General features: G+C 40.9%; 10 protein-coding genes and 1 long non-coding RNA gene across 17 annotated transcripts in view; 5 read left to right on the forward strand and 6 right to left on the reverse strand.

Moving 5' to 3' along the window:
- Window positions 1–18,016: 18,016 nt before the first annotated feature.
- On the reverse strand, window positions 18,017–25,187 carry dok3 (docking protein 3). Its single transcript, XM_085290905.1, has 5 exons — window positions 24,903–25,187; window positions 23,716–24,018; window positions 23,331–23,421; window positions 21,344–21,531; window positions 18,017–20,951 (listed from the first exon to the last, which is right to left on the reverse strand). Exons 1-5 carry the CDS (start codon window positions 24,957–24,959, stop codon window positions 20,079–20,081), a joined length of 1,512 nt encoding a protein of 503 aa, XP_085147031.1. The 5' UTR covers window positions 24,960–25,187; the 3' UTR covers window positions 18,017–20,078.
- On the forward strand, window positions 18,347–19,480 carry atoh1b (atonal bHLH transcription factor 1b). Its single transcript, XM_085290914.1, has one exon. It carries the CDS (start codon window positions 18,403–18,405, stop codon window positions 19,186–19,188), a length of 786 nt encoding a protein of 261 aa, XP_085147040.1. The 5' UTR covers window positions 18,347–18,402; the 3' UTR covers window positions 19,189–19,480.
- A 130-nt stretch (window positions 25,188–25,317) lies between the features above and the next one.
- Window positions 25,318–33,803, reverse strand: ddx41 (DEAD (Asp-Glu-Ala-Asp) box polypeptide 41). The gene is made up of 17 exons (XM_085290895.1): window positions 33,618–33,803; window positions 31,889–31,984; window positions 31,519–31,669; window positions 31,336–31,410; window positions 31,152–31,212; window positions 30,927–31,063; window positions 30,759–30,831; window positions 30,525–30,678; window positions 28,959–29,095; window positions 28,520–28,682; window positions 27,903–28,034; window positions 27,720–27,791; window positions 27,534–27,630; window positions 26,443–26,592; window positions 26,274–26,345; window positions 25,829–25,939; window positions 25,318–25,684 (listed from the first exon to the last, which is right to left on the reverse strand). Exons 1-17 carry the CDS (start codon window positions 33,642–33,644, stop codon window positions 25,548–25,550), a joined length of 1,845 nt encoding a protein of 614 aa, XP_085147021.1. The 5' UTR covers window positions 33,645–33,803; the 3' UTR covers window positions 25,318–25,547.
- Window positions 33,804–33,886: 83 nt separating this feature from the next.
- Window positions 33,887–47,664, reverse strand: fam193b (family with sequence similarity 193 member B). 2 transcript variants are annotated; one of them, XM_085290934.1, is made up of 10 exons: window positions 47,338–47,664; window positions 45,139–45,417; window positions 42,844–43,030; window positions 40,096–40,314; window positions 39,278–39,689; window positions 38,997–39,180; window positions 38,654–38,881; window positions 35,856–36,915; window positions 35,692–35,746; window positions 33,887–35,561 (listed from the first exon to the last, which is right to left on the reverse strand). In XM_085290934.1, exons 1-10 carry the CDS (start codon window positions 47,494–47,496, stop codon window positions 35,465–35,467), a joined length of 2,880 nt encoding a protein of 959 aa, XP_085147060.1. In that variant the 5' UTR covers window positions 47,497–47,664; the 3' UTR covers window positions 33,887–35,464. The 2 variants fall into 2 exon arrangements, with proteins under 2 accessions (XP_085147060.1, XP_085147054.1); XM_085290928.1 differs by having other exon boundaries at window positions 35,692–35,767; window positions 47,338–47,663.
- mxd3 (MAX dimerization protein 3) lies at window positions 46,937–52,628 on the forward strand. The gene is made up of 7 exons (XM_085290959.1): window positions 46,937–47,099; window positions 47,606–48,912; window positions 49,590–49,689; window positions 49,861–49,890; window positions 50,017–50,131; window positions 50,642–50,807; window positions 50,970–52,628. The coding sequence occupies exons 2-7, from the start codon at window positions 48,843–48,845 to the stop codon at window positions 51,080–51,082; spliced, it is 594 nt and encodes a 197-aa protein (XP_085147085.1). The 5' UTR covers window positions 46,937–47,099; window positions 47,606–48,842; the 3' UTR covers window positions 51,083–52,628.
- A 102-nt stretch (window positions 52,629–52,730) lies between these two features.
- prelid1a (PRELI domain containing 1a) lies at window positions 52,731–57,765 on the reverse strand. Its single transcript, XM_085290946.1, has 6 exons — window positions 57,629–57,765; window positions 56,990–57,098; window positions 55,279–55,504; window positions 55,070–55,183; window positions 54,706–54,784; window positions 52,731–53,589 (listed from the first exon to the last, which is right to left on the reverse strand). The coding sequence occupies exons 2-6, from the start codon at window positions 57,079–57,081 to the stop codon at window positions 53,468–53,470; spliced, it is 633 nt and encodes a 210-aa protein (XP_085147072.1). The 5' UTR covers window positions 57,082–57,098; window positions 57,629–57,765; the 3' UTR covers window positions 52,731–53,467.
- Window positions 57,766–58,426: 661 nt separating this feature from the next.
- On the reverse strand, window positions 58,427–63,346 carry npy7r (neuropeptide Y receptor Y7). Its single transcript, XM_085247997.1, has 2 exons — window positions 63,223–63,346; window positions 58,427–60,584 (listed from the first exon to the last, which is right to left on the reverse strand). The coding sequence occupies exon 2, from the start codon at window positions 60,548–60,550 to the stop codon at window positions 59,435–59,437; it is 1,116 nt and encodes a 371-aa protein (XP_085104123.1). The 5' UTR covers window positions 60,551–60,584; window positions 63,223–63,346; the 3' UTR covers window positions 58,427–59,434.
- A 3,493-nt stretch (window positions 63,347–66,839) lies between these two features.
- trim105 (tripartite motif containing 105) lies at window positions 66,840–73,730 on the forward strand. Of its 6 annotated transcripts, none has more exons than XM_085290977.1 (8): window positions 66,855–66,979; window positions 67,067–67,309; window positions 67,422–67,758; window positions 70,465–70,560; window positions 71,002–71,235; window positions 71,377–71,390; window positions 71,526–71,641; window positions 71,866–73,729. In XM_085290977.1, the coding sequence occupies exons 3-8, from the start codon at window positions 67,477–67,479 to the stop codon at window positions 72,423–72,425; spliced, it is 1,302 nt and encodes a 433-aa protein (XP_085147103.1). In that variant the 5' UTR covers window positions 66,855–66,979; window positions 67,067–67,309; window positions 67,422–67,476; the 3' UTR covers window positions 72,426–73,729. The 6 variants fall into 6 exon arrangements, with proteins under 6 accessions (XP_085147109.1, XP_085147103.1, XP_085147117.1 ...); XM_085290991.1 differs by having other exon boundaries at window positions 67,067–67,216; XM_085290999.1 differs by having other exon boundaries at window positions 66,892–66,979; window positions 67,266–67,309.
- Window positions 73,731–75,829: 2,099 nt separating this feature from the next.
- On the forward strand, window positions 75,830–78,169 carry LOC146582088 (uncharacterized). Its single transcript, XR_014894353.1, has 3 exons — window positions 75,830–76,114; window positions 76,850–76,910; window positions 77,397–78,169. It is a non-coding gene; the product is annotated as an uncharacterized LOC146582088 (long non-coding RNA).
- Window positions 78,170–80,494: 2,325 nt separating this feature from the next.
- On the forward strand, window positions 80,495–127,612 carry flt4 (fms related receptor tyrosine kinase 4). The gene is made up of 30 exons (XM_085291027.1): window positions 80,495–80,897; window positions 98,570–98,666; window positions 99,997–100,271; window positions 101,959–102,080; window positions 102,187–102,358; window positions 104,949–105,088; window positions 105,167–105,338; window positions 107,048–107,165; window positions 107,303–107,487; window positions 107,753–107,918; window positions 110,547–110,682; window positions 111,215–111,323; window positions 113,344–113,703; window positions 114,344–114,490; window positions 115,883–116,014; window positions 116,514–116,620; window positions 118,884–119,019; window positions 119,477–119,581; window positions 119,790–119,903; window positions 120,651–120,739; window positions 120,995–121,154; window positions 121,250–121,344; window positions 124,209–124,331; window positions 124,478–124,589; window positions 124,803–124,902; window positions 125,138–125,243; window positions 125,331–125,455; window positions 125,737–125,857; window positions 126,028–126,113; window positions 126,969–127,612. The coding sequence occupies exons 1-30, from the start codon at window positions 80,840–80,842 to the stop codon at window positions 127,186–127,188; spliced, it is 4,188 nt and encodes a 1,395-aa protein (XP_085147153.1). The 5' UTR covers window positions 80,495–80,839; the 3' UTR covers window positions 127,189–127,612.
- An 824-nt stretch (window positions 127,613–128,436) lies between these two features.
- ergic1 (endoplasmic reticulum-golgi intermediate compartment 1) overlaps window positions 128,437–141,695 on the reverse strand; it is a 21,173-nt gene continuing 7,914 nt past the window's right edge. Inside the window, exons 3-10 of the mRNA XM_085291038.1 lie at window positions 137,518–137,590; window positions 136,971–137,065; window positions 133,964–134,088; window positions 133,283–133,387; window positions 133,120–133,180; window positions 131,777–131,877; window positions 130,925–131,047; window positions 128,437–129,506 (exon numbers count right to left, since the gene is read on the reverse strand). Coding sequence (XP_085147164.1) covers window positions 129,399–129,506; window positions 130,925–131,047; window positions 131,777–131,877; window positions 133,120–133,180; window positions 133,283–133,387; window positions 133,964–134,088; window positions 136,971–137,065; window positions 137,518–137,590 — 791 coding nt within the window. The 3' untranslated portion in view covers window positions 128,437–129,398. The remainder of the gene's footprint in view (window positions 129,507–130,924; window positions 131,048–131,776; window positions 131,878–133,119; window positions 133,181–133,282; window positions 133,388–133,963; window positions 134,089–136,970; window positions 137,066–137,517; window positions 137,591–141,695) is intronic.

The raw sequence follows: 141,695 nt of genomic DNA on the forward strand, positions 1-141,695 counted from the left end.
AAATTTGAAATGAAGGCTACAATAAAAGCAAAAAAAAAAAAAAAGGCTTCACCTCAGCTGTGCCACGAGCTGATCCCCTCCATACAACACCATACTGATGCAGTAGTTCATTGTGAAGAAGCCCCAGTTATGTGTTATAGTTTTTAAATGAACATGGTTGTCATTAGCTGGGAAACCCTGCATTTAAAGTCATTACTGATTATTTGTCTGTGTGGGTTCTCAGTCATCCAGGTCACGGTAATCTAAGGAGCTTGGAAAGCTAAGTAACTGGACTTTCTTAAGGTCCTTGATGTTGTTTTCAGCTCTCATCTGAGAAGCCTTTTCACATTGCTGATTATTATGACCAGACAGCAATGAATGGACTTAATTTCATCCTGAACCAATTTCTGCTGGAGGTTTCTTCCTGTTAAAGTGGAGTTTTTCCTTCCCACTGTTGCTAAAGTGCTTGCTCATAGGAGGTCATCTGATTGTTGATGATTGTTGGGTTTTTCTCTGTATGTATTATTGTAGGGTCTACCTTACAATATAAAGAATGCACAAATTAGGCACCCCATCGGTGCTCCCCAGGTATGCTTTATTTGTCAACCAATCACTTGCATTGCAGAGAGAGGTTATTATGATTACAAAATTGTGGTTTTACTTTTTGCCCTCTCATTGTGTTTTTATTTTCCATTGCTTTCCTATTACATTTATTTATAACATAAGCTGTATTCAAAACATGCAGCAGTCTATAATTCTCACTTAAGCCTCTGCAGCCTAGTAAGGTAGAAAATGAGCAGTGCACTGATTGTACGACACCTCCTAAATAGGTGTGAACACATATTTCATGTAGCAACACATGGCAGGGCTTTATTTGCGTTCAAACTCTGTTGTCGAGGATCTCTCTCACACCTGACTGCTCCGTCTTATCCCAAATGAGCAAACGACAACATCTGGAGGCTTACAGAAAGGAAAAGCTCTGAGGACAAAGAGAAAGACAGAACAAACCCTCCTCCACACACACACACACACGTGCATGTACAAATACATGGGTAAAACACGCCCGAGGCCATTAAATGATAAAGCCCTCCCAGTGTGAAATAACGCACACATCACAACACATCACCATCACAGTGCAAAAAGAAAGTTTTCAGTTGCTCCTATATTAAGCTCACGATCGTGCTCAGAGCAAAAGCGAAATCCTTTAGTAAGAATCACTTTCAGACAGACAAGATATTATACTGCATGACTACTCAGACAGCATTATGCAGAGACAGGGGGCCGCTATGACACCTCCTTTCATTCTGAGCAAACTGTTGAGAAACACAAACAATGTTTATGGTTCAAAGCCCAGGCAAATAGAAAGGCAGAGTGCTTTGTCTTTTAAGTGCACTGCAATTGGACTTCAAACCTGTTCAAATAAATAGGTCTTTAAAATATCATCTGCTCATGGTGCTGTATACAAAGAAGCAATATGTTATCTGTCTAGACTGTAGAGGTGGAAATTACAAATTACATTTCTGATTCAATTTATGCACCGCTTAAATCATGGTTCAAATGCACTTCAAACTGCATACATCAGTCAGCGAACGCCTCGACGCTCACACAGCCTGACATTCAGAGCTGAGTCTGACTGGCTCCAGGTTAGTAGTACGATAGCCTGTTCAGTTCAGCTCACCTCAAAAACGAGTGCGTACCAGCTTGTTGTTTTTGACAGCATTTTCAGACTTTTGTTTATTTGGCTTTTGTGGTCTTTAAAACAGCTTTGAATGAGGCACCGACGTCACTGCTGAGCTGACAACAGCAATCACGCTCGTCAGCAAAGAGCTCCGCTGCTAAAAGCTACTAATTCAAGAGACAGTGGTGATTCAGTATACTCAGTTCACTTTTCAACTGAGATATTTTACATCTATGCATTTGAGAGCTCTGCTTTGTATCACCTATGAGTGATGAGATGGGATGGGATGTACCAGTGATGTGTCGACACATTGGGGCTACATTTCAGATAGTGGTCTTGTTAAAATTGATGAAATTATCAACACAGAAAAGTGCTATCAGATTTTGAGCCACCATGCAATGCTATCTGTAAAGCATCTGATGGGCAAGGCTTCATTTTTCAGTATGACATTGATCTCAAACACATTGCCAGTGCAGTAAAAGTATAGCTGAATAGAAAAACACACAGTCGAACACTTTCATGCCATGGAACTCAATGATATTGAGTGTGGGATCATCTTGACAGAGAAAAAGAGGCAGTCAACATGCAAAGAAGTGCTTTGAATGTCCTTCAAGAAGCCTGCAGAACTATTTTTGACGACTACCTAAAGAAATTACAAAAAGGAGCTTGCCTAAGTGAGTGCAGGCTGTGTTGAAGAATAAAGGTAGTCATACTATAGAGTATTAATTTGTTTTTTCTGTTATATGCTGTATTGTATGTTTCAAGAAATCACTATATATGTCTTGATGCATGCTCAATCATCCAGGTAAGTAAATCTCCAAAAGTTGATTCTGTTCATCTGGATGTAGTGTTTTGTGGGTGAAACGTTTTGTCACTCATCCAAGTGACTTCTTCAGTCTCAGCTGACTGCAGGTTTCCCCAATCTTATAAACAGTACATTTGCATAATGACTGAAACCAGCCCACTGAAGGAACAATGGGCCGGGAGGTCAGTTCCTTAATCTTAATCTCTTTGGAGAAATCACTATATACATTTACCACTTTGCTAGCTAAATATAAAAAAATAAAAGGTGGCTAAAGATCTTTGCACATCTCTGGAAAATTTCAGTTTTTACCAAAATATAACAAATTGCAATGTGTTTAATTTAGGCTAAATAATGATGCAACTCTGGGTCTTTAGCAGCCAGGAGTAAACAGCTTGTGAAAATGCATGAATAGTTTTTTAGGTATAAGTGAAGTAAACTTTCCCACTAGTATTCATTCTGACAGGAGTCTGTAAGAAAGTAATGGTTTGGCAGGAAACACGAAAAAATGTTTGCTCAGTCCTTGGTGTCACGCACTCGGTGCCCCTGTAAGCATCATTGTGTTTGGTTGTCAGACAGACTTAACATTGTGAAAGGGTGGATTTTTAATCCAAAGCATGCACACTATTCTAAACCCAAACTGAAACTTTTGTTATATAAACTTTGCCAAACAGCAGCTAAAAATATAAAGTGAAAAGTAAAAAAAAAAAGATAATGAAAGAAAAGAACTGAAAACTATCCCAAAGTCCTGTCCTCTGGGTGAAATTCACGTTGTGATTTTTATATATTTGTCAAGGGGAGCAGTAACCTGCAAACTGAAAAATGATGCTAACAAGCAGCCAGAGTATTAACTCCCAAGGTGTTTTGACCGAGTGTCAGTATGTAATGAGATGGAAATTTAACAGTTTCTTAGTGTGCTATGTCCAAAAGGACACTATGCAATTTTTTTTATATTTTATGTTGTATTTGAATAAAACAAACAAAATACTATGTGCCAATTGCTAGGCTAATGCTAATTCTGTTTTCCTGCTTCTTACTACTTCGTACTAAGCTAACAACTTTTCATAACCTGCTAACACCTTAATGGAAACGCACTGGGCTGCTGATGTTCTCATAAACTCTCAAGAAATTCACCAAAATATTGAAGTGTGGTTTTAAACTGTCACGTGACAGGCTAATTATTATTATGCTGTATGACTTGGATCGTAGGCCCCAAAGTTAGGGCCTGTCACTTACTGTAGCATAAATGTTTATGGTTGCCTTTCACCTAAATGCCATGTAGACTCAGTTTATTTATATCTTGATCATTCCATGCATGTTTGTGTGTGTGACAGAGAGAGAAAGAGAGAGTGAGAGCTAGCTAGCATGATGACAGCCAATTAATTCAGCTCTTGGGGACTCTGCGAGGAGAAACAGTGACTCGCGGGTTGCATTAGTCATGCAGCATGGCAGCGCTGGCATCAGGGAGCTCTCGTACACTTTAAAGGTGACTCTGTGTGTGCCCACATTTTTGTTTGCCTCTTGTGCTATCCTGTCATACCTCCCTCACCCATGGGGGCCCAGCATGAAACAGCTTCACGACTTAAGGATAGCGTCGGAGGCGCTGAGTGCATCCTGAGAAGCTGAGTGTCAAACCTCCAACAAAGCATTTAACAAGCACAACAGTGCACACTGCTAACAGCTCGTTCAAAGACTATGCCAGAGTTTACCCCCTACAAGCACACAAACAAACATCTTTATTATAGCTGACTTAAGCTTGAGTCCAAAGGGATGTAAGGGAAGTTTTTGTTTTGTTTTGTTTTTTTAAAAGAGGTGCAGTGCAGCTACAGTGAAGTGATGTACTGATCCATATGAAGTGAAGTGGCTCACAGAGTTCAATATGAGTGATTAAATACTCAAGTATATGCTCACTGTACACCGAACAGCAAGGACATTTATGAAAGAATTTACATTGAGAGTACATATTCTTAGATGTGAGAACATGAAGGACACACAAAGACACACACTTTACTATGCTCATTGAAGACATTTTTTACTCACTATTGATCAATGCTGACCATGAGCAGCCTGTGTAACAGCTTGAGATTTTGTATTTTAATGCCACAGCAGGTTATACTAGATTTATATCGTTAACTTTGCAGATTTCAGTTTGCGTAGCACCTGAGCATCTGCTTTCTTTACTCAAAGGTTAAGAGAGACGTAGAATAGACAGCTTTGGTCTAAATGTAGGCGAGGAAACGCTTCAGTATTAAGTTAGAGACTGTCAGGTTAGTTTACCTTAGTTTTTGTAATATTCAATTACACAAGATGTTATTGAAAATAAGATATCATTGAAATTTGATTGGAAGCCTGAGGGAATGAAGTTGGGTGTGTTACTGTCTTGCCGTGATTATATTAATTAAAGTTTTAAGGCTGTTAAAAGAAATTGCACACTTATTAACTAGAACAACTTCAAACCACTCCCTATCAAGTATTGACAATATATTTTTTTAAATGATTTCATAAATGTTTTATAAGTTTAAGCTAATTCCTTTATTAAAATTTCATGTGTGCAATAATCTGGGTACATATCCTGTATGTAAAAGATGGACGTAGCTTATACCTGCATTCTTTCCAATTGCCAGCAGGGGGTTACTTAAAAAAAAGAGAGAGAGAAATCATACTTCTAAGCTGATTTGTAAGTTCTGTTCTGTTCCTGTGATTGAGTGTGTAGTCGAGATCAAGGTGTCAAACATAAGGCCCAGGGGCCAGAATTGGCCAGGCAAAGACTTTAATCCGGCCCAGTGAGTTTGGCATTCCTGTTCTAGATCCTAGGTAACCAATATTTTGACCGATCCAGACCCAGATGACATTTTTTATGGACCCGGAGCCATTACTAGATTTTGATGGACCCTTTCCATTATGCTCGGTGCAACTTGTCTCATAAGGTTAAGGCTACGGTGAGGTTATTTGAATTTCTTTGTCTTTCTGATAGCCAGTGTGCATACACAGACTAATGGCGTGCATGGTAACTCATGCTATGTGATTCAGAGCAAATTCAGTCTAACTGGTCCTCCATACATTTTAATTGAATACCCCTGGTCCAGAGTGTATGGTGTCAGTTTCTAGTTGTTAGCTGTGGTTAATAAATCATGATGCTCATTTAGTAAAGCATTAAGTAGGTTATGCTTTAGAGAGGACCTACTTTGCAACTTTGCTGTGACTGTCCAGGCATTAGACTTATTAACAACTTTTGCAATATTTACAACAGCATTACTGATACATGATTAGAACACGAGAATGCAATAGCTTTCTAACTGACTGACAGGCATACTAATATATAGGTGTTATACCTGTTAGAAACCACATTCAGTGTTCTTGTATCACAGCCATTATCCATTCAGTTATAAATAGCGTTATCATTAATGCTATGTATATATACTCCTCTTTGTCAAATGACTGGTAAAATGGCAAGTTTGTAACCTCCTATAGTCCCAAACTATGTTAAACAACAGCAGGGCCACACAAAACAGCAACTCGAACAGTTGTCCTCTGCAATAACTGATCTTTAATGTTTAAAAACCCTTTGTTAATTTAGTTTCATCCCTCAGGTGATACCAAGCAGTTGTGAGTGCAAAGTAAAGTGTAATTTTGAGTATAGTGAAGCCTGCAGCTCGGTGATCACATTCTGGAGGTTGAAGACAGGATGTCTCCATGAGAAACAGATGATGACGAGAGCCGTAGGTGGTTGGTGTGCTGCCTCAGTCAGTGCTCTGCTTACAAAGGGCCATTAGCCAAGGTCTGTAGCTGACAGATGAAGGCCCCCCTACGGTGCAGGACCACGCTGTGATTTACAATCTTTATATTTAACCAGAGAGAGATTAATTATCACCAGCAAATTGACAGGACCAGGAAGACGAGGGAGGTTTTTGACTGACATTGCCATTCCTCACAGCACTTCATGCCAGAGGTCATTGCTCCTGACCTTGGGATGCCAGGCATATTGGGCACCCTGCCTCCTTTCAGCAGCACCTTCTTATGCATTTTTTTACTTTGACAACCATCATTTTTGCTTTGCAGGCACGCCGCTCACCCCCGGATGAGCTTATGGCCCCACAATGGTTGTCAAAATAAAGGGAAAATTAACTGTCGAGCAGAATTCTCTCATATTTTTCATCGTGGACACTTTTTTGTAGACTTGTAGTCAAGCATGTGTGGGGGAATGAGTGAGTGAGCGAGTGCGAGGGAAAACAAGCCTTGCCCAAAGCAAGAAAACAAAAGAGCCATGGTTCCACTCTGTGTTTCCACTCTCCTGGTTTACTGATGCCCTGCAGATGTCCTGAGCCACTTTTTATTTCCTTAAGTATTGAGTCCAGTGTGAGAGGGGGGTGGGAAAGTGGATTCTGGTGTGTTTTTGATGTGTTTGTGTTGCTATCTAGTGCATTATCCATTGTGGAAGGGATGGGCTTGGCTAGGTCATTTCTTTGTAGCATATACAACAGGGTGCTAAATCAATTTACCTCTCCAGGGACAATAAATATCATGTGTTTAAAAGTCTGTATCGATAAGATAAGATAAGATAAGATAAGATAAGATAAGATAAGATAACTTTTTATTGTCATTGCACAGTCATACATAGTACAGTAGTACAATGAAATTGGAAAACTGTGTTACGTCGGCACTACATATAACACAACACGACACGATATGACACATCACAACGCAACAAACAACACAACACAGTATATTAACTTAGTATAAAAAAGAAGAATAAGTGTATGTGTATTGCACACTATTGGGGGCTAAATGCATGCTAAGACCAAGCATCAAGCTCTAGGATGAATAAAATAGGTGTCTCAGGTGGCCAGTTGGCGTTGGCTTTAAAGTCCCCATATATTCCCTTGTTAAAACAGTACACTGTACAACTGTACAAAGGTGATTGTGATATTGGAGTCATGGAGCTGGATTTCTCAATCAGTGCGTCTTAAGCATACTAAATGCAATTATCTTTCTGATACAGACAATGCAAGCAGTTACTAGTTCTGATGAGCAAAATTTGAGTATTTTATTTAGTTACGTAGCAGTAATTACAATATATCTTTGTCTGTGTGATACAACTACTAAGTCTACACTCTGCCAAACAGTTAGTTCATAACATTGTACTCCATCCTCCTGTCTAAATATGGTCGCTTCTCTTTCCAAGAAAACAGCGTGGCGGGAGCCAGTAACATTAACACTGAAGCTTTAAAACAGGGCAGCTGGTGGGGGCTATATCCACATTTTATATTCATGTTTCCCATGTGACATCATGTTCACATTGCTCAAGAGTATTCTGTGATGTAGGCTGTAACATAACGTATTGACACACCTTTTAATACTGTACTCACACATTGTATAGATAAAAGGCATTGCTGCTTTTCACAGTGCCTATATTGTGCTACGCTGATGGCTGCAGAAATCATCAAGGACAGAAAGAGAATCTTTCTTTTTATCACTTTTGTCCTGATTTGGATTGAAGATGTTGGTTTGCAGTAGATAATCAGTGAACATTTCATTGGAGGTAAGCATTTTGCAGAATATTAACCCGCTCCAGGATCCCTTGCTGCATCTATGACATCCTTGGTCATAGATCTTTGCTATTATATTCTTGTAATTGCTTTGGTCGCTAGCAGACTGCCAGTAGGTTGCATGTTGGATGTTAACTTGTCTGCAAACACTTGCTAACTGCTAACCCAGCTGTAACTTAAAAACTGAAAAACATTCATCTTCAAATTAAATTTTGTGTCCCAGCGCTGCAGCCAACATGTTTCAAAATGCACAGCAGAGGCAAATGGTCTCTGTTACCAGAAAGTTACTGACCTGTGTGACTGAGGCTTTAGCAATCGATTTCACAGCAACTGCAATCAATCTCTAGCCACTACTCACCAACCATGTTTTTCCCTTATGACCAATGGTTGCCGATTTAACCTGTATGTACATGTGTGTATAATGCTGAACAGCTAGTGAGACATGAATGGCGCCAAATTCCTAAGAAGCAAAAAAAACCTCCTGTTTTTCCTTGCTTTTCCGATCTTCCTAGTGAAATTCCTACTGAACTTGGTAGTGATGTAACTCCCGTGTTATGGCTTCCAGGGTAACTGCAACATGGCATGCGTGCCTGGGGGCAGCATTACACATCCAAAACAGTGGATGGCCACATGACTAGAAAACGTGTGCGATCGTGGCTCAAGAGTTGGGAGTTCGACTTGTAATCGGAAGGTTGCCGGTTTGAGCCCTGGCTTGGACAGTCTCTGTCGTTGTGTCCTTGGGCAAGACACTTCACCCGTTGCCTACTGGTGGTGGTCAGACGGCCCGGTGGCACCAGTACGCCCCAGGGGGCTGTGGCTACAATGCAGCCACACCAGTGTGTGAATGGGTAAAGCGCTATACAAATACCATTTTGAAAAATTGAGACTTTTTCTTTTCATCTCACCCAGTAGACTGTTATAATTAATCACATTTTTTGTTTGATTTCATCACAGTATCAAGTGGGACAAATTTTGGGAAAATAAGTCAGAGTACTTGACACGTGGGGATTCACTCTTGTCTCGAGTTAGATGAGATGATTGATAGCCCTCTCAACTCTGTTCATAAGATACGAAGCAGATGGTTATCTTAGTCTAGCACTGCAATCGGGGAGAAGCAACACGCAAGGCTCTCTAAGAAAATTTACCTACCAGTACTTTAAAGACGCTCCATAATTTACAAGTTATATCCAAGAGGGTTTCCTAAATGCCAAACTGTTGCTTTAAAGGGCAACTCTAAAACAGGCAAAGCTCTGAAATGTGTTGAAGAAATATAATAGGCTTCAGAACAAGGCAAGAATTTGTGCATAAGGCACAGAGTGTGAGTTTACTGGTTTCTCGCTACATTTTCAGCATTTGGTTTGTTTTCAGCCACGCTGGCAGAGAGAAATATATTTAGAGAATCAAATTTCATTTCTGTTAGTGACTTCAGTCGACACAGAGGCATGTTAGTCAGCACTTAACACCAGTTTTCTCTCCCCACCTATCAGTTTACCTTGTGCCTCCAGCTGAGTAAATCATACAAATGAAATCTGGCTTATTATCTATCACAAATGTGGATGCAGCAAGATTCTGACACATAAATCCCCCTTTGAAGGTTAATAAAAACACACACGCAACTTTGCAACCTCTCTGACGATAAATAAATAAATAAATAAAACTAAAAGCACAGTGCAGCACACCAGAAAACTGATTCACAGCTGATATCAGATGGTTATTCAGTCTTTGAGGGGTGGAGGGGGGAGAAAGTTGTTCATGCTTTCAAATGATTAAGCTATCAGAGGAATAACAGATGCTTTACACCTCTCATCCCCTATAACAGCTCTCACCTCCTCCCAGCTACAAACTCCAGCTCCTGCAAGTCTCCCTCTGTTTCTCTCTTGCTCACCCCTCACCTTTGCCTTGCCAGTCTCATCCATCTCTGCACTCACCTATGGCACTTCCTCATGTTGCATTCACTTGCACTTTTGCCGAATGAGAATCACAATGAAGGACAAGGTGCTAATGATTTCCACTCACTTTAAGCCTCTGGCATGCAGGAAATATATTCCCTGGGTAAATCCTGAGATTTATGACATCAACATTTTATCTTCTTTTAAGTGCGGGGATGACCAAGAAGAGGGCAGGGATGGACACTGAATGCCATGCAGGAACCATGACCACCTTTGCTAATCCTTTGGCACCCCCACCAGCTCGCATTACAGATGGAAGTCACAGGCGGATTATGACTGCAAATCAGCTCTACTCGCTTTAAGAAGCCGTACGCCCTCAGCCGTCTCATTTCTCTCTCTCTCGCTCACTCTCTTTACCACCCTTAAATCACACCCACCCCCATCTGAAGTTAGTGCTCTAAAGGGAGAGATCTCACCAACCCCGAGTGTCAGCATGGGAACAATTAGCAGGCAGGTGCAGAAAATTGCTCTTTTCATAATGACGGATATTTATACATAACCCCTCGCAGAGGTGGACACGCTGCTTCTTTGTTACCCAGGCTGATTGTCCAAGGCTCCTTCTCTTTCCATCTCCTCTCACTTCCTTTCCTTTCCTTTTTTTCAGCCATTCATAAAATACAAGCACCCATAAGTCAAAGTGACAAACATCAACATAAAGGCAGCTGCTGCGAAATCTGACATCCGCTCAGATGTCAGTTAAGACTGAGACATCCGTGACTCTCGATCCAATTACGTTAATCAGCCGTGGAAAATCCATACTGAAAGTTGATGAACAATCTCGCGCGATTGTAAATGAAGTTGGTTGTGGCTGTCACTATCCGTCTAATGAAATAATCTCGTTGAACTGACCCCCTGACGGTGATCATGACAGACGTAATCATCAGTTTTGTGCCTTATTGTGCCTTACTCCTCACATCACGGGGACGGGGAAGATGCGATTTCCAAAACAGTGCATTGACGCCGAAGACACTAAAGGTCACCGTGCGCTCTTGAAGGATCACTCATTGAAAACAGCCTTGTTTGATTCTGCGATGATCAGATGACTTCATAACAGCTCCCACTTTGTGCCAGGAGTTTAATTCAGCCCGCAAGGTCAAAGGGGTCAGTGGACAAAGTGTTGCTCATCTTAACTGACTAGCAGCCTCGTGCTGCTGTGCTCTGCTCGGCTCTACACGCAGAGCGCTACTGCTCTCTACTGACAGCTGCACATCACTTGCCTGATGGAGTGATGCTTTCTTATTGAGATCTACCACGTCCCTGAAAAAAATAATAAAAAAGAAAAGAGTACTGGTAAACATGATTCTGTTTCTGTGTTTCACTCTGGAGAAAGGTTTGAAGGATCTTTTTTCCCCCCCCAAGCTTTAGAGTAACATGTACTAAGGATATGATCGCATCCCTTCATAGCCTATATCATGATGGATGTAATCCCAAGTGAACTGAGTAGGGCTTTATTATTACACGATACACATCTCTATCCTCACAGTAAATAGCTTTCTGATTGCAAACCATCGCTGAAGCCTCCAGAGATATCCCCTTCTCAGACAACTGCCTATCTCTTACAGGATTTATGTCTGGCAGGCAGCTGGTAAATAACCCTATCAGCACTTAAAGGCTCATTTAGCTTGAGGAGTGTGTAATGGTGTTTATATAATCAGCATCTTTGTTTCTGAGACTGAACAATGAAAAGCCCTTATTTGATTTGAGTGCCATCGTGACTGCCTCTGGCATGTATATCGTGTTGTCTCCATCTGGTGGTAACTGGTGGAAACACACGAATGTGGGGTGTTTTTTCCACTCTCATAAATGTTTTATATTATTAACACATAGCGATTGCAACTATGTGTGTTGTTCACCTAAGATTTTTACATTAACTGTCAAATAACCCATCTGTTCATGTTTGCAATCCTAGAATTCAGTATAGCATGGCCAGAGGGTAGAAAAGAATCCCTCAAATCCCATAAAATAACCAAAACAAGCAGGGGAGACATTTTTGACACAGTACCATTAAATCTGACATATAATTCAAATGCTGCAAGAACTGCATGATGAAAAATTCAAGTTCATATGTGACCTGAAAAATAAAAATATCTGATGTAATGTAATGCAATACAATACACGAGCCACACAATAAATAATATTTTCCTTAAAACCTGTCACTTTTTTTTAGACTGTGTGCATGTGTGTGTTTGTGTGTGTGTGTGAGTGTGTGTGCGTTTTCTGGTAGCTTTCAAATCTGAAGGTGGCATGAAAACCCTTTGCTAGGGTAAAAATTAAAAATTGTTATCATGAAAATGAAAACTAGGTTACTAATTCCTGGTTCCATTGGTTTTTTTAAATCCTAAATATGTTTTCAATGCACTAATTAAAATCAATAACTTTCATAAGGACCCAGTGCTACTTTTGGCAACCACCAAAGTCCTTAATGATAAAAAAATAAGTTGGGACAGTAGAGGTTTTAGTTCACTCGTGTGCTTGTCCGCCCATCAAAACATCATATAATGGTATTATTAAAAGCACAATAGCCTGAGCATCCATTACACACTATAAGTGTCTATCTACTGCTGACAGCTTTCAGAGTCCCTGATGCTCAAGTGTCTGGAAGCCTTTCTTCTTCTTTTGATGGACTGGGTCTTTACAGCCCACTCGGCGTTCGCCTATCTGCCATATGGCGTGCTGGTACATGAAAAGAGTGCACTCAAACACTGCATTTTCAACCCATCATACATGAAGCAAAACACTAACGAGAACCCATTAAAGCAACTCTCCCTTTTTTTTTAAGATTTATTAAACAATGAAAGTTTTAAAGATGGATTCATCACTAATGAGAGCACACAGCATCACAAGGTGGCAAGAGTGGAAAAATAGGCCTGTGCAAACAGAAACCAAGGTTTTATTTAAATAATATATAGATTTACCAGTAAAATGTATTTATTTTAAATACTTTACTGCTTAAATGTCTCTCATTTTCTTTATTTTTGCTTCTTGGAAGCCAACGTTTCTTGTCATTTTTAATGTGGTCTGTGAGCAGTAGTTCGCCAAGCTTTCTGAAGGGCTTTTTTTAAAGCCACTTAACGCTGAATTGTATCATTCAAGTATATAAAAAAAAGCACATAAATCAGTGGATGACACATAACAGATAATTTAGCAAAGAACTCATTTTAAAATGTGTCTTTAGGCCTGTTGTGAAAACACATAATTTGTTCCTCCTTTAGCTGAATCTACAAAGAAATGCCAACAATAACTCAGTCTGACAGAAATAAAGTACTACTTTTGCACCAACAAGGTGATTTCCAGAGAAATCCTGATATAGCTCAGCACGGTGTGCAGTGTGTCCTTAACAAAGGTTGAGAAAACTAGACAAGCGGAGATCGAAGTGGTGGGCCTAAAAAACAAAACACCTACAGCAAATGAACAGGATCTAAAAGTCAAGTTTTTAAGAAATAGGAAGAAAAAAACAGCATTATCATTTTCAGTTATTGATTGGCTTCCCCAGAGGCTGGGCCTCAACTTCAGCATGACAGAAACCCAAAACACCAGTGTGCCAGTGAACTAAAACCTTTTCCTGAAGACAACCTAAAGAAAATACAAGAAAGCTTGATTAACATAATAATAATAAAGGAAGTCATACCAAATACTGACTTTAACGCTTGTTACAGTCACACACAGTCATATCTATCTATATATATAGATAGAGAGATATAATCATAGGTTAGTAGGGTGGGTGTGATATAGAAATAGTCTTGTAATTTAGTCTTTTAGGTTTTTTTTGGTATTACTTTCAGTCACTGCTCTCATCTATTTCAGTGACAGTACCAAAGCAAATTAGAAACTAAAACTTTTAATGGTGTAAGAAGTAAATAAAATTTTTTTTTACTGCTTCGGTGTGATCTACAGGATTACAGAATGAGAATAAGTGTGCAAATGAGTAATCAAAGTAGGCTAGAAAACACGTGACACGTGTCTTCAGGAAGGTATCCGGTAACACCTGTGATCAGTGGTGCAGGGCTGACTCCAAACCTCGTACTTAAACCGCACCCTGCAGTGACTTTGTCTCAGGTATCGCGACATTTTCTTCCAATTCAATAAGGAACAATTGAGGTCTTCTCGCGATGACAGGGGCGACCACTCAAGTATATTGTTCCTAAATTAGCAGGTATTAAACACAAAGCCCTAATAGTGCTACTGTACGGAGAAAAAGTCTTCTCTCATTATTACTGTCCTTCTCAGAGTTCATCAATTAGCCTTTTGCCACAGATAGCACTGACTTAATGAACCGTTACTTTAACTAGAATATTACTTCCATTTTCCCAAATTAATGAGGCCACTAATTGTCCTAATTTGCGCCTGAAACCCGGGCATTACGGTTTCTCTCTTTGCTCACTAGAACCACCTCCGTAGCTCGGGGTGTGAGAGGATAATTACAGACCAGACTCCGCCGAACATCAAGAGGTTCACTGTTCCTGGTGCACGAGAAAAAAAAAATGAAACAGTCTTTTGTTCAGAAATTAACAGGTCTTTAATTAAAACACAAGGCGAAACGACGGCACACTTTATAGAGCATTCATCCCCACTGAATGCTGGCGACGAGGAAGGAAATCCAACAGCTGAGCTACAGTTTACTAGTGTGGCTGTTTGCATGTTGCTAGGCAACCGTAAAGCACGCTCAACACAGGGTTAGATGCGATTCAGTGGGTGGAGCAAAACAAAGGGGACGCCTGGATAGTAAACAGGAATTCAAAGGCATGCATCAAAAGCACATTTATATGTGTTGATTGTTATTTATTTGTTTATTAAGAACATATTACAATCAGAACTGTGGTTATTATTTTATTATCTTTGTTGGGTCATAATTTCCGGATAATTGCTGGTATTCTGTAATACTAATTCTACTGTAATAATTTGGTGTGTTAGGCAAATAGTTGGGAGGTGAAGTGCACTTTGTCATTTTAGTAAATGGTTTGTTTATTTTTGCACAGAGAGAGAGAGAGACAGATCTAATTTCCTTTATTGTCACCTACCCAGGTATTATTGTATTTGTTTCCAGGAAACAAGAAAATGCATCGTTAAAGTAGAGAGTCATATTTATATGTGAACTTAGTTCACATATAAATATGGTTCACACCTCATTTAAAAAGCCTTAAAAATAGCTTTAAAGATCGGTCGGGGTCACAGTCACCCAACAGTAACAACTGAGAAGATGAGGGCATCCCCAGTGATATCACCATTAGTGTAAATAATTTTAACTATGGCATTTGACTTATTTGTCAGCATTATAAGAATAACCCACACATAAAAAAAAATCCCCAGTCTTTACAAAGTTCAGTTACCAGCAAACACGAACCGGTCAAAGGGCACTTGTACCTTCCACTTGCAATCACCTACAAGTGTAACAACTTAGGTGGTTAGTGCTAATTAAACAGCAGCTATGGGAAAGATGTGCTGACTCAAGTGGAATCTGCTGTTGGTTGGCTGGTTGAGTTTAGGTTGTGGATGATTCAAGGATAAGGAGTAATCGCTGGGATATGTACCAGGGCTACATCACCACCTAACTTTGTTTGTTATTCACTGTTTGCAAAGCAATAAGTGTGCGCAGATAGATCCAAATATCGATAGCGTCGATACCTGTTCCGCTATTGATGTTGGATAGCAACATGATCAATGTTTATTTCTGTCCTCTAAGTTCAATATGATGTCTTAAATGTGTTAAATATTTTTCTCGGAAATGATGACAACACCTGAAGCATGCCCTATAAAAAATGTGTGAAATTTTTCTTTATTGTCTTTCATGTCTATTTTAGTTGTAGTTTATAGCACATTTTAAATAGAAAAAGCTGACCAAAGGTGCTTTAAAGACAAACACATTTATGCCTCTTTTTCCCTAGTACCTACTTGGCTTGACTCAACTCAGTTTGTAGAGTTTTCCATTATGTGGTAGCACCTGGTACCAAGTATTTGTTTAGTACCTGCTCAGCCTGGGTTCCGAGAAAAGTGAGTCAATCTAAAAATGTGCCATCAACATATTGCATGCCACCTATTGAGCAGTCAACAGCATCACTTGACAAGTTAAGAGCAACCGCCTCAGAAAAAACAAAACCACCGTTTTTGAAACCCGGCAACGAGGGAAATGGCTACACAAAAAATGAACACCGTGATCCCCTTATTCTGACAAAAACCATAGACCAAGCAGCACCATCGCCTCCTCATTCTCCATTGTTGTTTTGTGTTTGTGTCACATTAAAATGACATTGTGGAACTTTCGGTCACATTGCACACTCAGTTGTAATGGAAAACAACCAAACCGAGTCAAGTGGATACTAGTAGAATAGAGATAGGTCTCCAAAAACCCCAGTATTAAAATCCACGAAAAGCTGAAAGGTGTGTTTTATCAAGTATTGTGGAAAGTAAAAATCACGATGAATTAGTGGTCATTAGAATGTGGTCAGATGTGTTTTAAAAATCACGATGGTCATCTCATAACACATGACACTGCTCTCCCCTACATACACTGGCTTTACAGGTTAAAAGTAATGGTGTTGGTATCGGTATGGGTAATACTGGCCCTGTGTTTACTTGATATGGGAACATAGCACTACAAAGCAGCAATAGTCACAATGGCCATGAACTGCATTGTGAAATTGCTGAGGAATTTTTTGCAAAACACTTTTGTGCAATTTGAGGTTCATGTTTTTTGCATTGTGCATTTTCAGCAGGAAACAGTTACAGAGTTGATTTGTTTAGTTTAGTCAGGGTCATTGCATCATTTAGTCACAGTGATGTACAGTGGCCTAACACCACTCAAGAAGAACGCATTCAAGTAAAGATAAAGTAAGGCCCCCCTCCCTTCATTCTCGCCTGTCTCCTACAGAAGGTCGCTGCAAGTTGACCTTAGAAATGTTCCTCACACCTCCTCGGCCTCCACTGCCACTCCCCCCCTCACGCCCCGCACCAGATGGGAAGTGTAGCTGCATTTTTTTAAAGCCTGCACGCAGGGTTGCGGGCTGTTGCGCTGGCACTGGGGCTAAAGGAATGAAATATTCATGTAGCCCCCCCAGCCCTCTTTAAATAGAAGAAAAAAAAAGAATGGACATCCCGGGACGAAGAACGTGCCGATTTATTCAAGTAAGACCAGGCCTCATTAAACTGCTGGCGGCGGGGCAGGTCACGGTGATTTTCTTCACTACTACTCGACCCCGAAAGAGAGAGAGAGAGAGAGAGAGATCGCTGAATGCAAAATTTGTCCCAGTCACTCCTCACTACAACATCTCAGATCTCTCAGCGGACAGGTCCGTCACCGGTGCTGAAGTTGTTTCTCCGCCGTAATTGATGCCCTAATGAATGATTAGCTCTCATGTCAGAGTCAGAGCTCAGTGAGCGCCGTGGGCAGCATATGGGAGACGTGGGTGACACCGTCTCGGAGGTGCGTGGCTTGTGAGCGGTGCCAAGGGACACCAGCTGATAGGCACAGGCCAGGGGCCACGTGACCCTGAGCAAAAATTTGTAGCCTAATTTATCTTCTTCCTTCGAGGCTGGGTCTGAAAGGGGAAAAATCTTAATCTTGTAACGACAACAACGGCAAAAAAATAACAGCAATAAATAATAAATGACGGAGTGTTTTTCTTTTCTTTCCAACTTTTCTTAATGGTTCATAAATCGCCTTCAGACAACTTATCAGTTATTGCGCCTCAGCTATAGGTGTGTCTCGATCCTTGTCTCACACCTGTTAGTTTTATTATTCTTCTGCAAATAATGAATGATTGGGCACCTTTTACTGTTTGTTTGAGAACAAACTTGGACGTTTGTTTTCCACAACCACAGCTCTCAGCGGGTCAGAACCAATCACGAGTCGGTTACTGCGCTCGTGAGAAAGAGGCCGAAATGCATTTTCCATGGAAAGGATGATGATGACTTTATAGAAAAACACATACTTACTATAGAAATATGACTAACACACTTGTGTAATTAAAAAGAAGACAAACGTTTTCCCATACAAGCTCGCGTTTATTAATATAGACACATAATATAGACTATAACTTAATTTATTACATAATCATTCATTCTCTATACATTTTCATTCATGAGTAGGGTGAGCTTCGTTAGGTAGAGCATAGGTCGGCTATTGCACGCTCTTAAATGATTAATACTCGTCTCCTTTTAGGGATAACAAGGTCGTGATTGAGTTACAATGCACAATAGGAGAAAAAGTCGAGCTTTGTCTAATTGTTCTTTGACAGACAGGGTCAGAGGGGATTGTGCGATTGGCTGCTGCCTCCTGAGGCTACAGTGCTGTCAGGGCTGTTTGCGGGCTGGGAGTGACACCAAGGTGACTACAGGGGAGGCTGTATAAATTGTAGGCGCAGCGCAAACCACTCCAGAGACTCTGGCACCGGCTGAAGCGAAAGTGCGACCTTTATATCCTGCCGTGCACGACCACATCAGGACACTGCAGTGATGGCTGCAAAAGCAGAACTTTCGAGCTGGTCGGAGTACCCAGAGGACTTCACTCTGCTGCAGCAGCATCACCAGCAGCAGCACAACCTGGCCCACATCAGCTCCAAAGCCTGGATTTCCTCCACTTCAATCCGTGCGCTCTCAATTAGGGACGCGCACGCGGCTGCAGAGGCAGCGGGCATCTCGCGGGAGAAACTTGTGCCAGTGACCGAATTCACTGACCGCGTTACCACCAAAGGCATGACAGAGACAGACCCTGCTAAGGCGCCAGATGGATGCAAGACGAGCCACTTCGGCCCTCAGAGACACAGGCGCGTGGCGGCCAACGCCAGGGAGAGGAGGAGGATGCACGGGTTGAACAAAGCGTTTGACGAGCTCAGGAGTGTCATCCCCTCCCTGGAAAACGAGAAAAAGTTATCCAAATACGACACCCTCCAGATGGCGCAGATTTACATCACAGAGCTGTCTGAGCTCCTGGCCGGCGTGGTTCACCCAGAGTGCAGGAGTCCTCGTCCAGGCTCTGGAGACAAGACCTCCAGGAGGAGCCTGATTCACTCTCTGCTGCCAGCAGCCGCTGCACAGTCCCCGAAACCTCTGACCGGAGAGCAGCGAGACCCCTCCGCATCTATCGGTCATCTGATTTTACTTGGACCTACATCTGACATGGAATCAAATAAATCAGGCACTTGTTCCAGCAGCAGCGATGGGGAATATTCACATCTCAGTGACGCAGAGGAGGGTCAAAGCGGGAAACAGTGGCAGAAAGTCAGTGCCACTGACTTTTAACTTGTTTGGAGCTCTTTACAAGGCAGAAGATATCAGCTGACCAGCAGAGACGCTCTCAAAGTCCTGTTTTTAATAATAGTTGAGATTCTGCACTACCTGTACAGGTAAAAGTACAGGTAAAACTCAGAAAAACCTGCTTGGATGTGATGGACTCTTGCAGGCCCTTTTTATGCACTTTATACTCTGAACCATTACTAGACACATTTCCAGTTTCATTAGTGACATTTGTCAAATAAAACAAACAAAAACAATAAACAAGTATTTTTCTATTTATGTATAGCGTATTTTATGATGGCTCTTTTGGTACAATAAAGATATACTTAACATAAGAGTGTGCTTTTTAAGTGGTTTTTATATGGATATTGTCAGCAAACACATGCAGTAATTACAGCAAAACACAATGTGGGTTATTGGTTTTTCCACTCTGTTTTACAGATACTGACAGTTGATGTGACAAATCCCTCCTCACTCTGCTTAAGAAACCAAACTGATTCCAGAGAGGATGATAATGAAGATGATGTGTAGCGCATCAAACATAACAAGGCGAGGTCGTTTGTTTTCTCTCCCAGCTTTCCCATTATGAAACGGTGCGGGCAAATGCTCGCCCACCTTCTCAGTTAATGTCACATTAAAGGTATTCGCCTAGCATTCCCGCAGAAGAAAACAAAATAAATCTCTCTTTTTGGCAACAGCATTTGCAGATTAAAAAGTATTCCAGATGCATCTTTCATATAACAAGCTGCAAAAACAATCAAACACTTGTGAGCCAGAATGCCTAACTGCATGTTCCCAGTGGAGGGGATTTTATAGAAGTAAAGAAACTAATTGTGTTTTATGACAATTTATCACAGATAAAATTGTCCTGTCTAGTCTGTCTGTTAACTGATAGTCTACTGAGAAAATGTGAGGCTGCTTGCTCCGTAGGGAAGAGGAGGCTGGAACTTTGCCAAGTCCTTAGAAATGATTTCTGCCAGCCTGTGTTTAAAACTGCCAGGCACCTCTGAGGGGGTAACTTGAGCAGAGGAGCTATTGGCCTCCTCAGTCTCATTCAAATCGTCTTCATCGTAGTCTGCTTGTGTATTGTATTCTGGCTGGAAGGAGTTATTCACAGGGAGCGCATGCTGGTTTTGGGGTTTGGCTAAGGAGTAAGCGGATGATAAGGGAGGAGGTGGGGGTACAGGCAATGGTAAGGGGGGATAGGAAGGCTCCTGCTGAAGATTTGTCAGAGAATTGACTTTTTTTATCCCTGAATAAATGCAATCTGAATTATCTGCCTCGGCTTTTCTCATCAAAGGAGGCGTGCCTCTCGGTAAGTTGCAGTAAATGCTGTCCTCAATATTGTTATCCAGATTTAGAGCCTCCAGGGAATAGCACCATTCCTGCTCATCCTCATCCTCAGATTCCTCTGCCACAGCCTCGTTGCTGCCCAAGAGAGGAGGCTTGAGTGATAGCTGTTTTATCTGCTGCACAGGGTCGTCATAAATGGGGTAATCGCCGGTAAACTTGTCCTCTGTGTCGGCTGAAACATCTGGAAAACTGTAGATGGAAGGGTCGACGAAAGAGTGAGCTGTGGCAGGCGGGGGAGCAGGAAACGGGTCAATTAGTGATCTTCTGTTGGCACTGGGAGGCTGCACTGCTGTATTCCTCTCCACTGTGCACTGCTTAGATATAGTCTGAAAGATCTGGGGACCATGCTGGGTCAGAAACATGAACACGCCTTGTCCCGACTTGCAGCGACGGCCTGCTTCGATGCTGAATCCCCCCTGCAATCACAGCCAAAGATCCTCATGTTAGGAAATACATTTGCCATTTTATAAAATATGCAATACTTCAGCTTTGAATTTAATTTTTTTTTTTTTGCAGCAGAATAAACAAACGAGTAGCAGCATGTTAATTAGTGAGCTTTAGAGATTTTGCTGCCTTTGAACAAAGCCAGAGTAGCTGTTTTCCTCCGTTTCTGGGCTAACAAGCTGCTGGCTGTCGCTTCATATTTAGAGTACAAACAGAGTGGTAGTAATTTTTTTCTTCCAACTCTTGGCACAAAAGTCAATGAGTGTGTTTTACAAAGCTTTTCCCTTTGAGAAATTCTAAATAAACCCACTGGAATACCTGGTTTATCATCAGCATAGGGACTGCACAACATCTAGTGCTTTACCTCAATCTGACCAAATTTGCGTAGGAGCTTGTATGGCCAGTCGAAGATGATGTAACGAGTTCTCATGTCCAGCAGCTCTATTGCCTCCCCTTCTATGGAGACCAGGTACTTCCCAGACAGCTTGCACCTCTTGGACGCCTCTGTGCTCTGGATGGTTACTTGGTACTGGTTTGGAGGAAGCGTCAGCTCTAAAGACAGGAACACATGACATCACACAAGGGTTAGTGTTTCGCAACTACACACAAAGGGTTGGGTTTTTTTTTTTCCCCACAAGAGGTCTGAGCAGCACAGGAAATAAATGCACACCAAATACTTTTTAATTTTGAAAAATCTGATTTAAAATTGCTTGCCTTCTACTAATCTCTCTGTGAGGCTGGCTTTTCTGGATTGTTGAGAAGTGTAATCCATTAGGAAATGAAGAGAAATGCATTTGTATAAGTCAGAGCTTGCTGACGCTGATACATTCTGGCTTTCATGTTTGAATAAATTAGCGGCTGTAGCGCCCGCTCCCATATATATAGGGGATTTCTGCTGATGTCTTGAATTTATGATGCTGTGAAATATTTCCATCCATTTTCTTCTCTGCTTATCCTACTGAAATATCTCTTTTTTATTATAATATACTCACAGGTTTAGGCTTATTAATGGGGAATTTACAAGTAATAATAATAAATCAAATTATCGCCCATTATATCCTTTGGTTGTGGAAGCACTTCAGTCACCAAGTTACCTGCTGACGTCAGCTGAGTAATTTTGCTACAGTGTTGGAAACCGGATGAAACGTCACTGATCAGAGAGTCAGACAGACTGTTAAAGGATTTGTTTGAAGGTGATCTATCGTTAGTGCTTGTAAAATCTGTGGGAAGGCAAAAACACTGGGTAAAGCGGGCTGCCTTTGAAACAGGAAGTTGGTCTTAAGCTGTGGTTTTGCTTACGATGAACCCTTGTGGTGCATTTCGTTACCTGTCTGAGGTATATTTGAGGGCTGTACAGTGATGCCGAGCTTGGTGGGGGGGACGCAAACGTATTCATCATTTTTAGAACATAACTGCCCTCGCAGGGGTTGTTTATCTTTTCATTTATATCACTTCCTGCTTAAAAATAAAACAAACAAAAAAAAAAAACCCCAACCCTGCAAGTACCTTCCTCAAAACATGCGATAAAGTGGCACAGGTCGTTAAGTTTTGTAAGCTCATTAAAGCCTTTGATAGTTTAATGTGAGCTAGTACACCGCAATAAAACCCTGATAAAGAAACGGCTGGCCATATTTATAACTGGGGAGTAAGTTGAAGTATTTTTGTAATGTAACTTTTCAAATCTATTAGCAGTGTAGCAAAAATGGGCTAAAATGAAACACCAGTAAAATGCAAGCTGATTGCTGGAGGAGGTTGGCGTTGACGAAGGAGTCAAACACCATACTTTTAGCTCTATAGTTATGCTTATTATTGGGGAATTTGGAAGTAATAGCAACAAATGTAATTTTTAGCTATTATATCCTGACTTTGAAACTAGGTTTCTCAAAACATGTGATAAAGTGGCATAGGTGTGTTATTTTAATTAAAATAGACCCTTTCACAACAATAACCTTGAGTTAATATTACTTGTATCAGAAATTCTGGCAACGTGTTCCTGTGTGCAAATAACATTACTATGGACACCTGATTGCTTCTCTGTGCCATGCTCCTGGATGTAAATAGCCACACTGGCTCTTCCAACCTGGGTGTGAATAGTAAATTAGTAAAATAAAGAAAAGTCTAAAATAGTTCCTTGTATATTCGGGGGGGAAATTACACCAACCTTCCCCTTTTTCTTACCTCATCTTCTAAGACTAGTAGTTTTCACGCACTCTCTTATTAACCAGTACACAGAGTTCAACAGGTGTGTGTAGGACGAATAGACAAGCTACAGAAATAAGACCTGCACATTTTTATTTGTTTTCGATTTCTTGTGCCTGATCCCTAATCATGTGTAGACGTGCTTGCATTACCGCTTTTCCAAGATGCGTAAAGATCATTGTCCGCCATGGTCAAGCCATTATCTTGCTCAAAATCCCCTTTGTCTGATTCTCCAGGATCCTTCTGTAAACAGTGGCATGGTAAACATTACATGGAGTGTACAAGTACCTCTTATCACTGTTTTATGGCTTTAAAGTGGTAAGATGCAAGAAGGTACATAGCTTGTGCAAGCACAAGAATTAGAGAAGTAAAAGGGACAGAAGTTACAGATACTGCATTAACTTCCTTATTATGCTACTTGTCTCTGGATGTGGGCAGAGTCTGTCCTTACTGACCTTTCCCAAAAATTAAAACCTAACCAGTGACATAAAAGGAAAGGTCATATTTGTACTGTTCAGGATTGGAGATGTGTGATACCTGGAAGGCTAGATGACAGAGGGCATTCACCCAGTCCTGGCTTGATGTGGAGGCTAAGATGTAGGTTGACTGTGTGGTGTTTAGGTAGAAGGCTGTGCAGCCAGCCGGGCAAGACTCCTTTGGTGCAAACGTGACACTGAGACAGTCAATTAGACGCACGACTTTTCTTTCTGGTGTTTTCTGCCGGCACATCCTTTTCTGCTCGGTAACACAGCTGCTGTCAGCTAGAGCATAGAACTCCAATCGGCCAACCCCCTGAGAGCTGGGTTTATAAAGCACCATCCACATTTTCCGCCATGTTTTCTGATGAAATGATAAAAAGTGACTATTAATAAGTGGGAGGTAATAAGATATTAAGCAAGAATGGCATCTTTCCTTTGTGGCTACCAAGTGGCTACACACACACACACACACACACACACACACACACACACACACACACACACACACACATATATATATATACATATATATATATATATATATATATACATATATATATATATATATATATATATATATATACGTATATATGTATATATATGTATGTGTGTATCATTATTTACTATCTGTAGGAGATCTTAAGTAGAAATGGTCCTCTGTCCATCACAGGTTACTTTCACAGAACAAATGAGCCGCTGTTCAGTGATGCCAGGATGTTCACAAACCACAGCCTGACATATACAAAACAGCTGTAAGACTTAAATACTATGATACACAGGTATAGTAAGTCTTGGTTATTGATATTTAACGCTGTTTAGTATATAAAAGAACAAATATAAGATCTTTACTACTTTATCCACATATCCACGCATGACTTTTTAAACATTCAACAGATTTAGCTTCACACTCGCCTTTCTCTTACTTAATGTAGCAGAAGGATTATTCATTTTCATGTAGGTTAATGTTCCTGTGACTCTACTGCTGCCAAACTGGGTTAAAGGATGAAATACTCACACTGATCTGAGTGCATGAGCGTTCGGTTATACACTAAAGTTTTAGACTTTCATGAAATACTAAAAATGATTTTGAGATACAGCTATTGGTTATGTCAGCGTTTAACAAATTAAATGGGACTAAACATTTCCATTAGATTTACTACTAGAGTCACTAACGCCTTTTGATCAACTAGCAGGTAAGAAACAAGTCGATATATTCCACATGTGATGAATGCCTATAAAACTTACTTTTCCAAATTTGACAGCTTGAAGGTACAGCATTCCCTCTTTGAAGATGACCTCCATGCTTGTGAGCGCTGACTGTGAAAACCTGTAGTCTCTTACACCAGTCGCTGCTCTGTGGCCAAGATGAAACTGCCAACGAAGTTAAAATTAGGTTCCTTTGGCCACAAGAATAAATGTTTCCTTTACGTCACTAACAGCCTTTATTTTCTTGCATACTTTGGTGTGTGATAAAGTATCTCTCTGATCTGCGTTTTAGCTGTTGCAAAAGAAAGGACATGAGTTGTGTGCTGCTGTTGTCTTGTGTCAACTTCCCTTTGCATTTGTCTATATCTTGTAGCAACTTCCTCACCATACCACACTTAAGCCACACCTGTCACTTTTTCCAGAAGACACAGACAAAAGAAATGTACACAAAAGAAAAACAAGAACAAATATAGTGGTTTTATTTACAGAGCTGCAGAAATCTATGCTACAAAGTGAGAAAACTGACGGAAAGGCGAAGCAATCGGTCATCTCATCTACAATGTTGGGAGGGTTATAATATCCACTTCCTTTCTTCGGTGATGTGACACATTGCTGTACAGTTTCCTCAGAAATGCTTTCAAGTTTTGTTCAGCACTGGAGAATCTTGCCCCTAATGAAAGACTCTTAGAAGTCCATTGAGCTATGAGCCAGGTAGTCTTTCCTTCCAATGTTGGTGACCTGCTTGGTCTGCATGGCCTCCAGCTTGGGACAGTCTGTAATACGATGACCAAGACCACCACAGAATGTACATCCTCTCTCGCCTGAAGAAAGAAAGAAGAATCTGATGTAAGGAAAGGATTGTAAAGAATGCAACTGGCTTCAGTCATATCACACGAGGCAGTCAATATTCAAAAAGAAACCAAAAAACATGATTAAGGAGTAGCTATTGAGGTGGGACAACTTGCCTCCGATGTCCAGCATGGTCTCGTCTCCGGTCTGGAGTACCTGGAGGACTGGAGGAACTTTCTGCTTGGCTTCAACAAGCAGAGCTTTCAGATCCATCAGAACGGATTCATCTATAAACAAACACATAGACTGGTTAAATTTTAACTGTACTTAAACACTGATCCACCTAACTAAATTTATTACAATAAGTTATTTCCCATTAAAAAGCCGGCACCACTTCAGCTATGCCATGCCTGTATGAGTAAATTACCATGTTTAAAACCATACAGTGGTGTTTCAAAGACATCCAGTATCTGTAATTACTGGACAAACCTTAACGACGTTACTTTTTTACTTTGGTCAGCGACATAAATAGAGCATGGCTTACACTGGCTAGCATTCTCAGAGAGGTTACTCTCCCTCCTTAGTAATCAATCTAATTTTATCTTTAGGTTGTGTCCTTACCGCAGCCTTTATTGATGAAAGTTGTGGCAATTCCAGTTTTGCCCGATCGTCCAGTTCTTCCTATTCTATGGACTGAAACGGGAAAATTTTGTCAAATCAGCCTGAGAAATTTTAGAAGAACTAACAAATACGTGATGAAGGTAAAGCCATATGCATATTATTCTCTTACCATAGTTTTCTATCTCTTCTGGCATGTCATAGTTCACTACATGCTGAATAGCTGGGAAATCCAGACCCTTGGAGGCAACATCAGTGGCCACTAACACATCTTTTTTTCCTTCTTTGAATGCTTCAATGGCTTTTGTTCTTTCCTCTTGATCTGGAAAAATACAGAAATTTATCTCAATAAAAACAACATTTTCTAAGAAGCAGAAACAATTCTGCATCACCGGAACCCATGAAGCAGAAACCATGAAGGTGACATTTGCAAGAAAGATGGCATCTAGTGGTGATGATGAGCAACTACAAAACAACAAAGATATGGCTTTGCACATACTAAATACATTTACCAGCCACTTGATTAGGTACACCTGGCAGAATTTCAATGCAGTCAGGCATGCAGACATGGCCAAAATTACTTGCTGAATTTCAAACTGAGCATTATGTAAATGACTTTCCGCATGAGATACTTACTGGTACCGAAAGTGCTGACTTACTGGGATTTTCTCACACAACCATCTTTAGGGTTTACAGAGAATGCTGCCATCCTGCCTTATATCAACAATTCAGGCTAATGGTGGTTGCACATAGAGACACAATTTGGGCCCCTTAGTGCCAACTGAACACTATTTAAACACCACAGCCTACCTAAATATTCCTGCTGACCAAGTCTTTCCCTTTAAGACCACAATATATCCACCTTCTACTTGCTGCTTCAAGCAGGATAAACCTCCAGGTTGCAAAGCTCAGATTATCTCAAGCTGGTTTCTTGAACATAACAGTGAGTTCACTGAACTCAAATGGCCCCCACAGTCACCAGATCGCAATCCAACAGAGCACCTTTGAGGTGTGGTAGTACAGGGGAGTCACATCATGGATGTGCAGCCGACATATCCGCAGTAATTGTGTGATGCTATTGCAATCACGTCAATATGGACCAGAGTCTTTGAGGGATGTTTCCAGTAGCTTGTTGAAGTTGCCATAAAGAATTAAGGCAGCTCTGAAGGAAAAAGGTTCCAAGGTTTCATGGTACTAGCAAGGTGCACATAATGAACTGGCACTCTGACAATGATTTAAATGAAATATTTAGACTCTGCATACCTTTTCCACCATGTATGGCCACTGCCTCTACTCCTTTAAGCAGCAGATACTCATGGATGGCATCTACATCCGCCTTTTTCTCAGCAAATATCAGCACCTGTCAGAATGAAAAAGGACTTGTGACGTGTTGCTTTAATTCTTTATAAGAACTCTTTATAAAAGTGTCAAACACGTGAAAGTACGAACTGGAGGAGATGTTTTCTGGAGACACTCTAAGAGGTACACCATCTTAGCCTCTTCTTTGACGTACTCCACTTCCTGCACACACATAAAAATATTTATTTCATTAATATTTTTACATATGCATTTGGAAGGCAAACCATATCTGTGACTGAGACAAACGACTATTTTAGTGAAAGATAAAGTCACCTGGATGACATCCAAGCTGGCAGCTCCTGCTCTGCCCACGTTAATAGTAATGGGTTTGACCAGTGCACTCTTGGCAAAGTTCTGGATTTTCTTGGGCATAGTGGCACTGAAAAGCAGGGTTTGTCTTTGACCCTAGATTAGGAAACAAACAGAAAGCAAATGTTTTCATGAAAAAATTGGCATGAAAATAAAAAATCCAGCATCAACTGGAAGAAATATTTCTTTGCAACTGCTAGTAGAGCTTATATTATGAAGAAATGTATTACCTCTGAAAGTACTATGACTACCTGGAAACTGATGTCTCAAAAGCAGTTAAAGTCAGACTGAATAGAGAACTTTAGTGAGTGCAGTAACAACAAAAAGCCTATTGTACTCTGCCAAGGTGTGGATTTGTGAAACAAGAAAAAAGGAATTTATTGTTATGTTTGAGAGAAGCAGAGGAATCTCAGTTCTCTAGTGTAATAAACATTATGCTGTCTGGCCTTGGTAGGCTGGCTTTGTAAAGCTACTTATCTGGTGAAGGATAGAGCAAGCACAACACAGAAAAATGGATGAGGAAAAACTACTGCAATAGTGCTGTAACATTTAAAAGCTAGAGCCATGAAGGACTGCCTCACCTTGAAGTAAGAGAAGATGGTTCGGATGTCTTCTTCAAAACCCATATCTATCATCCTGTCAGCTTCATCCAAAGCCAAGTAGCGACAGATGTCCAGACCCACCATCTTCTTCTGCAGCAAGTCCATCAATCTTCCAGGTGTAGCAACCATCATATGGACGCCGCTTTAACCAAGACAGAGTTGGAGAGAAAATTAGTCCACAACATCACATGACATTTTGGCTTTTTAAAGTGTAGTAGTGTAGTACTATCAGTGTTTAGGTAGTAATGCTTTTGAGCTTTATGCATGCTGTACGTTAAAGCACTGATTCAGGAACACGTCACTTTTTTTGTTCCTCGCTGAACGTTAGGGCTGAATCGTGCAATTTTCTGCTTGACACTGAAATGGGAATTCTGGTTGAAATCCAGATTTTTTTCACAACACCTTCAGCTGTACTTACTGTTTTACTACCTCCATCTGCTCCTTGACAGACATTCCTCCGATGCAGAGGGCTGTGCGCAGCTGAGGAGCTCCCTCCTCCTCCAGCAGCTTGCAGTAATACTCTATGATGCCATGTGTCTGCCTCGCCAGCTCTCGCTGCAATAACACACCGGGTTATAAAACACACATACAGGATTCAGGAGTCAGAGGGATGAGAAAAACAGAGGTTCTCAAAGCTAATGTCATCTTTTCCAAAGGGCACGAAAAATTCGCAGTGCATGAATATTTGAAAAGGCTTTGTTTCCTCTATTTAGATCATAGTATGCTACAACTGCCCATAATTAACAGTATTGGTAATTACCTATATTATTTTTTTATGTTACATTTTATGTTACAGTGGAACCCCGACTTACGAATACCTCATTTAACGAAAAATTCAAGTTACAAAGGCACTTAACGGCAATATTTCTGCCCGTGTTACGGCAAAATGCCTGTGTAACAAAATCCGTTGGCTCTAATTGGCTGAGCCCAGAATACCCACAATGCCTTCCGAATCATGTGACAACCCCCTTGGCTTTCGTACTTGCGCTTCGCTGTTCCACTTGAACGATGTATTGTTGTTGCAGTTAGCAATTAGCCTATAGCCCATCGTTCACTCAAAAGGCGCGATGGGTGCTTCGACTTACGAAAATTTTCGACTTACGAAAGACCCTCGGGAACGAATTAATTTCGCAAGTCGGGGTTCCACTGTATCATTTATTAATTTGGCAGTATGCACAAGTTCATTAATCAAAATGATATTTATACAGCTAATATATAATTATTGTTAATGATCAATTTCCAAATTTTAAGTTTTACAAAAAAGCAGAAACATTAGTAAACTACTTGTTTTGTTTTTTTAAATTGAGATGCCAATTGTAGTGTTTTCTTACATTCCTGCACAGAAAAATTAATTTTGTGGTTCAATGTTTTTCTTCGTCCAGTTTCTCAAATTTTTCAAGGATGTATTTTACATCATGCCGAGATATGTCAGGTTTTTCGCTAATAGCTCTTTCGGAATCACCTCATTGGTGCAAAAATATAATTTTTATGAATGTCAAACTGTCATCTTTGGGAGTTATTTGCAGGCACTGTTTTATTTGTATTGAATTACACCTGCCTACGACAGTAAGCACTATCTTCAGCTATAGTTTAGCTAAGGTTTCTTTTTAGTAGCAAGGCCTCTGGAAAGAGACTTTAGTGCTGAAATATACACTTTGAGTATTTGATTTTGAGGAGATAGCACTCCTAGAGTACAAACATGAAAGTGGCCCCACATGAGGCCATTTTCTCTGAGATTTCACCCTGAAGCCCAGAACAGCACAATGAAGGTGAACATTTTTTAATGTCCATTAATCAACATCTTGAACTCTATTTTTAAAAATATATATTATTAGTAGGTAATTTTAGTAAAAGTAATAGTTTTGGTCTAAAAACCATGAATGTGCATCAGTGGTACATTTTAAGAAACGAAGGAATACATTTATCAGATATTTAAATTTATGTGAAATGACCGATATAAATGTGCTGATTATGTTTTTCTTACTGAAGGACAGATGATAAGTCCATACGGTCCCTCTCTCTTAAAGAAAGGCAGTCTTTTCTCTTGCTCCAGCGCGAACATGATGATCGGCAGAGTGAAGACCAAAGTCTTTCCTGATCCAGTGAAGGCGATTCCAATCATGTCTCTACCTGAAAGACTACAGACAAACAGGGTTCCTTTAAATGTACTTAAAAAATAGAATTTACATTACAGCCTTTGTATTCTATTTATACATACACTGTTGGGATTCCTTGTATTTGAATTGGTGTTGGGTGGATGATTCCCTTCTTTTTCAAACCTTTCAGAATTGCTGCAGGAAAAACAAACACAGATTTGTTGTCAGTTGATGATCACTGTGAACCATGAGTCAGTGTTTTTGATGTACTGGGCAGAGTCCGCTGTCACCTGGTGGAAGCTTCATCTCTCTGAAGCTTTTGATAGGAGCTGGAATGCCGTCGCCATCAACCAGGATGTGAAATTTCTTCCTGACGCGCTCATGTCTGGTGTCTGGCATATTCAGGATGTAGCGTGGTGCTTTCCAGCTATACAATATATTTGGGACGAAAGAATATTAAAAAAGAAACTACAAAGAGAAACTGACTACATGGAATTCTGTGATAAGGAGCTTACCTTGTTTTTATAGGATCATCATATATGATACCTTTGGCCATTTCCTTCACAGACATCAGAGCTGACAGAAGAAGAGAGATGAACGTTGCCAAAAGAACTTGTGCAAATTCAGATAGTTTACCACACTTTTCTCATGCCTACCAACATCTAATTCAAGAAGGCTAAACAGAAACCATTAGTTTACCTCTGCCCTCTGCAACACTCTCCAGGATCTTCTCCTCCTCTTTCAGCTGCTTCTCTTTGGCTGACTCCTTCCGAGCTGTAGGTATAAAAATAAAAACAAGTTAAGGTCATAAAAAACTTAAAAACTGAATAGTTAAACACAGAAGTATCAGACCACAGAATGGGTCTACTTTGAACTAGATACCTTCTGCCTTTTCCTTGAGGTGTTGATGCTGGTCGAGGAGACTAATATGGGAGCGTGGACCAAGAGCCTCATCTTCATCCCTCTGTTCCTCCCCACTGTCCTTCTGTTCTTCATCCACCGCTTTCCCTCGCAAGCGCAACATCTTTTGTAGCTATAAGTCAGAAAAGTTATAAATGTATTTAATTTTGATACATGTCACATTTTTAGAAGTTTCATTTATTAGAAAAAAAACTGCAGTCAATGTGGATCAACCAGATCTAGTCAATTTCTCCAATCTACTCAATAAGGTCAATGTTTTCCCACTATGAAAACAAGAGTTGGCAGTTACTACCTGCATAAAACTCAATCAGAACAATGTTCAGTAACTCACCATTTGCTGTTTTCTGATTTTGACTGGAACATATGGAACGTAGTCGTCATCCTCCGATCCTTCTGAGCCAGTCCTTTCATCCTCGTCATGGGATCTCTGTGAAAATATATATACATATGCTAATTTACATGTTATCAGCTACACAGCTGCCTTAGTGTGTCTCTGTTATTCTCTAAGAGATATTGGCTCTCCACAGATACAACCAGGACCTTTGAATAAAACTTCTGCCACACAGAACATTATGGAGCACAAACCTGATGATATAAAAGCAGTCTGATGATGGTAGACTATTGATAGCATCCAAATAACAACCACGCTCTTATTTCATAAAATTATATTTACTGAACATCAATAGACACTCAAATCATATGCTTGCGACTAGTACATGTATGTCAGCGGTGTTGGGTACAAGGCATTATTGTAAGCATATTGTATCACACTACTATACTAACCTACTAACAACTTTTTAAACAACAACAACACATTAATGTGCTTGTGTTTGCGTGTCTCTGTAAGCAGATGAGCAGCAGCATTCTGAGCCACTTGTAAACGTGACGGTGAAACCTGGTCGATAAAAACATAAAGTGCATTACTATAATCAAAGCAAGTGGTCACTAATCCATATTACACTCTCGTTAAGCCACAGAGATAAAAGTCAGGATGTGGGAACAATTTAACATCTTTTTCTTCCCTACAATAGACCGATTTCACTTCCCGTAGGGAGAAGGAAAAAGGTGTAGAAGTCTACAACTTTACAGAAGTGGAAATGTGAACATTGTTTTTATTTTATTTCACAAAAGGACAGGAGCACGATGGTAATCTTGCATCAACTGCATTATACTGCTATCACAACACTTGCAAACATCTGCACAGCTAGCATGCTAACATGAAGCTAGAAGAGAACCCAGAGTGATGTCTTGATGCATGCTAAGTCATCCAGGAATCCCAGAAAGATGATTCAGATGAACAGAATAAACTTTCTGGCAACTCAGAGTTATGTTAAAGTGGAGTGTCAGCTGATCCCAGCTCAGCAGCCAGAACCTGATCGTCAACAGGTAACAAAGGCAGTGATGAGCAGTCATGCTTTGTAGCATCCATTTCTACATACATCTACAGTAGAAGTCTCTTTCTTATTGTTGAATCATGAAGACTGAACTTAACTGAAGCGAGGCCTACAGTTCAGCCACACCTAGGAAGATTCTCCACCAAGCTTTCTCCGTTTCACTATAATGCCTCTCACTGCGGCTGGCTCTAGTAACCCTTTTCAGACTGTTGGACGTCAGTGACTTTCTCTACATCATAGCATGATGCATTTCTTGTTTTCTTGCCCCAAAAGCTCGTTACTAATCATAATTATTAAAGAATGAAATCTAATTTTTAAAATATTTTCAAGTTTTATCCTAATTTTACATCCACAGGGCCACATTTATGCTGTCTCTTACTATAACCGCTTGATATCGCATACGTCAACTTTACGTCTTTATAGTAAATGTTTTAGCACTGCATCATGGCTAATGCTAATAGTAGCGATTTAATAAAAACGATTGTACAGAATTAATATGAACCGTCTGTTATTCAACCACTTTAATTTGCTTCTATTAAGGTTGCCAAGTGAGCTCGACTCCAACAGATAGCAAAACGACTCGAAGATTAGGTTAAAGCTAGCTAATGTTACCATTAGCTAACCCTGGTTAGCGTAGCATCTTTAAAGTATGGCTGTTTAACTTACCTTTTGAGGTCGGTTTTCGGTCTCCATTTTATTTAAGAATAACCTAACGTCCCTTTAAATGCCTTTGCTTCGAAGTTTTTCGGGAAAATACGAAAGCATACAATTTAACAAAAGTATCTAATCCGCATGTTTACACAGTACGCAGAGGAGAGGAAGCCTTGATACCGGACGGAGGGCTGGAAGGGTCAAAACTTAGCGAGCAATTTCCCAATCACGAAGCGCTTCAAGTAAATGCAGTAAAAGAGAAATGTAAAAAGCAAACACCACACTTTTTGTCAAAACTGTATTGTTTTTAATCTTTCCGAACGAAAGATTTTTCACAGTATCAAAAGTGATTTTTTTTCTTAAAAAAAAGAAGAAACAAGCCAACATACACTTGGCTATTACTGGTATAGTATAAATCTACATTCGAAACATTAAGATAATCTTCTCTAATTGAATATAACCTGGAAAGCATCAGAGATATTATATTAAAACAAAATCTCAGCACAGATTCAGGAAAAAAACAAAACATCATTCATTTCAATGAAAGCCATCAGCTAAAACATTGATACTGATGTGAAACTCAAGGCCGGTGTCAAAACCAAAGGTCTCCTTTGTGATATTTGCCATTGTAACATAGATCAAGATTGGGGTCTCACTGGGTTAGCTGAGGTGGAGGGTGCCATCGAGGTCACAGTAAAGGGAAAGTGAGTAATATGGTTGGAAAATGCATCCCAGACAGAGCCCATGACTAGGGCTCAAGTGGGCAAAAATTATTCATTCAGTATGTACAACAAACAAGGTTTTTTGTTCCAGTGGCAGAATGAACATTTCACACTGGTGTACTGTTACTGCTGGGATTCAGAAGGGTAAAAAAGTGTTTGAGAAACCGTGTTCAAGGGTGTCCTTTTAAAGATATACACATACAGAATGTATACTGGATATCACTTATAAGAGATAATTGTTCAAGACTAACATCACAGGAGGACTGACACTGAAGCGACAGACACTGAATTTTGGGACAGTGTTTAGATTTTTCTTTCATGCACGTCATGCATGGGGATGTATCTGCAGGGATACTTAACTGGATTTGTTTTTTGGATGCATTCTGTTGGCCAAATAATACATTTAACAGAAATGTATTTTAAAACATTTTAGTGTTGCTGGTGTACCAACTGCCAAACATTCATTTCATAATAAAACAGGTTGGCAGAAAAATCATGCATTGTCACTTTTCGGTAATTGATTTTCTTTAAAATGAACATTAAACATTATTCCAATTCAAAACTGTGAGCAACCAGCAGAGGTACTGCGGCTTCTCTGCAAGTAATATAATGTAACTGTCTCCTCTGCTCCAAGAAGAGAAGACTGGTACGAGTGTTTATAAGACACATGGCCTCTAGTGTCTATTTCGACTGGTGGAGTGGATTGGAAAATAGAAATGTAGGACGTAATGGATGAGCACCAAATTCAATCAAGTGGAATTCAGACGTTTAACGACGTTAAAATGTCTCAGATTTGTGATAAAAAACATTTATTTAATGTACGGTTGCTGATTACATACTACATACTTAAGCACATGGATGCAGTTGATTCAACAGACTTTTTTTTTTTTCCACTTTTGCATCTCTTACTTAGTGAACATTGCAAATAGTAGCAGAGGGTAGAGTTGGCTTTGAGTATGATCCCTGGCTTTGTTAGCCACACGTTTCAGTCTTCTGAATGGAGAGTATGATTTTGAACCAGGGTCCCTTGGCTTAGTATGGAAGAGAAGAAAACTGGGAATGAGAGATGGCCTTGGGCCAAATAGGGCTCTACCGAAAGAGTTTGTGGTGGGAAGTTTTTTTTTCTGGCACTCGTTCAAGTTATTGAGCTGCATTGGAAGAAACCTTTTTGAGGCTAAAGTTGGACCAATTCACTGCGACCTTCTGGCGAGTTTGCTTTGCAGAATCCAGGCAAAACCTACAGGGAACAAAAGACAAACAAGAGAGGGGAAAAGGTCATGTAAATATAACAGCTGAGCTAAAATATATAAACCCCCCCCTCCCCCAAAAAACTCCACGTATCTGGACATTTATTGTGATGAGCTTACCGTTTGAAATATTCCACTTCCCGATCGATCTCATCCATTTCTGTTGGATCCACATCTTTAGGGAGAAATACATCATCTACAGTATAAACATAAAGAATTGAACATCAAGATAATTTAAAAAAACAGTAGTGATTAAGCATGCAATTACAGTTACTTTTCCATACCAATTGCACTGTTGGATTTTTCACCCTTGTTCTTGCTCTTCTTATTTTTCCCCTTGGACTGTTGCTGTTGTCCATTCGCTGGAATAGCAGGTTGTGTTTTGCTCTCTGAATCCTGCTCACACCGGCCTCCTCGTGTCTCTGGGTCGCTTTTCCCCCTTTGTGCACTCAAGGGGCCACCGTTTGCTCCATTTGTTGCATATTTGGATGGTCTGCCCTCTTCAGATTTCTTAGGCCCATTTTTCTGGTGGTCTGCGATAAGCTGGGGCTGTTTGTTTCCAGACTTTGAGCCACTAGATGCCGTTTCTTTAGACTCATTGGTTTTCTGTGCCTCGTTACCAGAGCCGGCTTTGGTTGGTTTGTTGGAATTTTGCTCTGACGCAGACTGTTCCTGTCTCTGCTTTTTATTCTTTTTTGACTTTGCACCATTGCTCCCAACAGTTGTGTTCTTAAGATCAGAGGCGTCCTCTTTTGATTTAGCTGTCGCTTGAGCTGGCACCTGTGGTAAATTGTCAGATCCAGTGGAAGTGCATCTTTCTGGTGAGCGAACTCTTATGAGCTTAGAGAGACTAGGGGTACTGTGCAACCGCTGGATGTCCTTTGTAGTTGCACTAACCCCTGATGCAGTGGTGGTGCTGGTGGTGCTATTAGAAGATGAGACAATGTTTGTGTCCTCCCATCCGTTAACCAGGTCCAGGTGGCTTTTAAAGGTTCCCAGCGAAAGAGGAGAGAGGTCAAGGTCTATCTGCTGCAAGTCAGAGGAACCATTCAGATGGGACAGTAAATGGTTTCCCTCCAACGTGGCTGCTTTCTTTGGGAAGTCATTGACATCCAGATTGAGGTCGTACATACTAAACGATGCCCGGATTGAGTCTTTGATGGTGTTTTTAATCTCTTCTAGCCGACTTGTGAGAAAACTATTAACGCGTTCAAGTTCCAGCTGAGGCCAGTCTAGCAACCGACTGGCTTCAGAACCATCAGGGATGGGCTCGTCGATAGGCTCAGATGGATTGGAGTGGGGGTCACTGCCTGCAGCGCCCGTGTTGCCCTGCTGAGCTTTTTCCTACAACAGACATGGTACAGGTAAGAAAGTGAAAACGGTACCCACATAGACACTAGGACTCTGTACTGAACACTTGCATAAAGTTAAAATATATACCCTAAAGGACTTTGTTGATACTGACCAAAATGTATCTAAAGGACTGAGTATTAGAAAATACCCAAGCCTGAAATCAAATATCTGTAATCTGTTATTATATTGTCACTTACAGTTGCAAGAATACTTAATTACTCAGAGGCGGTCTTATCTCACCCAAGTCACAACAACAGAAAAACATATTCTGACAAAACTAACCACACAAAAAGCAGTAGTGTTTATGTCTTCATAGAAGACGCTGAGTAATTCTCAGTTCAGTCTGAAAAAAAGTCAATGGACCTTTGTGCTAATGAGTTCTTGAAAAGATAAGACTCAACGGTTCTAATTAAGGAGGGGAGATTGTAAGCATGGGTTGTACAAGTGCCACTAATGGTAAATAAAGGCATACAAAGTCTGGTTATCAACCACAGTGACCTTTTAACAAGACCTTAACCTCCTAGGACCTGGCGTCCACATATGTGGACATCACATTTTGGGTTATGTAGACCCAAATACTCAATTTTGCTCTACAAGGGCCTGATATCCACTTACGAGAACATTATACTGCCACTGTTCTATCGAAATTTGAAACAAATATCCTCATATGTGGCTCTCATTTTTCTTAGAAACAAAAATCAGGTTAAAAAAAATCTGGTAATTCTTTGTTTTTACATTCATCAGGTCCCAATCAGCCCAAATATCAAAGAGAAATTAAAAATGCATGCTGTGGAAGAGTTCGGGCCTTAGGAGGGAAAAGGAAGAATTACAGTAATGTACAATGCTAGAAAAGGCTAAAAACTATATCTAGAGTTTTGCTGGAGTTACTCAATCAACAGTAAGGGCAACAAACAGAGGAAAAGCAGACCATTCTCTGACATTTAGGAGAGGTTAAGCAATACAACAAGACAATGAAACATTGTGCATATTTATATAAACCAACGAATGGTTGAAAAAGAAGACAGTTTTTTGGAAGAAATCAGAGTCCTCAAATGAACCCTGCTGAGATGGTGCATGTTCAATTAATATGTCCCAGAAATAATGAAAGTTTGGTAGCAAGGGACAGTCCAAAATCTACCTCATCATTTCCCTGCTCCACAAAACAAGTACATTGTGTGGATTTAGTTTAATCAAACTGATTTTGTCTATTGACTGAGAGAAGGATCAGACCACATTTTATGAATATGCAAAGATCCTGGTCATTTCAAAATTTTTAGCTGCAGTGTCTCATCTAAATTTAAAATATTTTCAATAAATCAAACTGTCTTTGATGCTATCTAAGAGGAAATTTTCCATCATTTGCTTCTCCATCAATTTGCACTTACTTCTTTGCAATGTGCTTTTCATCACTTCTTCCTCCCACATATAATTAATGAGGCCCACCTACCCATGAGATTACACAGGATTAGCATGTAACTAATCCAGAGTAAGTGTTTGCAGATTTCTCCTGCTGTTTGCACTGAATCTCATCTGAAGTCTATTATTGAGCTGCTAGTGTCTAGTTAACCTTTCCTATTCAATAAGAGGAAATGTTATTGACATGGGTCTAATAGATTCCATGTTAAATATTAAAGTTCGCCAAATAATCTCAGCTTTAGACGTAAATAAACATGACTGAACTATAACTGGAAAAACAGAAAACAACACACATTCAATAAAATTACCACACCTTTTTCTTTTGTTTGTGTCGAGCCCTTTTGGCAGCCTTGGCACTGTTGACAGGTTTGGGCTCAGAACTGTTTATAAAGTCTAGCAGCTCGTCCACGTCCCGGTTGTCGATGGCACCAGCCACTGTCAGTTCTGAATCTTGGCGCTGCTCCTCTTTACGCCGTGTCAGTCGTGAGCGAAGCTTCTCTCGGATCTCGGCGTAGTTTCGGCTGGTCGGTGCAGCTGGAGGCTGTGAGCAAATAATATTTCACAATACTGAGCTCTTCTCACAGAGTCACATTTGATGAATGAAAAAGCATACCTCTTTGTTAGTAAAACTTTTAAAGTGGTCGATCAAACCGTACCGCATTGTGTCCAAAGAACTCGCAGTAGCAGCAGTCGCAGTACTTCCCGTCTTTCTGATTTGTGGAAGAAGAGGCGCAGGAGCTCCTCTCAGAGCTGCTGTCTTCATCCTCACCCTCCTCCAGCTCAGACGAAGGGTGGCATAACGTCCCATTAGTCACCTTGTGCCCCTTACATGCTTGATCCCTACAAAAAAGAATGATAAACCCTTAGGATATAATTGTTCTCTGAATAAACACAGCTAAATAAGTGACAAAAAACAAGGCTGATTATTAAAACTCACCTGCATGCCCCAGGTGTTACATGACCTACATTGGAGGTGGCTACTGTTCCCGGATTGTGCCCATTACAGGAGTGGTTACAACCCACGACAGACGTGCCCAGTTTGCTGTGTTGTGCGTTCACAGCGGGAATGTGGGAGTTTTTGCACGGGCTGGGTTTATGGACAGATGTTGGGCTATCTGGGCTCAGAGAATTGATTTTGGCTGCGGGGCCGTGGAGGTTTGGTACCAGAGGGGAGAATGGCGCGTGCGCTGCGACGCCAGTGCCACAGGAGGAGGTCACGTGGCCGTGCTGCCCAGAGTTCGGCTTTGCGGGTAGGAGAGAGGAATGCTGGGAAGACAGGCCGGTGGGACTGTTGGGGGGTACCGATAAGTCTGTATGTTGATGGTGGTCACTGGGGTGGAAGGCTTCACCTGGACAATAACAAACCATGAATATGAATGAGTCACAGGTCACACATACAGAATCATCTCTTTCTAAAGTACATCAGTTAATTTTCAGGTCCACTAATCTTTTGACTGTAAGCTAAAGTATCCTATTAAAGTTCACTTCAAAGATGAGCTCAGAGCAAAATACAACTACAGGCTTGCAAAGTCTGAAAGAACAGTTACTGTGTTTTCTACAGTAATATATAATTAGGTGTTTCTATTAAAGGACAAAAATAAAGAAACAATTAAAATAAAAATATCTTGTTAAACCTAAATCATTCGCCTATTATACACTCTTAACTTTAATGCTGCACATTTTGATTTGAAACTTGAGTTTTCTTCTTTGCTGGCTTTAATAAAAGCTCCTGAACTCATTGAAGAATAAAATTACCTGGTGGCGTTGGTCGACGGCACATGGTCTTGAAGTGCTTGGGAGTGGTCTTACAAAGGTCTGCTGAGGTAGAGAGTGCGTTCCCAGCAGAGGATCCACTGGAATTCTGGGCTGATGGGTGACTGTAGGGACATACTTTGTTCCCTGACGTTTTAGCCGATTTCCCTGGCGCTTCATTAAGTCCTCTTTTCTCATGACAGGTTGAAACTCCTGTTATACCTGCAGACATTTAAAAAAGACCGTTACAAATAAAGGGGAACAGTGCTTTTAACTTTCACCATGGGTAAATATGAATTTACCGCCTATGAGCAGTTTGTGTTTTAAAAAATAACTCTCTTTTCTTTGGAGACATGTTTTGACATTAAAAAGGAAAACAGCTATGTAAAACATTTTCAGTCCCGAAGCATAAATCCCTTTCTGCTAGCTAAAATAACATCAAGACAGCACTAAATTTTAATAATTTATTTAACATGCTTATTTCTGCTGTGCAAAACTGACTGCACCTATTACTGGTAATCACACACACTTGCCAGGAGAAGTTACAAATCCGCGTAACATAATGCCTGCCTAAACATTTTTTGCTATATACAGCGAAATATAATTGGGATGCCAATTAGGATGCGGGTAGTGTATTTCACAGCTAAACACCTCTCCTACAGCTTCATTCTTTCTTAATTAATTTAAGGAAAACATACCAGTCTATTTTAGAAGGAAACAGCCGCCTTCACAAAGGGCATGGATCATTTAACTAGTCTTTCACTTACTCCTCTTTAAATGCCATTTGGTGCCATGAACCATCCAAATATTTAACTAGAAATTCAATCACATTTACGCAGCAGGGAAAGGGTTTTGAAGGGAGCAAAGAAAAGTGAGAAATCAGACAAAAACAAAGTCATCTTAGTTGTTTGTCAGGTCTAAGTAATAAATCACAGCCTAATGATCCATTCCCACTGAATGCATCATTCATCATGTGAAATGGGAACTTTAAAAACAGTTAATGAGACTTCCTGTGAATTGTGCATAACTCGCAGCGTTAGAACTTTAAAATTGAGGATTAATCCAGTTGGGAAGCGAGGCTGACTCTCAAAGTTTGTTAATGTCAATATAACTGAATAAACATTAAAGTCTGTGGCTTGTGTCACGTGCACAAGTCTCTGCACGTGCCTCCTTGGATTTTTATACATGGTTATACATGAGAAACTTGCTGTTCAGCGCTGTTCACTGTTGCATTACTGTGACGTTACACTTCACCAAGCTCTTGCGCAATGGGGAATTGTGGAGTTTCTGTCTGTTATTCTGAAGTCTTGCCCTTACTAAGGAATTAAAAATAAATAAATAAATAAACTGAAATGAATGAAATATTTGTTCCTGCTAATCATCATAAACCCAGTTCACAGTATGAAACTCTTTTATTTATCCTGTTGTTTAAACAATTTAGTTAACACACTTGTACTGTGTTTGAAAATTAGTATCATTAAACAGTTTCTTACAATTAAGTAAGATTTATCCAATCAAAAATCGCCATGCACCTTCCTCTCTTGATTTCTTATATTCAGATTTGGGGATTTTTTTGTGTAAAAATATAAATGCAATATTTCCTAACTAAATATTTTGCATTCTTCTCGGGAACAGAAATGTAAAAACTGTATAAAGCCTGATTAATAACTTGTGTTTCATTCTGTTTATACACTTGAGTTAAAATGCTATACAATGCATATTTCTACTTTGAAATAAAACAGGCAAGGTGCTTGCAAGTGTGTAAGTGCTAATGAAATGAAGTAAAAATGAGCTATGATGGATGTTTGCGTTCCATTAAAAGCAAAATAAAAAATGTTATGGGAGCCAAGCAGCGTGGTCTACCTGTCATGTTTCGCTGATGCGCGATGATGCATTAACCCATGACGACATGTTCCAGGATTAACACTTGAGTTTTGGACTGTGAGGTCTAATAATAAATGCTTCTTTCTGACTAATCAATATGATTAAACTGAACTCGAGTTTTGCCAGCATAACTCTTTCACTTTGGATTTGTGACTGATGCTGATATAACATTACTATAATATTACAACCAAAAGATGTAAGTAATTCCTTAAAAAGAAAACTATATACTTTGCACATAATAGATGAAATCCCTAAGAATGAGCCATTCCTCTGACATGTGGCCTGAATACCTGCACATGTATCGATGAAGTGTGTCTTCCAACTGCTTTTTTTACAAACGTATTTATAACTTTCTATTCATTTACTTTGCTTTAGCTGTTGTTAATCCCACCATCAGTCTTTCCTACTGCTGAGCCATCGAGCTGTATAACCCTGTTTTCATTCCATACATCTTTCCTCTCTCTTGTTGTTACACAAACTAAATAGTACCCATGATTTCCTTCTCAACATTGTATAAATGATGACCTTCACAGGCAACTGTATTTTAAAAACAATTTCACAGTCTTTACATTTTTTAACATTAAAACATTACTGCACGTCCTATAATGCTGACTTTTAATGAGTGTAATCTTTTACATCGTGCATTTAAGTTCTTCTATGATCATTTCGATTAACAGCTGAACAAAGTGACCTAAAATGAACCTCACACACAGTACTGCTAAAACAGCCAAGGAACTAAATCTAACCAAAATTCTGTCCATTTGCCAAAACTGAAGCTTGCAACACAGCCTGAAATTCAGGATGGTGATGTTTTCAGCGTTTATTGTCAGTCGCTGCATGCTTTTCTTTTACTCTGTGACGACAGACCTTGTTGTGAGTGTGAAGAAGTGCTGTGGTTGCAGTGTTCCCCTCCGTTGGTGTGGGCAGAGTTCCAGAGACCCGACAGTTTGTGAGCCGACAGGAAAGAACTCGGGTCCCAGTCCACAGTACTTTGCTCTGGGTAACCGTTCCCACAGCTCTGGGACTTACAGGAGGAAGAGTGTGACAACGGTACCTAAATAAATAAACAAACAAAAAGAAAACACCCCAGTATAAATCATGTGGCTGCAAACAGTGTCTTGCAGTTTGGTAGCAGCTGCAACTAACTTGCAGATAAGCAATGAAAATCATTTTACTTGCGTGTTTTGCTTTAATACTTAAGAAAAAAAAAACACATATTAAAGAATGCTTTAAGTCACCATAAGTCACTTTTTTGCAACTCTGCCTGCTGTTCTCATTTTGAAACTTTTAACATTTAACCCACATGTCAGCAAAACGTCATGACCACGACACTCATCAGCAGTCCAGCTGAAGTATTGTGATATATTAAGTTTAAAAAAATGCTTTCCATGTAAATTATTTACAAAAATAACTAACAAAGAAAGCTTATTGGCTGCTTCTGTCTTACATATGCAGCAGAGATTACAGAAAAACCAAAGCAGACAATTACTTTCCTTCATTGCAGGCTTGTTTCTGTCACATTAGGAAAAAAACACCAGAAGAATCATTGACCTTGGTAGACCTTGTGCTCTCAAAGTGCCTTTCTGATCACAGTTATGGTTAGAGGTTCATATAAACTCATCCTAGACATGAATTACATGGTAATTCTGGGGTTTTTAATGACTTATTTGAACTGTTCTTTTGCCAGGATGTAATTGGGTGCATAAACAATAACTTCGTGCACAGCTTTAATTTATTTTGAAATTTTCTCTAATCCACACATGGTCAAATTATACATACAGTCACTTAAATCTTTTAAGGAGTGAATGCTGAAGCTTCTACAATGTGTTTTAGCTTGACAAGGCCATGGCTTATTAATTTCTCGTTAGTAATCACTAATCACAGTTGACTACAACTTTACCTTTGTCAGAATAAGAAGGATTTGTTCAACAAAACTCAGAACAATGGGAAAGTCCAAAGAACTCAATGAAAATCTAAAGCAGACAATTTTAGATTTACACCTCATGCCCATGATGAGTGTACGTAAAATTCTAATCACAATTTATATATCTAGCAGATATGAACAATGAACAAAAATTTTTAAATATGAATGGGGGGGGGGGGGGGGGGGGGGGGGGGAGCACCCTTAGTATCTGTCTCCTGAACTGCAGAGTGCAAAGCTGGGTTTCCAGCAGAGAAGTTGTTAGACCAACTGCTGCTGCAGGGTTAACGGAGCATAATCCACCTGCAAAACTGCATATTGGTTGACAAAGCTGGAACAGCTGTGTGGTGTAGATGCGTGCTTCACACTGCTGCAGGTGCAAGAAAGGATAAAAGTGACTGGTTTAGCCTACATAATGAGGGAATATAAGTGGGTGGATATCAGCTAAATGGTCTCAAGCCATAAAATTTTCTTGTTTGTTTTTTTTTTTTACTTGTTAAAGGTTGTTTAGTTCTACCTGGAGTTTCAGACTGTTTTATATGTGTACAAAACTGTTAACAGTAACAGCGGGCAAGTTAGGTTAGGTCTGTTTTGTTTTGGAACAGATCAACAGTAAGGATGCCATAAAGGTGACAACCAAACGCAAGTCAGAAAGATCGATTTAACACTTGGTGTCCCATTTGGGAATACTTGGGATTTTGGTCTGTAGAAGACCAAGACTGTGGAACCTTAACTGTCCTGACTGATTAACAAATAATCCAGAGATAAAAGCTTCACGTCATAGTTTCCTAATGGTTTTATTATCTTCACAACTCATTCTGAGGAAAAGATCCTTGTTGTTCCATGTTACTGAAAGCAGAGCTCTCTCAGAACCTCAAAGGTTCATTCAGTAAAACTTAATCTAATAATTATACTTGCTTATTTTGTCAGTTGTAGGTATTTAGATCTTTAGTAACAGGTTTATTTGTGGTATTGGTTTGCCCTCTTGTGGTCATGATGTAATATTTAAATAGTTCCAACCTGTGTGGCTCTTTTGAACAAATAAGTGACCTCTGGCACCTTTTGACAGCCCTAACAGCAAAGGTGAGATTTAGAGAGATTTATTTTGCAGAAACAGTGTTGATGACTAATAATGAGGTAACCTCAGTAGGATAAAGAAACATAGTTTAACTAAACATTAGTAAACAGAGGCTTTGAAAAGTACTCAGACATGTGACCCAGATCAGTCCTGTTTTATTTACCGGTGTTGGCTGCTCCTGTGTGCTCCGCTTCTCCTCCTCTTCTACACTCCTGCAGCAGCTCTGACAGATCCACAGAGGCACCTCTCCCAGCAGGGACTGAGATAGTGAGGGCACAGCATCAGCGAGCTTACGCCCTGGCGCCTCCCGCAATAAAGCTTGGGAGAGCGCAGGCACAGCGTTGGCCAGCTTCGTTCCATGGCCCCCGGGAAGCCCGTTCACAGAACTCGCTCCCCAGTCCTTAAATTCACGATGGCACAGGAGACAGCAGGTGTGCATAGGCTAGGCAGAAAAAGAGAGAAGAAAGCGTTCCATATATAAGATGTGTTGACTGATTGATGCATATAATCGCAACAGATATCACAGACTAAAACATATATTAATTAAGCTCATAATACTGTGCACGCAATACATACCAAAGTGCTAAAAAGCAATGACAAAGATCAAATTATTTCCTCGCTGGACCTTTTGCAAGCATTGTGTGACAGAACCATCATAAGAAAAAACAAAACAAACAAAAAGCAAAAAGTAACACCACAAAAACAAATAAAAATAACAATAACAAATAAATGTAATTTAACCATCATGTTAACTTTAACACATAGTAAAATTATGTAGTAGATTCACTCTCTGCAATGCTCCACGCTTAATCAATCAAGGTTTGTGCCCTAGATCAAAGCCTGAAAAGCAAACTGATTATGCTTGTAATTCATGGTTTAGGGGGAAACGATTCAAAACACATTCACAGTCAGCTCAAAATTAAACTGCATCCTTAACGATCAATGTCAAGAAACTTTGGTGTTTTGGTGATTTTTCTAGATAAATGTTTAAATGTTCAATGAGGGTGGATTACCTATCTTTAACCCTTGTGTATAACATTCACAACCATTCTCTCACCGTTACAGTAGGGGGATATTTCATTCAATACTCTTGCACCCACAGTCCCTAGACTTTGATTTAGATGAGGGAAAAGTTCTCCTTAACAGGAAAAAGCAGGTGAGAAAAAACTAAAGATCAATTGGAATAATATGTCTTTTGCAAAAGGGACAAACATCTAGAATACCAGATTACAAACATATTAGAAATATAAGCCAGAGCTAAGCAACTTTCAAGAGACATCAAAACATGTGCTTATATGACTGTAGAAGTGCTGTGTTGCCAGTTTGAAGGTACAGTTGGCTATATCCTATATAGTGTGGTACCTTAAGAAATCATGAATAGAGCTTCTCCATAACAGTTTACATAAAAATGAACATTCACTGTTATGCTAGGACTTAGTTCGATTATTTTTGGTACAGTACTAAAAAGCTCTATGGAAAAAAGCTGATCGATCCGTTTAGGGGCTTAAGTTTGCGTTATAAAAATGTAATTAACAGGTCCCAGCTGCAGCGGACAGGTTGCAGGTTATAAAGCTCAGGCCAGGTGTAATATCAGCTGGTTGTTAATAAGACAGTTTTCCAGCCTGCAGATGGATAAATTTTATTTATTTATTTTAAGCGGTTACCCTCAACATCAAAGACACTTCTGATTCAGCTAAGCATCATTAGCTCACAAGTTAACTGCTTATACTGAAACTTTTTTACATTAGCTCCTGTTACAGATTGATACTTGATTCTGGTACGACAAAAAACTAATAGGAACTAGTCTGACAGCTCCCCTAATTGATAACCCGTTATGTTTCAAGTTTTTAAGCTAATTAACTGGTTGATTAGCTAGTAGCTGGTTAGCCTCTGCTGGCTGAGTAGGTCCTGTGGAGGGGATCAAGTGCAGGCAGCAAGCACGTTTGCAGCACGCTAGCTGAAGATGATAGCTTGGCTAACGTTAGCTGGGCGGATGAAGTCTTGTAAGCGATGGAAATGGGACGACCCTGCCCGAGGTACAATGTCACCTGTCCGGTATAAGGGACTGGCTGCAATGGTGATCACAGTGCCTAAAAATGCGTCTGGTGGGAACTATTCTACTCGGTAAGTTGAGCTTAATATTTATTTAATTACAATTCACACGACATAAAGGTATACATACATCGCTGCTAAATTACAACTAAAATAGCTTCCCACCAAGAAGCGGGTGCATATAATTGCACCTCTCCATGATTGAGCTGATAGAATAGAAGCACAATGGAGGATGCTTGGATTAGCTGAGTAGTGCTAGCTAGGCTAGCTAGCCTATTTTAAAGGCAGCGTTTGGCTCGCAGCTAGCTACCTGGTTCGCCTTGGTAGTGGGAAGCCTATCCAGCCCAGCATCTCCGCCGCCACCGCCAGCTGCATCGCCGGGAGAGACGGGGCTCTTCGGAGCGGTCTGCTGTCCAGGCACAAGCTCCTTCTGGGCGACCCCTTGCTGCTTGCTTTTCTTCCTTGCCATTACGACCTTGTTTATAGTACGCTTTGACCAAGTTTGCACCAGTTTCGGTGATTTTAAGAGCACACTTTCGTTTCTTCTCGGACCTCAAAATGTTCTCTATCTCCTCCAGTCAAGACAACAGTCAATATGGCGGAGGACTCGCACACTCAGGAGTTCAAAGGTTAAACATACTGCTGGCAAAGAGGCTTCACTCCCGCATGGAGTATGCGGCTGCAAGCATATTCTCGCGGTGAAGCCAGGGGCCGCCATATTTAGTTAGGCAAACGTCTCCTCCCACTTTCCATTGGTATATATAATGTTTATTGAATTTTTTATTATTTATTGTCTTTATTGAGCAAACTGTAACACGTTTGAGTGTTTTCTATCCTTAAACATTTTGTTATCGAAATAAAATGTTTAGACTTGAGCTGTTTTTAGACGTTGAGGGAGACAGTGAAACTGAAATATATGAACTGAAATAAATGTGTAAGAGTTGGTTTGGTAACGGGAGCTACCTCACAAACAATCATCTTGTTGTGAAATGTTATCATTGACAATGTCGATAAACAAAATTAGAAAAATAGTGCCGTGTGAAAGACTTTTTTTTCAATAAACTTTATGGAAGGACAGGGACCAATCAGTGTTAGGTGCTTTCAGTGCTTTCGGAAATATTTTGATGGAGGTATAACACAGATATTGTTTGTTATATATAAAGAGTACAATTATAGCATTATTTCTTGGTTTATCATTTGCATAGCATAGGATTTTACATAAATGCTAACATAACATTAGACATATGGCGCATTCTAGGTTGCAAACAACGATTGTACAGATTCCACCAAAACCCAGAATTCCCTGGATTAAATGAGCAAATTTGCCATAAACGACTTTTAGAAAAACAAACAGACAAAAACACCACTACTTAGCAATGCAAGTTGAACATGAAGGGAAATATGAAAAATAATTTGAACAGAACAAAAAGCGCTGACGCTATCCTGCTGACCATTATTTTTCTGAAGTTCAACTTTGACCCTAATAAAAAGACTTTTCAGAAGAAAAGCATATTGATTTGGATGAATCGATAGATAGTGTGGGGCATGTGGCGTGATAAGTTTAATGATAATATCCGAGTGGTTAGAGAATTTAGTCAAAATATTACGTAGAACGGTATAACCTGGAATGTTTATACACAATTTATTGAAAATGTCCGAGTTTGCGTGGGGCTCCTGAACGCACCACCGGTTTAGCGTTGTGTGGATTGAGGACGTAGCTCAGACACTGCTTCATCCACTTCGGGCTCTTGACGCTTGTACCACAGTAGCTTGTTTACCTGCTGCCGTTTCATTTGAGCAAAAAAAACCAAAACAATGGAAGGACAAGTGTGCAACATCCAGGTGCTTCTTCGGGCTGCCGAGTTTCTGGAGAGAAGAGAGCGGGGTAAGTGCTTTATGTCAACTGTCAGCCTAGAGAGGGGAGTTGATTGGTTATTGTTAAAACAACGATGAATCCACAATAAACCGGCGGCAAGTATGCACCTACACATAACGTAGAAACATTATACCGTGCAGCTGTTTAAGATTTAACCTGGATTCTAGGTGCAAGGTTATTTTTGGGCGGTGTTTTGCCATTTGACTCTGACCTACATATCGGTCGCATCTTTGTACTCAAAGGCGCCAATCTGGACCAGTTTGAAAATGAATCCGGGCGCCGCTGAGCGTTCGCTCCGGTGAATGAAAGGGGGGGGGGATGAGGAAAGCCTATAAAGTATAACTTTTATTCATTGCTTACTAGCTGTAGACGCTATCCCGACTCCTTTTTTACGCGTGAGGTTGTAAGGCTGGTTGGATAAAAGCGAACAGATAGTGGATGATGGCGCCAAAAGCAAAACGTCCAGCTGATGACAACGGTAGACTGCGTTCAGCCTCCTTTTCTCCCACCTCCCCTACAGCACGGATAGTATATCACACTTTAATTACGCCGTAATAAAAGTTGATTTGTCCCACCGGCATTCGCACATGTTAATATGAGGGCACCTTTAACGTCGCAGCCAGTGTGCACTGTGATTTTGCCGGCGATTGTTGTGTAACACAGCTGTGATGCGTCTCCCTGCGCAGAGGCAGAACATGGGTATGCTTCCGTCTTGCCTCTCAGTCCAGCTCAGTTCGACAGGAGAAGCAAGCAGAAGAGCAAGAAGATATCTGCTGGTGGCAATAGGTGAATGCATTACATAACAAATAACTGACGACAGGGTGTGGCTCGGTCTGACTTTCAGTTTTGATAAGGCACCCTTTCAACCTTGAATACCTCTCACGCAGTAGCTGCTGAGTAGGAGTGCACTGTTGTGAATGTTTGACCAAACTGTCTGTTTGTTTACTTTGTTTGCAGATCTGTTCATAATGAGCTGGAGAAAAACAGGTAATGGGCTTTTCTTCGTAATGCTACAGTAAAAGTTCATGTGTGTCAGATCAAGAGATTAAAAAAACCCCAAAAAGAGGGAAGTGTGGATTTGCAGCTTCACTTCTTTCTCATTGTGCTTTGCAGACGGGCACAGCTGAGGCACTGCCTGGAGCAGCTGAAGAAGCAGGTCCCACTGTCATCGGACTCGATGAGGAACACCACTCTGAACCTGCTGAGACGAGCCCAGCTTCACATAAAGGTGCGAGATGTCTGAATTTGCATTGAATCTGACTCGAGTTTGGTTTACTTGTCATCCCAGCCATGTTTAAAATGTGGTGCTTTTCTCAGGGACACAATACGTGTTAAAGGGAGACCGCACAAGACAAAACAGAGAACAATGCTGAATCATGAAGTGGGGTAACACTGTGGTGTGGTGGTTAGCACTGCTGCCTCACAGCAAGAATATCCTGTGTTTAAATCCAGCCTCTCTGTGTGCAGTTTGCATGTTCTCCCTCTGTCTATGTGCTCTCTGCGGGTAGTTCGATTTACTCCCAAAGTCCAAAGACATGCATGTAATTGGTGTTTCTAAAGTTAAGCATTTAAATTAGTCAAGAACATTAAATATTCTGAATATATATGAATACTGTGTGTATAGAAAGTGGCTTGTTTTGTGCATTTTACAGAGCTTTTAGCAATCTCAATTTTTGCTTTTGCCTGTACTGTTTATCCTTTCTTCATTGCTCTGCTCCTGCACCTTTTTCCCGTTCAGAAGCTGCAGGAGCAGGATGAGCGTGCAGAGCAGCTGAAGGATCGTCTGCGCTGGGAGCAGCAAGAGCTGCGGGTTCGGCTGGAGCAGCTGCAGAGGGGCACGGAGAGGATGAGGAACGACAGCCAGGGGTCAACCATGTCCTCCGAGAGGTCGGACTCAGACAGAGGTAAGCCCCTCGGGTTTTTTTTATTTCACGTTCAAATTATTTCAGTCCTATTAGGAGCTGGCTGTCTCCTCAAAGGCAAATTGCAAGTTCAAGCTTAATGTGACAAGCGAAGTTTGCCGTATTTCTGCTGACGGATCGGATCTGTGCTCGGGTTTGTTGCAGAGGACGTTGAGGTTGATGTGGAGAGCATTGTGTTTGTGGACTCTGATGGACTGAGCATTACGCACACCGGCGCGGACCACTGTTACTCCAGCCTGGAAAAGGCCTGGCTATGACGGCAGTACACGAGTGGTAACTGGTTTATTGTCACCGGACGGACAGGAAGAGGAGGAAAAACATTCCAAAAACAAAGGATGGGGGAGAATGGAAGAAGATGTTACTGTACAACTGAACATTTTTTTGGCATTCTCTTGTCAGCACACGTCGGACAAAAAGCTAAAAGCCAACCTTTGGTTATGAAAGAGAAGTGTCCATTTGCACTGAATAGCAGTAAAATTCACTGGGCCGTGTCGTCACCAAACACATACTCGTGTGTGTTCTAGCATCAGTCATTAATGCTATTTTCCCCCAAAGCCATGAGGTGTCAAACTTCGTATCATTCATGCAGCTCTAATAATTCATTTTTTTAAGGGCTTTTAAAATTCAGATAAGGGCTTTTATTCTAAACTTTTAACTTATTCTTTACTACAGAATGTCTGTACTGAATTCTGCCTTAAATCAGATCTGGTTTAGTATACTATTCAGCTTTTACCTAGCACTAAGCTTATATCTCAGTATGCCACGTTTAGCATGCACTTAAACATTAATCTTGCTATGTCGGGGTTTTTTGTGTTTGTGTCCTATTGTATATCTAAGTGCAGTCATATACTTTGCTCCTTTTTATTCTATTGCACATAATTTCCAAATGTTGCACTTGTTTTGTCTCAAAAAGATTTGAAAGCAGCAAACAGAAGCAGGTCATATTTGCACATCGACATCAGGAAAATTCAGTAACATTGCCAAATATGAATTAGTTCACAATTTAAGAACTTAAAACTGTGAGAGGAGCACTTGGGAGCTGCTCACCGAGGCCTAATGGCAGTTTTATTCACTGCTAATGTTTCCTAGAAGTCTTTCCTACCTTCACTTGTGCATTTATCAATTAAATTGTTAATTATACACATAACAAATTCACCAGTCAGGTAGGCAGTTTGTACTTTTAATGATTATGTAGTTAATGCTGTATTACATATTCATTTCTGTGTATTCAATAGGGGTCGACCTATATTTTTTTAGTTTCAAAGACACCGATAACAGATATTTGAAACTTTTAGATAAACCTAACACTTTGCTGAAATGCCTCTGGGCAAGCTATGGCTACATAAACTGTTAATTTGTTTTAGTAAATTGCATCAATGTAAAAAAACAAAAAAAAAAAGGTGCATTGTTCGATTTTTCAGTGTAATTGGGAAAAATCGCCGTGCTTGTAGTCATAGAAACACATAACATCGCAGTGTTTATTGCAACTTCTGCCGCTTCAGCATGGAAACACAGCTTTGCAGCAGGTGCCGGGAGCTGCTCCAAGCTTGCAGCTGCACTACTGTATAACATTGGTGTTGATGGGCTGTTATTTACAGTTTATCTTCAAAGGCCTTGAAACTCTGAACACTGGTCGACCCCTAGTATTTAATAACTTAAGGTGCTTTCTACCCCCTCAATTCACTTTTGTATATGCAAGAGGCCTTATTACTTTATCCGTCTCTCCACCCAGTAATATTATGTAGCATTTTTTTACTGATGTAAGCTTCCTTTTTTTTAATGAATAAATATTTTCTGTATTTATTTGCTGTTGTGTTTGTTATTAGTCATTTTAGAGGTAAAAATCCATTCACCCCTAACTCGAGCAGGGCTGGCGCACAGACATACACTTGACAGACAGCAAAGTGATTAGAAAGACAAAGTCAATTTATTGACAAGCTGATAAAGGACACATTTTTGCATGGGTTGCATCACCAGAGCTTAGATGAATGTACAGTTCAAGGTAGCTTTTGTGCCTTTTTTTTTTTTTTTAAATGCACAATCACAATTCAAGTTTTCAGAGGTTTCTTCTTGAGCAATGACACCAACTGTACCAAACTCTTCAGTCCAACTTGAGGCAAGGAGATGATCAGCTGCAGTAATGCGATTTAAGTGTTGTAGAGCGAACTAAACCAGCAACTGTATGCAAGATTAAATAAAACCAATCATAAACGAGAATGCCTTAATCACAAATTCGGTGTGACCTTATCTACTGGAGCTTTAAAGACAACGTGACTTGCTTTAGACGAGGCATACTCAAAGGAACGGAGTTTTAAAAAAACAAACAAAAAACAAGACAATGGGCACGACTGGAGCAAAGGTCGAACAACAGCTTCAATCATTTTATGGCAGCGCCAGTAATAACCAACCATTCCTGTCTAAGACCTGCATCTCTGGTAAATACTGAGGTGATGTGGCGTAGATACGCTCGGCAATATATTTATAGTGCGGCATGTAGAGGGAGGCAGGAACAGGCTGTTTAACCCAGCTCAGGTCTTTTATGGTCCACCCACCATTTCAGTTGGATGCGCCCTCACAGAGGTGTCTAACCATGACTGGGATCGGTGAGTTCTGCTGCAGAATCACTTTATTTGTGTAGCTTGTCACACGTATTGCTTCTTCTGGGCATGCGAGGCGAGGTCTTTGGCTTTCTCTTTAGCAGCCAGCGCCGTCTCTCTCGCCCTCTCTGTAGCCGTCTCCGCTAAAGTTCTCGATGGAGTTTCACCTACACGGGGACAAAACACAGCTCTTCATTGGATTCATCCAGGTTTTCGTGCCTAAGCAGCCAACACTTCCAATTATTACTATAATCAGTTTTCCAGATTCATGAAAAAAGCAACAGTCACCTTATTTTAGAAGAATATGCAGTTCCATGCACGAATGACTGATGTTATTATATTATGCTGCTCAGAAAAAAATGAATAAATAAAAAGGGAGACACTTGATCACCACAGTTTAACACAGAGTCAGTTAAACTTAAGAGATATCCATCTGTCCTATTAGGAAGCATCAACCACTGACTCCATTTAACCTGCTTTGGGATAAATAAAAGCGACAACAGGTAAAGTGGGAGGCAAAGAGAAGGCAACCATCAAAAAGAGAATACTTCTGCAAGACGATGACCACAGACCATTGTTCTCACCTTTTCCCCAACTGATTTTTCTCTAACTTTACATTTTCTTTGTGTCACTAGTCACTACTGATACAATAGCTGCAATCCATTCAGCATATACAGGTAGTTCAGTTCCTCCAGTATTCCAGCCATACATGCCATTGCAAGAAGGGTTGCTGTGTCTCCCAGGGCCATCCACCCCAGTAGCAGCCCCACTATGTGACTCTGTGTGAGGGGGAACATGTGGAGGGCTGCCAGAGCCCTAAAGAATGAGCTCCAGAGGGCTACACGTGTTAACCTCGATGCTTCCATCAGAAACAGACTCCATGAAAATGGCATAAAGTCCCAGTGTCTTTAAGTGGGACCTGTGCCAGCAGAACAATGCTATACAGCCTCCGATAGTGCCAATTCTCTTCAAAGGACGCAAACTGACACGGAGTCCATGTGACAAGCATAAAGGTGTCTGGAGATGCTGGGAAGCACTATGTCGCCTGCCGCTCACAATTCTAGTGTTCTCCAGGAAATGCCACTCCAGCAGCACAGTGTTGGTGTGTGAGCACAAATCCTGCTAAAGGACGTTGGGCTCCAATCCTCATGTGTTACACTGAGGCGATCAAGTGTTCCCTTAATTTTTTTGAGCAGTTTGAACCGATTTGGAAAACCCATATTAGCATCAGCCACAAACTTACAATAGGAATAAAATGGGAATAAGAACCAAGAATAATTTACCTTGCATTTTGGCAAGCACATACTCGAAGCCTTTCATGGTTTTTGTCACACCGGTCTTGAATCTTGCGAGCCCAAATTCCTGGAAGGTGAAAAACAAAGTTATAAAAGATGCATGAGGCATAACAACACATGACTCACATCCTCATATATGGGCTGTCAACAACTACTGTAATTCTCTGTCATAAGTCATTTACTACTTCAGGTCCTGGCCGACAGCTTCAGCTGCTCAGCTGTTGCATCTTAACACTGTATTATGTTTCTAAATACAGAACAAATGCAAGGTGGGCGAGTGTTACTCTCGGTCACCCCCGACTACTTTCCCTCAGCTGTTATGTAGCGCAGCACTCTGCTTTACTCCACTGACCTGAATAGCTCTAGAGAGCCCGTAGACATTGGAGGAGACCCAAGCTTCTCTCTTAATCTCGGTCCAGCTGCCATTCTCAGGGTTAATTCTGTAGTGACACCGCTCTTCTACAGACTGTCAGCGAGAAAAAACAAAAGCAAAATGAGCCAAAGGTGCCACTTTGTGCACTGCTGATGAATGCTGCTTAAGGCACACAAACGCCAATGTACCATTAGGCGAGCGTGGCTGATGTTCCACGTGAGCGTGGTCATGGTCCTTTTCTGAGGGTCCACGATGGAGTCCTCGATGATGTACGCCGAGCTGGCCATGTGCTTTGGAAGGTAGCGCTCCATCCAGCGAGGGGCACGGCTAGTTTTGGTCAAAAGACGCCTGGAAATGAGGCAGTTGGTTGGGGTAACCTCTCGGAAAATTATATCTTCAGTCAAGACATGGTTACTGTGAAAGAAGAAGAAGAAGGACGGATGGATTATGATGACGTGAAACCTGGATTATTTAGGTTTATGATCCTGAAAAATCTCTATTTTTGCTTCAGTTCAATAAGAATTTACCGTTTTTAATCCACACAACAGTTCAAAATTGAAATATATTACATTTAAACATTCTATGAAACAGTGACAAACACAGAAATACTAAACTAGACACTGTATTTTTAGCTTGACAAGAACTATTAAGCTTCAATTAAATGGACAAACTGATGATTCAATTAAAAGCACAACTAACATTTGCTTTCACACTCATTGTGACTTGATTACGGTGATTTTTTTCCCCCTTTATTACCCGAATGGTAGTTCGGCTGGTAAAAATGGCAGAATGATGAAGAAACTGAGCTATTTAGAAACTGCTTGGTCCCCTAAAGTATTATTATTATTATTTTTATCTCCATTAAATTTTTTATGCGAACAATCTTCAGCAGAAAATTGGCAAAATAAAGTCAAAACTATGCGTTTCCTGAAAATGATTTTCCAGGATCTTCCACTTAACCATCTCAGTAGGTGAATGCTAAAATGTAATCTAATCATGTTGTTCTTGTAATGTAAAACTAAAAAGAGATGTAAAAAGAATCTTGTTCACTGAAGTAACAACAACAAAAATGTTCTTAATAATAAAAATAAATAGACTTTAGATAAAAACAAAAATGAACCAAGTGGAAAAAATGCCGTGGGAATACACAAACCGTCCTATGAATCAGCAGAACAAGCACGAGGAAGTGTTGGTGAATACTCTTACCGAGTCTGGGAGATATACCTGACTGTAAGTCACATGACTTCTCTGAGCGTTGCGTTTGTAAAACATAATGTCTCAAAAGTTGTCTCATAAGAAACTAAAGTGAAACAAAATTCATTGATCATCACACCATGACAGTCTCATATTTATGCTAAAAAAAATGTTTAAACTGGAGTGTTTACTGAACATTTGGATACATAAAATGTGTTTTTAATTTTATCTTTTTTTTTTCTATATCGCTATATCGGTTTGTTTATCTTAAACAAAAACATATGAAGGGGAAGTTTAAAAAAAAAAAAAAAAAAAAAAATCACACTGATGATGTCGCATTCTCAAAACACTTGGCATTTAAGCGTAAAGATTAGGAAAACTATGATAATGCAGACTATATTCCATCCCTGTGTCTTTGTCTCCTTTTTTCTCCCTTCCCCCAACTAGCATGGCAGAGGAGTCTGGACCTGTTAGTCTCTTCCTGTTAAAATGGAGTTCTTCCACCCCACAGTCATCTAGTGCTTACAGAAAGAGGCGATCAGCTGGGTTTGGGACGTTGACTCTAAAATTGTAGGCTCTTCACATTGCAAGGTGACTTTTTGTTGCCTTATTGGGTGCAGTTTACAGTCCATTAAAAAAATATTACAGGCTATAAGAAAGATGTTTGATACGAATGCGTATCCACACATAAACCCCTCACCTCACCTGTAAGGGTTGGGATATCGTTGCCAGAAAGCAACACAGACTTGGTCCCAGGTGTTTTTTAGCAGACCTGCACAGCAGAAATATTTCACCATTGTTCCCTTGGTTTACCCTGCAAACACACAGAACAAACAGCGTGATAGTTAGCCAGATGTGTTCAGATAATTTTCAGATGCCACATCAGGACGAAGCCGTAAATAGCGGTGTCAATGTGATAAAACAACTCAGCGATGACAACTCTTATGTTCCAAAATAAATCCAAGCCATTGGTATTTTCAGCTACAACAACAGGTGTCAAGTTCAATAAACACCTGAAGGTGAACACTATAGCGTTACCTTTAACACCTTTTTACCTCACAACTCCAGCTGTGTCCAACTGTGTCTCGTCGCGTGACTGACAACAAACAATGTAAGCCTCATTAAGACCGCAGACTGTGACATATTTCAACAACGAGAGGCCTAACGTGAGATAAAACACTGCTATCCTGTTTTATCACGTCCGCACTCTTTAGCTTCCCCTTTAGCATAGCCTAGCATGAGGCAAGCCACATGAATGAATGGCACAGCGTACCCCAGAAAATTCTACTACTGACATTCAATAAGCACATTTTTTAGGGTCAGCTCAGATGAAAAGGCGATTACCTGCACGGCGATACCATTTACAAAATGAGAATTTGCATTTTACGCTCCCATCGGGAAGAATTTCACCGCGGATAAAGTCCGAAAATCATGTCAAACGTAACTGGAGCAAAAAAGGAAGGTCAAACGAGACGCTATATCCGGTTAGGTGGGGCGTGTGCAACGCCTGCTTGGGACACTAGAGGGCAGCAGGTGACCGCGCAAGACACTACAGAAGAGTCTCAAAACTTTCTGTCTGAACTTTATAATGACGTGTGAGGGGGAATTTTGATGTAACCCTGTCAGCTCTCAACAACTGGAACTGGCATCTTTAGGACTCCCTGAACAAATATGCATCCCAGAATCCCAAATAATGTGTTCCTGTTTAAAAAAGAAGTGTCCACACGTCCACCGTAATGGTGTGTGATGCAATGGATACAAGCTGAGTGCTGTTCTGCTGGTTGCACTGATAGCACTCACAGCTCTCATAATAATTTAGAGGACTAAAAAGGGATATAGGTCAAACAAGGGAATAAAACAGCAATGTGGGTGTCAGGATCCAGTAATGCCAGAGCAATAGGCATTTTCTCTGCTGTATAATGAATCACAATGTGTAGGCCATATACAAATGCTTCACTGGAATCACTTGACCCACTTATTTTTTTTCTTTTTTAAAATAAACAAAAAAATATGTGAAAGACTCATAAACGTGTGACTTGTACTAAAAAAGATCTCCTATTCACCTCTTTTAATTTTCACATGGATATTTCATCAGTCGGGCTTACCATACATGTGTGGAGTCCCTGCATGCTGCCAATGTTCAGTACATTTTCAAACTATGTCACAGAAGAATATAACAGCCATTTACTTGACTTACTTATATTTATCCAAACCTGGATCTCTTTATTTGACAAGGACATGCAAAACATAGTTTCTCCCCATAGTCAGATCAGGTCCAGGATTTGCATGTGTAATAGGGGCTCATTATGTCTACCAAGAGGTGCTGCGGTTGATTAATATTCCTGTTCATTAAACAGTCAACAAAGGGCACTTTATCAGCACTGCAATAAATGTAGAATCACACATTCTGACTTCTTCCAAAAGCGTTTCTTATTTCTAAGAAATCTGCGAAGCAGCTGGCTGCATTCTGTGCTAAAGACATCAATAATACGCTGCTCTCGCTCTCGCTCTACAGAGTCCCATTCCTCTGGAAACAGGGTCCTGCTGCTTCATCCAATCAGGAACAGCTGGTTGCCAGGTGAGGACAATTAACTTCCTGTTTGGACAGTAATATATCGATCGCCTCCTCTGGATTCCTTGAACTAGGGTTGAATGTTACGCTGCCAGAACACTTATAATTAATCCAGAATGTAGCAGTTGGATTAATTAGCTGAAAACCATCCAGATATTTTTTGAGCAGACATCAAGTAGAAAAAACAAAACAGGTGTGAAAAATGAAACTCTCACTGTCACAGTAATAACAGTCTTCCCTTAAGACTGTGTCATAAATTTGGACATGACAAACGAAAGAGAGCTCCTCATTTTACACGAGAACACATTATACACTGTACCTAGTTAAATAACACCTAAGTAAACACCTTAAACACATTTCTTAATAGTTGTTTTTACTAGTGCTGTTAGCAAAGGAAAAAGAACTTCACATGAAGCAATTTGCATGCAAAGCTTTGGGTCTTCTCCAGTGACACAGATACTCAAGATCAAACCATTAAAGTAAAAAAAAAGGCTACTTTTTGAAAGACAAACTCCAACGGAGCAGAGGGGCGCGCATACGTTCATATACTACAGATGCCTTGAAACGTGCAAATCAAGTCACACAGCAGTGGGAGGGTGTCCGCCGTTACGGCCGTTCAGAGTCATCCTCCTCAAGGAGCGAGTCCTGAATGAGCCTTCCAGGTGGAAAGTATCCGGCTTGTCTTCGCACCGGAACACCATGAGGAAGCCATTCCTGTAGTTTTTATTCATCCATCCGTACAGGAGAGGGTTGGTAAAAGTTGAACACATAGCCACAATGTGGAACACGGTGTATATTAGTTTATACTCCTCGAGCCTGAGCACCAGGTCCAGGTCGATGGCCAGCTGAAAGGCATGGAAGGGCAGCCAGCAGATGGCAAACACCACCACCACAAGCGCCAGCATCTTTGTGGTCTTTTTGCGGCGGTTGATGCTGTCATTGCGGCTTGATGGGCTGATGTGATTTCTCAGTTTGACCCAGATGCAGATGTAGGCGTAACTGATGATGGCTAGAGGAATGATATACTGCAGGAGGAGCATTGAGAGGCTGAAGATGAGCCCATCCCTGCTGGTCACTTGGGGCCACTTTTCAGTGCAGACGGGAAAGCGCTGGTTGATCGACGGGATCTCTTCGTAGCGGAACTCTCTGAAGATGGCGAGGGGTGCTGCCAGGACAGCAGACACAGTCCAGGTGAATGCCATGATGAGGAAGCTCGAGTGCCACGTGAGCCGCATTCCGAGGTGGAACACGATGCAGCGATAGCGCTCCAGAGCTATGACAGTCATGGTGAGGATGGATACGTGCACACTCAGAGCCTGGGCAAAGGGCACCATGTGGCACAACACAGCCCCAAATGTCCACTCTTCTAGAAGAGTGTAAACCAGCGTGAAGGGCAAACAGAAGGTGTTCACGAGAAGGTCTGCCAGGGCCAGGTTAGCTATGAAGAAGTTGGTGACTGTTCGCATGTTTCTGTAGCGAACTATCATGTAGATGACGAGAGCATTGCCCAGCAGCCCCAGCAGGATGATAAGCGAGTAAGCTGTGATCAGGCTGATCTGGACTCCAAGGTGCTTGATGATGTCAGTGTGGTATCCAGGCTGGTGCAAGCCCATGCTGTCGTTAAGCAGAAACAAGGGATCGGTTTCTCCAGCCTCGTCTTCTCCCGTGCTGTTGGATATGTCCGGTGGGCTCATTTTGGAAGATGCTAGATCAAGGCTGACTTTACACCTGAGCAGAGAAAATAGAAAATAACTGTTTAAGAGAATATCCCATCAGAGGTTTCTCATCACGCCTGATCAACATTTCTTGAACTCTTACCTCCAGGATGTACATCAATTAAGCCCTCACAGACTTCTCATGCACACTGGCGTTTACACACCACTCTGTATTTAAATATTAGTTATTATTCATCTCTGTCTCTCTTCCAAGGCATGTTTTTTGCCCTGTCTTTCTCCCCTCACCACAAAGCGGTAACGGCTCCCTGAGTCTGGTTCTGCTGAGATATTGTCCTCTTATAAGGGAGTTTTTCCTTCCCACTGTCAAAAAGTGCTTTCTCAGAGGGGGTTGTCTGGCTGCTGGGGTTTTTCTGTATTATTGTAGACTCTTTACCTTACAATGCTAAGAATTTTCTAAATAAAATAAGTCAAATTGAATTGGATACTGGCAGTACAACTATGGGAATCTGAACATTAGAGCTCTTTGATCAAGTGTCGAGGTGTGTTACTCTTCTATCCATTTGTTTCGTGTCTTTTATACGCTGTAATACCTTCTGTCACTCACAGAAGTGAACTGCAGACATTCCTGTCAGTGTATTAGGACAGACAAGTGGCATTATTAGTGATGCATTGTACTTCAAACCATGTTTTTTATTTTCAGGGTGTTTTCCATGCTCTGCACTGCAAGAGAGCTAAAATCCAACTTTCTTAAAAAACATGGCTCCACAGTTATTTCTTTGTTCCCTTTACATCACCTGCAAATACCACTCTGATATTAAAGAGATGTAGTGTTTAACCAAAAGATAATGAAACAATTTAGTAGATATGAGACGCCTCTAATTCGTACGGCCTCATTATTAGAACACTTGTCCACGACTGTGTTGAGGAGGTAGATGTTCTGAAAAAGTAAGAAAATTAAACATGAATTTTAATGAATAGATCGACAGTTAGAATCAACTGAAGAACAGCTTGCTTTGTAGCAGCTTCTTGAAAGCCCTATGCAAAAATAGAACCAGATATCACGAGCTATTTACTGTGGAATATTGTCTGGGCTGTGCAAAAGAAAACACAAAAAAACCCTCTAAGAGACATGAAAACCTGTACTATTAGAAAGAATAAAGAAAACATGATGGAGGAAGCAGTGAGATCAAGAGTGAGCCAGTTCAAAGCTGCATCATTAGAGTTGCAGGCAGGTTGCATGCATAGTCTGAATCTTATAAAGGGAACATTGTGTTTTTGTGCTTAACATTAAACAACCTTTCATAAGTAAAAATATTCTGTAGTTCATCATCTAGTCATTTATGGCAGTTTACCTGTGTACAGCCAAGAGCCGCTGCTGAGTGCAGACAGTGCATGTTGTAATGACATGTATAACTACAGCTGCAGCTTGGCTCTTAAAGGATAAAAGCCAAGTCTCATCCTTATTAGGCAAATGCATGTAAATTGCATTATGTTATGTTAACCACAGTAAGATGCTTTGAGGAAATCCATTTCCTAGGGATTCTCAATCATAAAACCTGGACCTGCCCTTATGGGCCTGATTAAGCTTTGCAATTTTTATTGATTTTTATTTTTATTTTTATTTTTTTTTTTGTGGCCATCACTTAATGCTTAAAGTTTTCTGAGACAAACCAGGTCACCCTTTAGTGAGAGGTCATGTCTTTGGTGACAGACACTCCTTGATTTCTCGGGGGATCCAGCCTATTTCCTGAGAACCACTAGAAAGACTATCTTTCACTGACATCATCGCTTTTTCCACGATTTTACTAAAACAGTAAAACAGTGAAGCCAATGGCATTTGGAAGTATTGTGTTCTCGCCCATAATGTTACGGTTAAACTAAAGGTATTGCATTGCAGATGTGTCGTGTCTCCAAGCTCCTGCACAATTCCCTGATATTTGAAACCATTCATACGTGTCGGTTCCTTGAAATATTAGCGGTGAAGAGAAAACAGAGACTCTTAGGACATCGGACAAAATAATCTATAGTTGACTGATTTGTAAGATGCCTCGAAATCCATATGTAGGGATCACCGAAGATGTGATCATGGTGCTACAACAGGTGTTGCAGTGCCAGTAACCCGAGGAACATGAAAACCCTGCCTTAACCTGCCTGGTACACACCGCTGCACCAGGCAGGTTAAGCCATGCACTTTATAAACCATTATTTGCCCTTTTTTGTTCAATGATAGGAACCTTGTGCCACTACACCTGCTCGATCAAACATCCTCAGCACAACCTGATTCAATTCAAGCTAACTCTACATATTACTACCAAATAATAACGAGGCGATTTATTTCTAATTGAGTGTGCATCGGTGCGTAATTTGTGCCAATTTGTTCAACTTACTCAGCAGTGCGCATTCAAACATCTCCAACTGAGCTCTGAGAGATTAGTTAACCGACTTGACAGGTGCAAAACGTCTCTCTCCAACGCAAAGAGTCTCAGGTACGCAGTCTGGACTCTTTTCATCCAGCACGTTTTCTTTTATCCAAATTACGCACATTTCATAGTTCTATCAGCTACAGGTTACGCTGTCACAAAAGAGCAGAGAAATCATGTCTTGCACCTCAAAGGGGGAGTCCATGTATGTCCCACAACTATAGCTTCGCAATATCCATTTTAAGTCTATCCACACATTAATCGACTCACCTGTCCCCCTATATCTCCTTTGTGCAAACGTGTCTTCACCGGAGAGTGTCATGAAACAAGTGGGAAAAAATCTCGAAGCTCCTCCCAGCGTGCAGCGCCTGGTGCGCATCTTGTGGCTCCAGTACTGTTTTGTGTGTTCCTGTCAGGTTTACAGGGTGCAGTGTAAGCCTCCACATCTGTGCCAGCCTGCCAGAGACAGAGACTGGAGATCTGCGCAGGGTTTGCGCTTTGCAAATCACACTTTTTTTGGTAATGTTTTCATTTATTTTATTTACTTTCACCAGGCAAAGAAATCAAATAAAACACCATAAAGCATCCTTTAAAGTTTCAAAGCACACTCAGTCTACGTCACTGGGTTTTCCGAATTCATCTCCATTTGTTATTTCATTTATTTCCTGCCAAGTATTCCGTTTTTCCCCTCCTCGAAGCTTTGCCCTTGTTCATGTGTACAATATTTGATGAACTTTGGAACAAAACATGGCTTTAAAGCAGATAATATTAAATGGCTGTATATTTGATTCTCGGGATCACTGTCTCAATTGATCTAATTTATTTAATGAAAAACATTTAAAGTGCAGCTTAACGCAATTTTCGTGTTGCTTTGCAGAGAGCCATTGTTAAGCTAACTGTCATATTGAGTTGATTAGCCCGGAAAACAATACAAGACAACAAGGAGCCTCTCGTGGGCTTTTTTCCCCTGTGAGCTCCCACGATACCTAAAATAGATTAAAGTTCATGCTGATGGCACAGAAAGTCACTAAACTGTAGTCCCTTTGACCCTGCAGTGTCGTGGGAGATGTCAGTCAATATTTTAGTATTCAGAGTGTGTCATTTACCTGGATTATTTTCTATTGGGAGGGGCGGGGGGGGGGGAGGGGGGGATGGTGACTTTATTGTGCCTGGAGCAATTCCCTCTGTAACAAGATGACAGTAAATAGTCATCTGGGACAAAAATTACTTTTTGTTTTGATTTGGCCAGTTTTTGAGGAACTTCAAAAGCAAAGTGAAACGCAAAAAGCAACAAAGATCACAAGGTCCCTAGAAATAAATGGGATTAAAAGACTTTAAAAATGCCCTGAATTTATTTTTTTTACTGTACTTTCAACCTACATGATTGTTTGAAAGGAATTCACCTGATCAGAATCTTAATAGGATCCTTGAACCTCTTTGGTTTTAGTTTGTGGCAGAATAATTTGATGCACCAATTATCTCAGCACCGGAGATTATACTTGATTGGCTCTTTCTCTTTCTCTCTTCCACTTCTTTTGCTTCCAATTAAAAGAGCCATCCACCAGCCTCCCCATGCCTGGGTCACTCAACCAGTGTTGAGAGTTTTCTCAGGCTGCTGTGTCATTGATTCACCTGGAAGGGCTCAAATTAATCTTCATAAAAGTGGTTAGTGAGCTATTTGGGACTGAGAATGGTTGAGATTCACTTCTTGTCTCTAGCTCACAAACTGTGGGTGTCCTCGCAACTTGTTTGTCTGTCTTTCTGTGTAATTAACCCAAGCTAAGAAATCCCTTTTGTGCTTTTTTCCCCCTTTTCCTTTTGTTATTTCCTACCGGGGATACACACTTGACAGATGGTAACCGTACAATGCGGATTAGACCATTTAGTCATTTGATTTTAGATATTGATTTTAAAGGATACTTTCCTTTTGAAGCTTGCAGATTGGATTCCTCAGAGAAATATTTGTGTGGGATGTTCCAGTCGTTCCTGCTGGTGAACTTTTCTTTTATAAAGGACTTGGTCACCATGTCCAAGAAGGCAGAAGTGGTCCTGTATCTCCCCTATTAAACTGAAATTTAATAGCCACATTCCTTGCAAGCACGCCTGGAGCTAACATTAATGACACCGAGGTCGTATCCTTGGTAATGTTTCAGAGAGTTTGGAGGTTTTTAGCAACTTGTGACAGACTGTAGATTTTTGCAATAGTGGATATCAAGCAAATTTCATTATAATTCCACAAACCATCCACTCATTTTACACACTGAGTTCAGTTCACTTATCGCAGCAAGTAATGTAAAATCTTTTGTATAACGTCTTTTGTGGCTCCGGAGGAACCTTTCAGAAATCTAAACAAATAGCTATCTACGGAATCTAAGGAGCTTGGAAAGAAAAGCGACCGGACTTCTATAACTTTCTTGAAGACGTTTCACCTCTCATGCAAGAAGCTTTTTCAGTTCTAACACCAACTGATGGAGAGTCCCAGGTGTTTAAGCCCTAGTGGAAGTTGTCTCTTAAGAGGACCCTCTTAAGGCACAACTCCCACTAGGGTGAAACGTGGGCAAAACTGTTATGGGGGCCTGACCTTTACATGAGACTAGAGTCCAATCCTATTTTATTAGATGTTTGCTTTACTACTATTCATGGAGATTTAATAGTCATTTATAAGGGATTTGTTCCATCAGAATTATATCTGATGGAGGATGAATGGACAGATATATCTGTGCAAATGACCTAGAAATAACACACTTTAATCTATTTTTTACAGTAAAAGTAAAAAGATGCAACTTGACTGTCTTTTCGGAATCAATATTAGATCCAGTATTCTTAGTCTTAGTCTTAGTCCTTCCCTGCGTTTGCAACAGACATTGGAGGAAGTGAAAAAGGTAGATTGAAAATAAATATTGGTCGACTGGCAAAGGTGCTGGAGACATTCCTCTGAGATTTTGGTCAATATTGACATGATAGCATCCCAATTGCTGCAGATTTGTCTGGTACACATCCATGACGTAAATCTCTCTTTCCACCCCAACCCAAAGGTGAGCTGTCGGACTGAGATGTGCTGAATGTGGAAGCCATTTGAATACAGAGACCCCATTCAAGAAACCACTTTGAGCTAATTTGAGAGTTTCACTGGAAACGGCTTTCAGAAGATGGGTACACTGTGATCATAAAATGATGGATATGGTTATCAACAACAATCAAGCAGGTGTGGTGTATAAATCATGATCTGGTACTTAAAGGGCCCAATGTTTGCCGAGAAAATATCACCAACAGTACCCTGAACATTTGATACAAGCAAGGATGGAGCCATGCTTTTATGTGGTTTTCCATATTCTAACCATGCTTGCCTAATGTACCAGCAAAATCAAGACTCATCAGAATCTTTCTGATCTTTTATTGCCCATTTCTGGGGCGTCTGTGTGAATTCTAGCCTGAATTTCCTGTTAAGTGGTCATTTGAGTTAATATTACTTTCCTATCAGCTTTATGCAGTGTGGTTATTCTTCTCCGACCTTTAGTATCGACAAAACCCAGAAAACTGCAACTCACTGCATATTTTCAGTTTTTCAGACCATTTTCTGTAAACCCTAGACATGGTTTTGTAGGAAATTCCCAGTCAATCAGCAGATCTGTCTGGCACCAATACCCATTTCTCAATGAAATCCCCTTTCTTCCCCATTCTGATGCTTACTTTGAACTTCAGCAGGTCGCCTTGACCTTGTCTGTATGCCTATAAATGCACTGAATTGCTGCCACGTGATTGGCTGATTAGATATTTGTATTAATGAGCAGTTGAACGTGTGTACCTAATAAAATGACCAGTTAGTGTATATCGAAAATTGCTGACAAAACTCGTTGCCATCTGCTGTTCACCGTCAAACACACTGACCAATCAAACGCGGGCTTGTGGCGCGCGCATGCGCAGAATATAAGTATTTGTTCCCAAACAGTAGCAGCAGCAGGGAGTAGAGAGCAGAGGGGCGAACTTTGACGTATTCGGTTTTGAATTTCTCCGAACAACAGACCACGTAAGTTCATCAAAGTATTCATTATGTGACGATTATAGTCACTTTATTGAAGTTCCGAAATGTCTTTTGTTTCTTATTGTTTTGTAGAGGCTGCTACACGTAGCTAAACGCTACTGGCTCCAGGCAGTTAAGAGCAAACACGCTACCTGAGTAAACACTGCCTTCACAATACAAATCACAAGCTAGCTCGCAAGCCCCGTGATATAGCACCTGATTTCTACTGCTGAGCACCATCAAGTAGGTGCTTAGTGCTAGTATTAAGATGTTTGCACTGCTTTGTTATCAGTGATGGACTTCAGACTGTAGCTGCACACTCTGCTGTGTTTGAAGGTGAACTATTTGTTTTTCCTTTCATTTGTTGGCAGCTGACAGAAAAATCGAAGCTATCTCCTTGTAAAGTATTTGCAGAAGTGGATTGGTAATCTTTTCTGTTTGCCTTCAGACGTTTTGCTTTCACTTCCTGTGAAGGGATCTCAAAGAGGACAGCACCCTTCATCATGGCTGCTGCTGCTGTTCAGTCCACCAGAGGCAGTCTGAGAGAGGACCTGACATGTGCCATATGCTGTGATCTGTTCCGAGAGCCTGTCATGTTGGCCTGCATGCACCATTTCTGCAAATCTTGCATATCCAGGTACTGGAGAGGAACGCAGGGGCCTGTCACCTGCCCACAATGCCGCAAGGAGTTCAGCTCCAAGCAGTTTCAAACTAACTACCTTGTGGCAGCCATGGTGGAGAAGGTCCGTGCCACTACCTCGGATGCTTACACCAAGAACCTAGAGGTTTGTATTTCAGTCTCACTTCATGTTTAACTGTCGTGCTGGCGGTTTTCCAGACAGTTTCTTTGGGTCAGCAAGAAATAAAGTCTTCTGCGATGTTATACAAATAACCTTGTGCTCTTAAGTAGACCGATCAATAGTAATTGACCAGCAAGTAACATCTGGGTTCAATACAGTTATAATTCATGCTTCAGTCCGCGTCCACGTTTGTTTTATTGTTGTTCTGCCCTCAGCCTACCTTATTTGAATTTCTCAGACCAAAGTTCACTCTTCACTCACCCTTATGATACTTTGTATAACAGGTTATGCAACTTAAGCACAGCAGAGGCATTAATATACACTGACAGAATAATAAAAACACTTGTAAGGTTTTTTGTTTGTTTGTTTTGCTGGTTTTAGCACAGACAAAAAAATCCTTTTCCACTTTTCCTAAGAGAACAGATAAGAAATTGATCTGTCGAGCAAATATAAGGCTCGAGGCCTCAGCTGGTTTCTTTCACTTAACATAAAAAGTACAGGTACTTCTAAGGATTCCCGATTGACAAATTAACTTGTCAACTTGTCCCCTTTTTTTTTTTTTTTTTTTTTTTTTTTTTTTTTTTGTTGCTTTTGTTTTTTGGAAACCATACAAAACATAAAAAGCTAAAGTAACAAACCACAGACCACGGCAGCATCAGCCACTGGTTTGTAAAGTCACCTGAATTTTAGAATGTATTTATTTAATTATTTTTTTAGGCCAAAAGACACCACATGTGAACAAACTACTTGATTACTAAATTATCGGCTGTGTGCCTGTGTCGGCTGCGTAGGTCCATTGCGTGCGCATAGATGCGTGCAAATGGAGCGCAGGCCTCCCTTGAGCTGTTACACCAGCTAACCGCATAATAACCCATAATATTGGTAAGATAACATAAAATAAAATAAAATAAAATGGATCATGACCAACAACACAAACATGGTTGAGAACTCCAGCTCAGTGATTCCAATTAGGTAATGCGGCTCACACCCTTTATAATTCTGACTTTACATACCTTAACATGTGTTTCAGGCTATAAACATTTAAGCCAGTTTTTTTCCATAATAATGATCCCATTTCATATTAATTTGAACTTCAGCTTAATCTAAGCTTTATCACTATTATTAGCCAATGTCAGCTATTTGCTGATTGATGACTATCAGCATTAATAACAGCTGATTTATCTGATTTTTAAATCACAAAATATCAGTATTGGTCTTAAAAACCTATATTGGGTTGGCTCTAATTAAGATGGCACAGTCATGTTTGCAGTAAAAATACCTGTTTTTGTCAGTTCAGTCTGAAGCAGAGCAGTCAAAAAATTTATAATGTAGCTTATATTTAACAAAAAAGGACATTTTGGCTTCAGTGTATGTTGCTACTGTCTTCATCCTTGGCTGTACATTCTTTAGCTTTCCTGGAAGTCTAGTAGTCGGTACCAGTACCAGCATAATTACCTGATTCTTAAAACTCAATTCAATTCAAATTAAAAAAGAAAAACACAGACGTTACCCTAATCCTTTGACTCAGTGTCATTTCAGAATGACACGAAAATGTTACCAATATATTTGGTTACCAGAAGTGTTAGCATGGTTGCTAAGTATCCTGCTAACGTCACAAGCTCAAGCATTTAACTTTAGACACAGTTGATTTCACAACAGCAATGCTGTTGTGAAATATGAATGTAAGCATATGTAGATGTCTATCTTTTAGCCTCTTCTCTGAAGCATTTCCACACTTGGTGTGAAAGTCAAGATAGCATCGTTTGCATATCCATCCATCCATTCGCTTCCGCTTATCCTTTTCAGGGTCGCGGGGGGCGCTGGAGCCTATCCCAGCTGTCATAGGGCGAAAGGCGGGGTACACCCTGGACAGGTCGCCAGTCTGTCGCAGGGCCAACACATAGGGACAGACAACCATTCACACTCACATTCACTCGCACATTCACACCTAGTGACAATTTAGATTAATCAATCAATTAACCTATCCCCACAAGCTGTGGGGGACGTTTGCATATCATCTTTTAAAAATGTAGTTCCAACCCTTGGTCATCTACCTCAAGTGCTTCCGTACTCGACTCTTACTACTTTTCTTCGCAAGTCGGGCTGGCACTATTACTGCAACTGCACTAGCCGCCATCTTTGGTGTTGTAGTTTGTAGTTATGCATCCCCATGTTGGTACATACTCTGCAAAAAATGAGTAGTATTCCAGATTTTGCTATTGGGGTTTTTTGTGTAAAGTTTTTTTTTCTTCTTCTGATGACATCACTAGTCCAAACTTTAGACAGGTTTATTTTCACAGCTTTTATGTTACATATGCAAGTGGATTAAGAACATAATAAAACACAATCAAAATGCTTTTCCATAATGTGGGACCTTTTAAAATGTTGTGTTCTTCCTAGGCTGTGTTTTGTGCTGTAGTTGTACTAGATTCCGTTAGATTGTAATGTATTATGATGTTTCCTCCTCAATACATGCAGAATATAAGAAAAACCTCTGAATGTGATGCAGATCAACTCAACAACAGCACAAAAGCAAAGTTCTCAGATGGGCCTGTGTCTTGAATAGCGTTTACTTCTTGTCGTTAATTATTCCCCCCTTTACCGTTATCGAGTTCCTTCATTCTCTGCATAGTCTCTTTTCTTTAGTGTTCCTATCCCCCACGCTGATTAGATTTGCATACCACTTTGCAGAAACAACTGAAGGAGGCTTTGGAGAGCCACCGCCTGAGGAAGCAGGACTTCATCAACAGCATTCACAGAGACAAAGAAAAGATGAATATTATAAAGGTACGCTCATGTGGGAATCCAAAGGAATGGCAACACTTAAGAAATAAGAACAAGCACGGCCGTCTCTAATGGCTGTTTACAGCATGTTAATGTGCATATTTAGTGGTGCAGAACATGACAAACTGTGCAAAAGCAGGAGCGATGGAAACAAAATGACAAAGTAAGGCAGACAGATGTGGGATAAGAGCTTAAATTTTAGCCGCACACGCTGGGCTGAGATAATGAAAAGGAAATCGTTTCCTTCTTTATGCAGTACTTGTCAGACACATGGAGCTTTTATGCTAATTGTGACTTCATTCCCATCTGTTTGTATCTCTGGAGATGTGTGTTGTTCCGCAAGCTTTTTAGAGCTTTAAGCAAGCAAGCCACGTGTTCGGTAAACGCGTGGCACGACACGGAGAGTCCCGCTCTTATAACGTTAATCATCCCTCTCCCTCGTAGAGTGTCGCGGCAGATCTCCAGGCGCGTGTCAAAAGTGAGTTCCAAGCTCTCCATCAGATCCTGCACGATGAGGAAGCCTGTACGCTGAAGCAGCTGAGGAGGGAGCAGGAGGAGGAGCTGGTGAAAGTCCAGCACCACCTGGAGGTCACGGAGCAGGCAGCGAAGGAGCTGGAGGACAATATAAAAGCGCTGCAGGAGGCCAGCACTGCCACCCAGGACATCGTACTGACTGAGGTGGGAATTGAAAATGATGTGACCCTATTTATATTATTGTCTGATATTATAAAATCATCTAATTGGGAATTAATTATTTTTCACGAACCCGTTTCAAACAAGCTGTTAACGTGACTTTTTTTTTTTTTTCCTTCTCATTAGCTCCCAGCACTGAGGTGAGCGTGCATTTCCGTGTTGTGACCAATTAATTGCTCGTGACAGTTTTTGCGCACATTGTGCTCATGTGACATTTACAGTAATTTACGCTGAGAGCAAATGATCCGAACTCTGTGTTCTTTTTGTTTGCACAGACCATGTGCGCAGGTGGATATCGCCCCGGAGTTTGATATAAATGCTTTCAGTAACAAATACCTGGCTCCCTTACAATACATCACATGGAGGAGGATGTTCAAATCTTTGAAACCAGGTAATTTCCCCCCGATGCTTCATTACACACAAAATGACTGGAGCTGAAAACTGGTTCTGAGTCAATAATGGGAGTAATTAAGGGAAAATGAGTGTAGTGTTATGATAAGCTATTGAGGTGGAAACAGGAGTGGCACCATTATCATGCTGTAAAAGGGTTGTTTTGGAGTTTTGTGCGTTAAAAATCTGTCATTTTATCTCCCAATGAATTGTTTCACCCCATAGGTCCCTCCCTGTTAACGTTTGACGTCGATACAGCACACCCGAGCATTCAAGTCTCGAGAGACAAAACCGTAGCGGTCGAATCTAACGTCATGACCCACCACGTGAACCACAACAAGCGCTTCCTTCAGTGCGTCAACATTCTGGCTGCCCAGGGCTTCCAATCGGGTCGACACTACTGGGAGGTAGAAGTGGGCACCAGCCCTAAGTGGGACCTGGGAGTGGCCTTGGAGAATGTCAACAGGCACGCTCGGATCAAGCTGAGCCCGGAAAGCGGCTACTGGACCTTGCGGCTGCGCAACGGGAACGAGTACTCGGTGGGGAAGCAGCCGTGGGAGAGGCTGCGGGTCAGATCTTCCCCGCAGAGGCTCGGGGTTTTCTTGGACTGCGACGAGAGGAGGGTCTCCTTCTACAACGCCGACGACATGAGTCTGCTCTACTCGTTCGCCAACGGGCCGAGGGGCAAGGTGTTCCCCTTCTTTAGCCCGTGCATTACAGACAGCCGCCACAAACCTCAGCCCATAAAGCTCCTCCACTACCCTCCTGCCGCTCTGTCCGGCTGATATCGCTGCAATCAATCAATGCTTTCTCACACAACACGGTTATCAGCCATTATTTGAATGAGCGTGACGTAAACATTCTTTTCACAAATTCTGACTTGATTTTGCCAGATGCTGTTTTCTATCTTAAAAGCTTTAAAATGTTCAGAAAATTGTCTTACTCATCAAAGTAAAAAAAAAAATCCACTTTGTAGTAATCATCGTGCCAAGGCTTATGCACCAATTAGCTTAAATGCAGTATTAAAACGCTGTGCTCTAGCTTAGATGCATCAAATTACATTAATGGCATACTCAGTCTTCAACACATAATGTTTAATAGATGTAGATAAATGACTTTTGCTATGATAATTGGAATAATTGCCAGGTTAGACTCTTTAGACGGACTTGTAAAATCACCAAATTCAGTCAGGGTGAGGTTATTATGCACTTTATTACAAGATTTTGTATGTGATTGTGTAGGAAATAGAAAGGACTCAATCTGTTTATTCGTTTCTATTCATTATGTATGTGTCTAATTTTGAAGCCATGTATCATGAGTTTAATTTTCTTAGTAATTTCCTTTCGTCGTGTATAAAGTGCTTACGCAAATAAACCGAATCACTTTTTCTTCCTCAAACACTGCCTTTGATTCTTTTCTACAACGCCACACGCTGTGGAAGTGCAAACCCAACACAACTTGAAACGATCAAGGATGCTATTAAACATCATCAAAGCAAAGTTCGCAACTGCACACTGCAACTGATGTGAATCCAAAGCTATCCTAACAGGAGACACAGTGGAGGGTTGCTGACTCGCCTGCACCGGAATTTTTTATTTTAATTTTTTTTCTTTAAACGCGTGAGCCATCGCTGACACTTCCACAGCGAAAACAGGCGGGCTTTTGGTTATCTTTGCAAACACACGACAGCACCGACGTCCTGTTTCCTCCCGCCAGGTGAAAGGTCAGATAAACAGAGTGACAGTGGGGTTGCCTGTGGGTCTCCTGGACAGGCCTCAGGGGGCTGCTGAAGCAGGATGCTGCTGCCTGCGCCTCCTGATTGGGAAAGTGGCACAATAAACTAGACCGGTGGGGGAACTGTTTTTCTGCACAGCAGCTACACGGAATATGCATTCATCATGCTTTTATCACACACTTTCTTTTATGTATGTGTTCAGATTTAGCAAAATTGCCGTAAATTATGAAGTAAACCTTTTACATTCTTGTTTTTCTCTTCTTTACAGGTCATTCTGTTTGACTCTGTGGAACACATTTGTGCCTTTTGGGTGTGATATACATCTATATACTACAAGATGTTTCTTATTGTAATTAAAACATGTTAAGCAATGTAATGGTAATAGAGCTAAACAGTGGCCAGTCTGTTTAATGGGACGCTCAGTTCTACAGAGCCTTTGGGTATCCTATGTAGCTCAAAGCGACACTATTTAATATTTTATTATTAAAACTTGAGAAATGCAATTATGCAAAAAGTCATTACTTCTAGCTTTCCTCGCCATTTCCTCTTAAATCTGCTTCAGTTTTAGTTTTGTGAAAAAGGAAGTACACCCTCTGGAAATTATTGACCTTTTTAACATATTCAGTTGCAACTGAATAACAGTGGTGGAAAAAGTCAAAACATATTAATATTAATAAGTCCTTTTCATAACAACTTGAACTATCTAACCTCTGCTGTTCTCTTAGCTGTTCAAATCTGTTCATATCGACATGCCAACATCTAAAGAGCTCTCCAAGGTCTTCAGGGAAAAAATTCGATTGTGAATGCCCTCGAGCAGCGAGGGATTCAAAAATAATTTGAAATAAATCATTCCACTGTAAGAAAAATCTTCCACAAGTGGCGTAGCTTTCAAATAGCTGCCAGTTTCTGCGTCACTGATCACTCCAAAAAAGGAAAAAGGACAGGAGAGAAAAAAAAGGGAACACCGACATTGATGGGAAGTAAAGCAGAATCTGAAAGTACTGTAACTCTTTCTAGTTGTTTGGTGTCAAAGGGCATTCACGAGAAAGACTACAGAAATTTGACCTTGGATTTACTGTCTAAAAGGAAGATTAAACCAAAGCGACAATTTGATAAAGGGAGACAAAGGGAAAGAAAGATGTGACCTGGACACTCAAATCAAAGATAAGAAGTGCTCAGTCACAGTAACAACAGGGATGTTTGGCGCTGACCAAAGAAGAACTTTATCCCCATCATGGTGGAAACGTTTACGCCTACTTCTTATATTTACTTAAATAGAAGCACTAAAACCACATGATGAAATCAATCTGTTACAAATAAAAGTCTGAATTTAAAATCTCACTTAAGTATTGTTAGTTAATGAGAGCAGACCCCTAAATATAAATAATCTCCCTCAAGCAGGATTATACTGCTGTATTAAAAACTATTTTCTTATAGTTTTCAATGATTAATCTGCTGGTTGTATGTGATATATGGTTGTGATACATGTAGTCAAGTAAAGAGTGGAGAAGTAGAAAGTGGTATAAATACTAAACACTAAAGTCAAATTTCTATTAGAGCACATCTATCAGCTGTTTGCCTTTATTTACCGGATTTAGGTTGGGTGTCACAGGGCAAGAAGCAAAGTATACGCTGGAGAAGGCTACAGAGGTGACACAGAGACTCAGACCACCACACCTACGGCCAATTTTGGACTGTGGGAGGAAGACACATAATAGACACAGGTGGGAGAACATGCAAACTCCACACAGCCATTGCACCACAGTGCCATCTTAAATAAATATACCCAACATTAGCTGCATACCTTCCATGTCTCCTCATAAAGAACGGGAATGATTATGGAGTGGCTAAGTCAAGAGAAAGTGTAGATAGGCCGTGGCAGATTGCTGCCCCTCCCTGAGCCTGGTTCTGCTGGACCATTCTTCCTGTTGAAAGGCAGTTTTTCCTTCTCACTGTCGCCAAGTTCTTTGTCATAAGGGCTTGTCTGATCGTTGCTTAATATAAGCACCAAATCACAAGTATTGATAAGATGAAACTAAATTGAATGATTTGGGGAGGTCTATGCATGAGCCTGTGTGATTTGTATCAAGTTGTCTACAAGAAGTTTCAGCAAAGAAGGATAAAAGCTGCAAATAAACAAATCTGAGATTGAGATTCAAACTTAAGTTTGGATCTGCCTTGAGCTGTGAGAGTTGTCTTGTCCCACTGCTATCCTGATTACATAGCAAATAACTTACATGCAAACCGCGCTGCTCCTACAGTCAGGAGGGCACCGTAACTCGGCATGATCTACAAATGCTAAGAATGGTGGCTACCACAATCAAAAGAAACCCAAAGGAACTCTGCTGAACTGTAACAGCTTCTTCAAAGTAGCTTGGCAAAAGTGCAGTGTACACTGAAAAAAGTCTAACATGCAGTCATTCATTCAATCTAATAAGTGCCATTCAAAACAGAATAAAATCATTGATTTGATTGTGAAACCCTTTCTTTTTGCATTTTAAAATACCACTTTTGATTTGGATGAAACTAAATATCTGTACAAAGGACACAACGCAAAGTTTTTGATTTCTCTCAAAACATATATTTCTTTTCATGTTGAACAGATAATATCTTTAATTTGAGTCAAAGTGATTTGCACTTGAACACGCCCACCAGAAATAGACCGGGACCCATTTTTATTCTGCATGGCTGCTGGAAACATCATGTCACATCTTTGATTAATTTCATCTGAAAATAAACGTAAGTAAAGCCAAGTGTGTTACAAAAGCTTTTATAATTTGTATTGCCAAAATTGCAGAAAATAACCCCATTTAAGCTGGGTCGACAGCCACCCCTAATTTTTGCATGATTGTAGCTGCTAGCTATAAGCTAGCTAGCTATCCTGCGCAACGTTAGAACTGGTTACCAGAAACCGACCATCACAGTCGGGAATACAAGTTAGTATACTGGTAAAAAACGGCTTTTTGCCTAACTAGCTAGCGTTACCACGATGCATCGGTGGTGGATACAGCTAGCTAGCATAAGTTCATAGTTCATAACATTCATAGTATAACTCCGTGCTCCGCTTCGTTTGAATTTTTCTGGTGAGCTCGCGGTTTCTAGACACAAGCTTGTGTTTGTGCGCGCACGTTTGTCTCTCTTCATATAAATATCTGTGTGTTATGTGTGTGTACACCGAGCGCAAAAGATAATTATTAATGTGCATGATTTAGAGACAGAAATAACAAGCCAGCATATAAGATCAATGACATAAGACTAATTCCTTCAATTGACTTTAAGGCGCGGCTCGGAAAAATGTGCATTTTCTGAAGAAATTTTAATTTTAACAGCAAAAAATTGACCCTATGCCAAACTTAGTCGCTAATGGCTGGTCTGTAGACTGTTTGGTATGTCATGTTACGTATTTCTTGGTTTTTCTATGTAATGTGTTTTATAGAGAAGTAACATTATTCTTTTTTTTCTGTATGCTTTCAGAACCACAGATCGCTCCATCCATTCCATGGCTGAAGCATACATTTTCATTTAATCTGAACAGGTATCATTTTGCATTTACACTGCACATCCTTTTTAAACATTTCATAATAATCTAGACTCTCCCTCATTATCCTCTCATTCACCTTGCTGATGTGTTGAGGACTTGATAAAAGAATACATGGTATGTCCATATCTGTTCTGTCTCTACATGAGATGCAGTCTCTTGATGTAAATTTGACAACTCTGCTATTAAATGCAATGATTAATGTAGGACAGCAACGATTAATCAACTCATCAAGTTAATATCTTAGGGTTCTGTATTGTTTTCTTTTTTTTTTCTTGGGCTTTGTGGAACATTTATGAAAATGTTCCACCATTGATTTAATTTAATGATTATGCAATTCACAATCTGATTAGTCAAATAATTGTTCTAATAGTCTGTGACCAAACAACTATCAAAATAGTAGTTTATTATGGTCAAAGATTTATCAGGTGTGCCAGACTTCAGTTCTTCACTTGTACATTTTGTTCCATATTTTACCTCAAGATATCCCAGAAAGATGAAGCTGAGGAAGAGCTGCAGAGTACCACCATGGCACTCTTCGTCTTCAGGGACAACTCAAGCCTCCTACATCAGCCTCGAGACATCGGGATAATCATTGATGGTGTGGAAGTCCTGAATGAGTTGCCTTCTGTGGCAGCTGGAGTGGCAATGGTCTTTGGACTCTGTTATGCTCTTAATATGGAATATCCACGAGGATTCAGGTTCACCTTTGAGGCTCTTCAAAAGATTATGATGGAGCTTGACTTTAACAAGATGACCTCTAAGATTCGCAAACTTAATTGTGAACTTAACACTGCACAGTAGTGTGTTTGCATGCATGTGTGCATGTGTATGTGCACATGCATGTGCATGTGTGCTTGGTTATTTTGCTTGGTTGGCCTGCAGTGGTATTCTACATTCAAAATTTATAAGAACACCCGTTTGAAAGGGAGATTTAAGTTGATTTCATTGATACATGTGTAGATTTTTTTTTTTACATTGTACAGGCACAGTGCACATATAAACATTTTTGAGTACTTGCAAATTGGTTTAAAAAGAGTTTTTATAATGGTTTTATGCCAGTTTTAGACAGGTTGCAGGTTTTATACTGGTTTTCAAAAGATTGCAGGTTTTATACTGGTTTTCAAAAGATTGCAGGTTTTATAAAACAAACATTTCTCTAATCATTTCTGCCGTAGCACTAAATCTGTATATTACTAATCCTCTCTATTGATTATAGTTAAAATGGTTTGGAACAATAAATAATTTTGAAATAATTGGTTGGCCAACTGTCTTGTTTTTTATAGGAAATGCAGAGCATTTTTGAACTGAAATGAAATGTAAAAAATATAGTTTGAATATATGTAAATCAATTACCTGGCTTCAACACAAACATATTAGTTCATGTTAATTTGGTTCGATGTGAATACATTAGGTTGGTTAAATTTCAATATATTAGCTTGGTTCAATAATTAAAATATGGTTCTATGTAAAAAAATCAATTTGGATCAATGCAAAATTAAAAGTTTCAGTCAAGTCTAGTAATATTGTTTATATCAACATAAAAGTATCAGGTCATATCAAGTGACTCAATTTGGATTCTATAAAGCCAAATATTTTGGATGTGACAACTGGACATCATTTTTTTTAATTTGAATAGGGTTATTTTTTTTACAGTGTAGCGTGGAGGCCCATGGGCATGAACTTCGGCGAAAGAGCGAGAGGGTTGCACGCTTGCTCCACATCCTTCCTATGATAGTAGTTGTAGAGCTGTAATCTGTTTCCTGACCTGAGGATGGGCCGGATGGAGTGCTGGCACTTCAAGGACGAGTCCTTGAGCCCTCGGTTGTCTCTCAGGGGTCGGACGAATTATAAACTGAAACCTTTTCATCTGACACAGCAGAGGCGATTGTGCCATCCTGCGTAAAGCCTATTGTTTGCTATCGCTGTTGCCTGAATGGCTTATGTGTGCGGATTTCTTATTGAGTTGGCTGTTCAAGTGTTTTTCATTTGTTTATGACATTATCTGTTTTATATTCGTAATGAGATTTAGTAACTCCCTGGACAGCGCTTTGTTAGGCTATCATCACAATTTAGTGTGTTTATTTTTCTGTGAAGCCGAAGGCTCTGCCGGCCTGAAACCGAGGGAACATTTTAATTACAACCATTCAATCACAACATTGTGTTTTAAGGTCAGAGAGGTGGATTGCCGTAAGGGCTCCGGAGTGGAAACGCATGCCCACAATAACAAACAATAATCCTTTGACTCCCTGTTATTCAGCTCTCTCCCTGAGGTCAGGCTCTTCATAGCTGAGGAATCACACCATGTTCATATCAAGGAAAAATATTATTTCTCATATGTCTCATCAACAGCTGCTGCTTAATGTGTGGACTGTTCTAAAGGCACAGCAAGGGAGGAGTCCGGAGACACTTTAATGCTGTAATGGATTTCCAAGTGGCGAAGCAGCACATTATTATATATATCTCACTGGACTTGCGCTGATTATTCTGCACTTTCCATACGATGTTTGTCTGACCACCGCAAAGGTGACCCTGACAGTTCACAGATAAAGCACACACCTGCACCCGAAGGCCCATCTCTGTGCGTGCGCATGATTACACAAGCGCACACCCCCTTCTGCCCTCTCTGACTTATGGTACACAGGTTTTCAATTTTCCAAATCCCTCCCTGTACGATAAAACGGGACTGATAGCGGCTCGCTACGGGCATGTTGTGCTCCTAGTACATGACTTTTATTCACACTCTGAGGACTCCCCGAGGAGGATGGATGAGTGGGTGGTGGGGGTTAACAGGATTTGGTCAAGTCTGGAAGAAACTCTGTGCAGTTTAGTCTTGGAGGCATCATTACTTACATCTGACCCGTTGGATGAGTTATTACGGAGACTTAATAGAGAGGCACTCCCTCAGCTTATGTTTGTTTAACGTGAGGAAGAATTTGTGTCCAGAAGCATGCCAGAAGAGATCTTTCCTTTACATCAAATTAACAACCAGCATTTGACCTAAACACATAAAACTGCATTGACAGTTTGGTGTCAGAAGGATTTAAAAACATTTTTGAAATTTGAGCCTATTTTTGATACATCAAAAATACCATTCCTTCTTACATTCTTATATTTGTCTGCAGGCTGCCTCTGTTGCTTTATCTCGCAGTGGCATTTGTTTCCTTCCTGTGGTGACTGCAGTGCTCCCGTGGTGGCTTTGTAAGAATTTCTGATGGTATTAGGATTACCTGCTAAGCTATTTAGGTGTCAGGACGACTCTAAATGCTTTGGGAAAAATCCATGACAGAAAATCAATGCCAAACGGTTCTGCAGCAACGCAACAAATGGGAAAACCCACAGCTCCAATATTGCAGTGCTCTTATTGCACGTTTTTATTATCCTCCACAGTTATTATCCGCAGTTCTAAAAGTCTTTAATACAGCGGGATGAAACGCAAGACTTTGCAGGAAGGAACTTTGTCATGGATGTTTGGCTGACCCTCCACACCCCACCTCCCTAGCCCGTACACACCACCTCACACGCTCACACCCCTCTCCAGCTTGTTTTATGAACTGGGTGGGTGGATGTGGATGCGCTCCCGTCACGAGCAAAGGAAAGGGAAATCGTTGAAAATCCCATTCAGTGCCTTATGCATCCTTTTAAACTAAACGAGGGGGGAAATTGTGTGTGTGGTGTGTGTGTGCTTTTCCTTTTCCTCAGCACTTCGGCTATGTCCTCTCTGCGCAAAGCAGCCCACAGACAGACAGCGTTCACCTGAGTTTCCCCCCCTTAACCCCACCCAAGGACCTTCATTGAAACCAGCTTCTCCACTAAGAGCCTGTTAAAACCAACCTGTCCTTTTTCTTTTATTCTTCTAAAAAAAAAAATTTAAAGAGAGAGAAACTCAGCTCAAGCTTGTGCACTTCTGGACCGGAGATCTGGAGATGAAGACAGACTTTATGCTGTTCTGTCGGACTTGGATTGGACTAGCATACGCTTCAGGTGAGGAGACATCTCATAACGCAATGAGTCACGGTGGAAGTTTTGAGCGCAACTTTATTTAAACGAAAAACAAAGTGAGGTGTTGCACTCTAGGTTTACACCGGCTTTCCTCTGCTGTGAGGTGGATTGAGCTTTTAATTTAAGTTGCTTTAAGTTTTACTCGAGGTTTGAACGAAGCCAGGTGGATGTTAATTGTGCGCATTTGTGCGTAGGGGCTACTTCCCGTGTTATCAGCGTGTTATTAGCTGCAAAGTTTATGCGTAAAAACTTTAACCCACTTTTAATCAGTCCTTTTGACAAACACTAAGAGTGCACATCTTTTGGTAGAGTGTAAGACTCAACAAGTCTACATGCAGATAGGCACTAGGGGGAGGCATGTTGTTGTTCTGTTTGATGAAGATGTAGCTGTTAATCGATGGTGCCTTAATCTCAGGAGATACAAAAACACCAGAGGATTCAGCTGAGCTGACTTTTAGTGACTTTGCATCAGTTGTGTGTGTAGAGCTCACTGGGCTCCCATATGTCGCTGAGGGTCCAGAGCTTTTCTCTGCAATCTTCTGGTTTTTGGTTTTTTTTTTGTGGCAAGCAAAAAGCTCTGCCTGCACATGTCTTCCATTGTCACTTGTGTGTCTTAAAGTCAAACAAGTTCAGCCAGGCTGTGTCTAAATAATCTAAAGCACGCTGGTCCTCTATGCACGGTTTAAATTAGATGTATGAAACATCTACGGCCGAGAATGCTCGCAGCTTTCCGTAAATGACTGCATGTGGATGTGGATGAGCTGTGCCGGTTGGGTCACATGAATCCACTGAGAACAAGAACCAAACCCGAGTTTTCATTCCCATCAAAAAAAATGTGACCTTTGAATTTTTAAAGCTCTGTATAATGTTTTTCTCATCTTACGAGCCTACTCTGCAGGGTGTTCATCCATACAGAGGCCCTCTGCTTCTCAACTGGTACAGAAAGCATAAAAATGAAACAGAATGTCGAAGAACTAACCTGGAGGCATTTTTCAAGTCTCACAGTGGGAACTTACGGGATTGATTGACACTCTGAAGCGGAGAGGTGGGAGAAAGATGGCAGTTTGAAGCTCAGAATTGCTGCTTTTTGAAATCACTTCAGACTGGAATCAAGTCAAGCGTCATGTTATGCTCAGCTGCTTTATATAGGATCCAGACTTGCTGAGGGCTAAATATGGTCTTGAGGTGTTGGAGATGTGGAGTTAAAGCAAAGTGTTTCTTGTCTTTTTTTCCCACTCGTGAAACAGCATCCAAGACAGAAACATCAGAGATCTTTGTCTGTGTCTGCCTCACTTATAAAATCTCTCATCAAATAAATTCAACAAAACAAAGTCTTGTGTTTAAAGATTATGCACGTCTTTGGCCTGAGGGATTTTCTTAACCCTCCTAACCCCACACTTCCCAGATTTCTTTCTTTCTCAAATGCGTGACATTAAAAAGCCATTTCTGAGTTTGATGTAACTGTAACTAGATCACAGACTTGCCCTTATTATGATCAGAGGGAGAGATTAAAGGTGAGTCCATTGTAGACCCGCCAGCCCAGAAGTCATTGTCATAAGATGGGGAGAGCAGATAATCTACGCAGCAGCTGCATTTAAAAAAGCTCCTGCCCGAGTCATTTTGTCCCATCTTGCTTTCACGCTCTGCCTCTAGTTTGAATTACAGCAGTGCAAAGACATTCATCAAAGAAATTCTGTCTTATTTAAGAAAGACATCACGGGGGAAACTTCTGCTGCTGTTTGACAGCGTTGGAATGAATAGCGAGTCACTGATTCCTTCATTCTCCCCTCATAATTTCCTTCATTTTGTTGCGCCGTAAGTGGCTTTTTAAACCCTTTCCAGTCAAAATGAGCCACATATGAGAAAAAAGAGAGAAAACAAAAAAAGAAAACCTGAGCTCCTGAGCCAAATGATCTTTGGCTTGCTCTCTGTCTTGGGTGCACAGTGTTGATATTGCTTTTAGCAGAGTGTTTTCTGTACGCATACCTCTGCTTGATCAGATCATCCCAGAAATCTGACTCTCAACTTTGGGTATTATTCTAGTTGTACCCTTATAGAGGTTGAGTTGTTTTAGCTAACAATACCCCCTCCTGGTTCTCAGTGCTGATCTCAGGATTCAACCTCAGGACTCTGCGGTCCATGGTGTCCGTTCTTGAATATCTTGTTCTGTCAGCTACAGAGCCTCCTCTGAGAGGAATGCTGCTGCTGCAGTAAAGTCCAAATAAATAAGGAGTCCAGTGGCTCACTCATCGCTGGCATGGAGCAGTGAGGCCCCCTGGGCATTTGGGGCTCTGGTCACTCACTTTCTCATTATGCTAAAGCGCAAATACCCCAAATACAGCTAGAACTGAGAGATAAGCTCTTTCAACACCAGGAATCTGAATCAGAGGCCAAATATGTGTCCAAGTTGGTGTTAGACAGTTGATGGAAACCATCTGTGGTATTTTTGTTTTCAAATATCTGACCCCTGCATGTTTTCAATGCCCAGTTTCTAGTCATGCTAGTTGCATTGCTTTGCAGTATCCAGTGGCCACCATTCTGGTCCCAATGTAAACATCTAAATAACTAAAGAGAACCATTAACTTTTGGAGAGGCGCCACTTTTCTATTCAACTATTTTGTCTCTTTGTTGATATTTTTGAATTTCATTCGTTATCTTCTCTTGGATCAGCTGTCATAGCACAAAATCCCAAGAGCTCTGGTGATACCCCGACATTTCTAATACCACCTTAAGAGTGACGTTAGTGGTTTTGGAGGCAACATCTCACTAACAACCGATCACAACCGATCGGGATGCCATGAGATTTGATAAAAGCTCCGTCTCTGTGAAGATGAGCTTTAGTCACTTCAGCGATCCCCACATGCTTTTCATGTAAAAATATAGTATAGTAATGCTGCTGTGAGATAATACAATGACCAGCCTCACCACCCATTTTGAATGTTATTAGCCACTTTTGAATTTTTCCCTTTTACTCTGTATGTGGTGCACATCTTCATTATTAATTGGACATTTGCACACATGGGGGCGACTATCGGGGGTGGCAAAAATGATTTTCTTAAGGGCCCACATGAAAACCTGGGCCAATAAGCTGAACTCAGTTTAGCTCAGTGTTAATGTTATCTTTTTACAAGTTTATTGGTGTAGCCCTCCACAACAATACCAGTTTCTCATGAAGCCCAGTTGGGAAAATGAATAGCCCACTCCCACGTGGCTCATGAAGTAGTTTGATCGCCTGTCCTCCAATGTGACAGGGGATTAATGGGGGATTTATACCTCTATTTTAAATTTACACCACAGGTGGGTCATATCGTAGACCCCTCTGAAACCCTACAGCACTACTTATGCCACAACCTGATGTCCAGCTCAATGGAAGAGTAACTGAGGGAACTAAGGGAATCATAATCGCTGCCTTAACATAAGGACTCACGTTTCATCAAATTCCTGGAGGGAGATTGCAGAACGGAAATCAAAAATTGGAACGGACGTGAGGAAAATGACAAGGAAGTGGAAAAAAGTTGAGAGACAAATATGTTTGCCTCCAAAAAAAATAAAATAAAAACAATTTTAAAACCCATCAAAAACCAAAACTAACCACAACAAAGAGCGGGGGCCCGGGAGGAATAAAACATCCCAGTATTTTATTTGTTTCTATTGTGGCTGGCATATAAAACACCGGAACACAATCACAAGGAAACTAACATATCACACACGCACAAGGATGAGTGCTGGCAACAGCATTGGCCATTTACGTAGGTTATGTCGTAGGCTGTCCAAAGATTCACTGCACAAGTCTAAATCAGCCGTGGGAAGGGCCTTGAAGGTGGGGGTGCTGAATTAGGCAGGCAGGCAGGCGACGGGGTACTAGAGTCTAAGGTATAAAATTATATTATATTATATATATTGCAATTATTGCTTAATTATAATATTAAACTGCTCATCAGCAGCTCATAATAAGCCAAAAGTTGCCTTCATCTGGGTGCAGGTTATAAACCTCCAAATTTACACTCAGAAATTAATTTTACTCTTGAGGCACACTCCTGTTCAGAGTCTGAGCATATTTAGCTGGTTATGGGCAAAGCCTCTGAGTAAGTCAGAGTCATGTTAGCAGGGGGTCAAAGTTCACAAAGGTTTAGTGGACAGTTGGAATGTGTTCTGATAACAAGCAGACTAGTTTTTTAACTTGTTTCTTACGTTTTAAAAAACGTCTGTGCTGCTATATCTCTATGGTGCGACTAGCGTGTGTTGCTAACTTTTGGAACTATCGTGAGACTCCATGATCCGCCATTGCTGTAAGAAAGAGAAAGGCCCATTGGACCTTTTTCATCTTTGTGGTACGGACTCTTCCATTCAGTGGCTCTGGTGATGTCTGCCTTTTGCAACAGGGGGCGCCCTAGCATCCGCAGCACCCCTGCTGCCTACAGTCTTGGCTGTGAGTGTGTTTGGGCAAAATATTGAACCCCAAAATGCCCAAAAGCGTTTATCAGTGTGTATGTTTGAGAGATAAGCATGCTTCATATGTTGTATAAAGCACTACATGAACGTCTGTGAATGTATAAATGTGGCATGGAGATGTTAATAATACTATAAAAACACTTAAATGTCAATCCATTTACGAGATGGGAAAAGACTTTGCCATTCCAACTTCCAAATTGCCAATAGAGTTTTAGTTCAGTTGTTTGCAGGCATAAAAAAAGGTCATTAACATATTAAAATGTATTTAAACAAACAACAAACCCAAATACATACACAAATAGGCCCACACGGACAATCTAAGGAGCAGTCTACAGCATTCAGTCTGCAGTCTGTAGGCAAGGGACGAGATTTTTGGTACCAGAAGCTTTCTCTGGTTTTAAAGTACTTGTCATTTCTACATGTAGCTGTAATCGTCACATGTGCATGCAGAGACCGACAGATGGAACAGGAATATGAATCAGCCATCCGGTGTCCACTGTCCGGACATCCTGATACATTGGAAGCCCAAAAATATTGGCTGTTGCTCCCAGAGTCAGCTAGCTGATGGGTTAACAGATTGCCTTGATAAGAGGGAGGTTGTGACCCACTTCGTAGCTAAATAATTGCTACAAAGCCACAGGTGATGTCAAAACAGTTCAAAAAGAAAATTAATCAGTACTTTCATCATGTTGCACTCAGTTGGTGATGTATAAACTGACAGATAATTGTGTGTTAACAATCAAAAAAGAGAAAAATCAGCCTTTGTCTTGTTGTATGAATGGTTCCATTGACCCACCACAAGAAAATAATGGTTATTCTTGGTTATTCGGCCCTTATTGTAGCACCTTTTCAAAATCAATAGAGTTGTCGTATGAAAAAGAGAAGTTATACAAATGGCCATGAAGGGATTTTTCAGAACCATATCTCCATGGTCATTTCAGTGTCCCTGCTGTGCAAATGAAATGTTTCAGTGGGCTCTATTTTCTTTGCACTCTTTAAAAAAAAAAATCTCACCACACTTTGAATAATTACTGTGCAGAGGAGGTTTCACCTATTGATTTTCCTCCTGTCTCTCATGTTCACCCAGGCCTGAGTTTCATGTTGCAGTCCATCACAAGGACAGCATTTTAGCGACGCTTTGATGGCTGAATACTTGAACTGTGAGTCTCTGAGTGTACAGAGCCACCCATGGAGGGTGAAGAGCTTATACAACTGCACGAGTGAGTGCTGTGTCACTGCCGTTGTTAATCGACATTAAAAAGAAAAACAATTGTGAGGAGTCGTGCACAATCTGTCGTGTCAGCTGGGTGTCATTCTACGGGGCGACAGGTTGATGATCAAATGAGAGAGTCCAGAATAATCAGGGGGTTTCAGTTCACAGCTACAAATGTGTTGACTTCACAAATTGTCATGACACGCTAATGCAAAAGTAATTGCATGGGATCCAACAGCCATACGAGGCAGTGACGACATTTATTGTAAGTTATGTTGTGAGGTGCAGGAGGAAAATTCTTCCTTTGTGGCATCCGTGGCCTGATACCTCTAAAGGCAGAGACCGGCTCCTCGGACGCAGTGCCTGTATCGCAGTTATATTACAGCACTCCAAAGTGCCTCTGTTGCTTAGAGACAAACATAATTTGGAGCCCTCGTAATTCTAGCTAGAGTCGCCATCGCTATTACTTTCAAACTGCTGCTCAGGCTCGGGCAGCTGTGTGGGTTTAGGGTTGTGACTTGTCCGTGTAGCATATTATTGGTCACTCAGAGTACTTGCTGTGCATTGGAGGTCACTTGAGGTTCATGGGAAAGGGTCTATTGGCAAAGCCTGAGGAAATTGCCAGCTTCCCTCCCTTTAGGCACTCAGCACAATAATTGCTGACCCAGTACTCCCTACTTTGCCCTTCTTTTCTCCGGCATCTTAAGCTGCCGCGGTGATTTAGTTTGCCGGGAGATCTGACACGACAGCAGCAGAGACTTGTTTATGGCCCGAGTCTGCACGAATCAGGTAACGAGCACAGCAATGAAGCTCCTTAACATTTGGCTTCTAAAGAGGCACAGCGTGATTTTTATGAGCATGCAAGCCATCACAGCAGGGCTGGATTGTGCTAATCTTTGGCACTAATGTTGGCATTCTTTCTTTTTGTACAGCTAGTTGTAAAAGGAACATTTTAGATTCTTCCACACAAAATCATCATTGCCAGAAACAGGGGCAGAGCATTTACCAGAATGTACTTGCTTCCCTTCTCAGTGGAGGAAGCAATATCTCAGTTATAATAATGATGACAAGCCAAAAAAAAAAAAAAAAAAAAAGAGTCACTGCTGCAAAGGAAGAGTTGAGCTGTCCGGTGTGCCTGTGTGGCAGGTACAGGAAGGTTTAGTCAGGGTCAGAGGTTTTAAACATAGGAAGCTGGCCCAGATGGCTTGCCGTGGCATCCTTATGTTTGCAGCCCTCCTCTGGCAGGATGTTGGAAAGGCTTTTTCTCCCCCAGCAGTGGAGAGGACAGGGATGTGGTGGATGTCATCCACCTATGTAGTAACAATGAAATCAAAGCCAGGCTGCCAGTCAGCCAGTCGCCTGGATTTGGCCCGGCCTTGTGTCCAGATGACAGAGGAAGCTGGGAGAGAGAGGGAGAGAGGGAAGCGTGTCAGAGCCCGTGGCTGACTGACTTCACATCCAAAGTGCAGGTCTGCTCCGTGGCCTGCTTGGCCTCCCGTCCTTCGGCAGATATATGGTGCTATTTCAGAGCCCTCTAGCCTTGGACCTCAGCCAGTAACACAGTAACAGTGTAGCTGCATCCTCAAGCTGCTCTTAATTTTAACCCTCGCCACCAAAAAAAGTTGAAACATTTTGTACATTCTTTTCATGTGTGTTTCGCTTTCCTTTTTTTATTACTGTAATTAAATCTAAACCGAATTTCCATTGGAACTTTGCTCATGGATATTTTATATAACCACACAGCGACTCCGCACACGCCTTACCATAATCATTATATCTGTGAAAGACTTTATTTTTAAATTCCCTTGAGTCACTCCTGTGTGCTAAAACTAAGAGTCTGACAAGTTATTTGTTTGCAAATGGTTCCTCTTTTCCTGTTCCTGTCATGTGACTGATCAGAAACAAAACTACAGAGGGGAGAGGAAAACGCTGACGGCAAAATCATCTTTAGTGTCCATGAAAACGGGAAGCGGGAGACGCGTGAATATGATAAAGAAAACAGGAAATTTGCTCGCAGTGAAAAACACCGCTTTGCTTTTCACACAAGCGCCCTGTGTCGCTCCTGAGGAGAGAGAGTGAAAGAGAGAAGGGCTCATCTTCACGCCTACTCGCCTTTAATGCCCACGAATCCCGCTTGCCTTGCATCCGCCTGATTCTCAGAGAAGCTTTACATTTTTAACTGGCTTAAAGTGCCCTATGGCACTGAAGCTTTCTCTCTGTGTGTGATTTATCTAGTCAGCAGGTGTCCTTCACAGACTATAGGAAGCCCACATTCAGTATTGCGTAAATGTGACAAAAACTCCCAATGTGAGCCTGCAGAGAGGTCAGCAAATAAAATGTGAGTGCGCATATCAAGAGGCTTTTAAATGGGTTAAAAATCCAGTGTGTATGAATCACCGTAGGTCCACTAACTTCAGCAGTTCTGCAGTTCATCTTGCAAACGTAGTACATTTGGATGTAATGTTGCCCCTGGAACTTTGATTATCTGGAAATTCTTCTTGTTTTCTGCACGAGAAAGAGAAATCACACTGATGTACTGCTTCTGTTGAGCTCCCAGCCATCAGTAGGGGAAACACAAATGGGAACAAGAGATTTGAAACACACATTTTTTTGATTTATGGATTTCTGCTGTGCGCACAGGTTTCCTCTTAATAAAAGGGAATTTTTCCCCCCGTTGTTGCTATAATCAAAGGAAGCCGTGCAGTAGGCTTCTCTCTGAAATATTGTGAGAGAGCTTGACTTATTATGTCAAGTGCCCCCTGAAATGACATCTGTTGTGATTTGGCATAATGCAAATAAGATTACATTGAGCTGAATGATATGGGTGAAAATCAGGCAGGAAATGCGAAGGCAGGAAACAATTGGACCTGGCTGGCTCTAGCATGCTGTGCATTCAAGCATGCATATGATTTTGCTGTTCTAATGTAAACCAAGCCTAATAAGCTTTGCTGTGCATCTGCAAGTGTCCCAAATAAATTTAACTTTTCCAGCATTATTAAGATCCTTTTTCTTTGTATTCAAAGCTGGAAATTGCTGCAAAACACTGGGATGCAGACGTTTTATGGCCCGTTAGGCATTCTGAGTCTTTCGAATTAATAAAATGCTGTTTACAGATTTTATTTGACAGGAAACCAGTTGCACTTCTTTCCTCCCTGTCAACCATTTAGGAGGCTGGCACATCAAAGCGAGGCCCAATGGCACTTGTGGAGTAAACAGACACAGTTGTCCTTGCAAGTGTTTGACTTCTGGCACAGAGCTCACATATATACATCTGGGACTTCCATCTTGTAGAAAATCAGAGGGGCCTGCTTTGGGAAGTCATCCGGCCGGTGTAACCATATCCCTTTATATGGCTGATGTCAAACATGGATGGAACTTTTTTTGCTTTTTTAATATTTTTTTTGTGCCTATTATTTCTTCTCTTTTACAAATCTTTTAAACTAATCTAAGAATGGGTTTTCACAAAACAAGAGAGAAATTCTATTTTCTCAAGAGAAATGTTAGGTTTCTTTACAAGGACATGTTGAGTGAGCTGCTTCTCTGTTACAAAGCCATGTCAAATGACTGTCAGTGAGGAGGTTAAATCTTCTGCAAGTCTTGAAGACAGAATTTAATTATTTTTGACAAGCCCTGGTGATCAGAGTGTCAGATACCGAGAAGTCGGTGAGCCGAATCACAAGGTTTCTAAAGTCATCGAGTCGCTGTCACTTCAGCTGCTTCAGACATAAAGGAGGCTCGGAATTAGCCTGTCTCTATGAGAGCATGTAAACACAACACTTAAGTGCCTGAAGTCATTTATAAATCTAATGTTATGTGTTTATATCATGTGTAATCATTAGATAACAGAATCCAGCATGAAATTACTGTGATATTTGTTGGTCGAGGCTAATCTCCCGAAGCTGCTGCTTATCTCTGCACCACCAGCTGGAATGCATGGGAAAGAGGGGAACCAGGCTTGAAATATTTTTCTGGCTCTCTGTCCGTGTTCACATTTGTAAGGTGCTTGTAAATGGGCCAATCACCACTCATTTTGCTGTTTCAGGCCAGGGAGTCATTCCGAATAGGGTTTCGACATACAATCATCTGCGAAAATGATTTATACCAATGATTTGGCACGATCCAACACATTTTCCAGCAAACCTACTAAAGTGTACATCGCTGTTAACCATTCTCTATATGTCTGTATTTAATTTTGTATGCCTGTGTGGGCGGCTGCGGTTTGGGAGGGAGTGCACATTGTTCACTAATTGGAAGGTCAGCGGTTCAATCTCCAGTTTCTGTAGCAGTTAGAAAAAAAGTGTTAACATGTGTGTTATTGTGTTTTACATTTAAAATATACACGCACTGGCCTCTTCATCAGTTACGATGTGTTAGTGCTGGTTGGTCCCGAGTGTTCCCTGAATTCAAGAAGGTGCTGGAAACATTCCTCGGAGATTTTTGAAAGCATCACACAGTCGATGCAGATTTGTCAGCTGCACATCCATGAAGTGAATCTTCTGCTCCAACACATCCCAAAGGTGGTCTGTTGGATTGAGATCTGCTGACTGTGGAGGCCACTCGAGTACACTGAACTAACTGTCAGGGCAGGTTGGATCCACGCTTTCATGTTGTTTATTCCAAATTCTGACCCCAAATCAGACCAGGCAATGTTTTTCAAATCTTCTACTGTCTAATTTTGGTGAGCCTGTGTGAATAGTAGCCTCAGCTGCTTATTTTTAGGAGGAGTGGGCGCATGGTGTGGTCTTCTAGCCCATCTGCTTTAAAGTACAACGTGCTGTGCATTCAGAGATGCTCTTCTGCATAATTTGGCTATAATGAGTTCCTGTTGCCATCCTATCAGCTTGAAGCAGTCTGGTTATTCTCCTTTGACCTCTGATATCAACAAAGAATTTTTGCAGAGAAAACTGCCTCTCTCTCTCTGTATTTTCTTTTTTTTCAGACTCCGTAAACCCTTAAGATGGTTGCTGGGAAAATCCCAGTAGGTCAGTAGTTTCTTAAATACTCAGACCAGCCCCACATCTCACTTAAATGGCCTTTCTTCTCCATTCGGATGCTCAGTTTGAAGTTAATCAGGTCCATGTCTGCATGCATAAATGTATTTCGTTGCTGCCAACTGATTGGCTAATTTGATAATTGCATTAACGAGCAGCTGAACTTGTGTACAAGTAGTTGGACTTTATGAAGCTCCAGGTGTTCATCAGCTAATGTGACTTCATGTTAAATTTGGAGATGAGTTAGCTGATCTGTAACTTGAACACCACATTTGCCTGACCTTTTTTTTGTCAGTTACACTGACATTATCAAGCAATGCAATGTGCCCTGTATTAGTTGCTGTATTACAACGCAATGACACAGGACATAAAAGACTGTGTGTCTCACACAAATGATGAGAAATCAGTGGCTGCATTTAATGTCAGCAAATGCATTATACATAAGCCATGACTTAAAAAAGAAGTGGCCAGAAACAATTTAAAACTAATTTAAACTGTCGCCCAGGTGCTAACACCAGTTAAATAAAAGCAAATTAAAGACAAACTAGACATAACTGAGACACTCATTTTTCTTTAGGAAGCTTGAAGCCTTGTGTACTGAAGGATAACTCAGATTACTCACTGTCCACCCACCGACTGTCCTCCAGCTGAAGCTCTTGTTCAGGAACACAGCCCTTGCAATACACGGTGACCATTAACCTTTCTGTTCTTCACAGTTTAAGGCATACCCAGATAAATGAGTGATTGTCATTGCAGTCTGCCATGAAAAGCAGCATGTAAGCTCAAACCAGGAAAAAGTGTTTATTATCATGACAAGACACGTTATCAGCCCCAAACTTTCAGGATCCGATGTGTTCGGTTTACTTTGGCATTCGCCTCGTGTGTTTTTAATTGTATTTGACAGAGTGCAAGCAAACACTAATGGGATTATATATATGTGTTGAAACGCTTTGTGCAGCTGATGGAGTGACAGGTCTCCATATCTGGGGTTTCGCGGTTTGGAAAGAGAGCGTATACATTTTGAAGCACATCCATATGGAAGATATTGACATCTGGCACAAAAATTTGCCATCGCTGTTAAACACGGGGTGAAAGAAACAGCAGCCTCTGCACTAACATGGATGAGAGTCACCTACAGTATATACTCCCTTCCGCCACTCATCAATCAGCAGAGAGGTCAGCGGTGCTTCGACCTGCAGTCATGCGAAACCCAGCACAAAATGAGTTCCGACTCCTTCAGCAGATGCGAGATAGCCACTTAGGATGACGAGTGATACACAAGAAATCCAAATTATCGAGTTGGTGCACGTTATTTTCAGACTGCCGCTTCAGAGGTGCTGAGCTCAGCAAACATCGGCGTATATGACATTAATTCTGTCAGTTTGAATGATCTGTGATTTCTGGGAGCTTTTAGCTCAACTCCGTGTGGGTGTGATGCTGCTTTTCCCTTTCCTGTGACACACACACATCTACTGCACGCTGTAGCTTTTGTTTTTAAAAAAAATCCACAGCTGAGGTGTTCACGGTAATGGTAAATGTTTGTGTTGTAGCTTCCCCTCCTTCAACAACCTACACCTCCAACAGCTTGGCATTTTATCTCTCAGGCATGCCAGTCATTAATGACATTTCAAAAGTGATGTAAAATCTGCGTGTGGCTTGCCAGTGTGTGATCTCCCAACAGATTTTTCTCAGGGAAGCATCCATCACCGAGACTCATCTACAAAGGGGATTTAGGACCCAGTTCATCACTCAGTCTGCACGTCTAACAGCTGTCACCATATGTCAGCCTGCGTGCAGGATTCTTACATATTATATATTGTTTGTATGTCAACTGTATCTCTAGAGTCAGAGATTGATATCATTTTAGTCCAACACTATTGTACAGATTGCTGTAATGAAGGTGGTTCAATTTGTGGGGAATAATTAAAAAATGGCAGAAATGAATAAAGTCAGATGTGTGGGTGGCAGAGTGTGCGCTGTTCACTGCCACCTCTTTGATATTATTTCTGTGGCGGATCTGCTTAGTGAATTAATTTGTCATTTGTACTTTCTTTTATTGTTTTTGATGCAAAATCTCTTTAACAATAGCTCTTTAAAAAAGTTTATGCACCTAAGTGGTGCTTAAAGGGATGTAAACAGTAGACTTCATTGTCCAAGTGTGACATTTTGTGCACCCGGTCATCCATACTGACCTCCTTCTGGACATAACACCACCTCTACCTTTAATTTTTTTAGAACAGCTACTACTCACAGAGGCATGAGAGGCCATGTTCAGAAAAATGCACGTCTATAAAGCATTTTTTTCTAAGTGGTGGTAACAATTTTTGGTATCAGAAATTAGCATTTTTTTTATGCCGCTCTGATTAGCACCAATTCACAACAACAGTCAGCTTAAGGTGGTTTATATTCTAAGGTAAAGACTGAACAATATTAGATAGAAACCCCAACAATCAGATGACCCCCTATGAGTAAGAACTTGGAGACAGTGGGAAGGAAAACCTCACTTTAAACAGGAAGAAACCTCCTGCAGAAACAGGCTAGTTTAGGGGTGGAGCTGGGAGTGAGGGGAAAGCTCTGCCTCTCATTCTACTTTTATAAACTCTAGGAACCACAAGTAAGCCTGACGTCTGAAAGAAAAGTGCTCTGTTAGGAATGGCGATATGGCCCAATTCTTCAAAATTATGTATTTGAGGACAAAAGACAGTGAATGAAAGTTTGTGGCAGGAAAGATAACAAAGAGCTGACAAACATAAAAGTGATCCAAAGTGCTGAAAGGCACAGTTGGCAATTTTCACAAATTCGTCACAATAAATGATTCATATCTTTGTGCACATTTTACTAGCACACATCATTTAATCTACTGTTGACATAAAATGCTGATGCGAACATTAAGGTGATCAATAAAGAAAATAAAGTTTATTTCTATTCTAAAGCTACCTCATTATTTTTTCAGTCATTTGAATGTAAAAATTCATGAACTTGATGAAATATTGTAGGTCTCCCATTACACTCTGCATCCAGGTCTGTGAATGGAAAGGTGTGGGTGGTCCAGAGCTTTGCTGGAGCTATCTGCCATCCTTAAAAAATGAGCAAAGAATCTTCGAGATGATCTTTTTCTCCTGGTGCCTGTGGGAAGGAAATCCACGCATCTTAAAATAGAAATTTGGACTTGTCCTGACAGGAATTTCCTTTCTCACTTTCCCCTGGCCTCTGTGTGTGCAATTTTCACAGCCCGCTGTTTGGCTTTGCAGCATCTCAAACGGTGATGGGACTGAATCTGGTGGCAAGTTCACATGACAGCAGAGACAATACGTTGGGGGAGTCTCTGCTATTCCTCCGAGGCAAAGTAAAGATCTCGGAAAAAAGGAAGGAAGGAAGATCCTGCTGGGCACCAAACTGGGAATGATTTATGGACTGCCACCGACTCCCACTGCAGCCTTCAGCATGTTTGTTTTTGTTGAGAATGCCAATATTAGCTCTGAATAATTCACTAATGTCAGTTTTAACATCTGTGAGAAGATGTCGGTGACAGTTTTACTGTTAACAGTTATTATCTCCTGCAGCAATAAATCAGGATAAGTTAAAGGGGATTATTTTAGCTCTCTTTTTTTAGTGGAATAATAACATAATACAACTTTCAAATTTATAGGGGAGATGTTTCTTTGCTTTCTTGGCCAAACTACAGATAACTGCTGAGGCTGAGGTAGCCGTTTATCTAAAGTTAGCATAAAGACTGGAACCGGTGGGAAACAGCTAGCTTGGCTCTGAGTAATCTGCCACCTACATGTCAAAAGCAGCTCACTGCAAATATACAAAACATAACCAAAAATAGAAACACTGCAAATAAGACAGGCTATAATAAAAACCTGGACACATCTGGGGCATTGTTTTATTGTAATTTTTGCCTATTTTTACCGTGCTTTGCGACACAGGAAGTTACAGCATACTTCTGCCTGTTAGTCAAGCATCAGATGTTTCAGCTATTATTGCAGATTTCTTCCGTTAGTCCACTTTGTTTCTGAGCTTTATTGTATTTTGTGTATTTGCAGCTCGCTAGGCAGCCTCAGTTTTCGCCTTTGTGATAAGCTCAGTTAACCGCCTGTTGATTGCAGCTGCATGTAGATGTGAGACTGGCGTGGATTTTCTTATCTAAGTCACAGCAAGAAAGCAAATCAGCATATTTTTCGAAATCGCTTATGATTTCTTTAAGAAATTATCATTTGAAGTTTTTAAATCTTTGCAGTTTTGAAAGGAAGCTGGGCTTACATTGTAAAAAAGAAAAATTTACATATGAATAAATTGGCTCTGTGATGCTCCCTGGGCGGCGGGACATGTAGGAGGAACGAGGCTGGTGTTTAAGATTCGCAGCTGTACAGATCTCTGACTTTTGATTGGCAGCAAGTCATGACTGGCTGCTGTGAAACCATTGCTGGGCACTTCAGCTGCTGTTGCCTAGACCTAGAAGATGTGTGAGTCAGTAATATAAAATGCGCATATGCAGCTCCATTGTACAAATGTTTTGACCCCAGATAGATTTGTGTGCTTATAAAAGAAAGTATACTGATCCAATATATGAAAGGTATTTGTATAGCCTTTCAGCTGCTTGCATAACTCTATTTGTGCATTTGTCCTGCTGAATTTGTAGCTTTGTTCACATCTAACAAAAAATGATCAGTCTCTAGTTTTTACGACTTTTTCATTTTAATGGAAAAAGGCACAATATCAACTAAAAAATTCAGAAAAAAAAAACACATACCTGAAAATTGTAAATTGATTTGCTTATTATTGAGTGAAATAAGCATTTTACCCCCTACAACCCAGCCAAAACTCTGGCTCCCACAGATTGGTTGTGTGCCCATGTGCCACGCAGATTAAAACCAGTCAATGAATCAATCAATTACAAATACTCCTGATCGCAACTCATCATGTGGACATGTGTGCTACATGTCCACAGAATCCATTTCTTCCATTCCAACCTCTCCACCACCAAGGGTGAGACCAAAGAACTGTCAAAAGACGTCAGGGACAATCTGTAGACCTGCACAAGGCTGGAATGGGCTACAAGACCATCAGCAGTAAGCTTGGTGAGAAGGTGACAGTGCCTCATGGCATTGAAGATGATCAGGAGAAAAGCTGTGGGTCAGTCCAAAACTATACGGGAGGAACTAGTTAATGATCTGAGGGCAGTTGGGACCACAGTGGCCAAGGACACTACTGGTAACATAATATGCCGTAATGGACTGAAATTTTGCAGGTCTCCCTACTGAAGTCTTGGGTGAGAGAAGTGGCCCAAAATCCCAACCACAAGAAGCATATTACCACTGTGGTTGCCAACAGAAGTTTCTTCACCAAGTACCACTTCATGTTTTGCTTAAAGATCAAATACCAATTTCACTCAATGCCTTGCAAATCACTTTCTAACTTTCAAGTAAGGTGTTTTTCTGGATTTTTAGATGATATTCTGTTTCTCTTCATTAAAATGAAACTACCATAAAAATTGGAGGTAGTTCATTTCTTTGGAAGTGAGGAAACTTACAAATCCAATAGGGGATAATATACGATTCTTGCTGTTCAACAGTCCTGGGTCTTCAGTGTTGTATCGTTTGTTTCATAATGGGACAAAATATTTTGAGATGGTGAAAGATCTGGCCTTCAGGCAGATCAGTTCAGAAACTGGACTCTTTTGCTATAAAGCCAAGTTGTTGTAATAGCTGCAATATGCAGTTAAGTATTGTTTCATGCAAGGCCTTTCTTAAAAAAGACACGATGGATGGGAGCACATGTTGCTCTGAAACTTGTATTACCTTTCAGAATTGATGGTCCCTTTCCAGATGTGTAAGATACATTGGCACTAATGCACCCTCATACCATCATAGATGCCATATCCATGTTTTCCAAAAATAATTCCACATTTAAATTTTTCTGAACACAGATCAGTTTTCCACAAGCTAATTTCAAATGTCCTCAGTCCATTTTAAATGAGCTTAACCCCTTAGAAAGTGTTTCAGGATTGTGTTCGCATATAGCTTGTCTTTGGATGATGGAGCTTTTACCTGCTTTTATGGATGGCACGGTCAACAGTTTTCACAGATAGTGGTTTCTGGAAGTGTCCTTCAGCCTATGCAATGACTTCCACAACAGAGACATGTCTGTTTTCAAGGCAGTGGCACCTGAGGGTGTGAAGATCTTAGATTTCAATACTGATTTTCAGCCTCGTCTCTTGTGCAGAGGAAATTTTGAGAATAAAAATCATTGCTTTGTTTTTATTTACATTTTACATATGGAGTGCAGGGGTTTTTATATTGTAGTCTACTGTTTATGATGCTTATCCATGCATATTTTCTCAGTTTGTTTTGATGTTTGTGCATCGCTTTGTAACAAAGTGCCTTGAAGCACACTATGTATTTATTTATTCAGTCTGATGTGGGAAAATGGTCATGATTTGTTTTGTAAATGCTCAGAAAGCCTCTCCACTACCGCACAGCCACTCAGTCCCTGCAATAGCACAGTGTGTGTTTTCATCTCTAATGATATCCAGGTGGAGCATAAGTCATGGTGACACTTTTATATATGATCGACTGTAGGTGCAGAGTCTGACTAAGCGCTAATAGCACCCTGAGGGGACTCTACTATGGTAATGACATTCTAGGCCAGCTATATTAACCAAGCACCGATGAGTGAAGTGAATGCATTTGTAATAAATCAAGGGCAAATGGTTTGTGTGGCTGTTTCAGAGGCGGAGGTAAAGAGATCACACCAGCATTGCCTCACGAGCGAGCCGTAATTTCTCTATCTGGGTGTTTTTCAGCATCAGGGACCAGTTCCTTTAGCCGCAGATTGCCTTACAGCTTGTAAATGTAATAACCACTGTGTCAGATTTCAGATTCCCGATGTGTTTCAGAGATTTGACAGCTTACCAGCAGCTCTGTCAAAAACACTAGGTCTTGACTGACCTGTGTAACATGATTCTAATGCAGTTGGCTTGTTCATTCCCGCAGGTCTGGTGATAGGCTATTCTATGACTCCACCCGTCCTCGACAGCCCCAAAGACGAACTAGTGATTGCAGCCCACACAACACTCACTCTTACATGCAGGTATGTGTGTCTTCTCGTTTTGGACTGACTACATGCACTTGTGCATGACAAACTGTGTGTTTTTTCAGGAAATTACAAAAAATCATCATTGATAGATTAAAAAAAATGTGTTACTTGCAATCAACAAATGAGAAAAATACATTTCGACTCTGCTACAGTTCATTTTTCAGAAAAAGTTACCAGTTTTATTGCATCTTTCGTGAACAAAGGATCTGGACACTCATGCATTGCTAATAGTTTTCATAGCATTTTATACGTCTTACATTTGTGATGCAAACTGTCAGTTTAAATAAGAAAAGTCTGCACTTGTTTTACTCTGCTTTTTCTAAACCATATAAACAATGGGCCATGTCTTATAAGAAAGAGATTTTTTTTGTTCTAAAGCAAAGCCAGATCCGATTTAAACTGAGCCTCTGTCATATATGAATCAACTCATGATAATGATCCTATATCCCTATAAAATCTCAGCTGTGCTGTCTGCTGCCCCAAGCAGTCCCTCCTTTAACCATTTTGTTTTTGTGGTGAACAAAAAAAAAGAAGAAGAAGAAAAGCTGTCTTTGCTAAAGCTGATATTATTTTTGGTCTTTTCCAGATTATTTCTCAGATAAATGTTTTCATCTTTAAAAAAAATAAACCTCCCATAAGGGAAAATTATTCACTGAGGCTGTAAAATACTTAAATTATCATCTGTCATGTTTGTGTCATTTCCAGCCATCACATTTTGGCACCATGTGCACATTTCTGTCATTGCTGTTTAGTGGAGCAAGGTGATGAAAGCATAGCTATCGGTTTTCAGGCAGCAATTATGGTTGCAATCGTAATGCCTCTGGGTTAACATAACTGAATTTATGTGACAAAGCTCAAAGCAAACAAGGATGTACAGATGCTCTGGAAAATTTATAGCACTACAAGTGCAAAATGCACACTCACAGTCACACAAACACTGTCGTTTTTTTACTTAACATGTAACAAAAATGTAATAATAATGTCTTTATTTAGCACAGAGTATTTTGACTGATAAGCAGAAAGAAAGTTTTATGCAATCGAATAATTAACATCACTAATAAACAATCTAAGAACAGGTAGATGTCAGCTAATGCATATCTGCATATTGTCTGCTTGGAAATGAAGAGAGACTTTATGACATTGGATACTTTGGTAAAATGGAATCATGTAAAAAAAAGAAAAAACTAAAGGACCTAGGAGTGTACCTTGTGGTACACCACAAGTAATGTGACAATCTGAGTGTTAATTCCAATAATACAACTTTTCATTTTAAGTACTAAGATTAAATCTGTTCCGTGTCCTTTGACTTTTCACATCTCTTCAGGGGATCTAATACTCTGGCCTGGGCCTGGCCTGATCAGACTCTGGTTGGACGAGACCTAACCCAGCGTCACTCCCAGCTGGAGACCACCTCAGCCCCCGGGCAGAGGGTGGCCTTAGTCAGCGAGTGTCCGGGGAAGTTGGAATTGCCGTACTGCAAGAAGCTTGTCCTGAATGGGGCACAGGCCAAAGACACGGGGTACTACCGCTGCTCATATAAGGATGCCAAGGCCATCATTGAAGGCACCACTGCCACCAGCATTTATGTCTTTGTCATGGGTGAGTCACACAAGCCTGCAAATGTGCTAAAATTTCATCCCCTTGCTTGATCTGGTCCGCAGCTCTTTGGCTTGGCTATGTGGAACCTTTAGTCCTTATTTCTGTTTTCTTTGGTAGCCATCCTGTGGAAGCAGATCTCCTGTTTTGAATATTACTCTAATATCAAAGCAGACGCTCTGTTACTAGAAGTGGAAATTGTTGAGTTTGCCTCGGTCACACCCTGGAAGTTGGCAGGATTCAGATATTAGCCATGCAAAGCTTTTGATAAAGACAGGAATGGGAAGCTAATTAAAGCATTAATGCGCTATTTGTTTTTCGTAATATCGAAATGAATAACATATCAAAGAACACCAATGAAATGTGTTTCGCTATCAGTATTTTTTTGCCATATACAAGTTTCAGACTAGCTCATAGTTTGAACTTTAGAACTCAGGACTTGTCCCTAAGGGTTGTCTCTTTACTTTTCCTCGCTCCGTGTGCTGAGGGAGAGGAGGCACATGGAGAGACAGATGATTGTCATGGCGGGGAATCCTGCTGACCAGTCCACTCATGTGAAACGCCTGTTTATCCCCTCAGACAAGGTGCCAAAACAGTTTCCACAGATCTATCCGGGGGGCTGATCATAAGCAGATGGAATTGCAGCCATAAATTAGACCCAGTGTGTTGAAGGATAAAGGGGACACATGTGGATTCAATTAGACGGGCAGATGTCAGCCTTTTACTCCTTCAGGGCTCTAACGCTATGCTCTAAACGCGCATATGAGTGCAGACGTTGATCTGAATACATGAATATACTGTATTTTTACATGTGTAGAATAATGCAAAGCACACAAACACCTGCTCAGCCTGCTCTGCAACCTGTCCTCGCCTCAAGTAGCAGATCTCTTCCTGCAGTCTGATACCTACGGGTGATTTATTGAGAAGACGTTAAAGTGCGAAACGCTGTCTATTATTTCTGTTGCTTGTGTGTGTGTGTTCAGTCCACTGCAGGGCAGAAATATAAGCCTCTTGATATGACTTTTTGTTTGGCCTTGCAGAAGCTTAAAGTGATAGGTTTGAGTTGTGCAGAAAAAACAAGAAGTATGGAAATAACTGAAGGCTTATCATGCAAAACAAGACGTAAGAAGAAAAGCTTGGATGTCATATAACATATTTGCTGCTGCTCAAACATCGCCGGTACTGACAGCAAAGCGGGAGAGATAAAGGTTTTTATAATAACATAATCTCTTGCTGAGGGAATATTAGCTTTTATGGTGATAAGAGCTGCAGTGTAAATTGCCAAAACAATTGCTGCGATGCCTCCCAAAGTCCTGAGCATCGGTAGCTGCAGCAACAAAAAAGGGAAGTATCAAGGTGTTAAGAATGAAACACAGTGGAGAGATATTTTCCATCACCAGAGAGCCTGAGGTGAAATTGTAACACTGTTTAGAGGATGATTAAACCTCTTGGCTGTCTGTCTCTCAGTTGATGTGTAATAGAGGTCCTTACCGCTATTTGCTAGGCGGGGACAGACTGAGCTGTTGGTAATCATGATAAACTACACATGAGGTGTGTCCTTGGGGGTCATTATCAGGATGGGGGAGATCTGGCTGGCCATACATGAAGTTAACTCAGTAATAGCTGCCATTACCCCAGCTGCTATCGGGGTTAACCTCCCTGCTCCCTGTCTCTCTCTGTCTGCATCCAGACCCAGAGCAGCCCTTCCTCAACAGCGGCAGCGTGCAGACCATTTTCATCAAGAGCCATTCCACGGATGTAATAGTGCCATGCCTGGTCACAGTGCCTGATCTGAATGTCACCCTGAAAACGGTTTGTGCCCAAAACATATTTCTCACACTCTGTTCCTCCAGTTAAAGTTTTCAGCTGGTGCTTAAATTGATGATTTTAACAGCAGCAATCATTTTTGTGCATTTAGATGTGGTACAATCCCTGGCCACTGGAGAAGGAGAGGCTGAGATGGGACAACAAGCGGGGCTGGTCCATTCCCAAAAACATCATAGACAAGGAACCTCTCCTGATGCTTTTTTGTGCTGCTATGCTGGGAGGCAATTGGTACAGTTCAGACAACTACGTGTTCCACACTACAGGTAAAACAGTATGTTTCCTCCAAAGGTTTCAAAAGTATCCTTAGGTATTTATCACAAAGTCCTACCAAAAGGCAACAGCTGAACTCTTAGCTGAACTTTTAACTTCAAGCATTAAATGACACACCACAGAGCTTTGGGACACAGAGAAGACTGGGTCATTACTGTAACTGAGAACATTAAGCTAGTTAAAAATCTTGGGCAGATCCCTTGAGGTGGATGAGATCCGCTCTGAGTTTCTCATAGGTCTGGATTCGAGCCTGAACGATATAGGACTTCTAAGACTGACACTAATATTTGTTAACATAAAAATCTGATATATCAGCCAATATCTTTTTTTCTTTCAAGTACACGAAACAAGATAATGTGTCCCTGCTAAGATAATATAACAATGCAGGGTAAAAACAATCTTGTTTTTTTGTCACACGAAGTTGTGGATTACTTGTTTAGATCAATCGGTTGTTGTGTTAATGGCACTCTAAACACCTGCATTGCCAACAGGGAAGTCGCAGAGTATGCTGTGGTGGACAGACTATGCAACACTTGTAACATAGCTCAGGGGTGTTTCTCCAGTGTTTTTTTTTTTTCCTGTTTTAATTCTCATTGTTGTAAAATAAATGTAAATTATTTGCTCATATAATGTATCTGCAAATAGCTAATATCGACTGATAATATTGGCTGGGCGGTATTGAGCAACTTTCCTGTATGACACAGTTCTGCAACACCAAGTGCAAGTTATTACCTTTGGATTTGCAAACTAGGGTGGTGGTCCAACTTCGGGAGGGATCACACTGCTTATCCTCGCTGGGAACGTTTATCCCAGGGGAGTGCTAGGATTTAGGAAAGATAACACAGTTTACTTCCTGGTTATGGAGCAATGGCCCAGCTCTTTTCTTGCTTTTCCAGTAGAAATATTTGGGAGTTTGCCCAACCAGTCAATTTTTATAGACTTGGAGAAAGCATTCAACCACATCCCTTGGGATGTTCTGTAGGGTGCTTCAAGAGCTTTTCAGTCCCTGTACAATTGACATGGTTGGTTCACATTGCTGGCAGGACATCAGACTTATTCCCGGTGGGTACTGGACTGTGGCAGTGCTGCCTTTGTTACCATATCTGTTTCTTGCTGAATTTCTAGGTGCAGCCAAGGGGCAAAAGGTTTCAGGTTCAGTGGTTTCAGGATCATGTCTGTGCTTTTTTGACTTCACTGAGGGATGATTGCAAACTTGCACTGGGGCAGTTTTTCAGCAGTAGGGATAACAATTAGCACCTCCAAATCCAAGGCCACGGCTCTCAGCTGGAAAAGGGTGGATTGCACATTCTGTGCTGGGAATGATTTTCTGCCTCAGGAGAAGTGCTGTTATCTCATGGTCTTGTTTACAAGTAGGGAAGAGTGGAGCAGGAGACTGACGAAAAGATTGGAGAAGCGTCTGCACTGATGCTGATGGTGTATCAGTATGTTGGTATGCTAAATTAAGAATAAGATGCAAGGAGTAGAAATGAGGAGCTCACGCTATCTCTGCTGTGGCTCAAACTGAAAGATTATTTCTATGTGATCTTGGGAACACCTTGGCGTCCGCTCCCCCTCCCCAGAAGAGCTGGAAAAGGTGACTTGGGGCAAAGGAGGTCTGGGCATCTCTGATTAGACTGCTGCCCCTGCGACCCAAACCCGGATAAAGCAGCAGAAAATTGGATGGATGGGTGAACAGAGTTACAAAAACACTCCCGACCCAGGACAAATATTTGAATTAGATTTGACTCTCTGCTCTTGTTGAAAGAGAAATTAGCTAGAAAATCAAAGGTGGTGCTAGACTGACTGCCCTGTCCCCATAATTTTCCATGGCAGTCGACGAGCCAATTAAGCCTTAATGCTGACAATTTTGAGGCTTTTATTTAATTATGTAATTTCCTCTAAAACAACTCCATTTTTATGTAAGGATGGAGTCATTATGTCACAAGCACTAAAAGAAAAGAAGAAAAGAGAAGCAGATGGAAAAGGAAGGCATAATCACATTTTGAAAAACTAAGCTGAAAAGGCGAGAGACTTTATGTTGAGTTTCCCTCTCATAGCGCGTGAACTCAGGGTGATCCAGATGCTCTACGCTCTGTTGTATGAGCTCATTCACCTCTGTCTTCAGAGGGCAAATGGAAACTCATATTCACCGCTCCCAGCCAAATGTAATAGCCACATCAGTCAGAGGAGAAACTCGGAGAGGCTTCACTCTTCACACTAATGGACTGCATAAACAATCAGTAATCACAGTCTGCCTTTTTTCTTTTACGTGCAAAGTCATTTCCATGCAGAGAGAATGACCTAAACATCAGATACACTGTCCAGTGTGCAAAATGGGATTGATGCTTCACTTCAGTTTTATTCACATATATAAACAAACACACACACACATCTAGATATATATAAAATTGTGTGTGTGTGTGTGTATGTATATATAAAGTTTTAGAGTAGCCTGGGATGGCTTCTCAGGTCCAAAGGAAAGTCATTTCCTCAGGAAAAACTGCTGACAATGTCACTCTGACCTCTCTCACTGTCTCCCTACCTCTGTCTGGGTCTACCTCGCCCTTTTATTTTCACGGACAGGAAGTCAGGTTTACGATGTCAAGCTGTTTCCTGAGGAGCCAGTACAGCTGTTAGTGGGGGAGGCCCTCACCCTGAACTGCACAGCGATGGTGGAGTTCAACGCAGGGGTGGACATCCAGTGGTCTTACCCAAGCAAACAGGTACTAGCAGTGCATCGCACGTTGTGTTAGTAAGAAGCAAACCTGAATTTACAATCACAGTTTGTTTCTCCTCACCAGGCGAATGACTTGGTGCAAGTTACCACCCTCCGTGAATCTCTGTCTCAAGCCACAACGGCTTCTAGCGCCCTGACCATCCACAGTGTCAATGTCACAGACACCGGCCGATACACCTGCAATGTTACCAGCATGGACGGGACTTACACCCAACAAACTCAGGTCGTAGTTTATGGTAAGACTTTCTATTTTTTTGTCCATACATTAGTCTTCTTAAAGTTTGCATTAATCATCCAAATCTACAGTTATGCTGGCAAACATAGCAAATAATCCAGCTCTATGTGCAGTTATGGTCAGTCTCCACAATAATCCCTGTAATGAAAAACTTGACCAAACATCTGCCTCCATCTCACCCTGTCCTCAGCATCCTCCTCTGTCACACCAATCAGTTGCATTAGATTGTGTTTGATGCTACCTTCATGACAATTGTAGTTTATAGTTAAGTTATAGTTTTAAGTTATTAATGAAGTCACATATTTAATAGAGGTAAGAATCACCCCACGATATTATGTTGGGATTAAATAATTTGCAGTGCCTCAATAATGCTATGCTTTTTATTAATAAGTGTTATGTCTTCCATCGGATGCCTCTGTGGAATCAAAAGTGAAGTGTTGATATTTACAATTATCATAATACTTTACTCACACTATGATATTATTGTGATTTTTAACTTTTTGCAACATGCCGAGTATTCCAATAACATATATTGCTTTCTGTTATAATATCTGTTTTATCCAATAAGCTGAAGTTATCTCGTTTCATCTGTTATTTTTGCTGCAAATGAGATTGTATAACATGCCAACATCAGCACAAAAAAACTGCCATAAATGTTGCCACTTAGCTGGCAATTACATGCAATCTACTCCTGATAATGCATTGGTTAACTGTGGTAAATCATCTGTTGCTCTCTACACAGACAGAAACATTTACACTTCACACAGAAATTCACATTTAACTATTATATTTGCACTCTGCGACCTCCCAGGTCTGTAGGAGTATAACCAGAACACAGGCAGCTGGCAGCCAGTTGAGTCGAGTCCCCTCAAGTTTGGCTCTAACGCTGCCTCAGGATTTCTGTGCATGAGATGAGCCATCTTGCACTTGCATTTACCAGAGTAGTTGGATTTATTTAATAAAATATCAACATTTTATTTCATAAAATATTAAATCGATATTTGGTATCGATTTGGTGTCGATTTTTTAAAAATCAAAATGAAACATATTACATTCATAAATTTTTCCTGCCACACATGGTCTTTATCACTGTAAAGCTTTATTTTCAAACATTTTGGTTTGTGATATTATGTGTGACGTGAAACAGACCAAAGTAAAAGGAGCATAACTAAACACAGAAAACATGAAAGGCGAACTCTGACATCTAAAGGTGCACCAAAGGTGTCGTATGCTCTCTCTTTGATGTTTTTGAAAAACTTCACTTTCAGATTTTTTCCAGAAGGAAAAGGGCTTTAAGGGCTTGCTCGAGTCTGCCCAGAGATCTGCTTGAGCAGTGTCTAACTCCAAAACCACGACACGTGCAACCCAGCGCACCATCCTTACCTCGTGGACAAGCGCTAGAAAAATACCTTAGAATTTGGAATTGAGCAGTGTTTATGGATTAAAGGGTTTTTTCAGATGAGGCAAAATAATTAATGTATTATTTTTCCTTTTACCAAAAATCAATCGAATATTTACTGCTGAAGGCTTAAAAAGTGACTTAAAGTCAGAACCAGAGGATTTATTCACTGAATCCAAGCTGACTACAGTGGAGACACGTATAACGCTTTTGATTGCCATGTTTTAAGCTGAGAGAAGGCGAGTGTTTCGTACTCTGACCTTAAGATTTTAAAGCCTTTTATGTAAACAACTGAATGCCTCTGATTCCAGAAGGACCATTTATCCACCTCGACTACAGAATTGGACCGATTGTGGAGATAACTGCTGGCCAGAAGTCATACAAATTACAAGTAAATGTCTCTGCCTTACCGGCACCCGAAACGCAATGGTAAGAGGAGTCTCATTAAATGTAATTGGAAATGTCCAAAAGCATAATTAGGCCTCGCAAATCTGAGATTTGTAGCTCAATTAAAGAGCAGGACATCTCAGTAGGAGCACATTTTGTGTATTTGTGTGTGCCACCAGGTATAAAGACGGAAAGCTAATAAACCAGCGCCCAGAATTCAAGATGAAAAGGATGAGGATGCACCCTAAACATGTTTTGGAGATTAAGGATGTTTGTCAGGAGGACTCCGGGCTGTACACGGTGGTCCTGAAAAACAGCGATGCTGGGCTAGAGAGGAAGCTCAACATAACGCTTGTCGTCAACGGTATGTGTGTGTTGCTCTGTGAACCTCCAGTTAAAATCCCTCCAGATATTTTAGGAACAAAGCAGCAGTGTAAAGTTATAGAGATTCCCTGCCTTCCCAAGTGAGGAAAGTCGAATTTTTGTAGATTTAATTTGAAAATCTTACAAAAGAAAGGAGCAAAAGAGTAAAAACGTTGCATGAATCAATTATAAAGAGACCTGTATCTAGCATAAAAAAGTTATGACTTCCTGGAAAAATTGATTTATTAGCTCTCTTCTTCCCCCAGTTCCTCCTCAGATTCATGAAAAAGAGGTGGCAGATCCATCCAGCCCTTACCCCAGCGGCAGCAGCCAAACGCTGACGTGCACCGCCTACGGTGTCCCTATTCCCAACATCAGCTGGCAGTGGAGGGCCTGGGGCCCCTGTGTCCTCAACAGCACCCAAAGCAGAGTGTAAGAAAAACCTCAGCCCCAGACTCATTCTTATATAGCACTGGTAGTTTTGCAACTGTGTGTGTGTGTGTGTGTGAAGATAAGGTTTCATCAGACAAGACAGGAAAGGCGGGAAGAGCTGTGCATGAAGCGTTATGTGAGACCAAATAACAAGAAGAGGTCAGTGTGAAATTATCCACTGGCTCTGAGTGAACAAGAGAGGGAGGAGATGATAAGAAGAGAGAGAAGGGGGCAGCGGGGCGGGTGGCTGTGGATGAAAAGAGCTAATATATAGAGGAAGGTAGAGGGGAGGTAAGGAAGGAGGAAAGAGGAGACTAAAGGAAAGTGTCTGCTCGATGTCCAGCCAGCTTCCTCCCCCACACAGTAATAATGTGCCTGTCACTCTCCTTTGCTATGGTCCAGCTTTGTGCATAAGCAAAGACACACATACAGACACAACACACATGAAATGCACATAAATCTCTCAGGTGTGATTGAAGCTAACTAGAGTGCTACACAATACAAATACACACATAAAACATGCAATCATACTCACTTGTTTCCTATTCCTTTAGCCCCTGTGTTTTGTGCGCTTCCACTGAATATTGCTCTAATATCCACCTGCCTCTACCGTCTTCCTCCTAGGCTTAATTTTGGAAGATATTGCTGTTCTGACCTTTCCATGTCAACATGCAACATGAGTGCAGCTGCAAGGTTTCGATCCTGGTCTAAGAGGCAGTCTGAAACTCACAGCAGTGGCAGCTTTGGTTTAATTTTGGCTGAAAGTGCTCAGTTTTTATTTTGTTTTAGCCACTGTGGATCTAGTATGCCATTTCATGGACAGTGAATTCTGCCTCTATTTTTTTTTTTCAATTTTCTTTGAATATTTTGAAATTCCTTGTCCATTGTGACGGTCCAAAATACAGCAAAGGACTTCCAGCTAAACCTGTCCTTCCTCACAGGCTCCTGTTAAGTGTAGCAGCACAGTGTGTTCCTGATGAAGTGTGCTTGATGAAAGAAAGTAATTTTACAATATCAGGCGTTTGCTTTTGTAATCTCGGTGGTGCTGGTCTTTTTCTTCAGAGCCTGAGAAATTACTTTCAGGAGAGCAATGTCTTGTCTGATGTTATCTCTGTATGTGTGTGCTTGTTTGTTGCATATACAAATCTGCTCATAAAGCACATTGTGGAGCTCTCTCATTCATGTGGCAACAGAAAACAAGTGAACACAAAAAGCAGGCCCTCACACAGTTTTACGATTGGTTTTAGTTAAAAGGAACGGTCTGCTATCGATATCTGAGCTCAGTGACTTGTTAAAAGTGCTGCTAGACTTCTATGCGAAATATGAAGCCTCATCAATGTAGCTTAGCATCGAGACTAGAACTAGGAAAAGCAAATAATCCCCTGGCTCACAAGTAGGTGGTTTTAAGGCGGCACATCACTTCTTAAACAGTATGGATTAGACAAAGGAGGTGTAATATCCTAATTACTGAGCCATAGACGTGCCAATAAGAGGAGTTTGATAAGTAATTTAGGAGTAAGAGAAAAGGCTAAAATTATTCTGCCTATGGTCCAAATGCTGCATGCGAACTCTTTACGGTCAGTAAAAGGATATTGTGTTTTATAAATTAGTAAATTTCTGCCTATCTACAGTCGTTTTGAATTGCACCTCAGCTTTTTGTATACTGCTAGGATAAAGGGAAATAGGTGTACCTATTTATTGAAATAAATATGGTATCTAAGGCAAACACAGAGTTTGTACCTTTATTCTTCAACACAGGCTGAACTCTGTCAGGCAGCTTTCTTGACATTTCTTTAAGTAGTCTTCAGGAAAGGTTCTCCATGCATCTTGAAGGACATTCAAAGCACTTGTTTGGATGTTCCCATATGGAAAAGATATATATAAATCTTATAAAGTTTGTATCTGTCTTGTGTGAAACTTGTATGAAAAGCATACAAGAGTGAAAACAGATATAAGATCCCTTTTCCATATGGGTTGGCTGCCTTTTGTTCTGTTGCCTGTCAAAATAATGTTGAGGTCCGTGCTCTGGGAGGGCTGATAAGTGTTCCACAGGTATGCTTTTCATGCTGAAAGATGAAGCTGCTGTCAATCAGACACTCTTCAGACGGCTCAAATGAAAATCTGATGGTATTTGATTTCTGTGTTTATAATCCCCAACACCACTGGCTGAAATGTGTTAAGTACAAGGGCTGGGCAAGCATCCAATGTGCAAAGTACAATACTGTAAATTGGTATTTACAAGTTATCATTTTTTCGTATGCACATTTACCATCAGTAAATTATGTAGAGAGTAAAATAAAACTGACCCCTGTGGCCTTCTGCTAATGCAGAGTAGTGCAGATGGGTGAAAATACTAAATAGAAATTTCATTAGTTTTCCTGTGATGTTCGCACTGCGGATAGTCATAATTGATAGAGTAATTTGTCCATTAACTGCTAGGACACTTAGGACATAATTGCATTGGCTCAGGGCTTCAAGCTGATGTGAATATACAGTCTGCGGGAAAAGACTTCTCATAAAACATCAGGATATCGTTCAACGTGCTCCTTAATTCTCACCCACTGCCCACTCTGTGCTGCACATGTCAATGAGGCGAGGTGTCATGAATGTGTTTCTGCTTCCCTCCAGGGCCCGACAAGACCGGAAGAGCCGGAGTGACAGGATTGCAGAATGTCAGAACTGGCAGGACATTAACTCGGAGAATGCGATGAATGAAATTGAGCCGATCGAGTCGTCTCTCGAAGTTGTGGATGGACGAGAGAAGGTTCGTCAGGCCTCATTGCGATTGTTACTGGTTTTCTGTGGACAGACATGCTCTGCTTATAAATTGATTCTCTGGGGTAAAGGATTACAGAATATAATTACGGCCTAACCCATAAGAAGGCCTTTCTGTAAGTGGACCTATCTGTGACCTGTGATGTTTTTATGTAAGTGTCCCAAATTCTAAGCTCCATAACAAAATTTGTCAATCAAGAGCCATTTCCACAGTAGAAATATTTAGAACAGTCTTCCTCTGCAGACTTCCTGCAAGTTCTAGTTATAAACACATCCAGGCACACATGTACGCGTACCCACGCCTGCACATTTATAAACCACAGCTGTAAGAGGAAATTATACATACACACGCTCACGCTGCAAACGCCCTATTTTTTTCACTCACACCTGAGCGAGTTTGTGTGTCGTTGGTCTGTCAGCAGAAAACCTGATTTTTACACGACAGCAGATTGCACTTTCTTTTAAAATGTGCGTCTCCACGACATGAATTAAAGTCTCGTCCTCCTTTCCTCGCCTCGCAGAGAGTGAGCAGACTTCTGATTCGCAATGCCAGCGTGTCCGTCATGTACAAGTGTTCTGCTAAAAACAAAGTGGGCAAAGATGAGCGGCTTATCTACTTCTATGTAACCAGTGAGTATGTGTGGTTAGATATCTCTCAAACACAATGCGAAACAGGAGCACTCACAGAGCGCAACTCCCCCCAAAGGCCAAGGGCTATACTAAAACTTTGATATTCTTTGCTCATGTTAGCATTGGTAAGGTCATAATCGAGTGTGCTATATTATATTATATTTTGTGTCATTGTGAAGTCATATTATGTTGTATTGAAAAAAATACGGTTTTGAAGAGCTTAAACAAAGAATGATGACTATGTTGCTTCAAAGTTTGGAGAGGATTGAATGGAAACTAAAGCTTTTTTCCTTATTTTTGTGACCCTGACCTTTGACCTTGAAGTATTACATACTAAAATTGTGTATTTTATTATCTTTAGTATATGATTGGAGCATTTTTGGCTTCTATAAGCTATAAAAACTCGAGCTTTAAGACATATTCATCCAGTGTGTGATTCTGCAAAACTTTATAGCGTCATTGTGACATCATAGGGTGTCATATTGAAAAGACAAAAAGTGTGTTGCACAGATCTATCATATGATATATTACTTGACATGGTTTCTTTAAATGTTTTTCAAGATAAACTTTGACCTTGAGCACTAACAATGAAGGTCAAGGTCAAATGCTTAGCCAACCCAAGCGCTCATGTCCCCCGAGGCCTAGTATATTGTTCTGAAGCTTGAAGACGATCCATAAAGAAGACAAACAAACAAACTGCCTTTCCTCAGCTGGGAGAAAAAAATAGGAGCTTGGTTGGTTTTAAAGCCAAAGGTTGATCAATGATGATCCAAGTTTTGCTGCACTCTATTACAATAAAGCTAAGCAGAGTTTGTGGTGGAAAATTAGATTTGAAAAATTAATTACCTCGAAAAGAAAAAAAGGTGGAAAGATTTTCAAATTGATTTCCCGGGCACAAGAGCCAACGGGTCATTCTGTTCTGTCACAGGACTCAGTCAGCTCTGATCCTCTGCAGGAATAACAAAGCTACTCAATGTATGATAAGCCTACACAGAATGCGCGCTGCAGTATGTAGTATGATCTGTGCTCAAATGTTCCAGTAATCCAATAAAAAACAAAAAGCATGTCTGATTTCAATTTGGCACATCAAGGTTGCTGCGCCGCTTCCAGCACCCCAGCTAAGCTTGGATTGCGCTCTGGAAGTCACGGTCTGACCACTTGCAGGTGCCCGTTTGCAGCGTGTGCTGGATCACATCCAGCGAGTCAAAATGACAACACTTCAACTCGAATTCCCCTTTGAGAACATGAGACGCAGGGGAGCAAATGGGGGTGGATGGTGAGCTGCAGTTTTGTTTGTGGGGACAAAAGAGCTCCATGATGGCACATGCCACAGTAGAACTTTCTGTCCAATTCTGGCCCAACTCTGGAGGAGGAGTATAGGGTACACTCCCCACAAAAAAGCCAGGGGGAAGGGTTTCTGGCTGCACACATGACTTAATGTGCCTTCTTTTGACTTGGGCACTGCTCACTTTAAAAGTGATGATCTTCCATGTGAAAGTTGGTTTGGTTTGACGCAGCAGGCTATGTTCGGGCTGAAATCGCTGGCATCCGTGCACCAGTGGCCAGAACAGGACATCAGGGCGCAACCAAAAAAAAAAAAAGTAGAGCTCCTTTGTGATAGCAGCCCAACTCAAAACACTCAAAGCAACTTGTGGGGTTGTTCTTTTAGAACTATTAGAAGTCTGTGCCCAACACCCTGTTGCCTCTTTACGCTTCCATGCCAAAGAAATAGTCCTTGTGAAAATAACTCACACTGAGGTTGCCCTGCCATTAAGGGCCTAGTGGCAGTGTAACAAGGCCTAATGTTGCTGCAGAATTTCTTAATCCTGTGAGCAAGCACAAACAAAACTTCTCTTTCATTTTTGCTGGGATCCTCATAACAAGGCCGTCCTACATGCATTTGTTGGTTTATATTTTATATAAATGGCATTTTTTGAGGAGTATTTATTGATGTGTAATTCAAAGCCTTTCTGTGTAAGGGTAACATACCAGCCTGCCTGTTCTTCTCTCATCTTTAAAGCCATCCCCGAGGGCTTCAATGTAGATGTCCAGCAGTCTGAGTATCCCCTGGAGCAGGAGAAAGTGTCTCTCCTTTGCAGTGCTGATAATTACACCTATGAGCAGCTCCACTGGTACCGTCTTGACCCTCGGGCCCTGCAGGACGAGGAGGGTAAGCCCCAGGAGCTGGACTGCAAGAGCGTGCACCTATATGCCGAGGCTCTCCGTGGTGGGCTCTCCTTCCAGGAGCCCTCCAACAGCTGGGTCTTGGACTTCACTATTAACTCCATCCAGCTGCAGGATGAAGGGCATTACGTATGTGAGGCTCAGAGCAGACGCAGTGGGGAGAAACAGTGCCTTTTCAGATACATCTCTGTCAAAGGTGAGCAATAAGGGGGAATTAAAGCTCCAGACACAGAGATGCAAACACACACACCGCTGAATGCAGAAAGCAGAGTCACTCTAACTCCAGCGCACTAGGCTGCACCACTAATTATAGAGAAAAACTCAACCCTTGGCAGTGGCAACACACATGGGTCGCAGCGGAACTGGCGCTGAGATGCTAGAGGCTTAAAAATACCCACACTCAAAAGATCCCACGCAGCTCGATACCCACATCCACACATAATGGAGAAAATACTTGATGCCTGCACAGCATCAATATGTAGGGACATGAAAACAGAGCTGAGATGCAGCAGGGCTGAAAAGCACAAACAAATTCCTGCCTCGCTCGTGCTGTTTGCTGTGTAAGCTTGCGTCAGTGCCTGGAGGACATATGTACGCTTTAATGGGATCTTCTTCCTTTGAAGCACTTTGAATCACCTTGTTGTTGAATTGTGCTATACAAATAAACTTGCCTTGCCTTGCCTTTTGCCCTGATTTTCAAACCCACAAGAGTGCATCTTGTACATTTGCCCTCTTTGAGTTGATATAGTGTCGATATAGTGAAATAATTTTGATTTCACCTTCTCCATTGCTGATCTGTCTCTGGCTTTTGCTCTCCCTTCTCTCTCCCATCGCAGCCCTGGAGGCACCACGCTATAAGCGCAGCCTCACCAACCAAACAGTGAATGTGACCGAGTCTCTCACGATGGAGTGCGACGTGGAGGGCAGACCTCTGCCCCGATTCTTCTGGTTCAAAGACAACCAGCCTCTCCACCAAATGTCAGGTGCATGAATAAATCACAGCAGCTCATACACGTGTTTGTAGGACGGGGCTTTCGCATTCACACACGCACGCCGACAAGAAGTCAGAAAGCCTGCCCCTGTGAGGCTTTATTTGATGGGACTCGTATTATCCACTTTACATCCCAGTAGGCTTTGTTAATGTTTACACAGATACATCGACTCAGTGTGATCAAATGTCAGTCCAGCTATTCAGGTAAACTTCTTGTATGTCTTTTCTGCCTCTGAATGATTGATAGGCGCAAAAATAGCTGAAATCTATAGCTATAATACTGTAGTGCAGTTTTCCAAGTGGAAACATAAGTAGCTCTTTTTGTGAGTGACAGCCTCGGATTGTTTTTTCTCAGTGTGTGCGATTGCTTTTGACATTACCCTCTCATGTTTTTGCAAGCCTGGTCAACAACATGCTAATAACGTTGCCATCACACATTCTCTCCAGCAAGCCTGCACTCTTGGAACAATATTTTTCCTCATGTAAATTGTGCCTCGGTGTAGGATTTCTTCTACACTTTCTTCCTGGTCAGCACAGTCAGTGCAAACACGATGCACTGCAGTGTTTTTCAGTGGTATTCAGTCATTTTTGGCACAACCGGCTGCAACTTTATCACGGCCCCCTTGTCGAGTCTGTGACATTGCCATTTCTCAAGATTACACCGTTGTCTTCTTGGAAAAATTCACCTCCTGCGAGTGTTCAGATTTAGGAGATTAGTCAAATGCAGATCAAGCATTCCACTGTCATGGATAAATGGTCTTTGGGATTAGATTGCAGTGTTTTTGCTAAACATTGGACCACTTCAGAATGTTTTTGTCCTAGCTATCAATCCAGAAACCAAATAAAAAGGAAAGGTCTGGTTCTAGGATACCATTGCTTTCCTTTACAAGCGCACATCAATCCCACACACTCACACTGTGGAACAAGTGGGTCAAATAGAACTTGTATCAGGAGTTCCTGTCATGATGTTTTTGCTGTAGAGCTCCTCACACATCCACACACACCCACACACATAAAACCCTCTCAGGCCGACACAGCTCATTAGCTTTTTAGTCTCTTCTTAATATCTGAAGGTGATGAGCCTGTAGGGTGGGTCAATGCAAGTCTGAATAACAGCTGATGCCCTGGGATCACTCAGAGGGGACTGTTTGGGGTGCGCGGTGGGATGATGGAATAATAAATGAATGCTACAAATGGAGGTCCAGAGGTGTGACAAGAATTCAAAAAGGCGCTGTGGAAAATGGTGCTGAATTCACAATGCGAAAGGGTGAAAAAGTGGCACTAAAGTCACAGCACACAGCACAGGCTTCGAATATGGGTTTGACTGCGTGTCACTAACAAGTCCCCCCCATCTCCACCCCATCCCCCGGTGCCTCCTTCGCAGGGATCCAGCTGCAGGATTCAAACCGCACGCTGAGTATCCAGCGGGTCAGAGAGGAGGACGCCGGTCTTTACACCTGCACCGCCTGCAACCAGCGCGGTTGTGTCAACTCCTCAGCCGCCGTCAGCGTCATCGGTGAGACAGCCGCACGCACACACAGTCACAGAGACACCTGAATCTATTCACCATACGCTCTCCCGGCTCTCTCCGTGTGCTTTTTCGAGTGCACTCAGGCCTGAAATCGCAGTTGTCCTTGAGCTCACATCTTCACCTCTCACACTCTCACCGTAACTCTAGTTTTTGTGCTTTTGTTATGTGCGGCTCTCAAATCATAGTCATCAGCCAGTGAAACACTGTGTTTTCTCATTCAGCTGGTGAATGAGTTTGCTGGAAGTGGTTTTATGGCCAATGGCTGAAAGTCAGCCCAGCACATTTATTTAACTCTAACGATTTTATTTAAGGAGTTTACTAGAAAGCTGTGGGGCAAATACTTTGTAATTTAGTGCCCTCTATAGTTGGTAAAAGACCAGTCCATGTGACAGGGCTGAGTAATTTTCAGCAGTGTGTGTGTGTGTGTGTTTTTAAACCCTTTGCATCTAACACTGACTTTCTTCCTTTCTTTCTTTCCGATAAGGATCAAGTGACCGGGCCAACGTGGAGATTGTAATTCTTATCGGGACTGGAGTCATCGCCGTTTTCTTCTGGGCCTTGCTCATTCTCATCTTCTGCAATGTGAAGCGGGTCAGAGGGCGCCACTTATCACTGTGTCTGAGTTTGTGTCTGTGTGTGTTTCGAGAGGAGCCGACAGGCTGTGACGGAGGCACTTTGACCCCTGACTCCTGTTTTGTCTATCTTTGAGTACAATCTGTTTGTTAGAGATAAGTCTGTCATTTACATCCAGAGACAGTTAGTGATATTTTCTAGGAGCGCATAGAGCGAATCGTTTGCTGCTGTTGCTAACAGCAGCAAACGTGGTCATAATGAGAATCCATTTGCTCTTTATTTGCACACTTGGTAGGGTGAGTCTCTCTTTTAATTAGAGATGGCTTTCCTTTTTTTTCTCTCCGTCTTGCTTGCAGCGTCTCAATGTTTGTCTCTCCACCTTTCGTCTGTCTCTAGCTCTGCTCCTCTATGCTCCATTTTTCTCAAATACCTTTCTAATGATGTGTATTATGGTCAGACATCTCCAATTTAGTCTTGTCTGTCCAGAGCACATTGTTCCAAATGCAACCTTTCAAACCTAAACCTAACTTTTCAAACCTAAGCTGTGCTGCCATGTTGGTTTTATAGAGAGATGAGGGTTTTCTACTTAACTGTAACATTTAATCTCCTCACTGAGGCCTATAGAGTCTTTGGTGTAGCTCTTGGGTTTTTTTGCAGCCTCTCAGAGTATTGCACGATCTAACACTGGGGTGGATGTGCTAAGGTGCCCAATCCTGGGAAGATTGTCATTATGTTAACACACACCTGAATTCTCCAGACCAACAAACTTCTGCTTTTACAAGGTGCTCACTGATGTGCCGATGCACTTAACTTGCTGATAATCAGTTACTCGAGTACATTTGATTTCAGCTGTGGTTCAGGTGGTAGACTGGGTCCTCAATCAATAGGTAGGTGGGTGGATTGATTGATCATCCAGTCTGTCGAAGTATCCTTGGGCAAAGTACTGAATCTCACACTCAAATGCATACATTTGAGTGTGAGTGTGTGTTTGAATGTTAGATAAAATTGCTTAGGCATGAAATTTAGTGCTTTATGAATGTGTATGACTGGGTGAAGGCATTATAGAAGTACCAGTCCATTTTACCATTAGCAGCACTTGTCTACCTCTTAATTCATGTGGAAGCAAAAAGGATGCACTTAGTTGTTTACTCTTTGCTTCTGCATTAGTGGTTCGATTTTTGTTAAATAAATAATGACGCAGTGTCACCTGTCAGGTGTAAATGTTCATCTCAGATTGTATTTGCCTAATGTTATGACCTGCTAAAGACCAAATTATTTTTTTATGATGTCCTGTTATATAAAACCTTAAAATTGAAGAAGGCTGTACTTTGTACAGGACATATTTGACATATTTTATTTGGATCAGCACTTTTAATAGTAACAATTGAACAGAATACTTTAAGGTCTTCATCTTAGCTAGTTAGATTGCATTGCAACTTAACTGCAACCGTAGCATCACACTAACACTAACAAATGCCAGGTCATGACAGGAGGCTATAAAACATGTGTAAACACAACATGAACATACCACATGTAACTACAGTAATAGGCAGTAAACAAAGGTGTTGCTCTCACTCCTGAATAGAAAAGAAGCTCAGTTAATGACATCAGCAACACCCGTGTTTACCTTCTGTTTCAAGTCAACATGGCTGCTGTTGCATGTTGGGCTTTGAAGGCTGCAAAACAAACAAACAAAAAAAAAAAACAGGTGTCCTTTAACTAAATACACATCCAGAGACAAACACAGAGCACAAAAGCATTTACTTTTTAAAAGTGTGCTTTTAATGCTTTGTACACAGCACCGCAAATGCACACGGCCTGTGCTTAAGCCACCAGACAAACATTCACTCCCTAAAAGTGCATTACTAATGTCACTTTGCATGCTAAGTAGCTACTAAGCTTATCAGCTGCAGCATTTAGTTAGTGATGAGGTCATGAAGACTCCTGCTAACAATGCCTCATCCTTCGGTGGTTTTCAGTGGCTGCTGTCAGTCAAGCGCAGATGGGCCACTTTATTTAATATTTCAATACAAATCATTTTCTTTGCTTTCAGCAATAAAAGAAAAACACTAAATGTGCTTTAAAAGAGCATGCTGACATATTTCTAACTCTAATAAGAGCATGACTAAAGGTAATTTCACTCGTTTGCAGTATACCATCGACCTTTCCTTCTTTCTGTCCTCGTGTTATTTACGTTTCACATTTGCGCTGCGTGTCCAAGCGCTTCCTTTCCAAGATTCCCTGTTATTCAGCCCACCTCTCGTCTCACCTTGAACTTCAGGTTAACCCAGCAGACATAAAGACAGGTTATCTGTCAATCATTATGGACCCGGGGGAGGTGCCACTGGATGAGCAGTGCGAATACCTGCCCTACGACTCATCGCAGTGGGAGATCTCCAGAGACAGACTCCGGCTAGGTGGGTAACAAGGAACAGTGAGAAAAAAGGGATGGTTGCTAAAGTAGCATAGGAGCCTGAGGTATGTGTGAGGACATGAGCAGGAGTGGATGAGAGGCAAATAGATGGGTGAAACTGAATTACTTTTCCATTTCCACAATCCATAATGGCATGATTCTGGATTGCTTCCAACTGGATAGAGCGCTGCCAGCAATAGTGCTAATGTTAAATATGTGCTCATTCCCAGAACAGCTTTTTAAAAATGCCCAGAAGAAAAGCATCTGTTCCACGACAGCAACTTATGGGAGCATGTTGTCTAATGTCCCGTTGCTCCTCCTTGTCTCCATGGATGCCATCTGCAATTTTTTTCCCATTGCAGATGGAACTGTTTATGTATTCCAGTGAGGCTAAAATCAAGCACGCATCAATCAATAAGCATGAATATCTTGTTGATTTTCTGCTCTTTCTCTTGACACAGGAAAAGTTTTAGGGCACGGTGCCTTTGGAAAAGTAATTGAAGCATCAATCTACGGCATTAGCAAGAGCAAAGGTTTGGACACGGTGGCTGTCAAGATGCTGAAGGGTGAGATTTGGCTTTGTGTGTTTATGTTCTTGGAAGGTTACCCAAAGTGAAGCAAATGCTAAACAGATTTGATGCAGTCAGAGTAATCAAAGTTAGGAGAAATTGCAGTGCAGTGCAGCCCACGCAGTTCATGTTTGTACAAGATATGCACACGTCAAAATACACAATGTGATGTGTTTTATTTGGAACATTTCACTTTGTATTGCAGACGGAGCCACGGCCAGTGAACACAAAGCCTTGATGTCAGAGTTAAAGATACTGATTCACATTGGCAACCATCTGAATGTAGTAAACCTCCTGGGAGCCTGCACCAAACCAAATGGTGAGGCCAAAGAATTACATGGATTATGTTTGCAAAATCCTATTTTTAGAATGTAATAAGTGGTATTAGTAATATTAGTACAAGTGTTTAGAAACCACATTGATTGAACTTCAAAGTAGCAGACCATATAGAGTGACAGTTCCAAATCTGCTTTGGCATTAACATCAGCACAAATACTGTGTACCAATAGCTTCGTAGCTTGGGTTTCCATGGCCGAAGAGCACCTGTAGGTGTAATCTGGAGGTGGCCCAGTACTCGTGTCCATATAGTGTATTAAATACATTTGCACACAGTCACCTAACAAGATAAATGAAGGTGGGATTGTTTTGGTAATGTTGTCACTGTTTCAGCCTTTGATCATCTATTTTCCTCTGTCAGTATTTTTGGGAAAGCTTCATGTTCCGGCTCTGCTCTTTTGTCCTGTTCAGTGTAAAAGTCCTTACATCATTTTGTCCACCCCCCTTTCCCTTATAGCCTGTAACCAAATGAGAGGTAAAACAGATGCCTTCATTCTTTTCCCTTTCACCCATGCATGATTTTGACCTATAGAGAATATTTTTGAGTCACGGACATCTGAAAGTGTTTATCCTAAACAAAAAGCAGCCAGGCAGCTAATCTCAGGCGGGAAATGGTCCAGCTCAAGCTGCAGCGTCTCTATTTCAGATACGGTGCGAGAAAAGACAAAAAAAGAGCTTGTAGACGAGCAGTGAACATGTGCTGAAACATTTGAAACATCTCTGTTACCAGGCCCGCTGATGGTGATTGTGGAATACTGCAAGTATGGGAATCTCTCCAACTTCCTACGAGCCAAGAGAGAGTTCTTCCTCCCTTACAGGGTAACACAGCGCTGCAGAACTCAAGCAATTTATTCAAGCACTTTCACATTTGTTCTCTGATGGCAGCTCAAAGCTCAGAAAGACTATCTGTAATCATGTTTTCATTTTAACCTTTTAGTCTGTCTCATTTTTCTACCTCTGCTTTGTCCCCTTTATGTAGTTTCTGTTCACAAACTCAGTTATCTGCCATGTTCTGTAAGTCTTAAGCCCGATATTGATTTTTGAGATGATTCATTGAAACGCTTCCCCACTTAGGATCGCTCTCCAAAAACCCAGAGCCAGGTGAGGCGGATGATTGAAGCGGGTCAGATTGCCCAGAGGACTCGTCAACCGCCCTCTCCATCCTCCTCCCCGCTCACCGCTTCTCAGAGTCCATCATCCAATACGTCCAGTCAGACTCCCGCTGTAGAGAAAAGTGAGTCATTTTATGTGATTGAACTCCTCATCCCGCACCGCGCTGTTTTCTTTTCTCGCCGTGACTGCCCTCATCCTCTCCTTCTCTCTCTCCAGTGGAGGACTTGTGGAAAACTCCTCTGACGATAGAAGATTTGATTTGCTACAGTTTCCAGGTGGCTCGTGGGATGGAGTTCCTGGCTTCCAGAAAGGTTAATTCTCAGCATTACAGTGTGGACAATTAATGATTAAGCTGTGATGAATTGTCACCGGAGGTTAGCTTCAGAGGCAGCGGCTTGTAGTTTGGGGCATTTATGAGGGGTCCACAGTGGCTTAGGTGGTAGAGCAGGGTCAACCGCTAATGCTTGGCATCTCCGATCCCTTGGCTCAGAGTGTCATGTTCTGCCATGCTTCCTGTGACAGCTCCACTGGCATAGAGTATGCATCTGAATGGGTAATTGAGCGGTTAAGTGTTTTGTGCACTAAGGTGGAAGGACACTATGTGAGTGCATTTCATTTACCATCAACTTTTCAGTCCTTTGTGCCTAACAATGATCCCCAGTTTAAAACTAGCAGAAGAATATGGATGTTTTTGCATTGATGCCACAGTGCAATACACAAATTAAATTAGAAAGATTTTTAATGAAGAAAAAAAAAAAAAGGTTTAACATTGGCATTTTGAATTGATTGCAGTTACGATATTAGTGGTTTTCTCAGTCCAACATACAACAACTCAGACCAACTGTGATGAAAGCACAAATTACCATTTCAGAGTCAATAACAGAAAGAAATTTATTAATTAAAAAGAAAAAAGTTGTCTTTAACAGCTGATATAATCTGGAAATCAAACTTAAGAAAAGAAACAGAAATAACACTGATTCTTTTCCTGAGGTTTAAAATATGATGCCGAGGACACAAAATATGAAGACGTTAGGGGATGGTGTAACTGCCTGCTGAATCACTAATTACTCTTAAGGTTTTAACATCAACTAAAGAACAGGTTAAGGAATTGACAGAGGCATTGCTTACCAGAATTGGCAAGGGTTTATGTTACAAATATAGCCCCAGTGATAGCATAACAAAGGAAACTGGACCCAGAATGGAACCTTGAGATACACCACAAAAGAAGAGTGTAGTTACCATTGCTGATGGCAAAAGACTTGAACCTGGGAAGTACTACCATAAATACCAATACATTGTATACAAGAACAATAAAGTCACCAGCATCAACACAGCATCAATACATTAAATGTCATTTAAAGGTACCATTATCCGTTGTTTTCTTTTGAGTTTAAAATATTGAAACCATTAAAAAATACAGACAATGCAACCGGCATCAGAATAAAATGTAATCCTGTTCATCCTTACCTCAAACCTCGTCGATGAACTGAACTCATCGAAGCAGATTGGATACAACCCTCCCATCTCCAGACAGCGCACAACACTATAAGCTAACAGTATGCCAGCTAATGTTAGGCTGTTCAAAAAATTGTCCTAAATATCACACGTTCCATCCGACAAACACTTTGATTAAATTCTCACATCGTACAAGAGTTTACTCACTAAGCGTCACTGTTCAGCAATGTTAGTTACACCAATGTAAATCTCGACAGCTGGACTAAAGCCTAGACTCGCTACAGATTACTTGTCCTACAGTGGCCACCGTAGCTAGGCTTGTGCATTTCATTTAGCTGCAATCTACTGACATCTAGTGGTGAGACTTTATACACCGTAACTAAGATTTGTTCTCTTTATGAGAGCAATTACTGGTGCGTGTTTAAAGTAGACAATCGTTGTGTACTAACTGCATAGACAACATGAAAAAGAAACTAAATCCCAGCTTAGAAATAGCACAGTTTGTAGAGGCGCTTGACGTGTTATGGTATTTTATATATTCTGTTACCCTGTATGATCACTATTTTATTATTACCGGTATTGTTATATTATTATAGTGCCTTTTATGTTCAAATTTATTTTAGATACTCGAAATACATGTGAGCAGGTTAAAAACAGTAGTGTATTATGATTAATGAAGCGATCATTCAATCTGTTCTGCAGCAACTGCATTTGTTGCTCTGGTAATGTGGAGAAAATACACAGTAGTATAAACTGGGACTACTCAATTTAAATATTAAGCACAATTCCTAAGTACTTGTCATTTCTTATAGCGACTCTGCCACCTGACCTTGACACTGGAAGTGCATCAGGAGTGTTATCACAAAGTATCTAGGCCTCCTGAGTTATACTGTCTAACGAGCAAAATCTTTTGACTTAAGAGATAAGAGGTGAGCTTTTCTCAGAGCAGTTTTTATTGAAGTCCAAGAGATAGGACTAAACTGATTTAAAATTATATGACTTTTTTAAAATTCATGAATATTAAAAAAACATGAAATCAACTTAGAATGGAAGTTTTGTCTGCACATAAAATGACATTAAAAGCATTCAGGTACAAGTAAAGCAATAAAATTAAGATTGTGTTTTAATTTTGAGGAATACTCCTCGCAAACAGCAGAGATGTTTCAAAGCACTTCGATGCAAACTGAATTCTCACATTTTCCAGGCGTTAGAGAGGTGTGTTATTGGATTGTTTCAGTTTGACGGTGAGCTGATTTGATCCCCATGAACTCAAAACACTGTCAAAATAAGCTTTTAAAAATTGTGTTTTACCAAAACACTGATACGCATTGCTATGGTTCATTGCACTGTAACTGGATAAACGATTAAATCGGAAAAAAGGGAGCAGCTGCAACTTGTAATGAATGTGATACTGAGACTTACAACAGCAGACTGGCTGGCTTTATTTGACTCCCCCAAACCACTCAAAGCTGTGTTTGCTTGCCAGGTTTGTGAAGGGTGCTGGAAGAGATACAGTTCAGCCCCAGTTACAAACTGGCACACGCAGACACAAACACACTCCCTGGTTTTAAAAAATGGTCAATGGTACACTCTCCCAAATAACACTTACGCAGAGGAAACAAGGCGGACACCGCGCATGCAACCACTTAAAAATCACGCACATACTCAAACACCTGTCTGCGGAGTTATGATGTATGCGTGGTCCTGTGTGTATCCACAGTGTATCCACAGAGACCTGGCCGCCCGTAACATCCTCCTGTCAGAGAACAACATTGTGAAGATCTGTGATTTTGGGCTGGCCCGAGACATTTACAAAGACCCCGACTACGTCAGGAAAGGCAACGTATGTCACCACTTTAGCTTCCCGGGAAAGAATACACTTTTTAATTGTTATTATTTCTTTTTATCCACCCACATAAAGATTACTTTTAATGGCGAGTCTCAGCTGTGTTTTATCTGCCTGTCATATCTGTTTTAATGTTCTCTCAGGCTCGCCTCCCTTTGAAGTGGATGGCCCCAGAGAGCATCTTTGACAAAGTGTACACCAGCCAGAGTGACGTGTGGTCCTTTGGAGTTCTCCTTTGGGAAATCTTTTCACTCGGTAAGAAGTCGGAATCATAACACATGCACACGCATCTTTTATGTCATCTGTGCAGAACTCAGTCTCTTGTGATTGAAAATATCTATAAATGTCAGCCGGTGCCAAAAGCAATGAACTTTTACTAGCAGAACGAATCAGCATCCCTATTATACAAGTACTCAGTCATTTGTCTTCCTGTTCCTAATGTGGTGGTTGATGTTGGTCTTTTCTTAGGTGCATCTCCGTATCCGGGGGTACAGATTGACGAAGAGTTTTGCAAGCGATTGAAAGAGGGCGTCAGGATGAGAGCACCGGAGACTGCCTCTCCTGAAATGTAAGCATTTAGTTTCTCTCTTTCTTTCCGCATCTTCGAGAAAAAAAAATGCTTCTGCTTTCAGGAAGAAAATATTGCTCTTAATGTCTTTAACTGGGTAAACCAGTTAGAAGAATGACTTCTGTTTTAATGTCATTAAGTTGATTTGCACATCTAGGGAACAATGTAGGATGGCATTTGTAGATGCATTTGAGGCTGTTATGCTTGTTAAGACTGCGCTGCCCTCTGCTGGTAGATATGGCATCATGCTGGCCTGCTGGCAGGGCGAGCCAAAAGAGAGGCCCACCTTCCCCGCCTTGGTCCAGATCCTGGGAGACCTGCTGCAGGACAACAGTCTACCTGTAAGTTCTGCTGGAGAGATAATGTCTCCAACTTTCTTCTGTAGTTTTTCTTTCTTGGGGTCTGGATCTTGTTCTTATTTCCTTCAGGATGGGAAGGACTACATCCCCCTGAACCACTCACAGAACTCTGAAGACGATGGTTTCTCTCAAGCCTCTTCGCGCCCGCCATCTGAGGAAGAACTGAGACTCGCTTGCAACACTATGCCCACAAGGTACAAGAGAGCAATCCCCTTTTATCCACCAGACCCCATAAAACGATATGAATGATACAGCAGATTGTTATTGTTGGATTTATCAAACTGTCACTTTTTGTCATGAACATAATGCATCATAAATACAACATATAATGATTCCAATAGCTGTGTAAAGATTCCAATTAATGTCCAAAAAATGCTGGTAAACTGAAATTTGTGTTTCAATTATTAAAAATAGAAATGCAATATGCAGCTCAAGTTTGTTTGCGATCATTGCCTTTTCTCTGTCTTTCGGTCAGGTATTATAATTGTGTGCCCTTTGCTGGCTGTGTGTTCGTGGGGCCGTCCAAAATATGCCAGCCCAGAGTGAAGACCTTTGAAGAGTTGCCTCTTGAGATGCATCCACAGAAACCTCCTCAAGTAAGCTTCTTATCCTCTTATCAGCTGTCGGAAAATGTGAACTGACTGGTGACATTTTCTGAAAGCTTTTTCAGACTTAGACATTATCACCTATGTTTATTACTAAAAATGGTCGTTCTTGGTCGAGACAGATGTAGCACCTGCGTCAACCTGTGTCTTTTTTCCTCTAGGACAACCAGACGGACAGCGGGATGGTTCTGGCCTCCGAAGAATTTGAGAGAATTGAGCACAACCACGGGGGTGTTGTCTTGAAAAGGTTAAATGATATGAAAGCAAAAATCTGAATATCTGTGAAAACTGGAATCGAAGCACTAGACGTACGCAGCCAGCTGTTTAGTCACACCATCTGACATTTGGACCGCTACACACTAATTTCTCACCATGAAACAGCACAATGACTGTCGAGTTAAAGAAAAACTTTAGAAATGAATGCCTTTATGCTCCACATGTTTCAGAGTCAATACGAGAAAACATTTGCTTTCTTTTGCTCGGAAACTGCAGAATAGTCACCCGCTGCTTTATGTGGAACGAAACTAGATTTGCAAAGGAAGTAAGCATCAGTGCAGTCTCGATCTATGCATGGGTAAGTGGGAGTAAACAACTGTCTGAGTCATTCAAACCTGGGTATTAGCAACATTTTGAGAGTTGCAATGTTGTAAAAAGCCAACATAAACTAAAAGTGAAAAAAGCATGTTTTTATGGAGAACTTACTCCTACAGTAAAGTGTAGGAGGAGCCTATGTGAGCAGATGCTCTGATCAAAAAGGAGTCAAAAATAAATAAACTATCCCATTCTTTAGAGGATATATTACATAATATATAATATAGTACGTATATTAAATCAGTGTGTCAGTATCTTTGGTGCCTCTGAAAGTCTTTTGCTTAATAATGTCTTCAAGCAGCTGGGCTCCATCATTTTGCACAAATATTTCGTAAGTGTACATGCTGGGGATTGGTGTATTCGGGACTGTCTTGCAATAATAAGCTCATGGTAATAAACAGGGGAGTTCAACAATGATTATCTAGGTTATAGAGAATTGTATCAATCAAAATTCACAGAAAGTTGTTTAGCCTGAGTTGGGAGTCTGTAATTTTTTTCCTTCTTTCCTCAGTCGTATAAACAGTAGCAGCAGCACGGAGCCTCTGACAGCCTCCCACAGTTCCCCAGATCAAAGCCATGCCACAGGCAGCTCCAGGCTCCGGCCCAACTTCTTCAGCCAGCTGTCAGGTCAGACCTTCTACAACAACGAGTACGGACACCTGTCCGAGGAGGGCTTCTGTGACTTCTACTCCTCACCGAACACCACCTCCCCGGCCTCTTCGAATGTGTAATTTTACCAAAGATGCATAAAAAAGGGGTTTAACACAGACAGCTGAGGTTGAGGATGGTTTGCAGTAACATCTCAGTATTGACATGTAACTAGTCTTTTTTTTATATATTGAAGATCAGGTTTTAGATTCTCATGATTACTTTCTCATCTCGAAATCCTTCTTCTCTCAGACTGTTGCCTCAACAAATGGACTGAGCTACATGTGCCTGAAGTTCCTCTAACCAGCCACTGCGTGGCAGCATTATGACAAAAACAAACCACAAGTATTTTCTAGTCACACACATATATATATTTTTATCTTTTATATGCAGAGAATTCTTTCTTTATTTGTGCAAATTATGACTCATACAAGAGGAAATAAAGAATTTTATCTCCTTCTGCTTGTTTTTTCCCCAATGATGAATATGAATTTAGAGTTGGATCTGTCGTAAAAGCTGTACTTCAGTGGAGTAAAGTGTCAATTTGTGTTTTGGCCCACAATGAGAAAGAGCCACAAGATCTGTGATTTAGTCAGCGAAGTAAACAGATATTTGTGGCATCTGTGTCATTCAGTGGAGGTGGACACACTTAGACTCACAACATTGCTAATAAGTGATGGAAGTAAACAGAGGGATGGAGGGGGAATAAAAGGAGTGACTCACGGTAAGCACCTTTATCAGAGCTGGACGCTTGCACGATGATAGCTGTAACAGCTTAACGCCCTCTTACAAGCTCACATCACAAATGACAGCCTGCAGGGTGTTGTCCCAGGCTGCCAGCTGAGGGAAATGAGAACCGGCTTGGTGCAAAGTCCACTTTGTGACATTTACAGCTAGGAGAGTGAGCGTATACAAAGTCAGAGACACAAAGGTGCCACTTTCAGCTTCTAAGAATAATCGTTACCATGTTGTTCAGGTAAAAAGTCATAATATGGCCTTCATAATTTGACTTTTTATTACAAAAACATTTCTTGCAGTTTAAAGAAGCTAAAAGAAATAAAAAGACACCTAAAATTTTTAAAGCCAAAACTCGTTCACAGATCACTTTCTGAGGTTTTTTTGGAAACATGAATCATACCAGAGTAACCTTTATCGTAACCTCTGAGGACAGTGCAGGGATTACAGTAATTTGAGCGTTAAAGAGAAAAGGATGGTACTCAGAGTAGAAAAACAGGTTTTAAGGTGCTTTTAACTCAGCGATGATCACTGACATAACAGGGAGTGTTGTAATGACAACAGAATAAAAGGAAGCAGAGGCCCTGATGAACAGGTTTGTCCCTTTTAAAAACAAACCTTTATTGAAACCACACCAAAATTCTTTTTTGAAAAAAATCATGTACCATGTAAATAAACAAACAAACAAAAAAGAATAGAAAAACAAACAAACACAGACATTCACTATATTTTTGCCATCACTGAGACTGAGTAGAAATAAAGTGGAAACTAGAGACTGTAAAGTAAACAATGATAAATGCTGCACCGATACTGAAACAAGCAGGAGAAACTGAAAAGCTTTCAGTGGCACAAAGAGAGCTGGTGATGATCCTGTACGGTTTAACAGTAAGCCAAAAGGCACACAGGTGGAATACGGGAGATAAAAACGACAGACCACGCTACATGACACAAAATGCTATTTGTACACACTACGCTTTAGATTTCATCCCGTCCTCTGCACGTTTTATGAACCCTGACAATACTTCCTTCACACGAGGACCAAAAATCTAAATTGGTCTCCTAATTTACAACACATCTGGCTGAGATGATCCTGTTTTGATGCCATTTACTCCCTGAATTATATCATTTCCTATACCCATGATTAAAAAAATGTTCCTTTGATTTAATATATGTGGATGTCTATTATTATTCTTTCGTGTCATTCTAAATATATCAGCTGCAACGTTTAAAGAAAAAAAAAAAATACAGAATGAATCCCTGGCACACTCAGTAACAAAAGATATCATCTCCTCTCCTTTCCCCTCCTGACACTGAAGATGGAGGAAGCCGACATGTGATAGTCAGCATTCTCACGTCACTGGAGCAGAAGGAGCCCGAGAGGATCTTTAATAAAACAGACGCATCCCTGCAGCCTGGTAGTTAAATCAAGTGCCCGAGACTCTTATATGGACAAGGTGATACAATCTCCTGAAGGAGGTCGTTTCGGACTGGATTTAGCTAACAGGCTAGCAACTTTGCACTTATAAATAAGATGTGAGGAGAGGGTTGGAAACAGTCATCATGACATTTTGCCAATCTGTATCTTCTTCCAGGCCTCAGAAGCAGTGAAAATACAGGAGTCGATGATCCCCGCGACTGTGAACGTCCCTCCGACGATGGCACAAATCTACAAAAAAAAGAAAGAAAATGAAAAAACGATCCTGTCAGGCTTCATATTTCAGAGCTTTGATGTCTTCTTCTTAAGTCTCAATATCAGCTGGGCCTAATCCTATTTATCAAAACAATGCTCTGCGCCAACGCCACGGAATTTATAGGAATCCAACAAAAAGCCCTCACAATCTTGAGCCGTGACTCATGATCACATTAAAAACACAGTCATCTCCTACCCATGCCTTAAGTCATGATAAACCTAAACAACACACAAGACGAATAATGGTGTAGCTCATCAGGCAGGCTGCCAACTCAAGCCTGACCGCATTATCAGTCAACAGGAAACTTTCTGATGAGGTGCTACAGGCTACGCCAAAATTCCACCGATGACAAAGGGAGTTGAGGAAGACAAAGGGAGTTCAGTGAGTTAGGAAATGGTCATTAAGTTTCATACCAACAACACGAAAGCTTCATTCAGAAGATGGTTAGACTTTGGTTAGCACAAAAACTAGAAAAAGGAGGGAACGGCTAGCCAGGCTTTGATCAGAGATCAACCCAGCAGCATTATTCTTAACCATGTTAGCAAACATTTGAACGGCTTATTTTCTATCTGTTACTGGGCAGTGAAGATGTTCAATCACAAAGCTGAGATATTTAGCTAAAATGCACGAATTTGTCTCCTCATTTCCCTTCCTTAAGAACAGCTTCTTGACCGCTACCCTTACACTGAGATCAAATTTTAATTCAACTTTAGCGAACAGCAGATGAATCAACTGAAGGGCCAGATGCATCTCTCAGGTCAATTTCTTCAGAACATGCCTGACACGTCTTCTGCTGTCATCTATTTCTACAGTTTTCTCATTTTTTTTAAGTCTCCAGCTCTTTGGGAATCACTTTGTTGTTGCGCAAATCCTATTTTATGCCACACGGCATAAAAACTGTTATCTTTGACATTTTTCATAGACTTAACTAAAGAAACTGGAATAAAGGTGCTTTTGTGATAAAAACAAAGTGCCTAAAGATACGATTTAAAATATGTTATTTGCCGAGTTGTCTGTTATGTGTAAACACAACACTAGTTCATTCACTGAGTCAGGTGCCTTTTCTATCCTTGAATGATTCATAGGTGGCATAACAAACAAACAGAAAAGGTCACGTACACGACTGAAAATGAGTGAAAAAGCAGCCAAAGTCCAGAGGAAAACTGTGAAAGACTTTCAGAAAAGCTGGAAAATTATTACTTAAGCCCTTTAAAAACAATTCAAGAATATCTGGCTCATTGAAAGCAAAATATAATGAAATAAGGTGTGGTTCAAGACTTTTGCACAGGATAGTAAAAAGTTGATCTTTGGACTTGAACTTGAAAGACCTGCAATTCAAATAAAAGCGGCTTTTGTAAACAGCTTTGGGGCCGCGGGCTTTGTGTTTACTCACTGTTGTGATGAAGCGGTAGAGGGGCTGTCTCCGCTCCGTGTACTTCACTGTGATCGGACTGAGATCGTACCTGAACCAGATCGCTGGGATAATTCTTCCCGTGTGGCTGTAAGCAACATATTCCTGTGTGTGGGGGGAAAAAAAAAAAAAGATTACAAGTGAGGAACTTAATCCCATTACGTTTATAAAATAAATCGGCACATATTCTCATCTACAGCGGTGGCAGTGGTGTTTGTGAGTCACTACAGAATCAGTTTCGGAATAAGTCACTCCACAGTCATAAATGATTCAATAAAAATGAATCTCAGCTGAATATTATTCCAATGAAGCAATCTCGAGGAGGCTACAATGTAAATTGAATTATTGTTACGAGCTGACAACGTTATCAGGCGGTATATATAAATCCATTTCTCCAAAATCAGTGCTGCAGTAACTGCCCGACACAATAATGTTGACCACATTAAACACATTTAACACAACGCAGAAGAATGTCGCAGTCCAAGCTCGGATGCGGGCCTCAGCTGGACCACTATTTACGCTTTGGAAATTAGGTTTTGGAAATATTTTGCTCAGGCCCTTATTGTCCCTTCTTCACAGCTGACCTGCAGTGTTATTATTCCACACTCCACTCCCAGCTGTCTTCCTACACAGTTCCAGGAAGTGTTTTTTCTTTTTTTCCTTTATGGTTTGTTGACATCTTGAGAGTTTTTCCAGTCACTAGGATTGAGCTTTCACTTTCAGATGAGTGCAATGTTAACACGAGCTATACGTGCTCCGGCCGTATGCCGACATGGACGCGCTACCTCTATGATGAGAAAAGGTCATCAGCTAATGAGTGCAGGGATGCGGTACCTTATTGGCTACTGTGTACTGATAAGAGAACCTCTGTCTGCCTGAGAGGTCTTCATACACTGTTGGTACAATCTTCAATATGTAGTCATGTGAAGCAAGAGCTGCAAGAGACATAACATTAATTAAATAAGACAAACAAAGCATCTTCAGTATTCAAGATGAATGCTGTCTTTGTAAAACAAGTTCCCATGTAGTTCTGTCCAGTGAGTGTCTTGTGACATTACATCATCCTAAGCTACATTGCCAAAGGTATTCACTCACCTACCAACCATTGAATTCAGGTGTTCCAATCACTCCCACAGTCATAGTTGTATAAAATCAATCACCTTTAATGTTCTACAAACATATTTTAAAAATCGGTTGCTCAGTGAATTCAAGTGTGGTACCTTGATAGGATGTTGCCTTTGCAATAGGTCCAATCGTGAAACTCCCTCACTACTAAATAGTCCAGAGTCAGCTGTTAGTGGTATTATAACAAAGCGGAAGTCATAAGCAATCAACCATGAAGCACCTTGTAAGGTCGCCAACTTTCTGCAGAGTCAATCGCTGCAAACCCCCAAACTTCATGTGGACTTCAGATTAGCTCAACAGCAGTGTGTAGGGAGCTTCATAGAATGGGTTTGCATGGCAAAGAAACCACATGAAAGTCTTACATCACCAAGCTCAATGCAAAGCATTGGATGCAGTAATGTAAAACACGTCACCACTGGACTCTAGAGCAGTGAAGACTTGTTTTCTGGAGTGACGACTCTGGCAATCTGATGGACGAGTCTGGGTTTTTGTGCCAGGAGAACAGTACTTGTCTGACAGCACCATGCCAAGCGTAAAGTCTAATGAAGAGGGGATTATGGCTCGGGGTTGTTTTTCAGTAGTTGGGCTCAGCCCCTTAAGTTCTATTAAGAACTAAGGGCCCCTTCCTGTTCCAATAAGACTGCGTATCAGTGTGCAAAACAAGGTCCATAAAGAAATGGATGAGCAAGTTTGATGTGTGAAGAACTTGACTGGCCTGCACAGAGTCCTGAACTCAATCTAACAGAACAGGATGAATTAAGAGCGGAGACTGTGAGCCAGGCCTTCTTGTCCAACATCCGTGTCTGACCTCACAAATGTGCTTCTGGTCAAAAACTCCCATAAACACACTTCTAAACTTCGTGGAAACTTCCCAGAAGATTTAAAGCTGTAAACGGTGGGGCAGCATATAAAACCCGATGGATTAAGAATATGATGACACTCAGCTTCATGTGTGTGTGAAGGCAGACAAGGGAATACTTCTGGCAATATGGTGTACGTAAGCACTGTCATAAGCTGGTCATAATTATTACATTTGCTGTCTAGATACATACGATTAGATGACATCTTGTCTGCCCCTCCTAAAGCATTAAAGGCTCCTTGGACTTTCTGTACCTGTGTGACAATGAAGAGAGAAAAGATCTGTGTTAATATGGCAGTTATTCTTCTCCACTTTCTCCATCTAAAAAAAATAAATAAATAAAAAATGTGTCCCACCTGGAGCTTTTCTCCAAAGGCAAGCTTGTGGATGGTGTGGGTCATGTCAGGGCTTTGAGGCTGTGCTGTGGCACTATGTGTCGACACGTGGAAGTTTCCCGGTACCTGAACACAAATAAACACATTGAGGTGGGTTTGTGCCTAACACCACAAGCACCTGCAAAACATTTAGTTAGCTAATGAGGGAGCCTGAATGCATTTGGTTGGAAACTAAATGTTCCTTGCCTCCCAACCGCGCGTGTTTTACATATTTCCAACTACTCCCCCAAGCATGAGTGTCAATTGTTCAACTGCAGGGTTAATCACTGTAAATGCAGTGGAAAGACTGACGCACAAGATGCAGACGTGAGACAAACACAGCTTCATGGAGCCTAGATTATACGGATAGGTGTAACTAAATCCAAGAGCAGCCTCAATTTAGCGTAACTCAATTTAGACCCAAGAGGTTGGTGGGGGCAATCTCCATTTTTAACTCGAGTCCAACTCAAATATACAAACTGACATTCAATCCAAGCTTGCTTGTCAGTAAAATACAAATATCAGCCCGACCCAGTCCATCACAGTGTAACTACTGGGCACAGAAAAGCAGAGTTTTGCAATTTCCTGAAGGGAAGCAGTAGTATAAGTGATTCACACAGCATGTATGGATTAGGCTTCTCGCACTCTCAGGTGAGATCTTACTTTGTTGATGCTGAACTCTCCCTCAAAGCGACAACCATCACCCTGGTTGAGGGGAATCTTCATGGAGTTCTCTATGTGACCGACCTCGTGGCGTCCCATCTCATCTTGGATGTCCAAACCCACCACTGAAAGCAAAGAAACAAACTCAGACGAGTGCGAGGACGATCGGCCAATAAATCGTTTCGTTAAACAACAGAAAGGAATCAACAAAAAGAAAAAAAACAAACAAACAAAACAAAAAAAAACAAAACATTGACAGTTTTTCTGAGACTTGTTTTAGTGATTACTTTAATCTCTAAGATATCCGGAAAACAATGATGAACTCAAGTGATTTTTTTAACTCTATAACAAATATTTGCCTATTTTATTGATGAGTTTCAGCAAAAAATCAGCAATCTGGGAGCATCACCACCTTCTGGTTAAATATGAGCAGCTGTTTGTTGTTGCTGTTTTATTTATTTTATTTTGAAAAACCAAACAAGCACTTTTTATTCAAAAAGAAAAAGAGAATATCTGATTATCACTGCACAAAGTGACCCACAGAGTAAACACACAATCAGACCATTTACGATACCCAATCACCCCCGTCTCCCCGTGTCGGTGTTTTTCCATCTAGACTTCACCCCTTTCTTTTAGGCGGCGGTGGCACACATTGGCAGTGGCCTATTTTCAGAGCCTGCCTGCATTTTATGTCACCCACGACTGCACAGAGAGAGAGAGAGGGATGTCTGCTTGATCTGTGCTAAAAACCTCCACATGCCGTCTGTCTGACCTTTGACATTCAAGACGGGATTCTCCCCCCTCTCCATCTCTATCCAGATCTCAAAATACAGTGCATAAATATAAGTGATGTGTGTGTGTGTGTGTGTGTGTGTGTGTGTGTGTGTGTGTGTGTGTGTGTGTGTGTGTGTGTGTGTATGCGCCAGTGAGAGATGGTTGTTTCTCCTTTTTAAGACATTTCGGACTGGAAGCAGGTTGAAAGAAAGTGGAGGTTAGTATAAGGTTATTTACACGCGGATGTGCTTTTCCATGAAGTCACAAATCAAGGCGGGGCAACCGGTAAAGGTCACCGAAGAGAGATGATGTTTAACTCTGGAGCAGCAGAGCAGATAAACGCTAAAACCAGGGGATGGAAATGTCAGGTTTTCCATGATGAAAGAGCCTCTTCCTTGAAGTAAATTTGCAGCGGATGACAAGCTCTTTGGAAAATTGACTTGTGTAGAATATTAACTCGTGAGGAGAGGAACATTTCTGCTCATTACGTGCAGCTGCACTGTGTGGTCAAACCGACGTGTTTGAGCTGGTATTTAAATGGGACCCAAACTTGAGGGGGGAAGGGAAAGGGCTTCAATTTTGCAATTAAACAAAACGACCTATACATACAATCATCAAGAGCTTTCATTAGTAACGGCAGGGGGACGGCCTTTGTTTAGGCATGCCATGAGTGAGTGAGCTCGTCTGAACACATGGCCAGCAGCTGTGTGTCTGCGTGCCAAAGCCTCTATCGCACAAATCTGGACTTAATTTTCACACAAGCAAGTTATAAGCTTTTCCATTTTTGGATATCGCCCGAGCTGAATCGATGTGTGAGTTTTCTGCGCTGTCCCGAGACCTGCCGGTGTATTTGTGCAAGCGATTTGTCATTTGGCATAGTTTTAGAGGAGGGGCTGGGGGAAGGCACGAGGAGCACAAAAGTGACCTAGTACCCTTCAATCGCACGTTACACAGACATCTGAGCGCAGGGTACGAGCCAGTAGAGGCGACTTAATGTGAAACACAGATCACATCTGTGTGGCAGCACGAGATTCAACAGGAGATACAGAGGATGCTCTCGTCTTATCTATGAGCATGCCAGACCAAAACTGCCAATGCAGTATTGTGAAATGTTCTAAAGCATGCCTCATTTCTTTACATTTTGCTAGGAAAATGGAAAATAGATGCAGCAGGTTACTAAAACATATATGGAAATACAGTATTATATGGCAAAAACAGTTCTAATGAGGTGGGAAGTCAATATTTAGTAAGGCCCCCATTCATTCACACAGCCTGAACTCTCTTAGACAGATCGTCTAATAGTTCTCTTTTTTGGATGTTTCTACCTTTTGTTCTGTTCTCTGTCAAAATGATCCCACGCTGCTTCAAAAATGCTGAAGTCCAGGCTCTGTGGTGGGCAATCCTTGACTGAAGCTGTTTCATTGTGTTTTTTTCTTTCCACCTACACCTTTACTGCACCGACAGTGTGTTTGGGATCACTGACATGCTGAAATATAAAGCTGTTGCCAAACAACACTTTGCAGATGATACTGTATAGTAAATCAAAATCTTATGAGACTTTTCTGCATTTATAACTCCATCAATTTTCACAATATCCTCAAAATAATTCAAATTTGGATTCATCACTCTATAAGACTCGTTGCCATTGATTTTCAGTCCAATTCTTGTGCAATTTGGTATACCTCAGGCTTTTCTCCCTCTTTATCATCATTAATAATGGCTTCTTGAGAGCACACCCTTTCACCGAGCCCGTTGAAGTTTCAGTGAAGAGTAAATGGATCAACTGAAGGTCCAGACGCATGCTGTGTCAGGTCTTTGATGCTGATTAACCGCTATTTTTAAAGCTAAAAATTTAAGTTTCTGTTATGCCTGGACACAAAATAGCTGATTTGTCCCTTGAATTGTTAAATTGTGCCTTTTCTATACTTGAATGATTCATAGGTCAGCGCTAAGTGGTTTTAAAAAAAAAAAATCATATGAACTAATAAAGAACTGAGGGCTTGCTCAAGACATTTGCACATCACTGTAGTTTTGAGAGTCTGTTTCTTTATCTAAGGGATAGTTTATCCTTTGCTAATATGACAGGTTAAATGACAGGGCACACAGTAAGCATGAGTCAGATAAAGGGGAAAACAAACTGTTAAAAGAGGCCTTACAAAGTGTGGAAGAAAAAATACAGAAACAGAAGATGTAATGCAAAGAAATAGATATTTGTATATATGTATATACTCACAATCACAGTGTAAGTTTGGCAAACTGATGTTTAAACTCACTTCTATCTTCCCACCACTGTCTTTATCGGGATCATCCACATACAGTTCATTTACACTGCAATGGATGGAGAAAAGAAAAAAAAAAGGTTAGAAATGGTTAGAACAGAAAATCAACTTTTAATTTAAAGAAATGTGGTATTTTCATTAGAAAAAGACACTTTTCTCCCTCGACGTCATGCTATTGTGCGCCACTTTAATAGTAGGGGACTCATCTTCTGCCAAATTGCAAGGAGAGAGCATTTGTGTATCTCTGCCGGTGTAATTTCCTTTCTGTCACACCCTTACCAAGTCATTGCTTATTACACATTGCCAAGAGGCTGACGCATGCACAAAGCCAATTTCCTGTCACAAATTTGACTCCATTCATTGGTTACAACACTGGCTGGGCAGAATACATCATAATGAGGGCATTGACATTCATAATTAAGTCCCTGTTTGTGCCTGCGTGGTAACCAGGGAACTGTGCGTTTCAGCCGGAGGATATTACAGACGAGCGGCAGTACCTACATTTCAGTGGCTATGAATCCCGTCAGCTCAGACAGGAAGAGGAAGAGTATGAAGACACAGCAGAGGATGGAAACTGTGGGCAAAGAGGAAGAGAGTCAGAATGAAGACACTGTTCAAACCTAGGTCACTGGTGATGTCTCATATATCACTTCTTTCACATAGAAGTTACACAAGCTTTACACAGAATGATGCAAGTCAAATGATCTGGACTGACTGGGTCTTAAGGAACGGCTGACGTAAGCTATTGGTATTAATGAAATCACAGCAGCTAAAAAAAATAAATCCCTAAATAGCAGTTTTACTGACAGTGTTAGCCCTCCCATTATGTTGTTTTTTCTTTCTTTTAAAGAACCTCCTACAGTAATTACACATTAAATACCAGCACAGCAGGCGGCCATTACAGCATTTCTTCTTTGAGAGAGGTGATCTCATGCTACGCCTTAGTAAGCCCTACAAACAACATTTTAGGCTTCCTTAAACTCACACACTGACAGTCACCCAGACCAAAAATGGCTTCCACAAAAGAGGCTGAGCAGACACCAAAGTAGGAAAAATTAACTTTAACTGTTCAGTGTCTTTGTGCCGACATAAAGCCTAAGCTTAAAAACACACTAAAGGAGAAGCAGCCAGGTCGTCCGCTTCCCTCCATGTGCCAAACTAATCAGCCGAAGAGTCAAATAAAAGAGTGGCCATGTGTTTACTAAGATAAATGTGGAAGGAACTGATCTGTGTCTGTGGTCTATCTGGTATGGTGAGAGCCTTGGTTAGAAAGCTCTCGCTCAGCAGGTGAGGCATGTTTACGTGGCAACCGTCTCCTAGGTTCGCACAGTCACGTGACCTTGTGGTTTAGCAGGGCGTCACAGGCGGACCTGCGGCTAGAGGAAGCTTTACATAAGGTAATATTTAACCAACAAACAAGGGAGTGTCACTGTGACACATAGATTACGAATTCAGGTTCATTAAAAAACTTGTACAGTAAGTTTTCCCTGCCTTCAAAGGATGCAATATAGGACGATGATTACTAAAGATGAGTGATTTTTAATAGTCTCACAATGGAAATACTGACACCCCGAAATGATTTACAAAGACATGACATGACTGTCTTCTATTTACGCTCCAGCTTATCCGGACAGCTCGGACATTCTTTGGACTGTGACACAAAGGAATCGGCTACAATAACACCATGAATCAGTCACTGACATTTGAAACTAGCCCTATTTATGCAATCAGATGTGGCTTTTTTGTTACATCTTTGTTCCTTCTAAGGCTCATTTTCCCCACATAGCACAGGCAAATTTGATTTTTTATTTTATTTTTTTCCACATCAGCCCGGGCAAAAAAACCCACACAAATACTAAGAGAGAAAAATCTGACAAACAAGAGACTGTTACATTAAATCCAAACCATGAGTAGTTCCAGAAACCACAGTGGCCAAACAGAGCTTTTGTTTAGGGTAAACTGAGCCCTGCAGAATGTGCCCTGGGGCAACAAAAGCAGATGAGGGTCAAATATTTGGCCTTTTGTGAAAAGGCAGGCTCTGGTTCTTTTTTGCCACCGTGGCCTGAATGTTATTCGGCCTGCTGTGGATGAAGCATTAACAGGTTTTTAATATCCCAATCTAACCAGTGGCGTCATCCCTAGACAGCGGATGGAGACAGGAAGGGAGTTAACTGAGTGCAGGAAAAACTTATATCCATTTCCTCTTGGGTGGAAACGTTAGTGTATAACTTTAGTAACTTCTTTCTGCTGTCCATACAGAAAATTATTTTTCTCTGCCTTAAAAGGGTCCAATACTGAAATAACACTTTTAGTTTATCCACTGTGTCATGAGTTTTCCTACTATGTGTCTTTGTCAGCTGACTAATGAATACGACTGCTGCCAAAAATGTGTCATCAGAGCTCTTGTCTTCTATCAAGCAGTGAATAATCAATATAGCCCCTGATTACACAATGACTTATTGATGACAAGTAGGAAAACTCATGACCTGACAGGAAAAAGCAGTCAGATTTCCACTGAGGACTCCTGAGGTGCCAGTGACTATGAGACAGCATGATTATTAGCATTTTTGTCATACCAGATGTGCTAAAACAGGTACTGCTCCAAGCTGTTTGCTTTTTACATAAGAGCATACCTCTGTGCTGACAAAAGGGAAGTACTTGAATCACAATTACTTGTCATCGTTTTCCTAAACATCTGCCTCCCAGAGCAGGGACTGGCATCTGATTCTATTTACTTTTTATGTTCAAGCTGAAGAAGAAGGTTACAGACTGTGAAGCCCTGCTAGGACTCAAATGTCATTTTGAGTTAAGAATGAGGCGGTTTAAAGACATCAGAGTAATCAAAATAAAGTACTGTGCAACAGTCTCGAGTCACCGTTAATTTCTTTGTATTTTAACTCCAAGGAGCCAGACTTTATTGTAAGAGAACAATAGTTCCTCAGGCTTTCTGAAGGTCTTTCTATGCTTTTCACTGGACATTGGCTGCACATTTGTCACATATTTTCAGTCTACTTCTCGCACCCGACCGTTTGGAGAGAGGTACAACAGTGAGTGTCTCGTTAGAATTACTGCACCCACTTTCCATGCAAAATATAAAGCAATGTGTGGTGGATTCAGAGCTTTGTACAGTGCTCTATGTTAAAAAAAAATACAAAGTCCATTATGCCTCCAAAAACAAACTTTGGATTAAAGTGTGTGTGTGTTTTGACTAGCTGGTGTATTGTATGCCAGAGCTAGAATGTAATTAGCATAAAGATGGGCTAGCTATAGATGAAAGTTTTTTTTATTTTTATTTCTGGTTGATTCAGTCTGGTTGATTAATGACAAGCAAATGTTCCTGTTAATATACTTCAATTAACTATTGCTAAAAAAGTGAATCACTAAACAGGTGAACAAGCCAAGAGGATAAATGATGCTAGGTTAGCCCTGCTTACAAAGCTTAGCTTAAAAAAATAGTTTTTAGCAGCTCTGATATTCAATAATTAGTATGTTTCTACTTTTTTTTTTTTTAATGTAAAGTTGAGCAAGTTCTTTTTATTATAGTGAACAAAAATAGTATGTTGTAGTTCTACTTTGTTGCATACCTTTATTTCATTTGAGATGTCTATAATTGTGAGTCAACTATAATCAAAAAGTGCTGTGTTCATTTTGCAACACCCATTCTGAACTACTAAAATATTAATACTAAAGTTACTAAAAGCTACACTGAAATTAAACACTGACATTTACACTAAAGTGAACTGATTGACTCTACTATGGAAATAAGCTGAGGCCTTTAGACTACGTCCACACTAGCCCGGATAGATTTGAAAATGGCGTTTTCTACTGAAAACACTCCGCGTCCACACTAGCGTTTTCAGTCATTTTCACAGAGTTGTGCGTCCACTTTGAAACGGCCGAAAACGCTTACGTTCCAGTCCTGCGCATGCGTGAAGCGCCAGATGATTCGGCCTGCCTCATTTCTGTCAGCCGTTTATTTACTTTCCGGCTCTTTGAAACGTCGCAGCAAAAGGTTGAGGAAAATTTTTTAAATGGACTGACAATGAGGTGAAGTTGTTGCTGCGAGTAACGCAGAAGTACAAAGTAGCAAGAGCGAGTGAGAATTAAATAATTTGAAGAAAAGCTAATAGTTTTGCAATCTTCATTAGTTTTTATTTTTATTTAGTTTTGACTTCAGATTTTCAATTTTATATCAGTTTTAATTAGTTTTTACCATTTGTTTGCTAGTTTAGTTTTTATTTTTATCTTCTGCTTATCCTTGGGTATGTTGCTATTCCAGCTACCATACCCTGCACACTGGAAAGGTCGCCAGTCTGTCACAGGGCTAACACGCAGTGACAGACAACTCGCATTCCCACCTATAGGGAACCTATGGGTTATTAAAAAATAAATAAAATTAGGGCAGATGAACAACCATTGATACCAGGCAACTATAAAAGATTTATCTTGGCCCCAATGAGACTATTAACTCTTGCAGCACTGGGTCTTCGTAATTTTGGTTCAAGTGATTTGCTAAACTTTTGGAAGGCAACTGACTCACACAGTTGTGTAGATATCCCAGGCTCAATAAACATATTCACCAACGCTTCCTCTCGCTTGTGATGTTCCTGCGAATTGACCAACTAGCAGCCATTGGGTCGCTGTTGGAAGCACTGCATTAATGTTTTTTGTGGAGTTCA

This window comes from Mchenga conophoros, linkage group LG2, assembly GCF_057382185.1.
Source record: "Mchenga conophoros isolate Kocher_MC1m ecotype Shallow Benthic linkage group LG2, M_conophoros_male_GT1.1, whole genome shotgun sequence".
NCBI classification, from domain to species: domain Eukaryota; kingdom Metazoa; phylum Chordata; class Actinopteri; order Cichliformes; family Cichlidae; genus Mchenga; species Mchenga conophoros.

Coding starts and splice junctions, on each gene's coding strand:
- atoh1b (XM_085290914.1), top strand. CDS start 18,403: ATGGCTGCAAAAGCAGAACTTTCGAGCTGGTCGGAGTACCCAGAGGAC.
- flt4 (XM_085291027.1), top strand. CDS start 80,840: ATGAAGACAGACTTTATGCTGTTCTGTCGGACTTGGATTGGACTAGCA. Junction 80,898..98,569: donor TGGACTAGCATACGCTTCAG/GTGAGGAGACAT, acceptor TCATTCCCGCAG/GTCTGGTGATAGGCTATTCT. Junction 105,089..105,166: donor GGTCTTACCCAAGCAAACAG/GTACTAGCAGTG, acceptor TCTCCTCACCAG/GCGAATGACTTGGTGCAAGT.
- dok3 (XM_085290905.1), bottom strand. CDS start 24,959: ATGGAGGTCATCTTCAAAGAGGGAATGCTGTACCTTCAAGCTGTCAAA. Junction 23,422..23,715: donor TCTGTCATCTAGCCTTCCAG/GTATCACACATC, acceptor CACTGTTTACAG/AAGGATCCTGGAGAATCAGA. Junction 20,952..21,343: donor GCAAATTTGGTCAGATTGAG/GTAAAGCACTAG, acceptor CTGTGATTGCAG/GGGGGATTCAGCATCGAAGC.
- prelid1a (XM_085290946.1), bottom strand. CDS start 57,081: ATGGTGAAATATTTCTGCTGTGCAGGTCTGCTAAAAAACACCTGGGAC. Junction 55,505..56,989: donor CGATATCCCAACCCTTACAG/GTGAGGTGAGGG, acceptor CTTCTTTCACAG/TAACCATGTCTTGACTGAAG. Junction 53,590..54,705: donor TGTGCTTGCCAAAATGCAAG/GTAAATTATTCT, acceptor GTCCCCGTGTAG/GTGAAACTCCATCGAGAACT.
- trim105 (XM_085290983.1), top strand. CDS start 67,477: ATGGCTGCTGCTGCTGTTCAGTCCACCAGAGGCAGTCTGAGAGAGGAC. Junction 67,759..70,464: donor CTTACACCAAGAACCTAGAG/GTTTGTATTTCA, acceptor ACCACTTTGCAG/AAACAACTGAAGGAGGCTTT. Junction 71,642..71,865: donor GTTCAAATCTTTGAAACCAG/GTAATTTCCCCC, acceptor TTCACCCCATAG/GTCCCTCCCTGTTAACGTTT.
- ddx41 (XM_085290895.1), bottom strand. CDS start 33,644: ATGGAGACCGAAAACCGACCTCAAAAG. Junction 30,679..30,758: donor ATACAAGGAATCCCAACAGT/GTATGTATAAAT, acceptor GTTTGTCTGTAG/TCTTTCAGGTAGAGACATGA. Junction 27,631..27,719: donor TCCAGAAAACATCTCCTCCA/GTTCGTACTTTC, acceptor TCATTCTGACAG/GTGCTGATATTTGCTGAGAA.
- fam193b (XM_085290928.1), bottom strand. CDS start 47,496: ATGGCAAGGAAGAAAAGCAAGCAGCAAGGGGTCGCCCAGAAGGAGCTT. Junction 45,418..47,337: donor CCACTACCAAGGCGAACCAG/GTAGCTAGCTGC, acceptor TTTTCTGCCTAG/CCTATGCACACCTGCTGTCT. Junction 40,315..42,843: donor TTCTTCACACTCACAACAAG/GTCTGTCGTCAC, acceptor AAATGTCTGCAG/GTATAACAGGAGTTTCAACC.
- npy7r (XM_085247997.1), bottom strand. CDS start 60,550: ATGAGCCCACCGGACATATCCAACAGCACGGGAGAAGACGAGGCTGGA.
- mxd3 (XM_085290959.1), top strand. CDS start 48,843: ATGGAAGGACAAGTGTGCAACATCCAGGTGCTTCTTCGGGCTGCCGAG. Junction 49,690..49,860: donor ATATCTGCTGGTGGCAATAG/GTGAATGCATTA, acceptor CTTTGTTTGCAG/ATCTGTTCATAATGAGCTGG. Junction 49,891..50,016: donor AATGAGCTGGAGAAAAACAG/GTAATGGGCTTT, acceptor TGTGCTTTGCAG/ACGGGCACAGCTGAGGCACT.